This window comes from Rhea pennata, chromosome 5 (genome assembly GCF_028389875.1).
Source record: "Rhea pennata isolate bPtePen1 chromosome 5, bPtePen1.pri, whole genome shotgun sequence".
NCBI classification, from domain to species: domain Eukaryota; kingdom Metazoa; phylum Chordata; class Aves; order Rheiformes; family Rheidae; genus Rhea; species Rhea pennata.
This window is the reverse complement of record NC_084667.1, coordinates 18,059,340-18,170,205: the sequence shown is the minus strand read 5'-3', so window position 1 is coordinate 18,170,205 and position 110,866 is coordinate 18,059,340. Positions and strand designations below refer to the sequence as shown.

General features: G+C 53.7%; 3 protein-coding genes across 6 annotated transcripts; 1 reads left to right on the top strand and 2 right to left on the bottom strand.

Annotated features, from left to right (window-relative positions):
- Positions 1 to 7,196: 7,196 nt before the first annotated feature.
- Positions 7,197 to 27,204, top strand: CHRM4 (cholinergic receptor muscarinic 4). Its single transcript, XM_062576364.1, has 3 exons — positions 7,197 to 7,215; positions 23,912 to 23,953; positions 25,727 to 27,204. Exon 3 carries the CDS (start codon positions 25,732 to 25,734, stop codon positions 27,202 to 27,204), a length of 1,473 nt encoding a protein of 490 aa, XP_062432348.1. The 5' UTR covers positions 7,197 to 7,215; positions 23,912 to 23,953; positions 25,727 to 25,731.
- A 2,765-nt stretch (positions 27,205 to 29,969) lies between these two features.
- MDK (midkine) lies at positions 29,970 to 37,518 on the bottom strand. 2 transcript variants are annotated; one of them, XM_062576365.1, is made up of 5 exons: positions 37,471 to 37,518; positions 31,941 to 32,027; positions 31,649 to 31,810; positions 31,357 to 31,518; positions 29,970 to 30,868 (listed from the first exon to the last, which is right to left on the bottom strand). In XM_062576365.1, exons 2-5 carry the CDS (start codon positions 32,023 to 32,025, stop codon positions 30,840 to 30,842), a joined length of 438 nt encoding a protein of 145 aa, XP_062432349.1. In that variant the 5' UTR covers positions 32,026 to 32,027; positions 37,471 to 37,518; the 3' UTR covers positions 29,970 to 30,839. The 2 variants fall into 2 exon arrangements, with proteins under 2 accessions (XP_062432349.1, XP_062432350.1); XM_062576366.1 differs by having other exon boundaries at positions 29,970 to 30,865.
- A 4,050-nt stretch (positions 37,519 to 41,568) lies between these two features.
- On the bottom strand, positions 41,569 to 94,247 carry DGKZ (diacylglycerol kinase zeta). 3 transcript variants are annotated; one of them, XM_062575895.1, is made up of 32 exons: positions 68,050 to 68,913; positions 67,205 to 67,313; positions 66,235 to 66,330; positions 65,308 to 65,385; positions 64,906 to 64,962; positions 62,528 to 62,596; positions 61,999 to 62,070; positions 61,558 to 61,674; positions 61,394 to 61,465; positions 60,934 to 61,029; positions 60,597 to 60,679; positions 59,978 to 60,038; positions 59,449 to 59,562; positions 58,886 to 59,026; positions 58,109 to 58,187; positions 57,754 to 57,809; positions 56,597 to 56,659; positions 56,270 to 56,343; positions 56,043 to 56,154; positions 55,531 to 55,730; positions 55,134 to 55,234; positions 54,920 to 54,999; positions 53,754 to 53,798; positions 53,401 to 53,470; positions 50,584 to 50,624; positions 49,571 to 49,761; positions 48,959 to 48,990; positions 48,295 to 48,338; positions 47,797 to 47,917; positions 47,304 to 47,340; positions 46,871 to 46,970; positions 41,569 to 44,083 (listed from the first exon to the last, which is right to left on the bottom strand). In XM_062575895.1, the coding sequence occupies exons 1-32, from the start codon at positions 68,868 to 68,870 to the stop codon at positions 43,967 to 43,969; spliced, it is 3,549 nt and encodes a 1,182-aa protein (XP_062431879.1). In that variant the 5' UTR covers positions 68,871 to 68,913; the 3' UTR covers positions 41,569 to 43,966. The 3 variants fall into 3 exon arrangements, with proteins under 3 accessions (XP_062431879.1, XP_062431881.1, XP_062431880.1); XM_062575897.1 differs by lacking the exons at positions 53,754 to 53,798; positions 68,050 to 68,913 and adding an exon at positions 94,069 to 94,247; XM_062575896.1 differs by lacking the exon at positions 53,754 to 53,798.
- Positions 94,248 to 110,866: the final 16,619 nt, after the last annotated feature.

Here is a 110,866-nt window from a genome sequence, read left to right as displayed (position 1 = left end):
TGTGAATATGTGGTAATCCTCAGGCATCCAACGGGGGTATTCAGGGACTTATGTGAATTGTATTAGTGGCCTGGGCTTAGGTGTTGGAAGGTGACTTTCCACATTAGTCCCACAGATTTTTTTTTGCACCCAGCTGGCTTCTTTGCTGGCAGCTTCAGCAGAGAGTCTGGGGATGGCATGGGCTGTAGAGGCCGAGCTCTCCTTTCCCTGCCATGCCCTTGCAAGGGCCCTTCAGGTCTGAGTGGGAGGCTGCTGGCGAGACCTGTGTGAACCTTCTCCACTGCTCCTGGGGCTGCACCTGCTGTGTGGCTAAACATAAGCCTCTGCTCCCTAAGGCTGTTGGTCTGGCATCTTTCACTGGTACCAAAAATGATGTTTTACAAATAATGAAAGAATCAGTCGTTACCCTGGGTCTGCAAGCAGCCCAGGAGGCTAGGAAACAGCTGAGCATTAAGTGATGTGCCTCACATAGCTTCAGCTTAGACGTATTTGTTCCTCTGTCCCTAATATAGACATATCATGAAGCTTGAGAAGATTTGGCTGTGGATAACTCCCAGGGGGCCTGGATGAGATAGCAAAGCAGGGCCATACACTTTCAGTCCTTTCCTCTTCAGAAAGCTGCAGCAGCTCTGTTCCTCCCGAATCCCTGGAAGGATCCAAGGTCGGAGTCCTTGGCTCCCCCTGCAGCATCGCTCCAGTAGGTTTGCTCCCTGCAGTGTGGCTTTGTTCAAGCATGTTACGGGATCCTGGCTTGTCCTGTGTCGATGAGTGACTCCTCTCCCTCAGAGCTGGCCATGGTATGCATCTGCTGCTGCCCAGGGTGAGTGGGAAGGCTGTTTCCCGTGGGGAAATTGCCTGGCGGGGAAGAGGAATATTTGCCCTCACATCTGTCTGCATCTCCCAGATTGAGAGAAGAGCCTTTGTACACTCGGAGGCTCCAAGGAAATGTGGTCTAGGGGCAATATTTATTTCAGGCTCTTTAAACTGTCCTGATTCCCTTTACACTTGTGTCATCCTGTGCCCTTTGGCAAACTACTAGGAGAGAGGCAGATGACCCCAAGGTGCTGTTTCCTCTCCTGCTCCCTGCAGGCTAGCCGGGATGACCACCAGCACCTCACACTGGCTGAGCCTAGACCCACGGCCCCTCCGTGGGCTGCTTCTCACCCATCAGTGCACCTGGGGGGAGAGCCATCCCGACAGTGGCATCGCCTTCTTGCCTCCAGCCCTGAGCCTGGGCAGGGAGACTGAGTTGCAGCCTTGGCGAGGGAGCCAGCTCCTGGATTTAACCAGCTGCCTCTCGCCAGGTAGAACAAGCTCACTGCTGGGGAGTGCAGGGCAGCGTGCCCAGGGCCTCGCGTTCCCCTGGGGCCGGCAGGAGCCGCGGCGCCACGCGCGGCCACAACAGGGTTTTGGGAACAGCTCTGTCCCCCGTCAGAGGATGCCTCGGCTAGAAGGGCTCCTGGCTTGTCTTTGGGGCTCCTCAGCGTGGCGACAGGACGGGAAAGGGGAGATGTGTCCTCCTCCACCTCTCCCACTGCGGCTCCTGCGAAGGGTCCCGGGCTCTGCTGCTGAGACCCAGGGTGCAGCCTGCACAGGGGCAAGTTGCCTGGCTCTTCCCTGCCGATCTGCAGCCACCTCTCGTGCTCGCGCAGCGTGTGCAGCTCTGCCGTGCACCGTCTCTTCTGCACAAGCATCCACGGCTCCCTTCTCTGCCCGCGCTCGTTCTCCGACATGTGCCGTGTCTGTGTGTGTCTCTCTTGCTGTCCCTTCTTTCCTCTCTGTTTCTCACATACGCACACGCACACTCTGGCAGCTATACGTTGTGTATCTCTGTGCAAGACTACCTAGCCCTGCTCTTTTTCCTACTTCCTTGCATTTTTTTTTGCCTTGTTATCTTGCATGCACGCACGCATACCCACACGGCTTTCTCCCTGTAGAGTTTTCCAGGTTGTCTCCTTTCCTGGCCTAGTAGCAGAGAGCTGCTGCTCCTGCTCCATATGTTGGCACTTCAATGCTCACACCATTGTTGGTGGAAACCACCCCACCTGAGGGTGACGCTCAGGAGGGCTGAGTCTTTGTCAGCAGAGCTGTATTTTTCCCCTCTCTGCCTCTCCCTTTCTGGGATTTTTCTGGGGGGGGGGGGAAGGGGGGCTGATAGACAGATTAGCATTTATCACCAAGCTGACTAACGGAGGGTTATTAAAAGTGATTTGCAATGTAAATACTTTTATTGTCAGCCACGTTTTCTTTAGATGAGAGTTGACTTTTATGAATATTTAAGATGTATGGATGGGTTCACCAGGTTGGTGGGAGTTTGTCTGTTCGTGGGGGAGGGCTGGCTATGTGTGATGTGCTCGAGAATCTAGATCTGCCTGAGGGCAAAGGGATCTCTTGCTTGAGGGAGGGAAGCAGAGCGTGAAAGGGTATATGTGAGACAGGAAGAAAATCTGGGTAAGACAGAGATGGACAGAAAGAAAGGAGAGCAGGAATCTGAGCATATGTATGAGGGCATCTTTGTACGAGAGGACAAGAAATGATGTCTGAGGGGGAGAAGGAAGCAGGAAAGCGTTGCATATGAGACCTTTGCTCTGCTTGTTCTTCCCTCCTCCCTCCTGTTGCAGTTCTCTCCCCACGTTTCCAGGGAGCCTTGTGCTCCCCATTCTCCCTGACTCCCTCCCACGCTTCCAGAGGCCCCCTCCAAGTGATGCTTTTTTGGCTTAAAGAAGCCAAATTTCTTCCTGAAATGCCGCAGCTTTGCCCAGACTGAGCAGGATGAGAGGACGAGATGGGCCAAGGAGTTTTCACTGTAGGAAAGAGGTGGGCTGCTTGGTGAGGAGTGAGAGCGTGCGGTGGGAATGCAAGGGCAGTGCGGGGAGGCAGTGCAAGGGCTGCTTTCCTCCCCAGCCTGGAGAGAGGGAGGTGATGCCGGGTTTATCCCAGGCAGTGCACAGCAGCAGAAGGGTGTATCTAAACAGTCACACACTAAATAGTCCGATAGTTTTCTTCAGCTGTTTTCACATGCTGAAGTGATGAGTGATAGCTGTTTCTTCATGTACAAAGCACACGTCATGAGCATGGGGCTACAGGATCAGAGCAAATCCCCTAGCAGCGTAAGACTGGCATTAATTTGTGTTCCAGGAGCTGGTACTAATTGCTGCTGAGGCTGATATACCTGCACATACCAGGGTCCCCCAACACCCACTTGATCCCACTCCCTGCTCTGCCTCTTCCAGCAGACAGAAGAGCAACACTGACTGAGAGTGTGAGGAAGGAGCTTCTGGTCTACAAAGGAGAGATGGCACACAAACACATTCCCTGCCTTGCCCAAGGACAAGTGCATTAGCCCTGCACTCTGGAAGGATGCCGTGAGTACCCTGGGAAAGACATGTGCAAATATAGTGGCCAGTCACTGGGATTTGTGCTGGGAGAATGGATGGATATTTGTGTGCCTGTACTGTGCAGATGGGCAGGCTAAATGACTCTTGAGGGCCTTTCCAGTTTTTCAAATAGACTTATCTCCTGAGTAGGAACCTATCTCCCAGATCAGTGACGTAACCAGTAGGCCATTCATCTTCTTCAAAAATGATTATGGATGGGAGCTGTACACCAAGAAAGGGCATCAGGGTGATCATTTGCCACTGATCCCCACAGCTCCCATTTTGGGGGCAGACAGGAGAGGTCTGGCTTTGCAGGTTTCCAGGTGCTTGCATTGTTTTGAGGTGGGGGAGATATCAGAGATGAAGGAGCCTGATAGAACCTTGACAATAGTTACATGAGATATGACCAGTTCTAGGCTCTTCCTAGATCCCTGCAAGACTAAGTGTCCTGACTGTCACATGTCCTTATACCTGGGGAGACCAAGAAAGCTCCTGCCTTTGCTTGGGCTGCTAACATGGAGGCGGGTTAGCTAACAGCCTATATCAGAGAGATGGCAACTAGAAGTCCCTCCTGCCTCAGTCTATGGAAAGAGTTATCCCACACCAAGGCATAACATATCCGGCCAGGGAAAATTTTGTTAAAATCTTTTTTTTTTTTTTTTTTTTTCCGGCCTGTTTATACATTGCTTAAGAAGGAAGGTAATGTCACTTTAAGCGAAAGCAAGAATTCAGTGAAAGTCGCTGGTGGTCCATGAGGAGGGAATGTGTGAAAGTTTCAAGGCAAGCAACTGCTATTTCTAATTAGAATATGTATGAGGAGTCTTAGCTTTCAGGAACTCTACTTCTTTTGACTGATGAGGATAAATAAAGCTAGGAAAAGTTGAAAAGTTCAGGATTTTACAAGTAATTCAGTTACTTGATCAGCTTTGGAAGAAGACTCCTTGCAGTTCATTGTAGTCATATCTAGCCATGGGGAGCTGTAGCTTCAAACAAGAGTCCAGTGCATTCAACTAGTCTTTGGAGCAGGTATTTCTTCAGTCTGCTGAGTTCATCCAGAGCATGACAAAGGTTTATTTACATTATTTTGGTGATGAAGAGAGAGGAAGAGAGTGTGATATTTATTTGAGGTCAGGGCTGTGGGGAGAGGGGAGAGTCTCCAGTTAGCTGACTGGAGGCTTTGGCAGATTTTGAACAGTGACAGTGAAAATGCTGTAAGCAGATGTTAAGCTGGTGAAAGTCAATGAAGCCTTGTCGTGGTCAGTGCAATTGTGTTGCTCTATGCCAGTCCACACAGGGAAAGTTTTATCTTCTCACTCCTCAAAGGATACAGGAAAGAAAATGAATGCCCGGTTGACTGAGCATCAGTAAATAAGTGTCAGGATCTGGCCAGAGGTGAGCAAATTAAAAATGGTGCATCTGCCCTGCTGCTGCGGCAGGAGCCTATAGGTGTTCAAAGGGAACAGCCTAACTGCATATGCAAGTGCCAATAGGCTTAACCTTCCCAGGTGCAGTGAAGCACTTGAAGCTGGAAATGTGTCATCAGTGAAAATTGTCTGAATTATCATACAATGTTCTCTCTGCTGAGATTCAGAAATGAGTTCTCATCTTCAGGGAGGAGATGCTAGATTGCAGGATCTAGGGGAAAGAGAGGTCAAGTCTGTGAGCTGGACACATTTGGTTAACAATTTTGCAGACATTTGACATCAGACACTGGCTTTTAGTTGAATGCCACCTCCCAGAGGAAGAGGTGTTAGAGAGGAGGGTGCAGAGATGAAGGAGTGGATGGTGGAAACATGTCTGAGGTTGCAATCACTCCAAGGAGGGAAAAAGGGGTAGGGTTATTTTTTGATGTGTATTTATATATGTATGTGTGAGAGCACAGCAGATGCAAAAAATGATACCCACATGTATCTATGAGACAGCACAAGCAAGAGGCAAAGGCTGGCTGAAAGAATTGGTCTGTGTATGAGCAGAGAGAGGGGCAGGGTGTAGAGGGAAGGGAAGACAGAAGATCGCTTTTTTGTGCCTAACAATTTATCACAGCTACAGTGAAAGGAGAAAGCAGAACCTATAGGGCAAACAGTCAAATGGTATGAAACTGCCTTTTGGTGTTCGCGGGGTGAAAAAAAAAAAGAAATAAAAAGCTATATGGAGTATTACTGACAACCCAGCGAAGAGTTCTTCTAATGGTTGAAGTGTGAAAAGGTATGTGTGAGGACTAGGTTTGGGGTTTTATTTTGGAGGTGAGGAGGAGCAGCAAGGACTCCTTTTGCCCAGGCGGTGTCGGAGGACTCCCACCACCTCTCCCAGCCCACGTAAAGGCCAGTGCCTCGCTCTGCTCTGTGCTGACGGGAGCAAGATTTGATGCTTCCGCCTGCAATGAAGCAGGGCTGAGGAAGTGTTTGGGGCTCACCCCAGCCTATCCTTGGGCAGCGTTAGTCGGTCCCAGGAGGAGAAGGTGCTCCCGGCCTGGCCGACCCGCCGTGCCCGGCTGCACCGTCTGGCCTGCCAGCAGCCTGGGATGGATCGAGCCAGGTCGGGGCCGAGGCCGGGTCAGATTGGGTCGAATCGGGTCGGATCTGGTCAGGGCAGGGCCAGGGCCGGGTGGGTCCGTGATCGGGTCGGGCCGGGGCCGGGGCCGGGTCGGGGCCAGGGTCAGGTCGGGTCGGATCTGGTTGGGGCAGGGCTGGGGCCGGGCAAGTCTGTGGTGGGGCCGGGGCCGGGGCCGGGGCCGGGGCCGGGGTCAGGTCGGGTCGGGTTGGGTCTGGTCGGGGCCGGGCCGGGCGGGTCCGTGGTCGGCTCAGGTCGGCTCGGACAGGGGCCGGGTCGGGGCCGGGGTCAGGTCGGGTCGGGTCGGGTCGGGGCTGGGGCCGGACGGGCGCCGCCGCTGTCCGCGGTGCTGCAAGAGCAGCGGGTCCCCGACGGCCTCCCCTTCCCCGGCGGCCTCTGCGCTCGTGCGGTCGGTATTTGGGGAGGAAAAGGGAAAGCTGGGGGGACACCTTCCGAGCCGGAGGGCAGGCAGGGGAGGAGCAGGGGCCCCTCGCTGTTGGAGCTGGCTGGCAGGGCTGGCAGCAGCCGCCGCCCGGAGTCCCGGCCAGCGCCCGGGGCCGCCCCGGGCCGGGGCAGCCGCGCCTCGACCCTTCCCGGGAACGGGCGGGGCGGGCTCGGGGGGCCGCGCTCCCCGCGGCGGGACGGGGCTGCGGCCGCCTCCCGGCGCCGTGCGCGGCCGCGGAGCCCCGGGACGGGAGGCGCCTCGGACTGCCCGGCCGCCGCCTCCCGCTGCCGCGGCCCCGTCGGGGGCCCTCGGAGCCGTCCGGCGCAGCCCCGCGCGGCGGGCCGGCCCCGGGCGTCGGCGGGGCTCCCCTGCGGGGGCGGCTCGGCCACCTCCCCCGCACAACATCTGGCCGGAGGGGGCAGGGTGGGGGGCACATCTGGCGGGGGGCAGCCGCCGGTCTGGGGGATGAGGGGGGGGCGGCAGCGGCACTGGGATTGGCCGCGGCTCCGTGACGTCCTTATCCCCCCACCCCCCGCCGCCCCCCGACCCGGGATGTCTTTGCGGCGGAGGGGGGGGGCGCGGCACATCTGGGGGCGGCACATCTGGGGGCGGGGGAGGGAGGAGGGCCCGGCAGAGCCGGCGGAGCCGTGTCCTCCCCCCGCCGCCGCCGCCGCCGCCCTCCCCCCGCCCCTCCCCGCCCCTCCGCCGCGCTCGGCGCCGCCGGGAGCCGGCCGGGGCCATGCGCGCCCGAGCCCCCGACGGCGCGGCGGCGTGCTCGGCGCTGCACCATGGCCGCTGAGAACCGCTCGGCGGCGGGCGGCGGCGCGCCCTGGGGGCTGCCCGGTGAGTCGCTGCTCGAGGGCCCGTGTGCATGGGGCGGGGGGGGGAGGGGGAGCAGGGCATTCCCGCGGGCCGCCCCCCCGGGAGTCGCTGGGGGCGGGGGGGGGGGGGGTGCACAGTACGCCTTGCCTTTGCATGGGGCTGTATGTGTGTGCGTCCCCCGGACGATGTTGCATCCTGGTCGTCCCTGGCAGGGTTGTAAGGGTGGTGGGGGTGTCTCTCTGTCAACTCTCCTGCACTCCAGAGTCACCGGGAGTGTCCAGCAGGTTGGGCTCACCGCTACCCTCCCAGCTCATTGCCCTGTGGTGGTGGGCAAGGCTGCAGCCCTGCCACAGCACTGGGACACAGCTCCCCTTCCCTGCTCCCATGCAGCCCGTCAGTGCTGCCCGGGATCCTTAGTCCAAGGCACCTCGGGTCCCTCTGATCACCTAGGAGTGGGCCCTGTTGCACTGGAAAAGGTGAGCCGGCTGGGGAATACAGGCAGCCTGCACCCAAGTGAGGCAGGCACCCTTCACAGTGAGGAACATCGGGTGAAGGCTGTTTGCTCCCTGAGTACCTCGCTCGGAAAAAGATTTGATTTCCAGGCAGGAAACTACATGCATTTTTCCTCAGCTTCCCTTTATTCTCCAACAGGAGCAACAGGGGTAAAGTCCCTTATCTTTTGGATACTTTGTCCCTACAGAGGACAAAAAGCCTTTGGTCCTTGCGGACATCTCCCAGGACTTTAAGACATGACAAGGCAGAAGCCAACTCACCTCTCTGCAGAGCTCTTTCCAGGTTGGGCATTGCAAGGGAGATATAGATTTTGTGCCTTTCACCCAGAGGCGTGCATCCCCCCTGCCCTCTATCCCTTGCTGGCACTGCTGCACCCTTCCCACTGGCGATGGCACAGCTGCCCAGTGCTCCCTATGGCCTGCTATGGGCAAGGATCAGCCCCACCCTTCCTTTTCCCAAAATAATGGCATTGGCTTCAAATCAGGGAACAGATCTTGTCTTTTCTTTTTCTTTCTTTTTTTTTTCTTTTTTTTTTTTAATTTGAAGCAATGTTGGGTTCTCTTGTTCTCTGCTTTAAATCTCTCTGACTGTGCCGTGGCCACATTTTCCAGCTGTTCTTTGCAAACACCAAGCCTACACAGTTAGTTTTGTGTCTGAGAAAAAAAAAATATCATTGCTTATGCCCTGCTGGCAGTTCACAAAGGTGGTGGCTCTTGTTAGACGTATAGTGGCTCCCTGGTTTGTCACAGGTGCATTGAGTGACCTCTTCAAGTGGCTCAGCTCTTCCTGTTTCCACTGGCAGAATGAGTGGGGGTACAGGGAGGGCTGATATCCAGCCAGTGGGGTGGCTTGTGGATGCTGGCACTATCTTTCAGCATATTCAGCTGCCAGGTTCCTAGAGCCCAGGCCTTCAGTGAAACATTACCAATGATGATGCTTATATTTCAGCCTGAGGCAACAAGATGCTTTTTAGCCATTGCTATTGCTGGGCATCACCTCCTGCTTTCTAGTGCATTGACCTCTGTGATCTGAGCACCTGCTGTTGTTTTGTGGCCTGGACTAGGCCCCCATATGTGTCCTAACAAAAAGCAGGGTGTCCAAATGGGTGTTTTCACCCGTAAAGACATCCTAAGAGATAGTGACACTTTTCACGTTCACCATTCAGCCAGAGCGGTGGCCAGAGGGCAGAGCCTTAGGTTTTCTCCTGCTGGTAGGAAAAGGGGCATGGAAGCAGGGATCTGTGAGAGGGTTATGGTGCTGTGCGTGGTGAACGCCTCCTCCAGCTCCTGTGGGAGCCAAGCCAGGGTGTCACTGCTCGGAGCCTGCACCCAGCAGAAAGTTAGCAGGTCTGCTAACAGAGTGGCAACGTAGGGCAAGGAGTGACCTGGTGAGCAGGCAGGGGAGGCTGAAGGGAGAAGTAGGAAGGTTACCAGCAGAAGTGGTTTGTTTATCCACATGAGGGGGCATTCCTGTCATCTCAGTTGGTTGGTCTGTTTTCTTTCACAGAAGAGAAATGAACTGAAATGATTAATTAATACTATGATCCAATTACTCGGAGTTTGCAAAAGGAGCATTATTTTTTTCTTTAAACTGTTCCCATGAGAATCCCGTTGATACTATTTTTTTTTGTCATCTCTTTTTTTTCTTTTTTTCTTCTTTCTTTTTTTTAAGAAAAATGGCAAACCTCTCCCCAGGGGAAGAAAAAAGCAAGGGTTGGTAAAAAATAGTGAGAACAAGAAGGACTGCTGATACACAGCAGTATCTGGCATGTCCTTGCTTTGGAGCGCTTCTTTCCCTGATGTGCTCATACCTGGTGAGCAACAGAGGTGAACAGGACTGGGCCAGCAAGTTGTTCTGCCCAGCAGAGTTGACAAGGCAGCTGCATATCTGAAAAAACAGTGGGGAGAGCAATAGCAAGAGGAGGAGAGGGAAATGGAGGCCACAACTGTGACAGGCTGCTGCTTTGTGCACAAATGCAGCTTGACTTTCCACATGCATATATAGGCTGCAAGAGTTTTGTGTGCACAAACCGATCTTTTAGGTGCTCTAAATCAGAGCTTTAATGGGCATCTTTTGGAGAAACAGGCTTTGTTCTTGAGAGAGTCCCTGTTTAGTTTGACTTGGTGATATGCCCTTTTCATTCTCCATTTCAACATCCATTCTGCTCTGGGTCTAAAATACATCTTTAAAGAACACATTTCAGGAAGTTGCAAGGGTGTGGGAACTGGGGCAGCAAAGAAGTGGAAGTCTGAATCAAGTCATTTCTACCTACTTCCTCTCCTTTTTTTTCCATCTTTCTCCCAGTATCTCCACCCACTTACTTCTCCTTAGCCTGCATTAGCATCAGAGCCAGCTGCAAGCATGGCTGCATCAGTCATCAAGGAGGTGCTCAGCACCTGGGCCATATGGAAGCCTCTTCAAACTTGCAGCTGGGGGTCATGCCAAAACCTTCTCTCTTCTGAGAGATTCAGACAAGCAGTTAGAAAACAGCTGCCAATTCTAGGAAGACTCACGTGCTCTTCTGCACAGCTCCCGGGGGCGATCTGTATAGTGTTAATGGGTAGCTATTTAAATAGTAGCCAAATGGGAAAGTATGCCAGACACTTGTGGCCCTTAGGAGAGCACTGCCCACAATGACATCCATGTAACCCTTTAGGCATGGAGAAGGCTCAGTGCATGCAGAGCCTGGTAGCAACACCGAGAGTTTTAGTGGCAGGCACACAACCAGCCTCCAGTTTCCCCCGGCAGACACACAGGTGTCCCCATACTATGTGTGTATTGCCATCCAGCTTGTCTTCCCTGCAGATGTACTTGTCCTTCTTTGAGCTTGACTTTGGGCCAGTATGACCTTATCTGACATGACTTCAGACCTTCAGTTCCCTGGAAACAGTGGGCAATGGCAAACTGCTTCCTGAGAAGACCCTCTTCTGGGAAAACTCCCTAGCCTGGACCTCCTCCCTTATCAGGCACCACTTGTCACGCTTTCTACCCCAGGACTGTTCCCATAGCCCTGCAGGAGATACCTTCATGCCTAAGGCAGCATGGCAGGACAGAGGAACTCGAATGAAGACCACATAATTTACATCAGGTAATACGTTATTTTGCCAAGAAAACAAACTTCACTGGCCTGTCAAAGTCTTCAAACACAGTGGCTGCAGACACAAAGCCTTATTACTCTGGCAATCCCCACACCATTTCTCGAGGTTTTGCACGCTGGAGCTGTGAGAGCAACGTTGGCCCTCCAGTCTCACCATGCCCCTGTCGCCGTCACACTGCTCCTCCTGAGCAGCATGAGCCTCAGCCCTGCTCAGTGACCAACGCAATTGCAGAGGTGCCACAGAGGGTCTTCGCCTTGCTTTCCTCTTTCCCTCCCTCAGCATTAGGAAGGCTGAGACATGACTTCAGCAGAGCAAGAGCAGCAACCCTGTTCATCATTTCTGCACTGTGGAGAGGGCTGGAGAGGGCCATGAGGAACACACTGGCTGTTTCCTTGTCTTCAAGAAGCTCACAGATGAGTTTAATTCATGTAGGAAGAGAGGGCGCTGGAAAGTTTGACCTTTATGGACAGACTCTACATAAACCACAGCAACTGCCTCTGAATGCCAAACTGAGCTGCTTGAGTGAAGTGGGCTCTGCTAGAGTTCTTGGTAACTATGGTGCAGTACTGTTGAAACCAAACATAATATATCCAGCCAGCGAAGCAGCCTTTGTATTACCATAACTGGTATTAAATTAAATGTAATTTACAGCACCTTGCAGCTTGCAAATTACATTGACAATGCCCATGTACCTTGCCAAAGCTATCACAGGAGGCAGCGGCGGATGGCACCAAAAGCTTTTGGCATCTGAAGACAAGTGTTTAGGTGTGCGAGTAAGCACAGAAATTACTGACATGCTCTGTGACTGGCAGGGTAAGAGTTAACTCTACCATCTACTTGTTTAAGGGTTAATGCTGTCATGGTTTGTGTCAGACAGTTCATCTTTAGGCAGTGTTAGATTGATTATTCTGTGGGAAACTCAAAGTTTTAGCTGCAATAGCAAGGTCTGAAAATACCATTTCGGAAACACAATGTCCTGGACTCTGTCGTGCTGTTCCGGGTCACAGAACAACTCCCACCACAGCTGCTCATGAGTGGAAAGCATTGCTTCAGTGACCCCTCACTTGGAAACCGTCCTAATGTTGATATCAGCTAGTTCCCTTAGAAAGGCAGCAAAATGATCTGACTGCTGCCTCGGAGGGACAGGCCTCCTTGTAGGGTCTTTGCATGATTGCGATTGAAAAGAACATGCTGTGCATCTTGCTTTCTCTAGTGGTTTGGGGATAGCTTGGATCCCTGCTCCACTGGCAGCTACACTATTATATACTCCCAAATAAAGCCAAAGAATATGTGCAGGAGCAGAGTGCAACGAAATCCTATTGGCATCAGCCTTTGTCTGATAAAAGATGGAGTTGCCTGGATTTGCGCCTGTCTTTCTGTAGTGCTTAGGAATAGTGTCTAGCACGGTTGTCTCTGATCCTAGACTGAGTATTTGTGGAGCTCATGTCACCAAGCCACTGCTCATAAGTGCTGTCTGACTCACAAAAACCCTCTGCTGCTGTGTGCAGCCCCAGGCAGGGAGATGGTTAAAGCCAACGCACAGCACAGCAAAACGCCTGCAGAGTTAGTGTAAGGGTCGTGAAAGGCTGGGGAACCACCATCCTCCAGCAAGAGAGCAGGGCTCTTCATACTGCTGGGCTGTATGAGCTGAAGTGCCGTGACCCACAGAGGTTTCCAGCCGCAGCACCTGGGCATGTGCCCTGCATTTGCCCCTGAAGGCTGTGGGTGGCCGCTGGACCAGGGGAGGCCATCGGCTGGTGGAGGCAGGGTGCCTCCAGCACAGCAGCACTTCTTTATCCAGCCAGGCGCTAGGGAGAGATGCAATACTGTCCTTGCACTCCTGCTTCTGCCGTCTCTGTGGTGCTTCCTTACTGCTGTACGCCAGCTGGTCAGGCTGCCAGGGAGGCCGTGGGATGGGAGCACCTTGCCTGGCACTGCCGTGTTGTGGTGTCCTCACTGGCCAGCCTGAGTGGCTGAGCCCTAGGCCTGCGCATACCGTGGCTGCAGCATGGCCCACCGAAGGAGCAGAGCCATGCCGAGCAGGAGCCTTGAGGAAGGCACCAGAGGTAGGTTTGCAAGTAGTATCTCCCAGTGATGTCTCTCCCTCTCAGAAGAGTTCCTTGGGGCTCTTCTACCAGGGAGCTCTGCAATCCCAGTCGGCAGCCAAAAAGCTATTCCCACTTCTTTTCTCTCCTTGTCTCTGCCTTCCCATTCCCAAGGGTTTTTTTTTAACCTGCTCTCCTCCTCTTGCGCCTTCACATTTCCCATGATCTCTGCCCATGCCCTGGTCTCTCCTGCCCATGCTCTTTTGCTCCTGTCCTGATGTTCTTCCTCTTCTTCACTGTTCTGAACATGCACTAGGGTGTTGGTTTCCCACCTCCGTCTCCAACTGCTGTCCTCTGCCCTCCCTTTCATCCCTATCCCACCCTGCACCGACTGTCACTGTCCAGTGCTCTTCACTGTTGCTTCTCTCTAGGCTGTCTGAACACCCCAGGCTTGTTCTTCCAGCCCTGTAGTGAGTGCCTGCACCAGCTGAACTTCTCCTCGCGTGCACGCCTCCTCCTGCTTCCATGCGCTCACTTCCACACGTGTCCTCCCACGACTCTGCCCTGGCCTAGAACTCTGCCCTCCCCTTCCGCACAGCTCTCTGCAGAGTCAACCTGGGAGGATCCCACACAGCCCTGTCCTCCATCTCCTTCAGCACAGAGAAAAGTCTCCTGCGAGCCCAGCACTGTTACTGCTTCTCTGCTGGGATCACGAATTGTCCTCAGAGTCTCCTGCAAGACTAACCTCAAGCTGTGTGTGGCAAAAAGAGAGTGCTCGGGCTTTTTGAGTTTTGAGACTCTTGCTCCTACCTTATTTGTTCTCTGTGGGTGATTCCCCATCCTGCCTTTGACTCTGGCCTGTTGCTCAAGCATCACTTTCACCCCCAAACTCTCTGGCAGGTTTTGTGGCCAAGATGGCTCTAATACTTTCAGTTCTTTTTTTCACAGCCACCCTGAAGATTCACCTCTCCTGTCTATTCCTAGGGCTAGAGCTCTCTTCTGATCCCCATCTGCTGCGATGTCCCTTCCCTCTTGCTTTCGTAAGCACAATTTTGTGCTGTCACATCCACATCCACGTCCACATCCACCTTTCAAGCCCCTCTCCCTCGCCTTTACTTTTTCTGGTCTTTGGCATTCTCCTCCATCAGCTCCCTTTTCTCTTGCCCATCACCTAGGTGGCTTATTTGCCATTTCAAAGCCCTGCAGAACTTCTCCTTGCTCCATGGGACAAGGTACTCTGGTCTCACTGGCCTGCTCTTTAAAACTTCAGCTGAGCACCTTGATGCTTTCCCCTCCACTGTCACTCAGCTATGTGATTAACCTCTTACCAAGAGAAGCACAGCCCCCTACTGCCCTACTAACAGCTCTCCTCTGCACAGGTGCCTGCGAAGGCCATGGTGAACACTGGGGCCCTGGTGCACGGAGCCCATCCCACTGTTTGCCCAGTGCCCCTGCAGGGACATCTGTAGGCACCCAGTGCTGCTGGATGGCTCTTTTCCCCTCTGTATAGAGGACCATGCCCCCCACCCCGCGTCCATGGGGGCTGCTACAGGGTGCTGTGGCCCAGCAGGGCCCAGTCCGTGCATCGCTCAGGGCCATCTCGGTTCCTGCGGAGGTGCTGGGGATGGCTCGCACCTTGGGTGGGCGGTGGGGGGCTGACACGGGCAGCCAGGCCTCTGTGGGGCGGCAGCTGGGTGGGGAGGGATGGCACTGCTTTCCTGCAGCTGGATCCCCCCAGGTCTGGCAGGGTGTGAGTGCACCCCCTTGCTGGACCCAGATGAGGGCTGTCTTTGCCTCCTGGGTAGGGGAGCAGCTCTTCCACCAGCCGCGCCTGCGGTCGAGGCTGTTCTCACAGTTCCCTGCCCTCCAGCACACTCTTTCCCCAGGTCTCCCCTCCAGCGCTCTCTCCTGCAGGCCTCTGATCCCAGACTCTAGCCTCTCCCTGGGGAGAACACAGCTAATCCAGGCAGCCACTTGTCGCTGTAATCCTCCGCCATCCGCCCGCCTTGCCCTCTCTGCAAGCCTCTCCCCACAGCAGGACCTGTGGCTGCAGCAGGGTTATTTCTGGTGCACTGCCTTGAAACAGCTGGATCCTATTAAAGCTTCATCCCAGGGATATAAAAGACCGTGAGCATCTCTCTGAGGCAGAGAGGATTAATGCAGTAGAGAGGAGAGGGGAAGCACCGCTCCTCCCGGGCACAGCTGAAAGCCCGGCCGCGCTCCTGCCGCTCGCCGCCTCCCGCCGCCGTCGGGCGGCCGAGGCACGGCGCGCGGGAGGGACGGGCCAGCGTGTCCCCCGTGGTCCCGCTGCGGCCCGGCGCTGCGCCGGGCAGGCGCCGGGGCCCGCTGGGGCCGGCGAGCTGGGCCGTTCGCAGTGACGTTACCCGCAGGAGCCGGGTCCGCTGCGGGAGCTGCTCGCGGGGCGCCGGTGCCCGGGAGCCGCAGGCTGGGCGCAGCAGGGTCAGGCTGAGCTCTGTTTTGCATGGTGTCTAACTGGCGCGCTTTCTGTTCGAGTTACATTTATGGATTGGCTATTAGGCCAAACAGATGGTTAATCAATCGTCGGAGAGGCCAATATGTGGGAAGGTTATTTGTATATGTGACTTTTAAACACTTAAAAACACTTTCTCACCAATTTGTTTCTTATAATGCCGCGAGCAGCGTGCGCGTTAGCCGCTTGTGACCGGGGTGTGATGCAGACCACGTCCGAGGCAGGGCAAGCCCGGGGGGTGGCAGGGGAGGGGAGCCCTGCTCAGGCACGGGGGCACAGCGGTGCCAGGGCACGTGGGGAGCGGCCTCTTGGAGGGTGAGCGTTTAGCTGGCTCCTGTGCTGGGCCAAGGCTTGAAAATGTGGGTGCTGATCAATCTGCTGGAATGAGCGCTACCTAAATGTGTGGAGCAAAATGTGTGGAGCATTTCGCATGGCTGAGCAGACGTCAGCTTGGATGGTGTCTCTTGGTTTTGTTTTGAAATACAGCGATAGGCACCCGGTTACAAACAGGAGCAAATACAGGCGAGCCTTCTGGCTTGCACTGTGCCAGTAGTCACATTAGGTGGCTGCAATGCTTATGGGCTGCAAATCCAGGATTTTTCAAATTGTGAAGCACAAATGTGCTGAGCACTAGGATGACTGAGTCTCCATTTCCCCTGCCCTCACCAGCTGCCTTCTGCTTGTCCTGTGGCTCCTGGAAAAACTCTCTGAGATGCCCTGCTTGTGGGAACAGAGTAATTTTCTTTTACCTCATCAGAACTGGTTGAATAATAGAGAAAGAAACAGGAATAAATTATTCAATAGAAACAAATAAAATGCCCAGATCCATCCCATACATTATTGGTGATGAGCTATTCTGCCGGCGAGATGGATCATATCTTGCTTAGAGCTAGATAAGGACTTCAAGGGATCATTGACCAGGTGCCAACGCCGCCTGCCAACTGGAGCTTGGAGGGTGCAGGGAGCCCTGGCATCTTAATGGAGCAAATACCGCTGGCTGTTCTCCTTTCTGTTTTCCTGTTTGTTTTATTGCCTTAATCGTTCTTGATGTAGAGGCCCAGGAGCAGCCTGCCCAGCCTGATATCAGCCAAGCAGAGGCCTCCCTGACAGTGCAAACCCGGGCTCATCTCCCTGCTAGGAATAGCCCCCCCCTTTATTCTCTCCATCCATCTATCATATTTCTAAGGTGCCTATTACTGGTATCTAGGAGCTATATTTTCACACTCTTTGAGGGGTGTGAATCTGTCAACCAGAACAATCACTCACTAAATGTAAACTGCTGCCATGACTCAGTAACTAATTAATGAGTATTAGGTAACGCAATTATCACCACAAACCATCACCCGTTGCGGAGTCTCACTCCTTCCCTTTGTGTCACACACACACACACACACACACACGCACATGCACGCGTACACAAATACAAGTAACCATTTAGCATGTTTCTATCTTTCCCTTCCTTTCCTCCCTCTCCCTTCTTCCCTGCCTCCTTCTCTTTTCTCGGAGTTCAGTTATCTCTGCGCTAAATGCTCAGACCTGCATTACATTAGCAATTTAACATGTCAGAACTAATCCCATTAGATTTTTACCCTCTTGGCGCTTTTAGGAAAGCCAAGATAAACAGGAGAAGGCTGGGATTGGGGCTGGGATGACTTATTGGGCTTTTTTGCAGCTTTAGCAGCTCTTTGCAATGAAAATGCCAGCCTTGATTTGGCCTGGGCCCACGCTAACCTCAACCTTCAACCCTCCCACCAAACTGGAGCCACGGTGCTTTGGGCTGCGCCTGCCTGTGAACACCAGCCCCTGCACCATGGCCAAAACCTGCTTCCCGCAGGCAATGAGCCTGCCGGAGCTCCCTGCTCCAGGGTGCCGGTCGGGTTGGGGTCCACCCAGCCGCGCTGCAAGGGGCTGAGTAAAAACCATGGTCCTCAGCGTGCCGCAGCTTGTGCCGTGGGATGCGCGTGTCGCCCCAGGGCTCCCCTGCCCCTGCAGCGGGGAGTGGGGGCAGCTTCCCTCCCTCGCAGGGAGCGACAGAGTTCCACCTCTGGAAGGGCGTTAGCACAAGTGACGTGCCTGGGCTTTACACGGGGACGTCAAACCAGAAGCTGTAGCTGCATCAGCCCCTTGGCTGCTGGGGTGGGAGCGCACTGGGCTCGGTGTCTTTCAGCTTTGCTGTTCCTCCAAAGGTCCTGATTTAATAAGCGCAGATCAAAAGCCCGTCTCCTCTGGGAGCAGCTTACACTTATATTCCTTCGCAAATGCAAAGGATTTATCTAATTCCTGTCCTTCTATGAATGTCTCCCTCTGACAGACATACTAGTGTTGAGCTTTGTTTCATGTGATGATACGTGATGTCCTTCATTCACGTTGGGTGCAAGCACAGTCCTGCTCATTTCCTGAGACCTCCTTACAAGTCATGCATGGATCAGATGTCAGTTTGCACCTTCAGCCTCTCCTTCACTCCCCCATGCCCTGCAAACTGCACGACTGTGTGTTTCAGGTCCTGAACTGGGGCTGGGACAGAGGCAGGGCCAAGAGCAGGGAGAGTGTGGCTATCCTTGCAGTGGAGGACAGGGCAGGGGAACATTGCGGTGCAGCAGGAAGGCTGCACGCGGTGCGAAGCAGAGTTAGGAGACACTGGGGCTGCAGGGGTAGACAGAAATGGCAGGAGGATCAGGAGCCTGTGAAAGAGCATCTTCTTGCAAAGGGTCTCAATTGCACCTCAAGCAAATGTGCTATTTGGCTGATGGAGGAGGGCTTCATAGACTCAGCAGGTTCTGGCCAGGAGGAACAGTCAGAGAGCCCGCTTTGAGCACCCATCCTCAGTGCAGGCTGTGGAGTTACCGCTTATCTCCACTGGGATCTATAGCTCTTGCCTGCAACTGCCTGTTCTCCAGAGAAGCATCTGATTGCAGCGTTAGGACAGCAATACTACAAAGCTGAAGTGCCTCTGGCAGCTTGTTCCAGAAATTAATGCCACAGCTCAAGGTGCCACCATTGTGTGTGAGTGTGTGTGTATGTGCGTGTAAATACCAGTATCTTTCTGCTGATGAGCTGGTCCTGTGGGAAACCATGCATGGCTGTATTCACATATACACCCGGTGGGGAAATCAGCCACTGCAAAAGAGATGGGGAAGGAAGCTGGTCTCCTACCGCACAGGAAGTGATGGGGTGGGGAGGATGGAGTGCAGCTTTCCAGACCCTCCATGTCTCATGTGTTGTGAGTGCTCAGCAGGTGCTTAGTTACTAATTGCACCAGATGGAGTGCCTGCTTCTATTTATTGCAAGCTTTTTGGGTACAGGATGATCATTAGCAATCCATGACAGGACTTTCTCCTTGTCTACCTGGCAGTGGGCTGCCAGGTACTTACTTTGCAGGAGGCTGAAAAGCCGTGAAGGCTTGTCAGGGTTGCCTACAAGGTATAGGTCAAAAGACTAACAGGGGCTTTCCCCCTTCCCCTCACATTTCACTTCATGATCGAGAAGGAGTGGGCTGGACTGACTTCTGTCTCCTGCTCTGTAGCAAACTTGTCTGTCTGACCCTTCCATGGTAGCAGCTGTGATCCCAGGCAGTGATGAGGACCCTGCTGTGCCACGTGCTGCCCAAAGAAGGTGGACCACACCTTATTTACTGCCTTTTCTTCTGGATTTTATTACCCATCTCCTCATCCATAATCCACAGGAGGGGTGTGGGAAGGGAAAGGCATTTCCCTGCCTTGAGAACACACTTGCTAATGGCTTGACTCTGTGGTGCTGGGGCCACAGAAACCCTTAGACCAAAAGATCTTATCAGTGAGGAGTCCAAGGCTCCTAATGGCTCAGAGGGAGAGCAGAAAAACAGCCATAAATCACTGCTAAAAGGCTTAGGGAGGGAGGAGGCCAGTGATTGAGTTTGCTGCAGCTTACTGGTGAAAGCGGGTCTGGGCGAGCACCTGCTGAGCATTGCAGACAAGGGACAGGGAGTGCGGGGAGTAAATCCAATTGATGTCCCAGGTTATGCTCTCTGTCAGGTGTCAGCCCTCGGAGCCCTTCTGAAATGTCATCTGGGCTTTGCCAAGGCTGCATCTCCTGCTTGACTGTGGCACTGATGTGGAGGGAGGGGGCAGAGGGAGATGGGTGCCAAGGAAGATGGAGACAGGGAGATGCAGCATGGAGGACCTGAGGTGGTGGGGGTGGGAAAGGGGAAATAAGTGCTCTGGAGGCACAGGAGGTGAGAGAGAAGCACATGGAGGACAAGGGAGAGGGATTTTGCATGGTGTAAAGGAAGAGGATGGTTTGAAAGCACCCTTCTCTGTCACATGTGGATGCCTGGCAGCTAGAGAGGTCCTTTGCTATCTGGGAGGCTTCACAGAAGCCTGGTGCAGTGATGTGCCTGGCATGAAAGAGCACGAATCTCACTGAGGTATCTGATGGCACCTCAGCTCTGCCATGTGCTCCCTCCACCCTTGCACACATCCTGCTGGGTGTAGGCAGAGCTGTCCGCCAGCCCCTGGAAACCCAGGGGCTGTGCCTGGCCCTGGCCCCTCCACGTGTCTTGAGTGCTACTAACCACCCCTATGCCTCCCTGAGCTTCAGGGCCACTTGTGATGGACAAAGTGGCCTTGGAGAGGCCAAGGCATCCCCTCACTCTGACAGCACACATCAAAGGTATCTGGCAGCTGAGCAAGAACCTCTCTGCTGGGTCAGTCCCATGGCAATCATCAGTAAAATTCTCCTTTGCTTCTCATAAAAATGCAGAGAGGGAGACAGGGAGCTGTTAAATCATGTGAAATGTAAAGTATGAAGATAGCTTTTCATACCAGCAAACTCCCCCATAGGCTCTGGGGCTGCCTGTCCTTGAGGAGGGAAGAGGGAAGGATAGCAAGAAAGCAAAAAAAAAAAAAAAAAAAAAAAAAAAAAAGAAGAAAAAAGCTGCAGGGGGTTGGAGTGTGTGCTGTTAAAGTGGAGTCCTATTGCCTCTAGGACAAAGCCAGGCAAATTTACCCAGAGAGGGCTGCAAAGCAGCCCAAACACCACACGCAGTGTCTGTCCCCAGTGCCACCCCTGCAGCCGTTCTGCTGCGGCTATACAGACACCACGTTGGCTTGATCGTGGAGACCCAGCAAACTCATGACACCTTTGGTCTGTTTCCAGCTCTAGATTGAGCTCTGGTCATGGATACAAAGCATCACTGCAGGACAGAGAAAGCAGAAGATGAGGGAAGAAAAGCTGCCTGATCGACTGGAGCAGGGCAGAAAATAGCCAAGGTGTCTGAGGTTACTTCAAGTGTTGTATGTGTCTTCCTGCTGACAGCGTCAGGCAGGGCTTCCCTCCACATCAGGCTGCTGGAGGCCTCCGTGTGCTGGGGCAGGTCGGGAGCAAGCCAGTAGCGCTCAGCCCTTCCTGGCCGTGCACCCTTACCCACCGCCGTTCTCCTGCCTACCCCCCAAAGGAGGACTTCGTTAGCTTGGCCCTTCAGTGAAGTCTCATCTTCAAGACACCAACTGAAGCCATTCGTTTTCAGGATCCAGTTTCCTCTTCTTCAGCACACAAGTTTTCAACTTGACCTGTGGGTGGCACCCAAAGACATTTCAACCGGGCTACATCAGTCTTTCTGCCTTAAAGTTTTGGTGACTTACAGGAAATTTTATGCAGTGAGATGAGCTGGACTTTTCTCACTTTGGGCAGCTAGGAGTACTAGCTTCTTTCAAGAGTCTGATTAGTAACTAAATGCACTTAGAATGGAATATAGTTGCCTAAATTAAAGTGGCAAAAAAAAAGAAAAAAAAAGAAAAAGAAAGAAATTTCATAAAGTGAAAAATGATTTTAGCAGCGAAAAAGAAATGACTTTGTTTCAAGTTCTTTATGAAAGAGTTGGGATGGAGGTTTGAGTGTTTTTTCGATGGTTTGATCACATTACAAGAATAACAGCTAAATCTTCCCATGTTACCAAAGCTAAGTATTTACAACTCACTTCATTTGTATTAAAACAGCACCCAGGCTGCCATGATTATATGTTTCTAAGCCATTTATATATTTACCACCTCTTATCGCTTCCTTGGCTAAGTGCCCAGAAGGTATAAAACCAAAAAAAAAAAAAAGCTTTCCCACTATCTCGATGTGGCTCTTTTTCACTTGGAGCGCCACACGCTGCACGAAGCAGGACACTGCCATGGATTCATCACTGGGCTTCCTAGCGGGGTTAATAACTGGTGCGTCTACTCTTTCCACCTAAGGGTGTTGCTTTCTTTTAAAAGCACTTTTCTCTTCATAAGCCATTTGTAACACTCTAAGAGGATAATAGTACAGAGGTATTTCTTTGTCCCTCACCCACTTGCTTTGCCCTGACGCATGCAAGAAAATCTCGGCGCCTATGGCAGCTGTAGCCTCTCTGTGGGGGTCTGTTCTGTACCTGTTCCCATGCACACAACAACAAACTACCTCAAAACCACCATGGTTTGTGCACAGTGATCACAAAAGCTTTGATATTGCCGCTGCCCTTTCACAGGATTTTGAATCTTCGTTCATGGCTAATGTAGAAACTGCCTTACTAGGTACATTGGCACCCCAGTTTTTATAAAATACTTTTAGCATCTCAGCAATCACACTTCCATTTCTTACTTCTGCATTTCTTTAAAAAGTGATGATATTAAAACCTTGGATGCTTGCTCATGACAAAAATCTTCTACTCTCACCACAAACCGAAGGCACAGGGCTTTTTTTTTTTTTTTTTTTTTTTTTTTTTTTTAAGACTTTAAAGTTGCAAAATGCTATCAAAGCTTGCCAAACTCTATTTCTGAAACTCGAGTGTTATACACATTTAGCAAAACCAACTTCGTGATGGCCAAGGCATTCAGAGCCAGCTTGGTTAGTTAAGCTACCTTCGAGAGGAGCGCTTTGCTGAGCACGCTCCCTGCCACGGCTGGTGGCTCTCGGCCGCCTGCCTGACGGGTTGGATCACGCTGGGCTGCCGTGGTCAATCGGTCCCACAGCCCTGCCGTGGCCACCTGATCCTGCCACCGACTCCAAGCAGTCCCGAGGAGTTTGATTTCTCAGCAGGTACTCAGCTATACGACAAAAATGATCACAAAAAATACTGTCCTTTTGTTAAAGATATGGAGGACAAAGAAAAAGAAAAACATTTGCCCTGGAAGTATTATGAAATATTAAGTAGGGCTTAATATGAAAATACATTCCTCATTTCTTTCCTTTTCTTCCAGCTGTGGCAAGTTTTCCTAAGGCCTCCTCCCTGTTTGCTCTGGCATCAGTGTAGTAACTGGCAGGACAGGGGTGGCAGAGGGAAAAGGATGTCCAGGGCACTGGGGAGAGCAGGGCAGCGGGGCTTCTGCCCCAGGCCGTGCTCAGGGTGGAGCTGCTGGGGGGCTGCCCCTCCTGGGGCAGTGGCGGGGGGATGCCCCCTGCCTCCAGGAGGCCACTGGTGAGGGAGAGGGAGGTTGGAAGGCTCCTCTGTCCAGCCCGCCCTCCCCAGCACCTTTGCTTCTCTTTTTCCCCTTCCAGGTATTTCCCCTTCATCTCAACATACCAATTGTTTTTTTTCTGTTTTTTTAAGGTCCATACTCCTCTTAACAAATTCCCTGGGGGTTAATCACAGGCATCTTGGTTTGGGTGAAGACAGTCCGCTATTTTTGCTGCTTTTTGTAAATAATCCTATGTAACAGGCTGACTTGGCTGCTTCTACCCAGGCGAATGAACGCCTCCCTCGCTGGCGTGGCTGCGGGCACGGTGTGACATGGGGACGCTGTCCCAGAGCTGCCTTCCCAGGCAGTGCCTGTTTCGGAGTCACTGCAGCCACACACACACCTTCACCCCAGGCTGCCTGATCTGCCTGCTGTCACGGCTAGTGGCCGCCGAGAGCCAGCAGCTGGCCACGCTCACAATCTCGCTGTAAAACCATGTGCTCTGGAGGGATAGGTGGTGAAAACATTTCAGGGTTTGGCTTGTGTCTGTTCTGAGACGATGGAGCAGGCACCGTCCATCTATTTGCTGGGAAGATGCGCTTTGGCTGAGTGGAAATCAGTGCTTTCCACTGATCCCAAATGGTATTTATTAAGGCTGGGGCGGTATCAGGCTTGTTTGGGTTTTCTGTATCTTTTTCCAAGTGGAGTCACCACTTTGTTAATGTGCCGGGTGCTGTATTTTATGCAAGTAATCAACCCCATTTTACTGTTTCAGGTAAGGCTCAGTTTCTTTTGAAATGAGGCAGAGGCAGGTTCACAGGCAGATGCTGGACACTTCTGCTCATACCAACTCACTGTGCAAGAGCAGGGCCTTCAACAGCTTGCGCCATACTGTGACAGCCCTTTGGTAATCTGGGAGAGCTTAATTTGGGAGAAAAATCCCTCTCTGACTAGCAGCACCCTGGCAAGAAAATAGGCCCACGAGGAGAGGCTTCACCCTGGGGCACCTCCTCAAATGGGAGCACATACCCAAACTGCTTCAAAACCAGCTGCAGCCTCTGTTGGAAAAGCAGGCCAAGGTGTCCAGGTTTGTACCTGGTAAGAGATTGCGAGGCTTGCATGAACACCTCAGGGCTGCGGTTGTGCCCTAACTTGCTCTTTTCTCTGTCCCAGGTCTCCTCCTCCAGAAGGAGCTGTTGGCCGCTGGAGACACAGGTGAGCTGTGTGGGCCCTGATTTGGGCTTTGCAGGATGCTCCTCCCAGGGACTGTCCTCCCTCTGCAGGCTAGGGGTGGTTCAGGGTGGCCTCCTCCCCAAGACTAGCCAAAGAGGGCAGCGGGACATGCCTGAGGCACACATATCCTGCTCTTGTCCTAGCAGCAAGGCACTGGCTCTGTGCCCAGAGGTCCTTGCTGCAACCACTGCTGCCTTGGCGAGGCTCCGTCGCCTGCTATGCTCAGCTCAGGCAGCCCCCTTCCTCCAGGCAGGCACTGCAGGATCCAAGTCTCTTTTTGTTGCCTCCCAACACCCTCCTGGGAGCTCAGGCATGCTGGGGCTGTGCTACGAATGCAGAGATGTTCCCTGGCTCCACAGAGGCAGGGCTGAGTGAGGCCCCTCTCCAGCCGTTAGGAGCGTGGATCCCCCCAAGATGCCTGCAGAGCCTGCTTTGGGGCACAGCCAAACTGAAGGCCTTTATGTTTTCTCCCCTCGGGTGGCTCTGGCAAAGCTGTGGATAGTGTCTCCCAGCCCTAAAGCAAGTGGCTTCCTAGTAGCTTTGGTCTTGCCACTGCCTGCTCACCACGGGGGCGGGCGGGCAGGCGGGCGGGGGGGGGGTATTCTGGCACCTACCAGCTCAGCCATGGCTTAGCATGGATGGGTTCACACAGACAGGAGGTGTGGGGACTTACCTGAGATCGCTCTGTGGCAGGGGTGTAAAGGAACCCAGCATTGAGAGGAAGGGAGGAGTTGGGAGGTAAATCAAGGGGCCATGGGTCACTCCTGGCAGTACATTTCAAGGGGCCAGATAAATAAACAGGGCTCGGCTAGTGCCTGGGAAGTGAATATGGGACACAGCTGGCATAGGGCAAGGCTGACCCTGTGAAAGCCCAGGGCAAAGGGCTGCTGCTCCACCCCTGAGTCCTCTCCCTGCAGCCCCGTGTGTCTCTTCCTTTGCTAAAGAAGGCCAGGGGATGCTCCCAAGGCTGTGCCAGTCTAGGGACACAAACTGTACCTTGAAATAGCTTCTGGAGAGAGGGCTGAAAAGGCAGACGGGAAACAATGCTGGGAGATTTTTGAGCATTAGCTAAAAACAACACTGGCCTGGGAAAATGAAGGAGTAGGAAGTGTTGCAAGCACTTGGGCTGAGCAGCCCTCCCAGATGACTTGGTTGGTGCCTGTTTCTTGTCCACAGGACTTTTTATCTTGGGGCTCTGCTCCCACCTGGGTCTCTGTCTCTGCAGCAGGAGCTAGGGGTCTCTCCCATGCTGGAGCTGGGAAGTTGATCTCTTGATAAGAGGCTGGAGGAGGGGCACACCAGTCAAAAGAGATTTTCCCCCTCACCTTTCCTGCAAAGTCTGGAGCAAGCGATTCACAGGGATGTGAGGTGTTGCATGGCTCAGCCTGCTGATAGGATGCACCACTTCCAGCTCATTAGTATCAGTGATCCTAGTAGAGAGCCAAAATATCCTTTTAGTTTATGCTCTCCTGACTTCCAACCTCACTGCTTCATTGTTTCAGGCTCCTCACATGCAGCTCTGGAAACACCTGGGCTTTCTGGGTAAAAAAGCATAACAGTACAGCAAGAGAAAGGTCGGGAAAGAGAGTGAGAGAAAATATGAGAAGGAAACAGTTGGATTTTATATAGTTAATGCTGGTACGTTAGCTAAACTAAGATTAATTAAAGAAGCTTATAGTTACGGTGCTGTGGTTGGATAGACATATGGGCCAGCAGATATGATATTCTTCCCTTTTGTTTCTTCTCCCTTTGCAGACCCCATGCGCAACCTCTCTGCTCAGCCCTGGCAGGTGAAGATGGCCAACATGACCTACGACAACTTCACTGCCAGCAACCACTCCGAGGTGACCATCCAGCCTCCCACCAACTACAAGACTGTAGAGCTGGTTTTCATTGTCACAGTCACTGGCTCACTAAGCCTTGTCACTGTGGTGGGGAACATCCTGGTGATGCTGTCCATCAAGGTGAACCGCCAACTCCAGACTGTCAACAACTACTTCCTCTTCAGCCTGGCCTGTGCAGACCTCATTATTGGGGTCTTCTCCATGAATCTCTACACTCTCTATATCATCAAAGGCTACTGGCCACTGGGTGCTGTGGTGTGTGACCTGTGGCTGGCCCTGGACTATGTGGTGAGCAACGCCTCTGTCATGAACTTACTCATCATCAGCTTTGACCGGTACTTCTGTGTCACCAAGCCGCTGACATACCCAGCCAGGAGGACCACCAAGATGGCAGGGTTAATGATTGCGGCCGCGTGGATACTGTCCTTTATTCTCTGGGCCCCTGCCATCTTGTTCTGGCAGTTCATTGTGGGCAAGAGGACAGTCGCTGAGGGGGAATGCTACATCCAGTTCCTTTCCAACCCTGCAGTGACTTTTGGCACAGCCATCGCTGCTTTCTATCTGCCTGTGGTCATCATGACAGTGCTGTACATCCACATTTCACTGGCCAGCAGGAGCAGAGTGAGGAGGCACAAGCCTGAAAGCAGGAAAGAGAGGAAAGGCAAGTCCATCACCTTCTTCAAAGGCCCCTTGATCAAACAGAACAACAACAATTCTCCAAAGAGGGCCGTGGAAGTGAAGGAGGAGGTGAGGAATGGGAAAGTGGATGACCAGACCTCAGCCCAGACAGAGGCTACTGGCCATCAGGAAGAGAAGGAGACCTCCAATGAGTCCAGCACAGTCAGCATGACCCAAACCACAAAAGACAAGCCAACAGCAGAAATCTTGCCAGTGGGGCAAGGGCAGAGTCCATCCCACCCCCGGGTGAACCCGTCTTCCAAATGGTCCAAGATTAAGATTGTCACCAAGCAAACTGGGACCGAATGTGTCACTGCCATTGAGATTGTCCCAGCTAAGGCTGGAGCCTCTGAACACAACTCGCTGGCCAACAGCCGCCCTGTCAATGTTGCCAGAAAGTTTGCCAGCATTGCCAGGAGCCAAGTACGGAAGAAGCGCCAGATGGCAGCCAGGGAGAAGAAAGTCACCCGGACCATATTTGCTATCCTGCTAGCTTTTATACTCACATGGACTCCGTACAATGTGATGGTCCTTATTAACACATTCTGTGAGACCTGTGTACCTGATACAGTGTGGTCTATCGGCTATTGGCTCTGCTATGTCAACAGCACCATCAACCCAGCCTGCTATGCGCTCTGCAATGCCACTTTCAAGAAAACCTTTAAGCACCTTCTCATGTGCCAGTACAGGAACATTGGCACAGCCAGATAAACTGGCACTCAGGGACCACTTTAGCAAAGTTATGGAAATACTTCTCTTTGCCTCCTTTGCTGAGGAGTCCTCTGCTCCCCACTTACAAAAGTGCAGACTGTGCAGTGAATGCAGATGATGCCCTTCACCCAACACTGACAAACATCCAAGGCACCTCTGAGCTGCAGCTCCTTCTAGTCACCCTTGGCCTGGGAACTCACTTGGGGAGCCAGAGGGAAAACCATAGGCAATAGGATGCAAGGATATGAGAGTACCAGGAATCTGCCTCAGTTCCCTGCTCTTGAGACATTGGCCAAATGGCATCAATGTTTGTCGCCTCTTCTCTACCTGGCTGACCTTTTCCAGGCTTCAAAGTTTGTCTGCCTGTGGAGGGCCTAATACTGGTGCTTTCAACAGGCTCTTAAGCCATCTGTTCCACAAGATGAAGAGACAGGGGCTAAACATTTGTCAGCTATTTTGGACCACTCTGGTATGGTTGTGCTCACTGAAAGCCGTTTTGGCCCATCCAGCCTCTCTGATGAGGCAGTCAAGATTGCGCCCTCCTGGATGTGGCAAGCTCCCTTCCCTTTTCCTTTAGAGATATGCTGATCTAGAGACCTGTGGGGAAACTTTTCCCTGGGCTTTGACTCCGCTATACCCCTAGCGCCCTTTCTGCCCTGAGCTGGCAGTTGGATATATGGACAAAATAAGCATCTCTCTTCTAGGTGAGGAGTGTAAAAAAGCCACTTCTTAGAACAAAAAGAAACTAAAACTGAGACGAAGAAAAACAAACAGTGATACCATGCAGGTTTTCTCTCCAAAGCCTCGAGGGAATGTGACCTCTGAGAACTAGGCAGTAATGATAAAAATAACTGTCCTTGGGAGGGGAAACAGGGAGCTGCTGTCCTGCTCAGAGGACAGGGCAGCAGGCAGAGGAGAGATGCAGAGGCAGAGGGAGGGGGTAGTGGCCCTGTAACATGGCAGAGATGCCCCATGTGTCATCTGGGCCACAAGCACGCCCTCCCTGCTGCCCATTGCAGACGTGGAAGGGGCGCTTCGCTCACCAGTTGCTGGGTACTGCCTGGATGATAGGTGGATCTTTGGGGGGGGTAGGGGAAGGCAGTTCCCCAAACCTCCTTTCCTGCCCCAAGTGCAGCAGGACACCCCCAAGGGTGTCCGAAGGAGCTGGCCACTGAGCTTTGTAAATGGATGTTACCCTCCTGTTAATGTTGTCACGGAGTCCTCAGCATGCGGGGTTCAGTGACGTCCAGCCCCGTCCCAGCATATTTATGTACACAGACCAAATCAAGTAACACTGTTGCTCAGCTTCTCCCAAAGTCTTTTTTTTTTTTTTTTTTTTTTTGCAAGTATTTTTTGGGCACAGCCAGGCACAGATGCAAAGGTGAGAGTCTACGTGGCCAGGGCCACATTGGGGTGTGTGGGCAATCTCTCCAGGTGCCCACATGGGCCTTATGCCGTGTCTGTACGTCCTTCCTGTCCCCACCCCATGGCGATGCTGTGCAAGTTAGAAAAAAAGGCTGCCCAGCCCGGGTGGGGACTCCCACTCACTGCCACTGCCTTGACAATAATTTATATAGCATTACCCCAAATGCCTGGCAGGTTTTTTTAATTATTACAACCACAGCAGAACCCCCTGAGACAAATAAAGACCTCGGACCAGAAACCAAAGGTCGTCGTGTGAGGAGTGACTGAGTTGTAACCCAGACCCTGCTCCCGGCTGTGCCGCAGCACCCCAGCGCTGCGGTGGCACTGGCCGCCCCGGTACCTGCAGTGTAGCGTGTGGGGCACGCTGCGGCCCCAGAGCTCGCCGGGTCGCACGCTGCCCGGCGGCAGCAAACGCTGCCCGTGCCCGTGCTGGCGGCTGTAACAGCCACTCTCGCTACCCGCCGGCTGGGGGGCAGGGGACCCCCCCACTGCGCTGGGGACGCCAGCCTGCCCGGGGGCTGTGCAAGAGCCCAGGTCCGGCGTCGTGGTGGGGACCATTGCAACTGCACGCCAGCCTGTGGTGTCCGCAGGCTCGTGCGGCCTGAGGCCTGCCCTGCTCACCGCACGTGTTGCAGCTGAGCAGCTCTGGGAAACGTCCTTCCTCGAAAGGGGGTGGCTGGGCGTGGGGGAGATGGGCCATGGGTGCTGTCCCACTGCAAGCTGGGCACCCTGCCCGCGGCCGCTGCACGTCCTGCAGCCGGCGAGCCCTGGCCAAGGGCAGCGGCTCCCCTGGGAATGGCCATGAGGTCCTTGCCAGGCTGCTGCTGGGGCGGGCTGGGGTGGGGGGGGAAGGAGAGCAGAGAAGCGTATGGTCCACTGCATCCCACCACACAGCGCTATCCCGGCGGCTCCTCGCTTTTCCCCGCTCCTGGTGAGCCTGGCAAAGCCTTGAAGGGTCACGGCTCCCAGTGCCATGCCCCTAGCCCCACGCCGGCCCCACTCCCCCTGCAGGGGTATGGGCACCATTGCCCCCAGCAGAGGAAGAGGAGGAAGAGGAGGCGGCAGCTTTCTGTGAATGCAGGACTGCTCCGCAGCCGGCTGAGGACTTTCAGCCTCGTTTCTCTTTCTCTTCCCATGCTGCTCCTCGGGAAAAACGCAAAGGGAAGGCCTGCCCCAAGCCAATGCAGTATTTTTCCTCAGGCGTGGGGCAAGGGCCCTGCCTGGCACCGCAGTGTCAGGGGTTTCCAGCACAGCAGTGCAATGTAAAGACTATAACTAACCCAACTGGGTTCCGATTTTTTTATAAAGACTTTTATTGGAAAAGAAAACAAACCCCATTTTCCAAAAATAGAGAGAGCTCCCACCCAGCACCAGTGTTAGAGCATCGAAGGCAGAGAGGCTACAGCCCTGGCACAGACACGTCCAGGCTAAAAGCGACAGAGAGGAGGGAGGGGGACACATGACCACTGGTCACCCATGAAGGTGGTTTTCTTCCCCTGGCAGCTGCAGGAAGCTCTTGCATCTGCTGCAGGGAAGAAGCCCCATCCTCATGTGAATGAGGCTTTGGGAAGCTGAGGGCAAAGGGGCAGCGGGATGCACCGAGCACCTCTAACCACAGGGAGAGTCTGCTTCAGGCCAAGCCAAGGAAATGGGGGGCTCAGGAGGTTCCTGTCTCCACTGTGCAGGCCTGCCAGTCAATACCCCGGTGGGAGATGATTGATTTTCTCTCCCTTGGCTCCCCCATCCCTCCCTCCCCAGGCAGGGTTACTCGAGCATTCAACACTCAGCCTTTCCCTCAAGCACCAGTATCAAGCAGAGGAGCCAGGAGCTCCCAGGCTTGCCAAAGGCAATTCAAGGGTGGCCAAGGGTGGAAAACTGCATATGGTCCTGTCCCAGCTCTCCACAAACATTCCAGCAAGCCTTGAAATAAACCCAGAGGAGAGGAGAGGGGGATGCACGGACAGTGCCAGCGGGGCAGCTGGAAGGGAGACAGCACCTTCTGCAGGAAGGACTTGGGTTTGCTCTCTACAAAACTGATGAACAGAACAAGGCATCTTGGTTAAAGAGGAGGTGGTGGAAGAGGAAGAAGAAGACTGGCGTTTGGCAAGACGCTGTGGAGCGGGGGGACCCGGCTGCAGCACGAGCGGCGTGCTTCCAACCATTCAGGCACCGTGTCGAGGAGGTGGAGGCGAGGATGTTGTCTTCCCACTCTAATCCTTCCCCTTGCCCTTCTTCGCTGCTTCCAGTAACGAAAGGAGACAAGAGTTAGTGCATCTGTTGGCAGCACCACCTGCTCCCCTATGCTCAGCCTTGGTAGAAACATGGTAGTCGGCATGGCACACTGGTAGGGAACCCACACAGGTGTCACCAGCACCCTGGGCCACCAGAGAGAGTGGGCAGGACCCACATGTTGACAGGTCATATCCTGGTAGCCTCTCCCCATCACACAAAGCCACATGGAAGAAGATGGGGAAATCCTCACTCAGCTGAAGCTTAAGGTGAGTTGGGGGTGACCAGGGCTTTTCCTAGAGACACCTGTGTCCCATTGAAGCCATAGTTGAGATTTCTGGGCCTGTTGCATGCACGGAGGGAAGAGCACTCTATGCAGCCCTCTGCAACGCCAGCAAAACCCAGCCCTGATGGGCTAACCTGCCCAAGGGGAGCCAATGCCCAGGGCCCTTGCTGGGACCCCTGGACCCTCTGGGGCCAGGAGCGGTGGAGACTGACCTTTGGACTTTGACTTGATCTTGGAAGAGCAGGGCTTGGTCACGTAGACAATCTCCTCACACTGGGCATTGTACAGGGCTTTCTTCAGGATGCCTGAGCGGGTTTTCACACCTGTCTGAACGCTACACCCACCCCAGCTCTCAAATTTGTACTTGCAGTCAGCTGGAAGAGAGGTTAGACATGTGAGACCCTAACAGGACCCAGACCGGACACCAGCCTCCCAGAGGCCGGAGGTCCAGCCACAGGCTGGCGGGGTCCCCGGCTAGTCCCACTGCAATGGGCATATACACACCTCCGAACTTCTTCTTCCAGTTGCAGGGAATCTTACACTTGAGTTTCTTAGTCTCATCTTTACAAGTGCCTTCACGGTAGCCCAGGCCACAGTCTTTGCTGTTGGGGATGCAGGGCCCCCAGCGCCAGTCCTCGCACTCGGAGCCATTCTTCTTCACCTTGTCTGCAAGGGAAGAGGGAGCTGGTGCTCACTGCCGGCCGGTGGAGCACATCTAGGGCCCTCTCCTGCCCCAGCAAGCTCACCGCCCCATGCCTGGTGCGTGTGTGTGTGGGGCGGGGAGGGTCCCACTTACCTTTCTTGGTTTTGCCAGCCTCAGCGGTTGCGGTCAGGAGGATCAATGCCAGGACGAGGAGGAGGAGGCCCTGGACTTGCATCATGCCTAGGGAGGAAGGGACACTGTGTGTGGGGGGGGCGGGGCTGAGGATGAGATCCCGGCACCGTGGTCCAACATCAACCTTCCTGAGAGCTCTGTGTGGCCAAAGTGCTCTTTGTCCAGTGATGGCAGCCCAGTGTGGAGGCCTCAGGAGGAAAGGCAGGGCAGCTCTGCCAAGCCTTGGAGGAGAATGTGCGGCTCCGAGGGGCCCCCGCCCCTCACAGGGCTGCCAGGGAACCCCACAGGGCTGCGTGCACCCAGCACCTGGGGAAAGCTCTTGTGTCCAAGTGAGAGGAGCGGGACGGAGACCCTGGCTCCAGCCCGGGACCCAGCTGGGCATGGGGCAGTGTCAGCCACCAGCACCCTCAGCGCATGGCCCGATGCTCCGATTCCTCCATGGGCCAATGCCCACTTGAGCTCATCATTCCTACTCCTCTGCAACAGGTTTGCTCATGTGAGCAAGACCCCCTGCAGCAGGGCTTGAGCCTGGGGACATGGGGTGGCTGGGGGACCATTGGCACCACAGCTTGCACGGCAATCCCCACAGCAGCTAGGAGGCCTGGGGAAGGCCAGTCAGCCCCATGGCTGGGCTGCTCCTGGCCAGCCAAGGAGACCTCATTTGCCTGCTAGCAGAGGAGAGACCCTGCTCCCCAATCCCAGTCCCCAGCCACCTTCCAGCCCTATGTTCCTCAGTGCCTCTTTTATCCAGCACCCAGCAGGGTGCCATGCCCATACCAAGGAGCCCTGAGGCCAGGGGACTGCAGCAGCCATGGTACCTTTCTTCTGCTCCAGAGAAATCCAGGATGGAAAGAAAAAAAACAGGAAAAACAAATGCATTACTATGAGGGGTATGAGAGCTAAACCAGCAGATTAAACGCAAAAAAATCCACATAGTGTGGGAGCTCAATGGGAGATTGAGAGGTAGAGCTGCGCCCACTGCTGGATCCACTGGCATCAGCACATCACCACGTGCACACAGGGTGTGTGTGTGTGTGCACATGTGTGCATGCATCCTGGAGTACACACACAGTGGGGGTGTTTGCATGCACGTGAATGCACCCAGGAGTGTGCATGTGTGCACATGCACACACACACACAGTGTATGTGTGCACGCACAGGGGACGAGGGTGCACACACATGCTGATGTGCGTGGGTGAAGAGAAAGGTGTCTCTGCGCTGCTGGGGGGGAGTGTGGGCCCTATGAGACCCGAGGGAGTGAAGGCCCACAGGGTCCCTGTCCACCCTGCCACAGTGGGCTTGGGCCAGGCAATGGCTCCCATCCCGCTCCTTCTAGCCTTAGGAGCAGCTCCCATACATGAAGTGAGAGACCAAACTCGGGCTCCAGATGAGAATGCAGCAGTGACAAGACTGTTCAGCCTCTCTATCCCAAGGGCAACTTGCATTAGAGACTTCTAACCTACCGGGGGCCTGGGCCACATCTGCATCCACTAAACTTCCACTGATCCCAAAGCAGCACTGTTCAGGACTGGCTCTGTGCGAGGCTCTGACTCCAGCCCAGGATTCCCCAGTCCAACCACCTCTATCATAAAGCTGAGCCTCGCAGAAATTTGCCTCTTTACTGGGCGCTTCGGAATCATCCAGCAGGTCATGATCTCCTCTGCAGGACCCTGCTGCCAGCACTGACACTCCGTAGCAGTATAAGAGCAGGCAGCACTGTAAGCTTGGGCCGTTGATTCTGCTAGGGGAGAGAAGTGTTGGCACAATGTTACCACCTAACTTTACAGGAGAGGGAAGAGGAAACTCACTCTGTGCTTTCCTCTTTTGGTTTTATCCTTGCAGGGACCTCAGGTAGAGACTGACAGGTGGCTCTCCCTCTTCTGCAAGACAACCTGTCCTGTAAATCCAACTCAGCTTTTCAGGGACCACGGGTCCTGGTCTTTCAGCAACTGCCCTTGGTCCTCCTGCTGAAATCACCCCTGGGAAGTGTTAACCTCAACCTCCCACCTCTGTTGGCCATGCTGAACCAGTACAGCCAGTGGCAATGCCAGCTTCCCTCAGCAGTAAGGCCTCTCTAGAGAAGGTACGACTCCTCTTTCAGTCATGGGATAGTCAGCTCGGCCACGGAGCCCCAGCTTGCTGCGGGGCTGGGAGAGCAATGCTCCAGGCACTGTGCTAGCCACTACTCCTCCCTCCGCTTTCGCAGCAGCTCCTGCTAGAGGTGAGGCTGGGAGGGTCAAGTCGAGCTGTCACAGAAATCACATCCTGAATGGTCTCGTTTCCGGAGGTGCCCAGGATGTGCCAGGTCTGGCATGCCAGCCAGGTGCTCAGAGGTGTGCCTGGTCCCAGCAGGAGCATGGATGCTCAGACGCAGTATCTCAAGTTTGGTAACCTCTTCCCCATACCCGCAAGGCCCTGTTATTTATGGTGACACTCATCAGCTGCTTGTGAGCAGGCAGCAAGCAACTACATCGCACCTGCCCCAGCCCCACTGTGAGCTTGGTTGGGACTGGGAATGGAGCGGTCAGGACACACCATGTGCCCCATGGGGAAGCCAGTGTGGGGAGGAAGAGCCTGGGGTCAGCGTTTGCTCCCTGCCCCCAAGCTCCCCTTGGCAGCGTGTCGGAGAGAGCAGCTCCCGGCATTTTTCAGGCTCCAGTGCACTCACCTTTCATGCGCCCGCTGCTGTGAAGCTGCTGGCTTCACTCTGAATTGAACTGTCACAGGGAATTACACAGCCCGCCTGGCTGAAGGCAAAGCCGAGGCGATGAGAGCTGCCTTCCCCCTCGCGCCCCTCAGCTGGGAGTGAGCCCATGGAGCACAGCACCAGCCAGAGCACAGCTCAGTCCTCTTCCCTCAGTCCTCTTCAAAGGGGACGAGAGCTGGCCAGGACAGCCCGATTACGGAGAGAGGTTGGGACTGAGCCGGCTCTATAACGGACACTCCTGCCCTGCTTTCTGCAGTATCTCCTGCTGCAAGGGGATGGGCAGCACCTCCAACACCCACACAGTTCACTGGGTCCCCCAGCTTTTAAGAGCTCCATAACCTTCTTCCATCCTTTGCCACGGAGCTTCTCCCTCTGCGTCTGCACCTGACTCCTACTCCAGCTCCCATTTCAGTTCGGTTTCAGCACCAACATGGGGCTTTGTCTGAGGTACTCCTGAGACTCTACCAAGCAGATGTATCCTCCAAGTGCCTAGGGAAGATAGGCCCTGGCCCTGAGAGCTGGCTGTACTCATCTCCCTCCACTTGCCTGTGAGCACCAACCCCCCAGCCCTGAGCACTGAGCATGGAGCTGCTGAAGCAGCTGAACCAGCAGCACGTGGTGCTGGAGCTGGAGCTCCCCACAGAGCAGTGGGTAACATGAAGCCTTGCTGACCTGTGAACAGGGACAGAGGGAACGGATGCTCCCAGGGAGAGCCCTGCTGGCACAGAGACCCATGGGTCGGCCCCTAAGATCTACCTGCACACCGTGTCCCCTGCTCCCATGCTCCATGTGAGGGCTGCAGGGACCGTCGGCTGCAGCTCATCCTCGAACATTCACAGGTGAGACAGAGCACAAGGGAGAAAAGTTTTTGAACTGGTTTTTCAAACAGTTTGAACCTGTCTCTGCTCCCTGGTCAAATAAGAGCTGTTCCAGGTCAGACTGCAAACGACTTCACTGCTGTTCCTGCAGCCAGCTCCTCCTGCATCCCTGCTGAGCCTGGCACTTGCTCACGCCCTGGCTCTTCTCATGTCCTGTCCTGGCCAGCTCTCACCTCACACCGGTTTGGTCTCTCCCTGGATGGGCTGCACATGGGGAGTGGTAGCCTGGAGCTACCCACACCTTGGCAGTCCCCATTTCCCCTTTCTCTCCCTTCTCCCCCCCTTATGTGCCACGAATTTGACTGAACTACGATCAGATCCCCAGAAAATCAGCAGGTGACACTGAAACAGGTCTCCAGTTACCAGCCAGGACTACAGGGGAGCCTGAACCCCTCTCTGGATGCCACTCAGGGCCAAGGTAGTGCTGTCCACAAGCGCTTCTCCTAGCATAGGCCATACTGTGCTCCCCAGATCCTGCACCCGCTGGCTCCTGCCCCTCGCTGCTGCCCCACTCCTTTGGGGCATGCTGCTGGGCTGTCAGCCCCCTCGCAGACCCTCTTGCAGCAGGGGGACCTCTCGGCTCGGCTCAAATTGCAGCCCGCTCCCGCGGAGGTGGAGGTGGGCGCAGGAATGTCTGCCCTTCCTCCGCAGCAGGCTGAGCTGCTCTGGCGGCCTCAGGGCAGGGAGCCCAGCACACAGGGAGCCCAGCACCCGGAGAGCCCAGCGCCTTCCCAGCAGGAATGTCCCTGCAATCAGGAGCTGGGGGATCGGGCGGGGGGGGGGTATGGAAAGAGGGAGCTTTTCCAAATGACCTAAGGCATTAGCAGGGCACCGCTGGAGGGGAGCAGGGCTCTGGGGGTTGTGAGCCTTTCCAACAGACTCCCTAACCTTCCCCTCAAGGCGACCAAAGAGTGCTACAGTGGGAAAGGGGTTGCTCTGCTTTCTGCTCCCCTCCCCTAGAAAGCTGCCAGCTGCCTAGGCATTAAGTGGGGTCGGGGGGGGGGGGCGGCGGGGGAGGGCAGGCAGTGCCCTTCCATACGTCTACCCTCTGCTCCTTCCCCAGGGCAGTTTGTGTCCCTCTTTGCTACGTTCCCAGCAACAGCCCCTTCCCCACATTGTCTCCCCATCATCAGAGTAGTTTCCCTGATCTTGCCCTTGGAGGAACTGGGTCCTGGCCAAGCTCCTGCTCTGGGGGAGCTCCAGATGCCCTGAAGGGTTTCTCCAGTGGTCCCAGGGTCTGGCTGGATCGAAGCTTGCTGGCAGCAGCTCCCACCACCCGAGAGGTCACCCCAATAGAGCCCAGACCTGTGCGGGGTCCCATACCTCACCCGCTGCCTGCTGCTTCTCCAGGAGCCCTGATTCCCTCCGAAACTCCCTCTTCCTGCGCCCCCATCCCCCCGGCACCTCCCCGACTCCCCGGCGGTGGCTGCCCCGGGACCACTGCCCCGGTTACCCAGCCAGGGGCACGGTGTGTGTCTGCCCCCTCGGGGGAGCCTCCTGCCCGGCCGGATTAGGGCCTCAGCGTGCCCCGGACACCCCCCTGCCCGGTGAGGGGACCCTCCCTCCCCGCTCAGGCCAGGCACAGCCCCTCGGAGCCGGGGGTGCTCGGCGCTGCTTGCCTTGGCGCCGCCAGCTCCCCCGGGCCCTCGGGTCCGGCCAGCCGCGGCGCGGGGCTGGGGGCGGCCGGGGGGGGGGGGTCTGTGGAGCCAGCAGGGCTTTGCCGTGGCCCCGAAGTGGTGAAGAGGGTGGGGGGGGGGGGGACGCCGGAGCCCTGCCGGAGGCGCCCATCCCCGTGGCGTCGGGCGGGAGGCGGCAGGACGCGGACGGTGCGCGGCGGCTGGCGGGGGACCGTGCCGGGGCTCCGGGCTGTGCCCAGCCGGCGCCCCCCGCGGGGAGCCCCACTCACCTGCGGCGGCGCGGCGGGGCGCGGCGGGGCGCGGCGGGGCGCGGTGGGGCGCGGTGGGGCGCGGGGCGCTGCCGCTTGCCTTTGTGTGGCGGCCGCGTGCGGAGCCACCTCGCAGCGCACAGCGGCCCCTGACGTCGGGCTCCGCTGGCAGCAAAAGGTGGTTTTAGCCCCAAACTTTCCCAAGCTCCTCCTCTGCCCCCCGGGAGCCCGGCCAGGCCCAAAGGCAGGGCCGGCCCCGGCGGGGGGCTCCGCCGGCCCCGCCGCCCCGAGGGTGCGGGCTGCACCCTCCCGCCCGGCGCCGCGGGAGGCGATCGGCGAGGAGGAGCCCGGGGAGGCTGCGCGGGGGGGGGGGGGGGGGGGGGGGGGGGCGCAGCTGGCTGCACCCGCGGGCGCTGCGATGGGGAAGCTGCAGGCTGGGGTGGGTTTTTGCTCCTCGTGTCTTTGCACCCTGGCACGGGGAGCTTTGGCCCCGAGGGGGAACGCCCAAGCACGGCATGTGCCCCCTTGCCCTGGCATGTGCATCTCCCCTTCCTCAGGGGCTCACCGGGCCCTGGCGCTGTGTTTCTCTGCAGCAGCATGTGTGTACGTGCAGCACCAGCAGAGCCATCAGGGCTCAGTGCACGCAATGGCTGAAGGGGGGGGGGGGGGGGAGGCTGAGCTAGTGCCGCTCAGCCCCAGACCACGCAGGAGCAATACCCATCCTGGGGCCCAGGACTCGGATTGCCGTTTGAAGATGACCTCTGGTGCACCTGAGGTAAGATGGAGCAAAGAGAACTGCCCTGTATCTCCATCAGCTCCATTTATGCCTTGTTCCCTGCTCCTGGTGACCTCCGGCATTGCTGGACTGATCTTTCCTGGTCTCTGCTCTTTTCGTCTTTTCCCACTCATTCTGCCTCCCACGGGGCAGAACATGCCCCTCAGGGAGGTACCTGAAGCAGCACATTATTTCTTATTGCATTTCACGCTGACTCAGGGCTCTCCCCAGTCCTGTTCCTCACAGCCTGCTTGTGACAGTCTGTGGCTCAGCTGCTGCTGCAGCCTTTCTCCTTGGGTGAAGCATCAATACATTATCAGATTGCTGGGTGGGGATGAAAGGACTTTGTAGATGTGACTGCTTCCCACGTCCACTACCGTATTTTCTCAGGAGGCAAGGGGATGCAGGGACCAAGCCAGCTCTTTTCTTGAGTTACCAGCCAAAAGGGCTAGTCTCATGCCAAAAGAGTGGGCTGTGCTGGGGAACCAAGCCATTTTTCCACCCCTTTCCCTAGAAGATTGCTGTTGAGAGAGCTGGGCAGCCACAAGCAGTTTTCTTCTTTCTTTTTCTTTCTTTCCTTCTTTCTCTCTCTCTCTCTGCTTTCTCTCTTTCTTTCTCTCTTTCTCTCTCTCTCTCTCTCCTCTCTCTCTCTTTCTTTCTTTCTTTTTTAATGAGCTGCTTCAGAATCAAGAATTGCTTTCCAAGAAATTCTCACTTTTAACTCACATGCTGCTGGCAGTTTCCTGAACATCTGTAGAGATTTAGATGATGGCTGGCAACCATCCGGAGGGTGTGATCTCCCTCCCTCTCTCCACACACACAGAGCAATGGGTGCTGCTTTGCGTGGGCTACCACCGGATGAGGAGCAGCAGCAGGGCAGACAGAAATAGACCTTTGAGCGCAGAGTGCAGAAACGGGTCCTGCCAGCTGGGTGCCTAGCAAAGTGAGTGGCACCCCTTGGTCCTCCATAACTGGGGACTTTAAAGCAAAGCTGGAGAAAGCTGCAGGAACAAACCACGTTCAGAAAGAGGAAGGGGAAGTGACTAGGTGTGTTGCTTTAGGCTAGGATTCAGTGGCATCAGTTTTGCAGTCCTGAGTCACGGAGCTGTAATGAGCAAACCAGGTCCTGCTAGAGCTGTGAAAGAGTTGGCTGTGGAGTGAGCATGGCTGGTTTTCTTCAGTCTTCACTGGGCAGGAGCCACTGAGACACTGTCGAAGTCCCCAGTACAGAGCAGTCCAAAGTACTGAGAAGCTCACCATCAAGTTTTGCTCTTCCCTTCATTTCTACCCTTTCTCTTTCCTTTCCTGTTGTCTCCTTGGGTTGGGGATCAGAAGCCACATGATGGCATCACGAAAGGTCACCACGTGCATCACTTTTCAGACATGGCTGTGCCAGACATGTCCTTTCTTCCCTTTCAGAGGGACGCAGAGCTTCTCCGGCTTACATAAGAAGCAGAACGCTATGATTGCAGAAAGAGGCCTCATACCAAGGGAAGGAGGGAAGAGAGAAAGAAAGCATGACAAACCGAGGTGCACTTCCCTGCAACTGTTTAGCTAGAGCATTTTACCTCTAAAGTGTCACAATTAAGTAATTCACGGCATGAAACTCCACATTTTACATCCTCACTAAAAGCCTGCTCCTTGGGGCACTATGGTACATTAGCGGCAGTGCAAGGGTACAGCTGTGCATGGCAGGAAGTTTTGCTCGTTCATACTTTGGCAGGAGGCGTGAGGGTCGCAAGCACAGCTAATAATTAACTTGGTCAACTGCTGGCACCCCAGGCCTGTTTAGCTAGGGTTGGTTTTGTATGGCATTCACGAGTGTGCATACATACCCACACATGTGCTGGCTGTGTGCACACTCCCAGCTACATGGGAGACCAAACAGACCTCCAGTGTTTGGCCTGATTTTCTGCATCCTGCTGGAGGGGGAAGAGATTGAGGAAGCTAAAGCCCTTTGTACAGAACTGCACAACTCTCTCCAGGGCAGGAAGCTGAAGGTAGACTGCCTATTTCCTAACACTCCTCATCAGAGCAATTGCATTTAAGAATTCTTTTCTCCCCCACCATAAATTTGACACCAGGGCAGCTGGAAAACTCTCATTGCCATGGTTACTGACAGTCCTTGCTGCAGAGGAACAGGCCAAGTGCCAATATGCTGAGTCTGGGCACTGAACTGGAATCAGCCTCTCCTTGCAATCACATGTACATCTGGTCCCTGGGCATTGACCCAGGAGCACTAGGACAATTTGGTGTGCATTACACCCATTACAGAATCCCACTGTTAGCTTTGGGCAGAAGTCAATGAAAGGGAGGCTTCTGGGGGTGGAAGGGACAACGTGTTGGGGGAAGGAGGCTGTCTCTCTACAACCAGAGAGGTGGAGGCAGTAGTGACAGGCAGGCTGTCAAGCTGCCCTCAGAAATCTGAGTTTACAGTATGAATCATAGACCGTGTCCATCTCCAACTCCCTACCACAGCACTGTGGGGGACAGCAGGCTCTATTACCTCTGTTTTTCAAAGGAAACTCTGAAAAAGAAACAGTATTGGCCATGGTCATCCTTACGAGTCAGTGACTGAGCTGAAAGCTCTTAATTCTCTTGCTCTTGCAATCATTTTGCAGTCTTCCTGTGAGAACTGGGAAGATACTTGACACTGCAGCCCTAGAGCTTAGCACTAGAAGCAGGAACAAACTGCTCCCTCCTAAAGATGAGAATGAATAGGGAAAGCCTTGGCTTCTGCTCTTGCTGGGAAAGCAAATTCATCCCCAGCAGAGGAACATGGCTGGGGACAGCTGCATTCACCACAAGAAAAGGGTTTTGTAGGAATGTGCACAAGCAGAAAAATTCTGAAATTTGGAGGTGGGATGCTGCTGTAGTAACCAATCAATAGTTGTGCAGCTGCAAAGGGCGAGTCAGGCCTGATTCTGGGACTGCTGTCTCCTGTCCCAGAAAAGAATGCAAGTAAGGCAAGAACAGCAAGCTGGCAGCTCATGACTCTCAGGCTCATCTGGATCACTTGGAAGGGTAGTGGATTTTCTCCCTGTTTCATGTTACCATAAATACTAATGTATGACACGGAGTGTCCCTGAAGGGGGAGAAGGTCTCACAAGAGAAAGGCCTTGCTTGCATGCAGCAATTGTGCTAGATGTCTGCTGTGCAGGGAAGTGGTCCAAAAATCTGATCCAGCAGGGAAATTCCCAGAGTACTTTGAGCCTGTGGTTAAGACGTGGGACAGAAGCTTTGGGGGAAAACCTTGTTCATACCAAAAAAGGTGTTTCATTTGTACAGTGTCCACCACATTCTAGCAGATGCGGAGGGAAGGAAGGAGGGAGGGAGACGGGAAGGAAAACATCCATCTTTTTATTTCAATGGCAAGAAACAACAACATCCAAACAGTCAAAGTTGAAAAGCAATGGGAACACAGGCTCATGCCAGGCCATCAGCCTGATAGAGCTGGCACCCTTACGGAGTTACAAAAATACAGTCCTACAACAGCATCTAGGAAACACAGAACCAGGTATTGCACAGAACCTCTGCCCTCCACGGGCAGAGCTACAAAACACCCCCTCCGCCTAAAAACAAGCCAGGCTTGGAATTGCACAGCAACTCAGCTCACACGTGCACAGAGGGGCCAGGCGGGGAGGGGGACAGTGTGTCTCTGAACTACCTGTACAAAAACTAAGGGAACATATAAAACTAGGGAGAAAGGCAGATGGTGGGGGGCAAGCTGGGGCTGTAAACTTTTCCAGCCCAGGTTGGGCGTCCTGGCTGGGGGGCAGCAGTTTGCACCTTTGAGAAGACAATTGTGCCTTGTTTTTCTGCTGCTAGTGAGCAGCACTGCTGGCTAATTCTGATGCTGCTGGAGTACTGCAGCTCTAAATGCACTGGGATACTAATGTTATTAATTGCTGATAGTACTACTGGATCCCTGACAGAAGCCTTTGCACTCTACTCTGCACTGCCCTGGCCCCAGGTACGCCTCTATTCTCTGCCACAACTCCCCTGGTCCTCTAGGATAACTCCCTGCCTCCCCGACCAAAAGCCGCAATGCTATCGTGGTTCTCAGTGGTATTGTGATACTTTTTTGGTATTGGCATTATGAAAGATTTGAAAGGTGTCACCTAACACTACACAGTAGCCACAGCTTGCTGTGAAGACTCACACCCTGGTTGAGCTCAGGATGATGGTGAGGTCCACACAGACCGCATGGGGCAGCAATAGTACCCTGCAAGCAGCAACCTAGACTGGTTCCACAACTGCCTCCCACCTGAACATGCCAAGCAGGTACACTACCTCCAGGGCTTCTTGCTCACTTCATGTGCTGGCACCTCTTGATCTCAGAGACTGTTGGTGCTTCAAAAGCTTGCTCCAGCTCTGCTGTACTACTGCAGCATACATTGTATCTACAGGGGAGATGGGCCATGGTGCCCTTGCGCCCTATGGCAGGTGGTACAAGAAATGCCATCCCACTGCACACATGAAAACTCTGGGATCCCTGATGTTTTCTTTCTAGGCAACCAAATCCTTCTTTCTGCTAAAACTGGAGAGGCATCCTGCCTAGGAAACCTGTGTCTGGGTGAGCTCCCACAGCTTTCCCAGCAAAGCCTTATATCCACTTTTGAGGGGGGTGGCAGAAGTCACGCTCAGAGGATGCAAGTTCACAGGTTGGGGAGGAGTGGGGGGAACCCCTGAGAGTAGCACTGACTCTGGTGCTGCCTCTAATGCTGCCATTAGGAGCTGAGTGTCACTCCTAATGTTGTGCTGGAGCTGAAGCAGAGAGGGCAGCTGTATCCAAGTCAGCTAAAAAGAACATTAGGGAAATATAAGAGCCTCTACACCACTGCCCCGGCCAAGCGTGGCTCTCCACCATGGCTACAGTACAGCACAGTCACAAAGAGAGGCCCAGCAGCCAGCCACGTGCACCAGCTGCCCCCACACAGCTCTCTGAAGGATGGAGAGTCTGGAGGGCTCCATCCAGACCATACCTATCCTATGCCAGATTGTGGACTGGCAAAGCACTGAAAACAAAGCAACCAGAAAGGCAGGGTCTGGAAGCAGAGCAGCCCCAGCACTCAGCCCCAGTTGCTCTGGGGAAAGGTTGGGTGCATGTCTCAAACATGTCATGGACTTTTCTCTCGCCACCAAAGGGCCCCAGCAGGGCAATAGGATAGACCCAGACCAACAGGAGGGAAGAGGAGCAAGAATCATGGTGCTTCCCTTTGGCCCACAGCACCCACGCAGGCCATCCTGCAGCCTGCCCAGCACAGTCTACACCTCCCATGGCTGTACTGGGAAGGACGGAAGGAACTGGATGTGAGCCTAGCAAAGTGTGCAATGGAGGGCAGACCACTGGCAGGGAGAGGGGGCTGAGCAACAATATCCCACAAGGATCACAGGCGATAGCGTATGGGGACACTGGTATCACTCCCATGTGCAAGGGAGAGAGAGGGCTTCATCCTTTGCCTGCTGCAACAGGCCCTGTGGGATGGAGCCCATCCATAGCAGGGAACGTGGTGGAGGAAGAACAAAGCAGGGACACATGAAGAACTGGGTTTCAAATCCCAAATACCCACTGTCCTAATAAATAGAGTCCCAGCCCTGCCTGAGGCAGAGCTCTGCTGTCCCCATCTCTTCTGGGACCAGGCGAAGATCTAGGGAGGGCTGGGCCAGACTCACAGCTCTGCCAGTTGCTGTCCTCTTCTTGTCTTGCCTGAGCTGGCTTGGGCTAAGGCACACTGAGCACTACACAGCTGTCTCCTGGTCCTCCCGCTGGATCATCTGGTAGTGCTGTCGGTTCTCGAGGTAGGCAGCCAAGTCGGGGTCGTTGGCCTTCTCAGCCCTGTGCTTGGGAGTGTCTCCCTGCACAGGGAAAGCAGGGTGTCAGAGCACTGAATGCTGCCTCGTGGACCACTCTTGGCACCAAAAGGCCCCCTTTCCCCCAATACTCCCTTCTAGAAGGTGGCTCCAGCAGAGGCCTGCAGTACCCAAAGCCAAGCTCTGAGGCAGGAGATGTGCCAGGAGGAGGCGGGCAGTAAAGAAAGCATGCTCCAAAGGAGCCTGGCTTTGCTAAGAGGCTGGAAACAGTCTGCGGAACCGTCTGCCATCCCAGGCCAAGACAGAGACCAGCCCTGGTCTTCTCCGGCCTGCCTGCCACACCGAAAGGAGACAAAGGTCCGTATCTGTGACCTGCTTCTTTTCTGGTGCTGCAGAGGCAGGCGGGAGAGGGTGAGGAATGAGGAGTATGTCTGGGGAATGCCCGGGAATACCAACCCCCCTTGCCTCTCGCAGCCTCCCTAGCGCTCCTGCTCCCAGAGGAGGATCACATTTCACCAGCTTATTGCAGCCATCTGGACTGTGTCCACTAATGAACTCCCGCACTCCATAAAAAGCAAATCTGTTAACAGCTCTCAGCTACGTCTCCTCTCCCCCTTCCCTCCCCCTGCTCCTCGTTCCTTCTCATTAAGTGCCCGGGCTCTGTGGTGCTGAACAAACCCTCTGCTGAGAAAGGCCAAGGAAACCTGGCACTCTGCCGCTGCCATTGAAAATCAGCCCCAGAAGGAAAGCGGGGCCTGCCCAGCTCATCCCGTGGTGCACAGCAGGGCAAGGTGGCTGCAGTGGGGAGCAAGGGCCTTCACGACAACCTACAGTTATATTTCCTCAGTGGTCAGACATACGGAGTCTCCACCATACGTGGATACAACTGTGGACAAAAGCCTGAGACCCCCCCCGCCCCAACACACACACACCACCACCACAAAGGCAGAGAGATGACAAACACATACACGGCTCCCCCGTGCAAGCAGGCGTGCCATGGGGACAGGGCTGGAACTTGGGGTATCCCTTCTCTCGCATGCTCACATACACAGGAACTGCTAGGGTCACCCCCCTTCTCACACTCAAGGACACATTTACGAAGAAACTTCCATACGCACTGTGGCCTGGCCACGCCACCGAATCCCTGTGGTGATCTCCCCTCACCCTCGCACACGCATGTAGCGGGGACAGAGACTATTCTGTGCTTCACTACCCCAGCTCTCCTCAGGGGCCTCCTCTCTGTATCCACTGAATCCAAGCACTCATTTAACAAAGGGGGGGGGGGAAAGACATGGAGTTGAGTTTCTTTTTCATCCACCTACAGAAGCCCTAATGTAACGTTGCCTGCCCAGATCCACAGCCTGAAACTAGAGCTCCTGGGGCCCCTCGGCCTGCCCAGGCTGATGCATGCTACCTGATAAGATCCAGCCTCCTCCAAAGCTGTGGGATACAGGACCAGACTGTTTCAAACCCGTTGCTCAGCTGTGCTACAGGTCTGACACAGAGTTCCTGCAGTGAGGTTTCTAACAAGGCTGTTTCTTGCCTGTGCAAGCAAGTTGTAACCTGGAGCCTACGCAAGGTCAGTGCAGCAGAGCAGACAGGTCCCCAGACAGCTACAAACCCAGACATGCATTTACACAGGCATGTGCAAGTCCCCTTCCTTGGGGGAGCCTGTCATTCCTGAACTAGGCTCCCTTTTGCACTGGCAAGTTTGGGGTTGTTCATCTGCTTCAGGCAGATGCTTAAGCAGAGATCTGTGCTCCTGCCACAAAGAGCCTCTGTTCTACGGGCAGAGGGGCTGTGCTTCCGGAGCTGCCCTCTCCTCCTGGCGCTTCCCAGTGTCCCTCTCATCCAGGCATTGCCTTCTCTTCCTACAGCTGCTGGCTGAGTCGCCAGCCAAGCCATTCCTGCTCTGGGTGCTGTGCAAGGCTCTAGCCTTGGCCAGGAACAAGGAGGACTGACTGGGAGCCAGAGATTGTCTGTACGACATCTCTCTGGCAGCTGGCAAAGGGACTGCTCATGGTCTGAATACCCAGAACTCTACCAGCTCCAGCAGGTTTGGATCCCCAGTTGGGCTCCTTCCTTGTATCCCAGACCCATAGACTGCACCTTCTTAGGTTGTCATTTTATCTCCTCCACTACAGCTCACCGCTAGGATCCTCTGCCAGAGACATGGCCACCTCCCCTTCACTCCGTGCTAGCCCTGGGAACCTTGTGTACCAAAATGTAGCTTCAGTCCCTTTCCTACAACTCCTCTGTGGGGGCTGGCACAAACCCACGACACCAAGACACATCTCAATTAATTCAGTATGTGACTGAAAGTGCTCCGGCTGCCTGCTAATACTCTCTGTAGGCCTAGTTCATCTGAAGAGTTCTCAGCCTTCCCATCCTAGCTCCACGCGGGGGAGAGTGGGGGGAGCCTCGCAGCTGGGAGAGAACTTGTCAGTGAGACTGTCCTTGCTCTGACCTCAGAGGGTGGAAAGGGGGGAGACAGGGATGAGACATTCCAGCCCCTTGCTGCTAATTTAATAAAACAACACACAGAGGAGAGCAAGGAGGAGAGGGATTTAACCCCTTATGCAACTTAGGAGTAGGCTAAGCAGGTAGGTCTCTGCTGGGTGAGCATTTATATTTCATGTCAACCTACCAGGAATCATAAATGGCTCCTCTTCTCCTGGGCCTGCACACCTTTTCCACACACAGGCCATAAGCTGGCAAAGACTAGAGCCAAAGACTCATTTTCTGCTCTTCTGATGACCCAGTAAGTGGTCTGCTCCCACCGATCCCTGTGGTCCCCATGGAAAGCCCCATTTCTAGCCCTCCTGCCTTCACCTGCAGGTCTGTCTTCATGAGTGAAGCCCCGGCCTCCACAATGTAGTGGCAGATAGTGCGCTGGCGTAAGGCTGCGGCCTGGTGCAAACTGGTTTCGCCACTGAGGAGAAGAAAGCAGAAGACATGAGATGCCTCCACCCCAAACATGCTGAGTGGGGACATGCACGCACAGAGACAGCAGCAAAGGACTGCTCTCAGCCTGCTGAAAGAGCTCACAGTGGGCTGCAACTTGTCTGGCAACATCTGCTCCCAGCCCAGACAGCCTTGGACTGAGAAGGGGATATGCTGCTCAAGGGTTATTCAGTCCAAGAATGGACAGGAAATCATAGCTGGTAATGAGAAGAAGGGCAACTGTGTAAAAGAAGGGCTGACAAGACTGGTAACTTCACAGATTGTCTGGTCAACAGGTAATACAAATCACTCAACAACTTACTTCTCTTCCTCTGTGGCATCCAGGATATCTGAAGGGGCTAGAGAGAGAAATACAATGCAGGCCAAGTGAGACCAGGCTTCAGGACACAGACAGCCCCACCTATTCCCCAGTAACACAAAGTATCTTTCTGTAGGAGCTGCTATTTCCATGCTGCCTGCAGAGGTCTTGTCTCCCAACCAAAGCATTCAGGTGAGCAATTGCATCTCTGACTCTCAATCGAGATCAGGGGAGAAGAATTGTTTGTGGACACCATTACAGAGAAATACCTAAATAAAAATTAAGCAGGCTGCATTTCAGTGATAGCTGCCACGAATTTCAATTCCAGCAGACAGATGCAATGGAAAGCCACCGCCACAGAAGCAGGATGCACCAAACCCAGAAGGAAAGGATTCTGCCCCCAAGAGCATCCCCTCTGAGCAGAGGGTCAGGCTTTGTTGCCAGCCTGTTCTGCCAAGGCGAGTACTTTGCTCACAGCAGAATGGTCCCAGTTTACCGTTCTCAATGATGTATTTGACAATATCCTTGCTCCCTGATTTGACAGCATGATGGAGGACGGTCTGTCCTGAGGAATCTCGCACCATCAAGTCTCTTCCAGCCCGGTGCAGCTCCTGGAACTACAAGATTGCCAGAGAGCTCCGGATAAGTTTCCTTTCTCAGATCACTTCTAACCACCCAGTTCCTGAACTTGCATCTTCAAGGTCCTCAGCAGGAGAGGAATTACGTCTAGCTCAGCCACATTATCGAGTCCCTTCCCTCCACATTCCCCTGGCAAGTAACGGGGCATCTTGCCAGGAGCCTGCTTGGTTTCCACCTACCACTCCCAGCTGGGGCGCTGCCTTAAAGAAAGGCCTCAACAGGAATGGTTTGAGGAAAACAGTGGAGTCCAGGTGGTAGGGCATGCCACAGGCCCAAGGGACACATCAGCCAGCCCTGGACCAGTGCCCAGAGCCAACTCTGGCTGCACATCACAGCACACGGTAGGAGCCCTTACCTGGCTGAAGTTGCCACTCTTGGCAGCTTCTATCAGAAGGTCATCTACAAAGAAGGGAGATGGGTCAGTGTCAGAAAAGCCAAGCTGTAGTGCTGTTTATCTAATTGGGGGCACTGAAGGACTCAAACCTCAGCGGAGGTTATAAGACAAGCTCCTCTATGTGCTGCCCCCATGGTCTCAGGACAAACAGTGGCCAGGCTGGTTTTACATGGGTGCTCCACCTTCAGCTATGCAAAGGACAAGCCATGGGATCTGTGGTGATCACCCAGACTGTGGGCACATATCCGAGGCCGCAGCTAGGCCTCAGCCCCTGGCGAAGCATGTCTGTGCGAGAGAAGGTGCTTCTACCCTAGGAAGGATGACTGGTGATGGAAGTGGAAAAGCAGGGAAAGCACTTTGATGGACTGGTCTGCAAATCACAGTCACATCTCTACTTGCCCACCTCCAGGATCACCCTGTCCTGGCCTCCAAGGGTCTGTACTCCCACCCAGTGCACCAACAGCAGGGCCTGGAAAACCACACTCCATTCCTGGCCACATCTCAGAGACAGGACAGGCAAAAAAAAAAAAAAAAATGGTGGGGATCCAAAATAATTTGACGTAAGAGGAGGCACAGCAGCTTGGGAGACCTGCCAGATGCCTGCAGTAAGGACAGAAGAACTCACCTTTATGCGGGAGGCAGAGCCCAGTGTCCACACTGGAAGGGAAGAAGAAAAGGCATAATTAACCCCGCCAGCACCTTGCCCAAAAGGTCACACAGTGAGCAGAGGAATGGCTCTGGAGAGGCCTACCTGTAGCCCTCTTCCAGCAGACTAAAAGAAAGGCAGATAAAGGACCTAGCTGCCCTTTGGCCATGCTATCTGCTTCTCTCCCCCCTGCCCCAATCTGGGTTCTTTCTCATCCTCACTTCCACTTCTACTTTGGTTCTGAGCTCCAGTGCTCACCCATACCCAAAGCTGCCATGATTTGGACCTACACAGACCCATGCCCTTTGCCCTATGGACCAAGCCCTGGAACTTGACCCCATGTCTGAGTCACCTGGTGATACTCCACTCTTTTCAGCAGAGCTGGCAGGGAGCAGAACAGAAAGGAAGGCATCTGATCCTGGTCTAACTCACCACTGGAATCTTGCTCGCTTCCTGGGAGCCTCTCTGTAACCTATCTTGGGAATTGTAGCTGTGAAGCCAACCCCAGCTCTCCCATTCCTGCTCTCCCCATCCCTTTTGAGGTCCAGCACTCCATTATCTCCCACTTCAGATCACAGCATGCAGTCTCACCTGGGGGCAGGAGAGGAGGGAGGAGGGGAGGAAGAGGAAGGGAATGCAAAATGATGCTCAGTGGGAGTGGAAGATGAGTCAACGACGTCAGGCATGGCAGGAGAGGTGCCCACAGTCTGGGTGATCACCAGCTCTGGGTCCAGCACAAAGAGCTCATCCTGAGAGATCTCCGTTACATAGTTGAGGTGCTCCTGGAAGACACAAGTCAGCTTCTTCAGAAGCTCCCATCCCCTGACATTCTGTGCCTTGTAGCCCACCCACTAAATCAGCAGAATGATGGTGGCTCAGAGAGTCATAGGCCCTGTGCCTGGGAAGCCTCCATCAACAGCACTAAGGCAGATGTGAAGCTGAGAGAAAGCAGCATGGTGTGGAGCCTTGTGGAACGAGAGGTGGAGAAAGGAAGGGAGCTGGATCCCACCTCATCCACTCCCAGGAAATTTGTGATCATCAGTGTCCATCCACCAACTTCCAAAGTCATGGTCAGGCATGCCTTTGCTATATCACTCTTCTCCAGTCTTCACTCCCAGACTGGCACAAATCCCACCCCTGTTTCTTATCAGGACTAATAAATTCATGCCATGGTCCAAAGCTCACCCTAACGATTCTTGGAAACTAATCATCACTTGGCCAGGTTGAAAGGAGACCACTTCTGGCCTTCTTGCCTCCTGCCCTGGGTAGGATTCTGCAGGCAGCTTCCAGCCCATAGCCCTGTGCTCCCACCCGCTCTCCCTCCTTTTCCAGAGGGGGCAGTGTGTGCTGGGGCAGGTCCTGGGCTAGGCAGCACCAGCTACCTCAGGGATTGCCCCATCTCCACAGCGCAGGGCTGCAGCAAGGCAATGTGGGTCCTCTTGCCCCAGCACCAAGGGGAGCACTTGGGAGGCAGGACAGTGTGGGGTGTGGGACCTATGCAACGCCATGGCTGAGCCAACGTATTAAGTCTGTCCTGTCAGGACATGCAGAAAAAGCTGGGAGGAGGGCAGGACATCACAGCTGGAGGATGAGGCCACACTCACCTGTGCACGGTCTATCCTATAAAAACGATCCGCCGTAGTTGCTGTAAGAGAGAGGGACAGTGATTTTTGCATAGGACGAGGAAGATGGCCATTTTCCACCACTTTCCACAGTGAGTGGTAGTGAGCTATTCAACCAATTCTTGTCCTGCATGAAGGGCACAGCAAAGCAAACAGCAACTTCCTGACCAGGAACAGTCCCCTGATGTCCATCAGGAGTCTGCCAGGACCCCGCTATTCTCTTCACCTGAGAGGTAGCCCCTGGTGCCTACAGACTGCCATACCCCTGTGCAACATGCCTTTGCTTCCCATCTTCTCTTCAGTGACCCCTGGCAACAGCCATAAGCTATGGGGAAGACTAGAACTAGCTTATGCCATGGCCTTTCTGGGGACTTTCAGGTGTTTTGGTGTTGCAGAGATAACACAACACTACACAGAACAGATCAAGCTCTGGGCTGGACACTGCTCATCTTAGAATTTGCTTAGACTGGGTGAGGAACTACTCTGATTCAACATGATGCATGTTACTGCAGTAACAGTGCACAGAGAAACAGGAGCACTAAATGAGGCTAGGAGAATGGGAGCTCAGCCTCTCCTGGCTCTGACTTTACTAAGTAACATCCCATAGACCACCAAAAGGCCACATCAGAGCTTATAGTTGCTAGTCACGACAGAACACACAATTTCCAGATGTAGATCCAAGTTCCTGTTTCCTAGGATGGCAGGAGAACTTCAAACTAGCCTCCAGCCTGTCGTTCACAGCCCTCTGTCCAGGTGCATCTCTCCACTCATCCCTCTTCCTAAGAGAAGAAATCCCCACAACAGTAGAGGAGCTCCCCCAACAGCAATGAAGCAAGTGGCTGTGCTGGAGCTAGACCCACACAGCTAATGCTCCCAGTGGAGCAGGGAGGGTCTGGGGAGTTACTGCCATTAGCCAGGGAGGGCAGGACAACTAAAGGCAGAGTGGCAAGATAAATAGGCCCCCTTGCATGGTGGCATTTCCCTTGTGATCCGGTGCTGCTGGTACCTACTTCAAGAAGGTTCTGGTGGGATCCTTGAGGGTCTGGGGAATTTCCTCCATGAACAGAATGAGGATGGCTGTGACACAAGCCAGAGCAGATTAGAGGAGCGAAAGAGCCCCATTTATCCTGTCCTGACTGGAGATTTACAGTCATGGATCTGCTGACGAAGGCCTGTAATTCAGTCACTTTAATGAGCCCACACTGTTTTGAATGAGGCTCTGGCTCCTTTCCTGACACATTTTCCTGAGCTCAGAACCTGCTGCTGGGAGACTGGTATGAGGAGGGAAAATAGTCCTGGTAGTGACACCTGGGAGCAGCAATTCCAGCAGCTCCGCATGCAGGGTTGAAGGCCCGAACCAGAAGCTGCACCTTTTCTGCCTGGCCCACGGCTTGCCATGCCTACTTTGTAGCCCATAGCTGTGTCTGGCTTCCCTACCACAGGGTACCAACACACATCTAGGACTTGGGGTCTCAGCGGAAATGCAGCATCTCTGTTGAGGAGAGGAGAAAGGGTAGTTTATGATCCCTGAATCACAAGCCTTGTGCCCCAAAAGGCCTTAAGCTGGACACCAGTGGCTGTCAGCTACAAAGATGGGCCTGCTCAGCACAGTGCCCCCTTCCTCCTCTCTCAGCTGCTCCTGCAGGTTTGGAGACTTGCTCCAGCACTGTTAAGAGGGCACAAAAACCTGCACTGACCTGGTCTGTGAGGGAATCCGAGGGAGCCACCCAGGTCAGTGGAAAAGAAAGACACCTAAAATAAGTCTTAGTAAGAGCAGCAGTGCAGCCTGGAAGCTTTGGAATCAAAGTAATGGCAATTTAGACAGAAAAAGGAGCAGGGGCTGAGAAATGGGACTGGAAGAAAGCCCAGTTTGTAAAAAAAGTCCCTGCTGCCCTGCTGCACATGTGGAGTATCCTGTAATCCCAGCTGACTGGGGCACAGCCTCAGCCCTACAGTCCTTGCCTGTGCACAGCTGATACCTGAATTAGCTGAACAAGAGACATTTCTGTAGTGTGTATCCAGACAGCACCTTCTGGTGGAGAAAGCTGCCATGCAATAGTCCTCTCCCACTCTAGATCCTCTCCCCTGGACCTCCTCTTGGCCCAGGCTAGGGCTGGCTCTTGCTTTTGGCTATCTCCTTGGCTCTCCATTAACCCTCCTGCACACAGGGGCTGGCTCCTACGTGCTGCTCTCCAAACATACAGAAGGTTAGCTCTGTTCTGCTATAAGCCAGGTTACTGGAGTTAGAAATCTCCTCCTGCAAATCAGGGAGATGAACTGTCATCAGCAGTTACTTCTCTTGTCTGGCTGAAGTGAAGTGAAGGCAAAGGGAGAGGCAAAAGATGTTTCCAGGAGGGGAGGAGAAGTGGAGAACCTGCTCCAGGCAGAGTCCAGCTGGGGACCTGTTCATCCCTATCACTGGAATCCATGCTGGAGGCTTTCGGTAAGCCTTGCTCCCAGCATACTGGAGCATGGGTGCCCCCTGCTTGTATGACACAGGAGAGCAACCAGAGCTCTCCAAAGAGCCCCAACACACTGCAAAACAGCAGCTGCATTCAGCTCTAGAGGCAGGTGAGCAGCAGATAACCCTCACCTGGCAGACTCCTTGCTCCACTCATGACCCTCAAGCAGAAGCACAGCTAGTGCCAGAGACAAAGAACTGCTGAGCCTGGCTGCAGAGATCCTAAACATCCCCAAGTTCCAAGGCTCGAACAGTTCTCCGTGGCTTTTCACTATGAGTCCATCTCCTTGCCCCCAAATTCACACACAATCAGCACTCCAGAGGGAAATGATACTCACAGTCCAGGAAGCACCATTTTGGGGACAGCTTTTGGGATGACAGAGTCTTTGGTTTGGCTCCATCCCCTTCCTGCACAGAAAGGATGATAAAGTCATGTCTCTTGGCTTTCCTGCCTCTCCCCAGGCTGTCCCTCCTGCTTTAGGAGGTCCCCACAGACACTGAGGGCTGCAAGTGCTTGGACAGAATGAGGAACTTTGAACACAGGCAAAACATACGGTGACAAGGAGTGCCATGGGACAGATCTGAGCTGATATACACCAACTCATTAGAGAGGTGCCACAAGATAAGCCCACAAGACCAGCATGGTGCACATGACAGATGGGTCTGGTGGAGGGAGAGAGGCCATACACACCTCAAAGAGCAGGCGCTGTAAAGCAAAGGGCTGTGGAGGGAAATCCTGCAGAAAGGCAAGGAAGGTGTACCATTACAATGTTTGTCTGGGTGGCCCTCTTCTCTCTTCAGCCCCGTAGGGATTTCCTCTGTCCCCTTACAGAAGATATGGCAGGCAGTTCCCTGACTATATATGCTGCCAGGCTGAGGTCCCAACCCTGCCCTGCTCTGGGGTGAGAGCACAGTGTTTGCTCAAGGAGACAGAAGTGAAATGCAATGCAAGACACACCAGCCTCAATGTGCAGCTTTAGAGGCATCTACCAGCCTGATGCTGTACAAAAAACAAACAAAAAAAACCCAAAACACTGTTCTCTGAGCCCAAGAGCCTCCTAGTCTCATGTCTGCCTAGGTCTCCACACCAGCACCCTGGGCACACAGGGGACAGAAGGCAGGAAAGCAGACTCAGTAGAGCGAGGAGCAGGTGCCAGTGAGCTGGCCTGGGCAAGCAACTCCGTAACTCAGCTCTGCAACACGCTGCATGCATGTTGAATGGAATTTTCTTGGCCTCCAGAGCCAGTCAGCTGTAGGCTGGGCAAGGTCCTTTAAATCTTCTGAGACAAGAACAGATTGTGCAGCAGGACACATTGTGGGCTCAGAAGGTACTGCTCACCAGGGGCTGGCATTACACAGCCTATGTCTGGGTCAAGGACTTGCACTACACTAGTACATTGGCAAGAGCACAAAAGTTCACACATGCAACTGAAGAGAATTGCGAGGGTTGGGGGGAACAACTCTTAACTGGGCATCCAGGAAAGGACAGAGCAGTACCAGGAAACACAAAGCCCACAGAGGGCTGAAGGATGCATGGTACAGCGAACAAACGGACAGAGGAAATGCCTCCCCAAACACGTGGGATGGGCCAGGCCCTTGCGGGATGGGTGCTGGCTCTTTCCACTGTACAGTAACTTTCCTGGGCCACGGGTACAGAGTGAGAACAATGCTGAGAAAGAAGCTGCCAGACAAAGGCCATCCAGCTTGGGAATCTGCCTCTAGGATGTGTTGAAGGCAAATGGTGAGCTGCTACCAGAAGCAGGAGTATGTTTGGGTGGTCATGGAGGCCTAGAAATCTCTTCCCTGAGCCTCTTCATCTTTAGCATTGTTGTGACCACTTCCCTCATGGCACCTCACCTCCTGCAGCCTCTCAATTTGGGTCCGGCACAACTCCAGGTCACTGTCTCCTGGAACCACAATGATCCCCAGTGGCACAGCTGTAGGACAGGGCACAAACAAGTTAGTGAGCAGCTTGTGCCTGAGCACCAACACCTCATATAGCCCAGCTGAGGGCACTGCTAGACTTGGTGATAGTGACTCCTACACCCTGGCTACTCAGCAGGTCACTCACAGGCTTCCTTGAGCTTTTCCTTATCGTAGTGCAGCACCTCATAGTCGTGCATGCTGATTCGGCTCACACGGATTCGCAACCGCTCAGGCACTGGCTGCTGGCTGCATATAGGGGGAAAGGAAAAAGGAAGGTATCAGAAAGTGACAGTCTACCTTCTCGCTGTCACACTCCTTCCTACAAAGGAGGGAGCAAGGCAAGAACATAGACTGGCAAGAGGAGGTGCCATCAACAGCTTCTCCAGCCTCAGAGTTTGGCCATGTTTCTGTGGCCTGATTCCTTCCTAGCCCCTCTATAGGGGGATTAAAATGCTTCTGGGAGAGATGGATCGGTTCTGCCCCTTCCCTCTCCATCCCTTCTGCTTTGGAAAGGAGGTGATGATTTGGTCTGAGGAACCTACTCATTGAGTAGAGGCATGGAGTTGCGCCGCTTGGTCTTCTGCACCATGTTGGCCTGGTTGCGCAGGGAAATGTGGATGCAGGAAGCTGCCAGCTTGCAGGGCTCCCCGTCTACCTGCATGGGGATGGCCTTGGATGTGGTGAGAACCACCTGCCGGCACTGGCACAGTCGCTCCCCATGGCCACCCACCTGCAAGGCAGCCTGTAAAAGGGACCAGAGTGAGAGAAGAGCACAGACTGAGAAGTGGATGGGGAGAACACCCAGTGTCAGTCAGATGTCACAAGTGAGCTGAGTCCTCAAAGTCTCAAGACTGCTCTCGGCAGGAAGAGATCCACAGAGATCCGTGTACAATAGCATCTTGTCTAAAATCTTAGAGAACAGATACTGTCAGATATGCTACTACCGTAACTCCTCAGTAGAGGAGTTGTGGACCAGGGGCATTGGCTGACTCCTGGGCAATGGAACAGTCATCCCCCTGGTTGCTAGCTACCACCACCAACAGTACCAACTCACCAGGGATGTCATGGTGAAGCCAATTACTTCGATGCAGCCATCATCATGGCGCTGTGGCTCGAAGTCGTGGTGCTCCCCAGGATTGCCCCAGGGCATGGTGCCTGCACAGTATCTGTGGAAGAACATGGGGTGACGCATAGACAGTCCCCGTCACCCAGACCTATGGGTATCTTGTAGATAGGGTGTGAGGAGCCTGGCAGAAGAGGGTGCATCCTGGGGCTACTCACCTGGGAATGTTGAGGAAGACTAGGCATTGGGGCTTCAGGTCCTGGATCTTGGAGGTCAGGTCTGTCCCATCACACTGAAGACAACACAGGGACATTCAGGTTGCTGTAGTGTGTGTGTGGGGGGGGCATGGCCCACCCTACCCACCTGGGAGGAAATGGCCTCCCCTTCTGCTCTTCAAGGTATCAGTCCTCCAACCCAACGGAAGCCAATGCCCCAAGTCATACTCTCTAACAGCCCTGAGATATTCAGCACGCTGAGAAGGACAACTCCTTCCCAGCTCCACAGTGCGCAACCCTCCCTGGCCCAGGGCACTGTTGCACACTTACAACCAACTTGACGTGCTTCGCTAAATCTTTGGAGCTCCCCGTGAGGAAGTCAGAGAAAGCCGTCTGCCAAAGAAAGAAACATAACTTGCAATCAGACATCCACCTAAACAGACAGGAAGACCACCATATTGACCTTCAGATCTCAAACGCCAAGAGGGGCAAGTCACCTCCCTGTCCACTGGCAAAAGCCATCTTCTCTCTCACGCCCAAAACCTGACCAACTCCCCTTGCCATTTTGCCTACCAGAATTCCTTGGAGCACCTCACAGCCCTAATAACACAGTCCAGTAATTCCTCACCAGCCCACTCCTGGCTTTAGGAAAGAGTTGGCAAGGTGGGCCTCCTCCAGTGAGAGACTGGAGTCACAAGAGAGAAGTTCAGTCTCAAGCTGTAAGGAAGTACAATAAAACAGAGCTGATGAGACTTCATTTAGAGATACCAGGAGAGACTGTATGGCCTATGTTGCACAGATTCTAGGGTCTGTCCCCTCTGAGTTTTACTGTACAGAGAGGAGGGGAGATAGAGAGGAGAGATGTGAACTGATGCAGAGTAGCACTTGTCCTTGAAGACAGCACAAATACTGGTCACTCAGCCACCTGGGTAGAAAGGTACACCAGGATGTGTGTGTCTGTGTGTGTGTGTGTATGGACACCATGACACAAAGCTCTGGAAGTGAAATGCAGGAGGGTGACATAATTAGCCAGGGAGCCGTAATTGGCCTGAGGTATAAAATAAAAGACCAAAGCAATCTGGGGGCTACGTATACAGAGACTTCCTGTTCCAGAGTAGAAGGGACAGTCTGCCTCCCCACAGATCCAGGGAGGTCCTGCCTGAGTGACCATCCATGAGCCCGAGAACAAGAACAATAGTGGAAGGAGATCAAGAGAGCAACTGTACTGCAGGTCAGAGAGCAAGCTGTACCACCAGCAGCATTCACAGCCAAAAAGGAGCTGCAACTGCCAGTGCTTTAGCCTTTCTACAGCACCTCACCAACTTCAGTGGGATAGTTCAGCCTGGGTGCATGTAAAAGCCCATCTAACTCAGGTGAGTGGCTTAAGGGTGTGGACAGGATGGAGCACAGTGGAGCCACGCTTGTGTGTTTAAGTTAAGGTTGTTATGAATGCATGCCCAGCTCCTCAGTATTCTCCAGATACTCACCCCAGCATAGAACATTTTATTCCGAAATCGGCTGTTGAATTTCTCTGGATTTGCCTCTAGAGAAAGAAGAAAAAAGTCCAGGTAATTTGCTTGCATGTTGAAATACTTCACTTTCCTGCTCTCCCTTGAAGTGAGTTCTCCAGCCAGAGTCAGCCAGGACATAGGCCACAACTCTATTTCCTTGAGGAAACCGTGTCTCCTCTCTAAATTCACTATTCTATTCACTCCTCATATTTCACCTCTGGTCATGTCCCTGGGCTAATCCTTCCTGTCTGCTTTCCAGTGGCTGAGGAGCATTTTACTGGCCCACCTCTGTAGCCATCAACACAGGCTCTGCCTTGGCCCTGCCACATACCTCGGGATTCGTGAAACTCCAGGGTCACCCGTGCGTCAAAGCCAAGGCTGAAGTAGTTATTAAAAACATCCAAGGGAAGCTGTAACGGAAAGGAGGGGTAAGACTGGGAACCTGGTGCTTGCAGGATGAAGTTGCCAACGTGCAGCCATGGCAAAGAACAGGTCACGTTATAGTAGAGCCAAGTACTGCACTTGTAAGGCTTAGAGAGTGAAGGCCTGCCTTCTTCCCAGGAAAGGCGGACTGAAATGACAGACCAGACCTTTGCTATCACTCTGAACTCAGTGGTTTTGTGGCAGCTGCGTAAGTCCCAGGGCAGGACATGAAGCATACAGGCCCTGGGATCACATAGGATATGGGAGTGCAGCATTCCACTCACCCCCTGCTTGGCAGAGGTACAGCAGATAATGCAGTGGAGGCACTGGACCTCTGGCCAGCCTGCCTAGGTGAAGAGCACTCTGCGGGGACACTCTCTGCTTCCTGAGATACTTTCAGCCACCCATATTTCTGCTAGAGAAACAGTTTTGGAAGGAACTGGACTTATAACTTCTGCAAGTTATCATTAAAAATCCCTTATGGACATTCAGTTCTGATCATTACATGCCTAATCCCATGATGGCAAAGCAGATAACAGCCATGAGGGGAGAAATGGAATCGGAGGAGGGAGACGGAAATGACAACCCACTGCTGTACCCTAAAGTGCTCGAGCTCCTTGAGCCTGTGAGATGCAGAATATAGATCCCCAGAGTAGGGAACAGACATGGACAAGAAGTGTCCTACCTTCTCTGTGGCCGCCTCATCCTTCTCCTCAGGGTTTGCCTCAAGGTTTGGTTCCACATGGAGGTTCCAGCGATCGAGCTGCACAATATTCCCATCTTCCACGTGTGACAGGATCTTGGACAGAGGCTCATCTGTGTAACCCTAGTGATAAACACAACTTGGTGAGTACCCATCTGCCTCCCACAGACATGCCCCAGAGATGGTGGACCTTAGGCACGTATCTCAGAACAAAGGATGAAGAAAAGATCAGTTCCACTGGAATTGGAATTTTCAATTTAAAAACAATATACTTTCCTTCCAAAAATCAGCCAAATAAAAATTAAGTTTGAAATAATGATTGCTTGTGTTAATGTTCTAATACCTGATACTATAATATAAATCAGAATCGTTCAAATCACAGAAGAACTGCAATATCCAAACAGCATTTATTTGTTGATCAATATTTAGGGAATGTCAAGACATCTAGTTGTTGCAAATCCCCATCTCTCTCTCAAACCAGAGCTGAAGCACCCAGCCCACCTCTGTCAGCACTGGGCTCCTCAATGGCAGCAGACGTTACTTACCCCACCCCAGTTCAGAGTCCTGGCCAAGTCATTCCCAGTCCCCAAAGGTAGGATGGCCACAGGAGGAGGTGGGTTGAGGCGCAGCTGGTCAAGAATGGAGAGTATCCAGCCCACCTACTCAAGTAAGAGAGTGCAAAGAAACAACTGGTTATTTCAGGGCCAGCAAGCAGGTGGAGAACAGCAAGCAGGTAGAACAATAGCTATGGCCTGAGGGGAAGAGACAGTGCTCCCCTTAGCCACTACAGAGGCTATTCACATCCACTGATGCTCTAAACAGGTGCTGGTGGAGGTACCAGTAACCTTAGTGGGGACAAAGCCCCCCAAAGAACTACAAATCCAGACATGCCATGCAACTAGCACATCCTGAAGCAGTGCATGGGAGCCATAGCTGTCTGGTAGTAAGAACTGTACCACAGATCCAGAACAGGCCAAAATGTGCATACTGTATCACAGTGAGGAGGGCTGCTACCAGCACCAAAAAGGCTTGGGGTAAAGGGTGCTGCAGCCTGGAAGGGTCTGGGAGACTCACCGTGCCGTCTCCCCCACATGCCAGGATCCGCAGGTTGTGGACCTTCCGGTACAGCTCCAGCCTGCAAGCAGGGAGACTGGGTCAGGAGGGGAGGGAACAAGCACTGAGGCTGCAGCCTGGAAAATGTGTTACTGAGTGGCTACAGGGTCCTCACAGGGCCCTCAGGAGGTGGCATTCACAAAGCCATGCTTGTCTATCTCTCCAGCAGCTCAGCAGTTCGCAGTCCTGGCCAGCCATACTGACTTTGGCTTCACTGACCCTTGTAGAGGGAGAACAGAGTGTTTACATTCCTTGTACACATGGGTAAACCAAAGCACAGCAAGCAGACAAGATTCACGTGCCATTAATTGAACATTATGAACCAGATTTGGGAATATCATCTTGCATCTTAGCTCTTGGCCATTAGCTTTAAGATTACACTGTCTCTCCTGTAGGAAACACTGAAAGGCCAGGACTGTCTGCAGGCTTTCCTAGAGAGGCCTCTCAAATCCTGAACTTGATTTGAGTGCTTCTTTGCACAAGGAAGCTATGAAGTATCTATTAGCTGCAGGAAAAGCTCTTGGGAAGAAACTCTGGAGCAGGGATGGGGGAGAATGGGGCTGTTGCCCTCGGTACTCACGCCTCTTTGGGTCCACCCTGGCTGAGGTCGAAAACTTGCCGTGGGTTGAGATACCACATGAAGGATTGGATGATCTTGGCTCCCTAGGGGGATAAGAAAGACTTCAGGGACCAATGAGATCCCCATGGAGAGAAGAAAGAAGGCATCTAGTTTCAGGGGGAGGCAGTGACAATGCTGTTCTGGGACCCTTGGGCAAAGCCTGGGCTAGGTGGGAAGTGCCAGATAGCAAACTGGTATTGCAGCTGAGACATTTCCTAAACTATGTTGAGTTCTCAGAGGATGAATGACAATGTGCCACAAAGCTGCCTTCTTGGTGAGATGTAGAACAAGAACGTACCTGATTACCACCGCTCTTGGGGTTCACAAACACCAGCAAGGGCTTCATGAGAGGAGCTGGCACAGGCTTGATGACAAAGGGTTTCCACCTCCCCTCCTGCCGGAGACACCACAGGTCCATCAACAAACCTGGGGAAATGCAAACTCACACGTCCAGGTGAGCCCTAATGTCACAAAGGCCAACAGTGGGAGGTGTCAAGGGAATGTTCCAGCCACCCTTTAAGTCTGAAATACTAGGACTTGCCCTGCCAGCAGGCAGAACTCACCTCCCAGCCTTTCTCACCTCTGTTGCCCCCACTGAGATCTTCAGGGGCTCCCAAGGCTCCTGCATACCACAACATCCTCCCTCCACCTCTTTAGCCCTACAGTTCAGTCCAGATCCTGCAAAGTGCCTTTGCCAATCCTGCTCTTTGCTGCCCAGCCCTTCCACCCTTCCAACACCTGGTCCCCTCATCTCTGACCTCAGCCCCCTTTTTGCTGGATTTCCGTTTGAACGATGCCCTCTTCTTCTTCTTACTAGACTTCAATGGATTCTAGAGAGAGAAGGAAAAAAAAATCCCCAAATTATGTCAGAAACTGCTGGGCAAGGAGTCATGAATAAACCATGAGAGCCATAGTGACTTACCTGGGGCCGTCGGACCCGCAGAATCCAGGTGGGAGGAACGACGACAGCCGCGTGAGCCCCTAGTGAGCAGGGCTCTTCGATGTGTTGCAGCATGAAACATGACACTTTGCTGTGATACTGAGGAGGGAGAATGGGAAGAGATAGAAAAAACTCAGCACTCTGCTGGAGATCACCACCTTTTCCTCCCCTGGGCTCCCCATGCCAGTGCAAGGACTGCTGCGGGAAATGATGCAGGAATTTTGTAATAAGAAGGCTTCCCCTGGGAGGCTTTGAGAAGAACATGTCTCATGGGAGCTCCTAGCTACTACAGCACAACCTCTCCCAGTAAAAGGAGCTTTAAGAGCAGGCTGCAGAGAACAAGCTTGGGGAGCTCCCGGCAGAAAGCAGAGGTCATAGATGCAGAATAGACTGGTTAAGATGTTAGATGGGGGGTTTGCTCACCGCTTGCTTGCACCAGGAACAGCTGATGGCTACAATCTCTTTACTGTGGAAGGCAAACTTCTGCTGGAAACCCTGTGGAGGGAAGGATAAAAGTCTTGGGGAAACTCCTTCAGAGCTTTCTATAATCTAACAGGACTTCTGCACTACCAAGAGAGACATTACTGAAGAGAACATGCCTGCAGTCAGTGCACTTTGAGTCCCTCTCAGACAGCCCCAATAACCACCAGAGCACTGTACTCTATAGGAGTGTCCTCACTGCCCAGGGAAAATATGTCAGAAAAGAAGTCCTCTCCAGGGTAGACTGGGCCCAGGGGAAGAACAACACTATGCAAGAATCCCAAACCCGCGGCACATATCTACTGTTTCACTCCCTGTCCCTATGCAGAACAGAGCACGAGTCTTGGTTTTGCTGCAGGCTCCTCCTGTCTGATGGCAATAGTGGGATCTTTCTCATTCCCAGCTCAGTTACCCTCCCTAATCTGACCTTAGCTTTCCTTCAGGCTGACACAGAAGCAAGACATCTTCTCACCTTGCCACACTGCCGGCATTTCCCTTCCTGCCGTCTCCGGTGCACCCAGTGATGCCGGACAACTATGGGCTAAAAGGAACAGAAAAGAAAAATTTGGTAAGTCCTTAATGTGAGGGAATGCAGGACAGCTATGAGGTATGGACACATCCTGCTCGTCTCCTCAGACCAAATCCTGACAGCCTGGGTGCCTGCCTCCATGGAGAGGAATAAGACTGTTCACAGGCTCCTCCTCCCCATCTGTGGGCATGGGATCAGCTCATACTGGGTATAGGCTGGTGGCTGACAGGGGTAACTGTGGAGGCTGAGTAATGTGACAGGGTGATCCCTGAGCACTGTAAAAGGTAAGAAAGCTTACACCGAAGAACTGCATCTCCTATACCGTCCTCTCTTCTTTCAGCCTTGGATCATGAATGGTGTGTGTATGGAGAGTAGGGGGTCAACAAAGATTACAGAGAGGACTGTGAGTTCACAGCCCAGTTGAGTAGGACCCAACATCCCTGCTTTTGGCAGCTTTTGGACTAATGACAACAGAGGCAGAAATGGACTGTCTCTCCTATCAAGCATGAACGAGATTTAGGTGAACTCCAAAGCTGTCTGTCCTAAGTGCAGCACATGGGAGAGGGAAAAGGGTCCTGCTGGATTTTGTGGACATTAATCCAGTCGCAGTAAAAGGGAGGCTATGCCCTGAGCTCAGCTCTATGTTCCACTAGGTACGTATAAGGGAATGGATTGAACTTGAAGGGGATCCCAAGCAGCACACACTCCAGAGGAGTCCCTTTCTTGAGTAGTGAGAGGGAGGAGCCTTTGGACGAACTGAGGAGAATTAGGAAGATAGCATGGGTAAGTAGGGTTTGTGAGTAAAAGGAGAAAAAACAGGGAAGAGGAAGGAGAGAAAGGGCTGAGGGACAGAGAACTGATAAGAGACTGGAGAGGATGAAAATGGACACAGAAGAGTGAGCCAAGCCCGAGAGGCATGACAGGAGTTATCAGGAGAGTTTAGAAAGTAATTGGAGGACAAGTAAGTGAGCTAGAGTAAGAGTGAAACTGGAAGGAAGGGTGCATGAGAGTACATGGCAGGAGAAGCAAAGAAAGAAAAAGCAGTTTTTAGTGACATCGAGACCCTCACCTTACCAGATGACACTGGCATTTCTGAGCAAGCAGCCCTGAATCTGAGTACTTTCTCCTATTGCGTCTTCTGTGCCAGCACAAACACAGTGTGGGTACAGCAGCTGTTGTTACCAGAGTGGCCCTTGACTGAGCCATCGATATCCACTCCAGAGCATTGCGTGGGCTGCTCTATCTTCACAGGGTGGAGAGTGAACGATGAAAGGTGCTTTCATCAGAGTAGCTCCACAGAAAGATCTCAGGCTACTGCTTATGCCCATTACATTAAAATGTGGGATAAAGGGGTCTCACAGCACCACTGTGGACATCTTCCATTGCTACAGAGACTACTGTCAGCTGGGAGACCACCTGTGGGGGTTCCTGGACTAGGTGTTAGGGAAGCATGGTCTGCTAGCTCTGCCCTACAGCCAGCTCCTGGTGGTGCTGTCGTGATGCCCTCCCCCAGCATGGCATACAGCAGCATGGAGAGCTCCTGCTCCCTAGGACAGGCATGGGTGCTCCTATGGGAAGGCAGTGCATGCTGCTAGATCAAAGCCCACATGGCAGATGGTAATTCCTCAAATCCTGGCTGTATTTCACATTACAGCAGCACCAGGAAGCCCTCCAGTGCAGGTAGCACAGAGGCAGGCTTCAGAGACAGTGAGGAGGGCACTGAAGAGGAAACGCCTTGATGTGCCATTGCGCACAAAAGCAGAGCAGGGATGGCCCTGGCATACACTGAGGACAGTCCTGGCTGGGCTGAGGGGGGCAGGAAGTGGTTAGGCTGGGAAGGATACAAACATTATACTCCAAGGATGAAGAGTTATAAGATCATCTAACTGCAACTTGGAGTACCTGTGGCACTGAGCACAAGGATGAGGAAAAGCACAAAGTAAGCCAGTACCACCCCCTTCCAAACTGTGGCACTCCTGGGGAACTGCTGTTTGCCACAGCATCCCTTATTTGCTTGGGTGAAAAACCTTCCCATGAAACACTGTTTGCAGGGTTCCCACATGCAGATACAGGAGTTTTTGAACATGCAAACTGGCAGATGATCTACCCTTTGCTGCCTATGATTTCTCCACTTATAACACTCAGTCTGTGCTGCTGCCTTGCAAAGAAACACTCCTTTTAAAGGCCACCTCTTTGGTGCCAGGTGGCAGCACAATACCTGCACTTTGATGGGAAACATACTGGCAACATCTGTGGCCTCCGTGACCAAACTGGGAAGGCAAGGGGGCAAACACAGGCAGAGTCCCAGGCACATCTCTCACCTCCCGTACATTCCGTGATCCTGACTCCCTGAAGGAAGGTTTGCAGCGGAAATTTATCTGTGGATTGAGCACATATGAGAGGAATCAGTGAAACCATCACCTCACGAAAACCTACAGGAGTTTATTTTGCTACAACTGGCCCAGAACCTCTGGAAGTATTCAGTGATTGTGAAACCCACCACATGCCTCTTTTAGGGAACAAAATGAGGTCTAAGGTCTTAATCATGTTGCTGGACACTCCTTTTCGAATCATCTCTCAAAAAAAAAACCCTCTTTTTGTACGGAAAACAGTCATACTCAATCTTCTTGGGATTCACTACAAGTCTCAAAACAAGGCCTGGCCAGGAAAAGGCTGTTATAGCTTTGCAAGACACAGAGAGGGTTTTAATAGTCTTTACTCACTTTCTCTAGCTGTTCTATGCAGGGTGTATGCACTACAATCTTGCAGGCTGCACACTTACGTCTGGAAAGTGGTTTTTGCTGGAGGATGAGAAAAGGAGAGGAAAAATATCCATGTGAATAGCAGTGTTCAGACAGGCAAGTTCATCTTCCCCTTACCCTTTCTGCACATTTTCAGGATGTAGAATAAGTCCTATAAAAAAGATAAATACAATCCAGACTTCCTGCAAGCAAAGGGACTAAGAATGTGCCTACAACAGATGATCTCCACTCTGCAGCAGAGCAGGAAGGTGCTTTCTGCTGCATAATCAGTCCTTGGCCTCTTCTGACACTGCCTGAGTGTACTATGGAAAGTAATGTGGGGGGCAGTTGTGGAGCGCTGGCCTACACCTTAGGCTCATGCTGCAAGCCCAGAGGGCAGACACAGGATGGCATCACTGTTTGGTGTCCAACACCTCAGGTAGGATCCAGCCTGCAAGTAGGGAGAGCTTTGCTCTCTGTTGCTGCTACATCCCCACAAAGTTTGTCCTGATGCAATCCTGCAGGTCAGGCAATGTCAGGGCTGGCTCTCCATTTTTCCCCTCCATTGAAAAGTTTTTCCAAAGAAGGTGGAATAAGATTCTCCCTCTGAGTGCATGGGATCCCAAAGCTTCTCCCAGAAATATTACCTGTGGCCTGCTAGCAACCTTCTGTTAGGTTTCTGTTACAAACTGAATGGCAGCACTGGCTCAAACCGGGGGTGCAGCCCTCTTCCACGCATTGGCAGAAAGAGCACACCGTTCCTCCCCCTCAGTAACTTCCCAAGCCCCCCACTGTGCTTCCCCCAGCACCAGGCAGTAGCAGAGCCTTCTGCAGTCTCTCCGCCTGGTGGCAGCACACTCCGCCTCCATGGATCTTGCCAGGGAACTCGGGTGACCCCAGGTGACTTACCAGCATCTTCGCCATACAGTTCTGGTCTCCAACATAGCAGAAATCCCCAGAGGCGTTGGTCTCAAACCAGATGTGCTCCCCATAGACTGCAGTCTCCTGAAAGGTACAAGCCAATGCTGTGTTTCTCTGAGTAATCACCTGATCTCCTAAAATGCCTTGTGCTAGGGACAAGATAAGTTGATATGGGGGATGGGGGAGCTAGATGTAGGCAGGGAGACAAGATGCACAGAACAACCAGGGCAAACACCTGGAGAGAGGAAACTTTACAAAGCTGCTGCTACAGCCCACCTTATTAGAAATTAGAGGACCCCAGAAAAACAACTTTCCTCTCTCTCAGATCCCAGGGAAAAACCTACAGCCTAGTTGCAAAGTGTCTCATATAAGCAGGCTGCTTATGTTGACCCTTAAGAGGAGGCACTGGGCAAATTCAGTGGTAGGGTTTCTCTGGAAACAGCCTCTGTTCTTTGACGTAAGGGTGCAGCTCAAAACCTGCTTGGCTTTGCCTTTGCAGAAGGAGGGTTGGAACAGAAGCTGGTACCCATACGACAAGAAGAGCTCTGTGCCCCACAGTTTCCACTTGCCAGAAGACCTCCACTGCCAGGAGCAGAAGAGCTAGAAGTTAAGCAGCTGTGCCATCCTCCCAGGCAACTGTCTGTGCCTGCACAGCCTCTTCTCACAGCATCAAGGGGTGCTGCCAGCAGCACAGATGCTGACACCAGCTGGTGGCAACAGTAGAGCCCACAAATGTATCAAAGCCAAAGTCATCTGTGAATCACACAATCACAGAACAGTTGAGGTTGGAAGGGACCTCTGGAGATCATCTAGTCCAACCCCCCTGCTCAAGCAGGGTCACCTAGAGCATGTAAGGGAAGGAAAGAGCATGAGGGAAGCCTCAGCCTGGGAAGAGCCCGCTGCTTCTTGGTTTGAAGCCCATCTCACATGACGCTCAGCAAAACACAACAGAACTTACGCTCCAGTCCACAGTGCTGCGTATCTGCCTTTCCGAATCGCTCCTCATGGCTAGTGCAGGATTTGGCGGGGCTACCATGTGCTGGAGGCTGGACTTGGCAATAGCTTTTCTGGAAGACACAGGAGGGCTGGCTATTAGATCAGGAGGGAAGAAACGTGTGCAATGCATAGCCTGTCTCTGGGATAGACAGTGATGCTGGAGAAGAAAACTATCTTCAGAACCAAGCAGCTGGAAATGCAGTGAATTCCTCAGGACCACTGCCTGGGGAACCACTCACCCCTCCTGCAAGTCAGCCCATGCGGGATGCAGAGGTGCTGGCCACATTGCTCACACCTCACAAAATGAGAATTTGACGTCTGGCAAAAGACAGGCTATATCTGCTGGGTCAAAGCCCTCAGGGATGATAGGCCCCTCGCACGATAGTCCAGGATACTCCACTCGCAGTCTCCACCAAACTGCGGAGCTGGGGCTGCCTGTGCAAGGGCAGCGCGGAGCCTCTGCCTCAGTGCAGCTCCCCATAGCTCCCACATACGAAGGCACCTCAGAGCGTGGGGCATTTCAGAGCCCAGCTTAACTGGCTGGAATGAAGCAGCTGCTAGTTTGGGACCAGGGAGCTGGTGAGCTTCCCTCAGGTATGTTAGGGTGGAGGAAAGGACCAACCAGTAGGTCTATTCAACTGGAAAAATTAGACAATACCCATCTCTAGCCCAGAAAGAGCCCTGGCACCTTTCTTCACGCCTGGGCTGGGAGAAGGCAGGGAAAACAGAGGCACTTTGTATGATCCCCACGTCCACCTCCCCTTTCTCAGGTACTGCCTTGCTAACGTCACACGCCGCCATACATACAGCAGCCTGGGGCTCCAGCTGTCGGGGGCGGCAGGGCAGGCGGACTCCAGTCCCAGGCACTCGGAGAGGGCAGCAGGAGGGTGCCTGGCTCTGGCTGTACCCATCCGCATCCTGGGGAGCAGCCACGCTCGGCCTGAGGAGAGCAGCGTCCCGGGCCCCAGAGCATCGCTCGACCGCCGGCGCTGGCTGAGGCGGCGGTAGCGCCCTTGCAGGCCGTAGGCAGCCCTGCCGTACACGAACTCGGCGGGCAGGAGATGGGAAGACCTGCGACGCAGGCAGCGGGGGCCCCTCAGCAGTGGCCTAGCGCGGAGGGGCCGCAGCACGGGCAGCATGGAGAGCCAGGTCTCCTCAGCCCGCCACCCGCGCCTGCCCCTCTCCGTCCCCCCAGCGGCCACGCTCTCCTCCCTGCCGCCGCTGTCCTCCAGTGACTCGGATCCGGAGCTGCCGGCACAGGGCACCCCTTTCCCTTCCTCTCTCATTTGGACAAGGCTGGCCAGGAGCATGGAAGGGCCCATCAAGTGGGTATCGATGGATCGCACCTGGCCCCCGCGCTTCTTCTGCACGGCGAAGCGGGGGCTGAGGCACGGCGGCGTGGTGCTGGAGCGGCGCCGGGAGCTGGGGCTGGCCTGCTGGGGCCGGCCCAGGCAGGAGAGGGCCGGCAGCGCGGTACTGGACCTGCCGCGGCGCTGGGCCAGCGAGGCGGAGGGCAGGCCCACTTGGGAGCGTCGCCTGGCTTTACCCGTGGGCACCGCCACCACGCTGGCACGCCGCGACCCCGAGAGCCCCTTCCTCTGGAAGTGCCTCTTAAAAAAGGTTTCCATAGCACCGAGGGTGGCACCTGAACAGTGGCTGTTAACACAGAAACCAGCAATTAAAGAGCCTCCTGGTGAGGCGGCAAAGATCAAGGCAGTGACCGGCCAGGGGATGGCCCAGAGCTCACAGGACACAGCAGAAGGGAGAGGGCAGGAGGAGGGTGAAACAGCAGGAAACCCACTTCAGTTGCCAGACCTATACGGTTGCTGCCGAGCTCTGCCTCTCCCTGCCGCAGCTCTCTCTACACAGGCAGAAAAGGAGGTTGGGGAGAAGCCTGAAGGCCTTCTCTGGTGCCTCAGTGGGTAGCAATGAGCAAACAGCTGGACACTGGGATGCCTCCACCTGGAATGAGCAGCAAGACTGGGACTGGCCTCTGCTGTACAACCACACCGCTCACTGCTTAACAGCACTGCAGGAGCAGCTGGGCCACCAGGCACCCTCTCCTCTTGAGTTCAGAGCCAAACAAAGCTCTCCTCGTCTTAAGGCAGTTTTGAGGTTTATTTCCACAGCTTAGTCAAGGGTGCTGTGACAGCAGGGCAGGTGTCACATGCTGGATTTAGTTCCATCTGGATCCCATGCTCACCAATTCGGGCTAAGCGTAGTCCTAACCCCTCTTTTGCACAGCACAGCTTCCATTCCCAATTTCTCAGAAATCAGGCCAGACCTCTTTAGCTTTTCAAGTTCCCAACACTGTAAGGTACGGAAAAAGCTCAGCATTCAAATGCAGCCTCCTGCACTAGGATGACAGCTGGTTCCTGCAAATACTTCTCTGCAGAGGGCTTTGAGTGGGAGAAAAAAAAAAAGAAACAGTGAATTTAGGGGGTTGGAGGATAATTGCTCAGCTTGGAGCAGCAGGGAGGAGACTCCGATTAAAAGGGACAAAGCTTTTCCTACAATCCCGTGTGCTGAGCTGGATGTAACAAAGGCACATGGCACTGGATGCCTTCAGTGAGGTCAGACAGGCTTCCCCTACAGGAGATGCTCACAAATACCTGCTGGACTACTCGGAGGTCTGCAGAGATAGAGCTCCCCTCTAGATCACCCTGCGAAGAATAGCCACTGCACTGCTTGAAAAGACCAGCCCTTGCTTACTACTCCCAGTTACTCTCATTTATCCTCTTATGCTGGCCCTCCTGGTTTTCCAGGGGTAACCACTCTGCCTAAGAACCAGCCCCACAGAACTGAATGCAATGAAAACTAAGCACTTTGTATTCACAAAAAGAAAAACAAGGCCAGTAGAAGTGCGGCATGTCGATGTGGTACAGAATGGCAGAGGGAGCTGGAGTGGAGGTGGGCTAGGAAAATCATCTTATCTGTCCTGCTCAGAAATTCCCTCTCCTGGTGGAAAGGGCTTTAACACAACCCTCAAGCTTTCCTTGCCCAGCTCTCAAAGCTTGACAGTTTGCCAGGGCATTGCAGCTGTCTGAGAAAAGCACTAGGCCACAGATGGAAACTGCTACAGCACTGGTTTAAGTGCTCTCAGCTTGGCATGCAAAGGTTTAAATGGAAGAGTTGGAATCTAATTCCAGTGCTCCTCTACTCTAGAGTAAATGCTTCTCTTCTGACCCTCCAGCCACCGCTTGTCTTCAACCTCTAAATAAAGAGGGTTTATCTGAGGACAACTCAAGAAACACTGACACTCACAGCTTGGTAGAAACAGATTTCTGGCTCTTTAAGTGCTACAGAGCCAGGGGGCTCCAGGCCACCACTGTCACTTGCAGGAACTTCTCCATGCTGTAAAAGGCTGTTCCTCTGAGTGTATCAGCATGTCAGTCACCACTGCACTAAGATCAGCTGCACTCATTTCTGTCTTCCTTTCTTCTCATACTTTCTCATGCACTCACTTGCTGGTAAGCAGTACTAGAAGACCTTTAGAACATCCTAGCCTAAACCTTGACTGCCTTGTGGGCCATGGGAACAAGCAGATTTGTTAGACAGACACTTCTCTTTTTGCTTGGTATATGCATTAAGAGAGCACATGGGTGCTATTTTCTTGACCTCAAACAGGGGATTTTGCTTAGTTTTTTGTACCACAAGCAACCTATCGGACTATACTTCTACTTCTTTTAGAGAAGACTACAAAGCCAAGTTTGCATTTTGGGGAGGACAAGACACGGTTCAGTCTCCTCCAGCTTGGTAGGCAAGGAAGCTACCTCTGTAGTTTCCAGAGTATCACTGCTATTCCCTGTGCTACTTCTGTATTCAGCAACACAGCCCAGGAGGGGAGAAAGCACAGCAACACTCTCTAGAGGTATCTGTAGCTCAGACAGCAGTACTGGAGGAGTTAAAGTCTTGTTGAAAGGAATGCAAAACCAGACTGCCATCTTCTCAGAGGAATTTCTCAAGTTCCACTACAGCAAATAATGCAGATACACTCAGTGCTAACTGATTGCTAGCACATTTAACCATCGTACTGCCTAGGCCTGTGCAGCTTCGCAGGCCGCATAAGTGTATTCTGCCAATCACTTTGCTTCCAGTCTGTCCTTGATTCTGCAATGTGCTTCTCTTGTCCCTCTCCCCATCGTTTGTGGAATAGCACAGTAAACCAGATTATCAACAACAGTCTTTAAAACTGTCTAAACAAATGAAATGGGTTAATAAACAACAAGAACACTGCCAGAGAGTGGCAAACTACAACAGACTTTTTGACCATGCTGAGTTGCTAGGGGAGATGTACTGCCAGCCTACATCCCGAATGAGTTGAATGGGTGCTCCCTTTGCCCCATATATTCCATCAAAATTCAGGCTGGTGTACTGCTGGCCAAGCTGCTGTTATGTGCAGGAAGATCTCTTAACACAGCTTCCTTCCTTTTTGCACCATGGTCTCGTGAGGAAATCTGCCTTGGGTTGACATTTATGTTTTGGTTTCTAGTTGATTAGAATTCTTTTTTATCTTCAGGACTGTCAGAAAGTGCCACACAGACTCTTGTTCCAGCCACCAGTGATGAAGGGTATTACCAGAAAATCATCTGACAGCCATAATGGTACCACACCACAGCTCAGATATGGGGAAATTCTTCACTATCCTCTCTGGCGTCTTATTTGCAACCTGAGCTGCCAAATTGTGGGTGTGGCGAGCTGCTGTTGGCAGAGCAGGGGGATGAGGGCAACAAGGCATGGACTGTCCAGGGTTGATGTACTCTGGTAGACCCATGAGCAGAGCAGCAGGGGAGCCATGCACTGCAGGAAGAGGAGACCTAAGACTTGAAAATCTTTGGCCTAACACTTGCACATTTCTGGGATCTGCAGGTTTCTCTTAAAAGATTATTTACAGCTGACAAGGTGGATCAGGAACAGTGCCTGTTACTGCTTTGCAGACTGCATGGATCAGTTAAGTTAGGTAAGCAGGCTGGAGGCGGTCTAGCATTTGTAGGGTGGGAGGGAAAGGAAATAATGCCACATGCACTAGCATATCAACTCTGCTTACAGGCAGCTTTACATTATCATTACAATCTGCTTCTGTGAATGAGGAAGGAGTCAGCAGCTCTGGTGTGCTCACAATCTGCAGTCGGAACTTTTGGGAGTTTTTTCTAACCTGACCTCTCAGTGCTCCTCAGCCTCAACCTCCTGCCTGTGCTTCAATTGCTGAAGCAGGAACACACCCCAGACCATGGAGAGGCAACACTGCTGCCTCTGAGAGCTGAGGAGGAGCTGCAGAAAGCTCCCTGGGCATTCAGAAAAGGCTGCAAGCTGTTACTCTCAGTGGAAGGATCTAAAAGCCCTGGGAAGTCAAGCAGGGATCTAAAAAGAAAACTTTGCATCTAATAACTTCAGTGGAAGCAGAGCTGGTAGATCAGCTGATAAGGGGACCCTGCTCTCTGGAGTACCACCAAAATATCCAGCACCTATGCCTTCCAAGGTGATGGTAGCTCCAAAACCAAAAAAGATGATTCTAAGGCCGAAACGCAAACTGTCCATCAGGCACAGACTTTGTCTATGCCAGGCAGAGCTTCTTTGTATTCAGCTCCTGTTATTCTGTCTGCTCCAATAGCCTCAAGCAAACCCCTGTGTACTGTACTGAACAAGCCCTCTGTGCCCTTCTTAGCTGTGTACACGGATGCTGTGCCACATGTCTGTTCAGCCCTATCCCTTCGTTATTATTTCTCAAACCCCCCCCCCCCCCCCCAAGAACTTGTCTCTTCCTGCCAGGATCCAGAAGCAAGAAGGATCCCAGGCTGTCTTTCCAGCCTCATCACATCCCCTATCCCATTCAGATACCACAAGCTGCTTTCAGCCATGGTTTCCATCATAAGCTTGCACTGCCTCATCCTCTCAGTGCTCTGTTACTCAAGTCTTCCCATGTATTCTGCTGTCCCTGTACCACCTCCACTGGGATCATGTCCCCGCTTTCCCTTCTGGCTCCCATGCATCAGCTACTAAACCCTCTTCTCCCTCAGGTTCCCCAGCCAGGCAGGCTCCCTAGCGAGTCCTCTCCAATATAGAGGGAAGAGCAACCCATATGGATTAGATTTTCCGAGGAAGATATCCCTTTCTCAGAAGCATCAACCACTAGCCCCTGTCACAGATGGGGAAGAGAGCCAATGGGTCAAGATATCCCTTGGGGCTTTGGTTACAATGAAATGAGCAATTATCAGCAAGTTCCTAAACCCTGTGCAGTTTATTTCTACGCAAAATGTACATCTAAGTTGTAATCCGTCCTACACCAGGCAACTAAAACAAAGCAAGAAGCTGTCTGAGTGGGCTACTTCATGAGAACAAGGGCAAAAAGGTCTGAGAATAACCTGTTACTGAGTACAGCTACTATTACCTTGGGGATCACCAGCTCTCATTTAACTGTGCAGAAATCTCTCCAGCCAGCACGGAAGCATACCCGCCTCTGAAGAAAGAGCAGAACAGCAGTAGCCTTCTCCTGTGCTTTTGGCACAGTGGTGGAAAGTCTGTGGGCTGCACAAGCTATCAACAGCTTTCACAGCAGGGACTGCAATGCTTACTTCATGTGCAGCAGCTCTCCTGTTTACTGTCAAGCCAGCCCTCCTCCATCCTCATTCATTCTCACAGCTGATGTGTGACCAATGCTGTACACTCAGTTGCCACTCACGAGACTGAGGCAGACACACTGAGCTAGCCCAGAAGTTCCTGGTGCCAGGGACACAGCATTTTCCAGTAATAGTAATGAAAAACAACTTCCCCTCACCTCTAGCATAGGGGCAGGAAGACTCAGTCCAAACCATGAGTCTTTCAAAGCAGGATGCAAAGCAGCTGTGTGGTGTGAGGGGGAGCAATAGGTTGTGCTTACCTTCTATTTTAAGCTTCATTCATTTGATGAACTGCAACAAGTGCCACCGCCTACATGGGCCACAGCACCTCGATCACTGGCTCCTGAGTCACAAGAGCACAGTATTCCCAGGGCAAAGTGTGGCTGAGGACATCCTCAGTTGCACCATCACTCTTATACCCTGGGGGAGGAGATTACTGCCAATATGTTAAGGTCGCCCCTCCAGGCAGCAGAACGCAGTCTCTGGTCCATGCAGGGTACTCAGAGGGAAATAGGTCTCTGTCCATCTTCAAGTGAGCCCTTCCATTGATACAGGGGACGTCAGGTCTCCCTGATAGCAAGACAACAAGGCAGGAGCTTAAACTGACTGGCTGGTCACCGTGTGTTCAGCTACAGAGGACGTCCCCCCAGCTCCAAGGTCTGTGCATGTGTGGGCCACAGTGCCTCTCTGCAGAGAGCTGCTTGGATACTCCTTTCAGAAATGCCTGAGGATCAACAGTGAAAGCAAGTCACTCTAGACAACTTCTACGGGCTTTGCTAACTTGATCAGAAATCTGTCAGCGCTACTGCGCACTTTGGTTCACCAGACTCAAGGATCACCTCCCTTCCTGCTCAGCACAAGTTACCACTCTGCAGCTGCTGGTCACCTGCTAAACACAGACCACCAGACACATGACACTCCGCTTGCTGTTAAAATAGAAGCGTAGGTAGCCCAAGGAGCACAGCTTGGGCCACTGTATGTCACCACGGACAGGCAGCAATGTCAGGTTGACCTCTCTTTATCTTCCTGTCGTTCTTCCTCTGCCTCATTATTTCTCTCAGTTCTCTCCCCTCCTCCATCCCCAGACCAACTCTCTCCCAGGCTTTCTTCCTTCCCTTCAGGTGCCTGTGTGTTCCTCCTGGCCTGCTCCATGCCAGAAGAAAGAAGCAGTGACACTGTAAAGCTCAGAGGTTTACCTGCTGCAGCAGTCATAGCACTTTGCAGCTAGGTCTGCACACACAGACCAGATGGAGGGCACCAGGATGCAGAGCTAACACAGAGCCTCCTAACCACCCCTGGTTACACCCCTGGAACACCCTGCCAAACAAGAACAAAACTCCCAGCCTCCGGCTCCCACATAGACAAGCTTCTGCTCCATGACTTCACCACAGAGCCAGCACAGGGACCTGATCCAAACACCCGCAAGGTCTGACAAATCCCAGACATCAAAGGGTAATGAGATCCCTGCACAAGATGGATAGAAGTAAAGCTCACCCACATGCTTTATTTCAGGGGACAGGAATCTCATAGCACACCCCAGACACCCTGGCAGACAGCAATGCAGTCAGTGAAATGGTACCAATTCAGCATCATTTCTGACTGCTGATGCCCAGGGCAGATTACTGCACAGTACACACCAAGAACAAGACAAGGCTTTGCAGAAGGCCACCACTAACTTGAGCACCACACCATTTATAGATTTTCTGAATATTTTCACTCTTCCAGGAGCTGGGAATGCCAAACAGCTGATCCTGCCACCAACAAACCCAGCAAGCAGATTAAAACAGGACCCTCATCATTTCCCTCTTGCCCTATCCAAGGGAAAAGGACATTTATCTGTCAACTCAGGTAGTTCCTGCCATGCTTAATCACATGTGATGTGCTTAAACACACATGCTTAAACACAAACCATATGTCACCAAAAGTCAGGAGGAGACAATTCACCACTGAAAAATCCCTTCTTACAATTTTCTCCTAAAGTAACTCATAAACACCCAAGCTCTAGCCACTTGCCATTCTGCACCATCTAGTTCTTCACTAATGTCTCGCTTTGACTTCATCACGCCATGTGAGCCCAATTCCTGCTGAAAGGCAAATGTCTCTGCATGCACGCATGTGTGTTGGGAGGAGGAGACAGGACTCCTATGAAGAGTCAAGAAAGCCCTGCAACCTGGAGGGAAAACAGATTTATTCCTGTGCTCCACTGTACCAGTGAGGTGGGGGAGAGGGAGGCTAGGCATGTGGTAGAGGGCTGTCGTCACCCTTCATTCACTCTGCACCAGCTTGTCCCCAGAAGACTAAAGGCACTAGCTGAAAGCACCTTCACTGACACATTTTAATTAAGAGCTGTTGAAAAATGTGTCTCTGGCCCTGTGGAGCTGGCAATTAACAGCACCAGCTAACACAACACTTCACTCCTCCTTTGCACCAAGCCTGGAGATGGACTAAGCAGATCCTCTCTAACCTCACGCATGCCAGAGATTCAACAGCCTCCCATCCACACTTAGCGAGCAGGGTCCCAACTTCGGGGAGTACTAGTAAACAGCTTCCCTCCTCCCTTCTACTCCAGGTCTTGCAGCCCATGTATCCACAACCTCACGCACCTCTCCACAGCCCCTGGCCACATCTTCATTGTTCAAATATAGGCTGCTCAAGAGACAGCCTGTCACAACACTGGAGCAGGGACAACACAGCTAAGTTTCCACGTCATGAGTCTCTTAAGCTAAATCCTAGAAAGAGGGAAAACAGCCAGTATTTACCTGCATATATGCAGAAAAAAAAATCCCGCAGCACTAGGATTTAACATCGCAAGAACCATCTCCACTCAACAGAGGAGATGCCCTCTAATTCTTTTTCTCTGGAAGTGCAAGGAGGGGCAAAGGCATTGCCTGTGAGCTAGTGGCTGCCTTGCAAGGGGTTTGTAGGCAAGCTAAAGAAGTTGAACTTCACTGCTTTGTAGATTTTTACGGAATGCTTCTCCAAAGGGCAAAGTGGAAGGAACTGCCCAAGCAATTTCTTCTCATAGCGACTGGACACAGTTCCTACAGCTTGACCATGCCTTGATCAAGATAACAGGGTCCTTTGCTCCACTCTCCTGCCTAGCCTTTCACAAGAAAATGTTTTCAAAGTTCAGCTTGTTGGGAAAAGCAGGAGCTGAGAGTAGAAGGGTCTATGTTCTTAGCATAATCCCATTATCTTTCTGCATGACAGCCACATCCTGCCTCTCTCCAAACTCGGCATGATGTTATGGTGTCCCCTCCCCTTCACTGCCTTCTCAGCACAAACTGGGCCACCCTTAGCTCCTCTGGTGTGACATGCAGAAAGGTGTTAGTTAACATGCTCTGTGGTTTCCTCGCTCTTCCCTTCCTAAATCCCAGCCTGCACCTGCCTAAGGCTCGTACTGCGAAGTGGTTTCCAGTGCTGTGTTTGGTAGTGCTCCTGCAGCACTGCTCCAAACCCTGCTGCCCTAGCACCCTCACCTCCCTTCACACACCCTGTTCAACATGCTGCTGGAGGCCAGGCCTCAGGCCTGCCTTCAGGCTTTTCTGTCAGATTGGCTCAGGCCCTCTATGTATGCTTCGTAAAGTCAAGAGTTTGCCAACCCTAAGTCTCAGAGTAATGTCCCCATTACAACAATGCAATTTCCATCCTAAAATCCATGGAAGACAGTGTTTTGTCTTAATTTAAACTGAAGCCGTCTCCTTGGAGGCTCCTCGGCTGGGTCTAGGCATTTATATCCCTTGACAACTTTCCACCATCATAACATTATGAAGTTTATTTGCCACTACACTAAATAATCTGCCTCTTGGTTATCAAGAAATTGGACAGCTCTGATTTAAACAATTCGTTGCTGCATTTGGCTGGTGTGCCAAGAGCCAAAAAGCAAGACTTGGCCAGTGAATTATCCAAGATGAAACGTTGAGGGTGAGCAAACAACATCAGCATGCACGGGCTGAGCAAAAATAGGGGATGAGGAACTAAACAGTCCATATATTGTTATTTTAAAATACGTCAGCATTGCCAGTGACTCAGGTTGGGAAGGATGTTAAAAGTTCCTTATCTCTGAAAGCTCCCTTGCAGCATTACATGCACAAAAGCAAAGCACTGGTGAGTTGGGCAGGCTGGTCCTGGCATTCTGGGAGCACAGGAAGGCCAAATGTATGGTTTATTTAGCAGATTCCCACCCTCCTCCCCAGGGCTGATCTCTTCCTTTGGTACATGCAGCTCTGAGCCTCACGTAGAAGGAGGGACCCAAGGGACATGCTATTTAAAGGGAGGCCAGTCCCACAGCCCAGCTGTTTGATCCAAACTCCTGGAGCATCCCTGGGGTTCTCTCCCTGCACTCAGGGAGCGAGGGGGGAAACTTCCTGGCACAGTGCCACCCTGGGCAGGGGAATGCAGCACCTCTCACAGCAGCAGTCCCAAGGAAGATGCAGTGAAACGGGTATAAAGAGAGCAGTACAGCTTTTCCCAGAAGGCTCTATTGCGACAGATGCAGAGCACAAACAGCCCCAGTGATTCCCAGGACTAGAAGTTTGCACAGACCTCCCAAAAGCATGTAGCAAAGCCAGCAGAGTCCCAGGCACTCAGCTACAGGCAGCTGATAAGAGACAGCGGCAGGACACAGGGAGCTGCAGGCCTCCTTCCAGCCCGCGACCGCGAACAGGAAGAGCCCATCCTACTGTTCCCAGCAGAGGCAGTGACCCACAGCCACCAGCGCACGCAGAGGTGCTGAGAGCCCAGAAATCTCTATCCTGCTTTTCCAGCTGCTCTGGGGCAAAGCTGCTGGGATCCGGGGAGCCCAGTGGCAGAGAGCCCGGCTCCCCAGGCTGCACAGTCCTCGTTACGCTGCAGATCTCACCCTGCTCTTTCCCCCGTCCCGTTCACACAGCACACAGGCTCGCAACATACAGCCAACGCTGTAATAACAAGCAGACTGTGCGGGTGGAAATCCACCTCTCACAAGGAAAACCCCTCCCCTACTTCCCGAAAGGAAGTAATAGCCATGTGCAGCAAAACACCACTGAGGCTGCATTTCCCGGAGTCCAGGACTCCTGGGCCCCTGTGTCAGCCCTGGGGAATGCTTGTAGCCCCACGCAATGGCTGCAACCCTCTCCAGCCGCCAGGAGCGAGCAGAACTCAGCAGGAGCAAGGCTGAGGGTTTCAGAGGCAGCTCTGGGGTCTGCTCCTCCCTGCCCTGTAACCGGCATGCTGGATCATGGTACTTGCTCCGACCATACCCGCAAGCTGAAGATTCGCTCTCCTGGCCCCTTCCCCTCCCCCACCCAGCATAAACCAAACCAGTGAAACATGAGGGACGAGGAGGAAGAGAAAGAAGAAAGGGAGAGCGAGGGGAAAGCCTCTGTGACCTGATCCGGACTGGAGGAGCTGAGGTCCCTGCAGGTGAAGAGCGAGTGGCGGTGGCCGCGCAGAAGTGGAGGGCTAGCCCTCTCCAACCAAGTCCTAGTTTGGAGAGCGAGAGCTCTGTTTATCCCTCCGCCTCCTTCTCATGCTGCAAACCGTGACAGTGCTCATTAAAATAACCAACTGCACTTCCTCTCTGAGCAGTCCCAGGGCAGGCTCTCCCCGAACGAGAGACACAGTGACGGAGAGAGGGAGCATAAAAAGAGACGTGGTCTCCCCCCAACGCACCCAGCCCCTTCGCGTGCCAGCCCACAGCCCCCAAGGCCGCCGGCATCGCCCAGCCTGAGCCCTGGGCCGGCCCGGGGGAACGCTGTGTAAGCCTGTGTGCACACATTTAACATGTGGCTCCCACCCCATTAGCTCCATTTCCTCACCCAGCACTACGGCCACTCTGACACCTTCCCTCGGGCCTCTCTGTGCAGCCTGCCCCCCGCAGCGCTTGCAGACAGCCTCAGCAAGCGCCCTCCTCCCCGGGAAGCCTCCCTCATTCCAAACCCACGCACTCTGCTCTCAAAGCAGCATCGATGCTCAAGCCCCAGCCATGCTGCACCAACCCTTCCACTGAATCAGACTTCCTCTGAGGGCACAGAGAGGCACGGTGCCTATGTCAGCAAAACTCTCTCCCAGAGAAAGGAGTTGCCGCAGAAACCCCTCTAAGGAGCTGCCTTGCCTCTGGGAAGTGAACTTGTTTTGACATTTGGGTTCATAGCCCTGTGCAGGGCAAGCCCTGATCACCCCCTGCACAGCAAGCCATGCCAGGCAGAGCTGGAGGGAGCTCCTCTTGGAAGCAGACACTCTCTGGCTACGCAGCAAGGTGCTGTATCCTCACACCTTTCACAGCCAATCCACTGTTGCAACTATGGGATGTAACAGTTTCCCTTGAAGCAGCAAAAAAGATCATAGGAGGAATCTACCACAGAGGTGATTTTCTCCTACCTCTCCGGAGCATCATTAAAAATAAAGGATTCGGCATGCCTGATCAGAGCTGAACCGACTGCCATGGAGACTGTATTTATACACAGAACAGGCCCAGCACAGGCAGCATCACCATTAACATCCTTTCTCATTTGACACATTGCTCCTGAAGTGCTAGGAAAGTATCCATGGTTCCTTGAATAGGGAGAGTAAGAGCAGAGCCAGCTGTGCAGAACCTGTCCTGAAGCAACACCCTCCTGCAAGGAGCCACCAAGACCAGTTTCTTGGTACCACTTGGCAGGTAGTGCACTTTGCCCAGAAGCGGAGCCTGTCTATTCACAGCATCCAGGAAGGCTGTGAGGACCCAGTACTAAGAGAAAATACCAGCTAGAGGCTCCTACAGCCACTGCTAATAGTAGCTATTCACACCCACCTGCACACACGTGCCCACACAATGGATATGCACGAACACAGAGTTTTGCTGTGTGCCTTCTTCCTCAGAAATTTCTTCTGGACTCATATACCCTCCCACTGACATCATTATCACATCTCTCTTGAAAGAGCAGTTCTGCTTCAGAAACAACTCAAAAGAAATTAGGCTCCAGAGCATCTGATCCAAGCAGGGTCCACTGACAGACTTAAGAAATGTATTTTATTTCCCTTCGGTGTTGCAAGCCTCTCACAAGATCCCATAGCCAAGCTGGGGTTTTCCCTGTCACACTTCACCACTCAAATTCAGGTTCCTCAGTCACCGTACAGACTTTGGTGGCCTTCCCTTGCTTTGAACACCTAAGAACTGGCAGATGTAACCAACCCTGCCGCCGCCGGTGCTCGGAGGTGAAATGCAATCCAGCTCCTTTTCTGAGCCACAAAAGCGAGGCCACGCGCTGCTTCGCTGACACTGCGCGGGTAAGCACAGCACGGGGCCTCTGCGGAGGGCAGGCGCGCTGAAGACCGGCTCTCTCCACAATGCCCATAAGGAATGACTCACTGGTTACTGTTATTTAAGAAATGAGCACTGGCAATTAGATCTGATAGAAGTGCACTCGGCTGCAGTGAGTCACCGCACGATTCCACAGCTGGGACCTCGTCCTTTCACACCCTATCTCCTCCCGACTGTTTGTTCCCTTTGCGCACATGTCACGGCTAAAATTAGACTGGGAGCTCTTTGTGTGTGTGTGCGTGCGTGCGTGCGTTTGGACCGTGCCCAGTGCTCTTTGGGGGCTGGAGAAAGAATACAGTAAAATGATAATAACAAAATGTCAGGGGAGATTGCTGCCAGAGCACCAAAATCAAACACGGCCAACTGCCTTCCCACTTCAGCACTGCTGATGGGTATCTTGAAAGCAGTTCACAGGAAACCATTAACCAGAGGGGAGCCAAGCCTGAAGGCTGAGCTACCGTTACACACTGCGATTTTTGTCACAGCAGAAGCAGTGAGTGGCCTTTGCAAAGCGTCAGGAGCCGTGGGTGTGAGAGAACGCGTTAGCAAATCCCTTTGCCACCAAAGCTGCTCCTTAACTCGTTGCCGTGGTTGTGTTCAGCCCTGTTCTCATACCACTGTCTGGGAAGGGGAGCTGGAGACGCCCCAGGGAAGGCAGCAGGAAACATTTGCTTGCTGAGGCCGCCTGTCAAATCCAGCAACTGCTGAAGGATGGAGCTCTATATCCCACTCCTTACATAAAGTATGCTTCATTTGTACTTCCCTCCCTAGCTCCAAACGGCATTTGTTCAGGGCTGCTGCACGAAGAGCCCAGGACTTACCCCCAAATTAACCACCCTGCTCCTTCCCCTGCCAGTTTGAGGCCCTACTTCCAGTCTGGAACACTTGCTTGGAGCTTTTCGAAGCTAGAGGCAGCAATTACCTTACTCTATCTGTTATTCCAAAGAAGCTGGAAGGGAAAGGGGTAGCTGTCTCTAGCAGCCGAGCGGGTCTCTGTGTCCTCACAGACCCGGGGCAGCTGTGGTGCAGGCCATGACCACAGGAAAAGGATGGCTGAGGAGCAGAAGCTCTAGAAGGGCTCCCCAGGAAGGTAGTCAAGTTCGCCACTGCTAAGATCCACTTACAGGGACTGGCAGAATATTTTCCTGATGTATTTATTGAACAGGAAATTAAAATCACACCTGATCACAGCTAACAAGAACATGGTAAGACATCTGTGCAGTTCTCTCTCTTGCCCAGTCAAATGCATTTCCTCCTGACAGCTACAGCTCCATGCCCATCCTGATCTCCCCATCTCTAGCAGCCTATGAACAGCAGAGACCTGCCTGCTGACACAGCTTTTGCTTCTCACCTGCATCATGTTCTGAATTCTGTCTTGGGCTGGCATGACCGGGGCCCACAAATGAAAACAGCCCGGAGGAATGTCCAGTGCAGATTCAAGCAGGTCTCCTGGAGGGCCCTGAAATCTCTTTTGCTCTAAGTCACAGGACCAGCAAGAGACCAATTCACTAGTTTTCCAAGTCCCTTCCACCAGAGGCAGTTTGAAAAGAAAGCACAAGAGCTCTCTCCTCAAGTCAGCCAGGCAAATCTTGCTGCTGCTGCTCCCCTCCCCCTTCCCCCCATGACTTACTAAGCCCTGATCCCACATGTGCATGCACATGAATGGGAGGCAAGGGAGACCTTCAGCTCCCTATGTCGCCATCACAAGTTTCAGTCTGATGTGTTCAAGCTGAAACCGCAGCTCTGAGCCGAGATGCTCCAGGTGACCGTTTTCCCCCACGCAGCCCTGAGTCAGGCTTTCCAAGCAAAGAGGCCCCCATTTCATTCAGGGAGACACATCTGAAACCACACAGCAAGCAGCAGTCGCTACAGGTGTTTGCAACAAAGCAGAAAGGCTGGAAACCAGGGGCACTGCTCAGCATCTCTGAGAAACCAGGTCCTGACTGATCTACCCCCCACACAAAGTCTGAGGCTGAGACAAGAAAGGCACCTCCTGTTGCTGCATCCCAAATCTTCATCATAACCCCATGACTAAGCAAAGCATGCTCTGGCTTACAAACTGAAAGACATTCGTTAGTTTAACGCTATTACTGATACCAAGTCTAACATTTGGTTTCACTTTTTCAACTTGTAGCAGTGAGTTTCCAAGTTTTTTTTCTGGTCCCTCACATTAAAATTAAAGTCATTCCTTTTAGCAATGTGAAATTCATCACTTCTCAAATTTGCTAAATGTCAACTCGTTCCTCTGTTATAAATGGAAGGGCAAGAGAAGTTGATTTTTCCTCCGCTTTTTGTTCTGTGTACCTTCAGCATATCTGCTCCCATGTGCTTCCTTTTCTTCTCTATTCTCTCCTCCTAATACTCCCTTGCCTGGAAATTTCTGCAGTCTCACTGATGGGTTCTTTTCTTGCACTGTTTTTTGGAGAGGAGATCCAGGTGAAAAGGCATTGCTAGCTCAGAGAGCAGAATACTCTCTCCCTTTTCTGATGTGGGCTAATACTTCAGTGCAGACTTGTAGCACAGCGCTGCTTAGCTCTGCTCACTCAGTTTCTTTATTCCTACCATGCTATAACATTGACTTTATTCAGTCAAAAAGGGAGGAAAATGGAGACTGTGCAATGGAAACTTCCTGCTGGCAGCTTTCACCCGGGAGCTGAAAGCTATTAGGTGCACAAACAGCCTCAGCTATGAAGACACAACTACTAGTTGCTTGAGCAATATACCCTTGCTGCTTTTCACCTAGTCTGCCATCTTTGTTTGCTTAATTCCAGTACCTCTAGGTGACATCGGATGCTCTGGAGATGAGCAGAGAGGGGGGAAGGCAATTCAGACTCCAGTCACAATAACTGCTTGGAGGCTGAGTGGATACTGCAGCACAACAGTGAGGGGGGTCAACAAGATACAAGACCCACTGCAGCAGCAAGCTGGCTAAGAGCTTTCTTTGGCTGGAGACTTGCCTCTGATCATGAGGGAACATGGACGGCAAGGGCTAATAAGGTAAGGCCAGCAAGCTCGCTCACCTCACTAATGATGATGCTGAACAAGCCCCACGTGGACAATTTTCAAAGCTCTCCCTTGCAGAAGGGAGGAAAGAAAAATGAGCAAAGGCCCAGTAGCAAGATAGACAGGGCCAGGGTCCCTGTAGGTGGAACATTCTACGACATCAAGCTGAACCAACCCCCAGGAAAAGGACTAGAACAGGGCTGAAAAGCTCTGCTCTCCCCAGCATCTCTTGAATGTGCTGTACACAAGTGTGATCATGCCCTCTGGTGTTCAACCCATAGCACTCTGGGGCTCTCAAACCCCAGCTGCCTCCAATTCGCAGAGAGCTACCCAAACATGCTGAGTCTTACCCATAACATCTCCACCCAGAAGATTCTCAAGCAGCACCAAGAAGAGTTCTTCTCCCTTTGCAGGATGAAGCCTTTTGTGCCTACAAAGTGGACAAGCTGAAGACTGCTGTGATCCGAAACACTGCTCATAGCAAGGAGCAGAAAACTCAGAAAGGCCTAGGACACTGTGCAGATCAGGTAATACCCAGAGAAGCCATTTGGTAGAAACCAGGAAACAACAGTCTTCAGAACAGGTCTTCTTGTTGTTTCTGCTCAACACTCACACAAATGCAGCCAAATCATCACCAGGCCACTGCGCTGTACCACAAAGATTCTGGTGTAGAGAGCCTGGGAACAAGATTGAGGACTTCCCCTATCTCCATCTCTCTTTGGGAATCACACACAGGCCTTCAGCACCACTGTTAGCCTAGGTATCACTTCCGACCCAGTAGCTACATCCCAGCAGTTGTGGCTACGTTCCAGGGCCTGCGTTTCTGCCACGTCCGGCAGGTCCAGCCCTCCTAAATTTCAGGATGCTTTGGCCATTCAGCTAAACTGCCCCTTCAGTTTTCTCATCTCAGGTCTTTACAGTGCTCAGCTAGGGCAGGATCTAGGTGTTACAGCCCTCACGACCACAACTGTTAGGAACTAGAAAAGGAAGGCCTGGACAGGTCTCTGTCCCAAACACCAGCAAAGCTGGGGCTGCCACATTAGCAGATGAAAGTCCAGCAGCAAGCTGCCCTCTAGAACAAGGTTAGTGACAGACGCAGCAGGCAGGCAGCCTGGCTTTTGGTGGCCTTGGTTAGTGCAGACACAAGAGGGTGACATGGGGTGAGACATAGGCGGGAGGGAGGAGAGCTCTTGAGCAGCAACAATACGGCAGCTGCTGGAACTGCACAGCCTGTGTAAGCCAACAAAAATACCACATACTTATACACCGCCGGACGGTGCTTTATCCTCCTGGATCCCCATCGGCTGGGCTGGCTGCCCTGGAGACAAGGGAAGACACCTTTGTGGGGCAGGTGGAGTCTAGGGACACAAAGAGAGTGGTCAGCGAACCCTTCCCACAAACAGATCTGGCCACCCGGCATACAACACCGTTCTCCCCCTCCATGGCTTTGTTGCTCTGAATCTGTCCCTCCACCCTGCATGTTCTCTTGGCATTCACAGACCCCCATGAGGGTCCTTGAAGCTACTGTGTCATCACCTCTGCTGTCACTGTGGAGACTGATGAAGGCAACATACCTGCAGAACACGGACCAGTATCTCTGGTGGTACAATAACCTAGTTGGAAAGGGAAGGTATTCTTTCCTGCTTCAGAGGCAGTCAGCAAGTGCCAAGCACCACATTCTGGCTTCTGAGCTGGGAGCAGTCACCTCATGCCTGATCCAGCTACCAGGGCCGAAACAGAGCAAGAACCACCCACTGCCCTTTGCCAAAGAATCTCAGTTTGCACCCAGAGCGTTAGACCCACGATGCCTCTCTAGCAGGTGACATCCACTTTATTCCTCACCTGACTGGCTTAAGAGTAAGTCAAACTTCTCCTCCTCAGGGGTCTCACTATCACCCAAAGCCCACTACTGAGGGCAGATGAAGCAAGACTGCATCTCTCCCATGCTCTCCCATCACTCAGGGCTGCCTAGGCACAGAGCACCAATAGCTATGAATCATGCCACGGGGTGGCAGCTCTGGGTGCCAGCAGAGGTGAGCCTGAGGGTGCCCAGGTCACGCACTTTGAGGGGCTGCAGGTGTGCATGACCCAGATACTTGCCAGCACAGCTCAGGGACTGGCACCAGGTTTGCAAGATGAAGGAGCAATGCTTCCCTCCCTTCCTCCTCTATTTCTGCCTGCTGTGCCAGCCTGGCTCCTGGCAGCCTTTGCTTTTCCTGCTGGGCCCAGGTATGGATTTGAATTTCAAATAAATTACAAAGGCACTCGACAAACCTTGCATGAAGGAGCACTGTTTGAACAGGGCAGGGCAGTCTACTGCTTCTGAAAACCCCAGCCCCTGCACTAGGCACTAAGCAAGGAAAGAAGGCAGAACATCTGCCCATGCAAAACGATGCTGGAAATGGCCCAGAGAGCCCCAAATCCCCCAGGTCAGGTGCTGGAGAGCAAAGCGAGTTCATCATCCAACAGAGACGGGGAGAGCTTTCTTCGCATCCCTGCAGCCCCCTCTGCAGCCTCGTCTGCTTCCCCCAACATTCAAATCACAATGAAATTTGAAAGCAGGTGATGCCATTGCTCAAAAGCCAAGACAACGGGATCTTTGTTGGCAGCCTTTGCTAAGACATGTCCTCCCCTCTGTCAGCTCCCTGCCCCTCCTCCTACTTTCTCAGGAGGCTGCAGAGCATGGTGAAGTGAGCACAAGAAACCACAGCAGAGGTGACTAGAGAAAGTTTCTGCCTGGTCTGACAGCCCCAATTTCAACCTACACAGCACACCCTCCACAGCCAAGTTTAAAACACAGCCACCCTGACAGCTTTAAGGGGTCAGAGCACTACACGTCTTAACCAGGACACACTTCTGGGTCGCCAGCCCCTCAGGCCTCCTTCAGGCCACTGCAATGGTCACTAAATGGATTTATCATTCCCCAAATGGAGCCCAGCCCTTCCGTCTCCTCCAAGGAGTAGTCCCTTGCCAACCATTACATGAGCTGCCACCCCTGGTCCGAGCTGTGCTGCCCAAGAGGGTGCTGCCAGTCGCACGCCCTGGGAGCCCCGATGAGACAGGTCTGCTTCCCTGCGCACAGGCAGGCACAGAGGGGCCCCCGCCAGCGGGGCCGCCTCTTAATCCTGCCATCTGCCAGCCTCTAATGGGTGTGAAATCCCTGCAGAAAACACCCCCCTCTGTATTTGAGAGGCAGCAGCTGCCGGGCGCCTGCTGTTGGACTGCCCCACACGATGTTCCCCTGCGTGGTGACCTCGGGTTTCTGCAGTAAGAGGCTTAGCACTGAATCCGAGCAGCTCGCGGGCCGGGCCAGGGGCGGCAAGGCAAGATGAGATACAGATAATCTGCTTGAAAGAGAACTTTCACACGGAGGGGTCAGCACGTGGCTGGACGCACCAGCCCCTGCTCCCTCTCCGCGAAGCCAGGGGTGGCTGCGGGCTGTGCTCGGGGGCCTGGCAGCTCACGTACAACGTCTGAACCACTTCAGATACCTCAAAGCTGTGATTCTTCATCCTTCCCACTCAGGGGTGCTCAGAAGAGCAAGAGGGATCCCCAGGAGCTTTGCCTTGGCCCGAGGAAGATGCACAACTTCAGGCCTCTCTTGTGGGGGCAGGAAAGGAAGCTCCCTCCTTTTGCCCAGTGCAGGAACCAGAGCAAGCTTGCAGCTCCAGACCTGCACCTGGGCTACCAACCAGCAAAAGACAAGCTGCTCCGGCACCCACGTTTCCTGTGGGAGCCAAGCTGTGCCAAAACGAGGGGAAATCCCTCCGCAACAAGCCTTTTTCTTAGCTTCTCCCACTTCCTGGGACAGAAAACCAGCTGGGTCACATGGCTTTCAGCAAAGCCACAGAGTATTTTAGAGTCCGAGCCTACTCCGCCTCACATAGAGGTGAGCTGTGACTGGCACGCGTGGGAAGAGAGATGGGGTGAACGCTGTTGTCAGGAGCTGGGGAAGGGGTGAGCCCTAAGCTCTGCATGCCCAGGTGGGATTTTTAGGCTTCCAAGGGGCTCTGATTAGGAGCCACCCCCATGAGACTCTGACTAGAGCCTGCCATGAGGCTGGGGAAGGCAGGCAACAGATTTCAGCCAAGGGGTAGGCCTACACTTGGCCAAAGCTTGTGTGCCCCCAGAGAACAGGCCTCCCCAAACCCATGCTGCCTATCACCATGTACCACCACACAGAGAAGAGGTGCTTGGGCAGTGTACACAGATCCCTGTCCCTGGGTCTCATTGGTCCCTGCCGCATGGGAAAGACTCCTCAGAGATGAGAGATGTTTAGCTCATCTCCCCAGTCTCTGAATCACTGGAATTGACTGAAAGCCATGAAATGGGCCAAGCTCAGGTAGTCTGTTCCTAGGCAAAGGAGAAATGACCAAAGGTAGAAACTGGAATTGCCAGCCTAACCTAGACAGCACAACCTGCACAGCAGGCAGGGCTTAGGCAGAGGACCAGTAACCTCTACTAGCTGGGACATGAGGGACAAGGAAGAGGTTCTTTAAATTAGCAGAACACACTGGCCCCAGTGTGATGAGGAAAGCTTTTTCCATCCCCCTGGGGACAGAGTTCACAGTTAACTGCGAAGTTACTACCTCCAAGCATTAAACCCTAAATTGTAGATGGTAAATACCGCATGCATCTGACATGGACCAGAGGACTCCATCTCCCTTATGCACCAGTAATGCTTGTGCAGCTTGCCAGGGCAGTGCCCTGGCTAAGTTTCACCATCTACTTATAGTCCTAACAGCAAGGAGAGAGAAAAGCCTTCCTTGTTCTGAATTCCTAGGAAGAAACTGCGGCTGCTGCTATGCCTGCAAGTTTCAACAGAAACTTGGAGAAAGGGATGGTACTTTTGTAATACTGAAGAACAGGGCCTGGGAAAGGTTCCCTGGACTCAGAATCACAAAGCGACATGCATGACACCACGATGAGAGAGAGAAATCCTACACTGCATCTCCAACTACTTGCCAGAGCTCAGGTCGCCTTCCACAACCTGCTGGGATGAGCATCTCTGCTCATCCCAGAGGGCTGGCCTTGCCCTATGAGCATCTGCTGCTCTTCATCTTCAACAAGATCCATGCAATCAAACCACTCCCAAATTCTCTCCCCTTGAATCGTTCGTTGCTCTGCCTCTTTGCTCTAAACGCCTTCTTCTTGCTAAAATCCACTGATACCAGTACCTCTGCCTACCCTTTCATTACCCTTCTCTCTTCCCAGTATCTTCTCCCCAGGAAGAAAGAGATCCATTGCCCTCCTTCCACCCCATCTCTCATCCCCTTGATGAGATTACGTGGTTTCCTGGAAGGGATACTGTAACTCCTAATCAGATTACAGATCTTGTCACCTTCTCCAGCTCTGGTGCATCGCACTATAGCAACCCCAGTTCTGATCTCTGTGGCCAAACCAGCTGGAGAGTGCCCTGGAGTCAGAGAGGGCAGAGAAAGGAGCAAGGTGGAAGGAAGAGAGCAAGTCAGAGAGGATCCTAGCCTCAGGTGAGCAGCACTGGCAGCCAGGCTCTCAGCCTACCATCACAAGTGCTCTGATCCTTCCCAGCATACGCCACCTACTCTGTCGCAACAGCCCCACAAGGGGTTGGCAGCCACTCCGGCCCAGCCTCGCTCTGCTGGGAGGCTATTTGCTGCCAGTGTGCGGCTCCTCACCTAGCCTTTTCTTCCAGGGAAAATCAAAACTCCCTGATCTACTCCGCAGGAGGTCAGGCCTGGAGCAGAGAGGACAGAGCAAACACAGCAGAGGGAACAGGCCTCCCCGGTACATCAGACCTACCCTGCAATCGAGCACAGGTATTGCTGCAGGCAGAGCTGGGCGCTCCTAGGGCTGTAACTAGCCCAGGTCCAATCTGGGGCCCAATTCCACTGGCCTGGCTCGGCACAGCTAAAGGAGCCCCGGGGCTGCCTGGCTGGGGTCCCCCTGCTTCCTCCCACTGCTGCTCACCTGTGAAATGAAAAGAGAATAGAGGCTGGAAGTTCTCAGAGCTAGAGGCTTCCCAATGAGATCAAAGTCTGCGTGTGTGGCAGAGCAGGTATCCTCCATTGCTCAAGAGCTCGCTGGCAGCAAGGTGCCTTGTGAAAATCCCGTCCTGAGGTAAGCTCTGCTCTGACCCCGTTAGCGTGCCAGATTTTAAACTTCAGGGTTCTCGTCACTGCCACAGCTGTCTGGTTTCCCCTCAGGGCACCTGGGATTTACCTCACAGCACAGCTCCTTCACCACACTTGTGCCAGGGAGAAGCAGCTCTACAGCCCAGCACCCTGGATTGGCAGCGCTCAGCCCTGGGCCAGCCCTGAGCCTTCAGCCTCGGCACACAGGCGAAGGGCCCACTAATTAAAGGAGACCCTTGTGGTACCGTCAGCACTGCAAGCATGGTGAAAGCGAGGGGCCAGCACACGCTGGGTGACAGTCACAGAGGCACTTCTCCCCCAGATTTCACATGAGCATGAGCATCAAGCAGAAAGACAGTGACAAGCAACATCCCAGAAAGGTGTAGGCGGGCGCTCAGCTCAGTTTCTAGAGTGCCGTTTACCCACACGCTGTGCCACCCACAGACCTTCCCCAGGGTAATGTATGCATCCGAAGCTTGCAGGCAAGTTACAGTGCCGAGCCTGGCAAAGAACTGCAGCTGAAAACTTGGTCTCATGCTCTCTGCAGGGTTACTGCCTCCAGGCTGTGCTGATCATCACTGCCCTCACTGCCTCTGCGGTCTGCGCTAGACCTGACCATCCTACGCACCTCCTCTAAAGAGGAACGTGTTAAAGGCCCTGAAGCCCAGAGGGAGAGACCCATTTCAGCAGTTTATTTCTACAGCGAGGGAGACAGTAGAAAAGGGATTTCATCCCCAACGCTTATATGGTACTCCCTTCCTAGGTTCTCTCTGGAAGGGGTAAATTCTGCTGTTCACTTACAGCATGAGAAGCAGGCCACCTAGGAAAGAAATTTAATCCTAACCACCTATTATCTGATCAGCTCCAATCTCTTTATCAGCCCAATTAAAAGAATTACCCATCTGTGGCCCGGATGCATGTATTGTGCACTTGTCTCTGTCAGTACTGGAGCCAATTACTCTACCCTCCTTTAAGGCAATTACAAGGCACAGAAATAAGTCTGCTTGCAAAATACAAGAGGCTAACTTGCTGCAGCTCTGACTTTCAGAGAGAACTTGGAGTCTCATTCCTCCTCTTTTGCTTACAGTCCCCTCAGGATTCTTCAGTAGCGCACCAGGTGCCAATCCTAAGGACAGATGGGCTCTCAGGGCACTATGAGGGCCAAAGAAGGCAAGAGGCATTCAGTATTGGTGTAGTCTCTCTCAGACACACCATTTCTTGGAGCTGTCACTCACCTGATTGCACTCATGAAGGCTGTGGCTGTGCCTTCTGTTGTTCATGCAAAAAGGCCTGAGCAACGTGAGGACCAGCAGCCTTGAAGGAATGCACACATAGATGCAAGCATTGCATGCCCACCTCAAGAGACCTCTCTCCTTGAAATCAGGACTATCTAGAGAGTCAGGAACATTGGTGCTTGAGGGCATGTTTTTTCAGATACAGCAAACTCCTGCTCATTGCCAAGTGCAAAGTTTCCTCTAGACTTCCTGGCCAAATACATTCTGGCTAAGCTCCAGAATCTAAGGGGGTACAAATTTCTCCACCAATCACAGTGTTTCAGGGATGGGGACTGACTGTACTTCTCTCCAAAACAAAGGATAAACACACACCTTACCCCGCAATTCCCTCCAATGAAGTGGAACTTCATGCTACCTTACACTCCAACGTTCAGGTGGGCAGAAATTCAACAGCACTCAGCAGCTTACAGCTAATTATTCTCCACAGTCTTCCAACTCTACCCACCCACAGGCACATGTAGGAGCTCCCTCTTTCTTCAAGGCTCATGGGAATTTCTTTTTACTACCCTACACCTTTTTATAGCTGAGTACTGTGTTTGTCATCCTGAGCCAAAGGGAACTGAGTCCTGACCACTGGAAGCAAAACAAGAAAATACAGGCACCAAACAGCTATATGGGGAATTCCAGCCACAGTGGACAGCCTGCTGGGTTGGGCTGGCATTTCCTGCTCTCCTCATCCCACTGCTTCTTCCACACTTTTCTGCACAGAAGTCCGTTCAGACATACTTTATGCATTCCCTTTCTGTGTTGGCTCTGATCTACTTTGCAGTAACGGCAGCCTACTTACTCAAGAACCCATGCCCCTCTGGGCACTGGATGAAGACACCATCCAGGACTGGGAAAAAGGCAGAGACTGCGAGACGCTTCATGCAGCTACTGCTGCCAAAACTGAAACCAGACAAGAAGAAAGCAGCTCTCATTCTCATTCTCACTTAGTCCTGTGATGGAGTGACCTTGGCAACTCTTCACTCCCAATTCCTGCTCATGAAGGGAAAGGGATGGGAAACAAGCACAGGAAACTTTGAACCAAGACTTCTGGGCTAAGCCATCCTGGGCTCTGTCAGCAAGAGCAAAGTCAGCAAGCACTGTGCCATGCTTCTGGCTCCCTAGCACAAGAAAGATGTTTGCAAACTGGAGAAAGTTCAGTGGAGAACCACCAAGATGGTTGTGGTCAGGAGCCCTAACATATGAGGAAAGGCTAGGAGAACTGGCCTTGTCCAGCCTAGAAAAGAGAAAGTTAAAGGGGGGATATAATTGTTATCTTCAGCTACATAGTGGGAGGGTGTAGAGAAGATTGAGTCAGACTCAGCTGAGAGGTGCACTGTGACAGGCTGACAGGCAAAGGGTACAGGTTGCAACATGGGAAACTCTAATTAGATATCAGGAATTTTTTTTTCACCAGGAGTTTAAGCATCAGAATAGGTGCCCATAGAGGCAGTGCAATCTCCACCCTGGTGATATTCAAAATTCAACCTGAGAAAAGTTGGTCCTGCTTTGGGAAGAGTGGGGGAGCAGGGGTCGGACTAGATAACCTACAAAGGTCCCTCTGGACCTGAGTTATTCCACATTTCTACCTGCCCTGGATGGCACATGCTTATGTGGGCTGAGAATCTCAGAAATATACAGGCGCAACAGCAAGGCTGGGGCAATGCTAAGGAGTGTGGCTAACTCTAGGGATGAAGCCACAGCACACAAGCTGAGGACACTCAGCTGCAGCAAGCAAGGCCAGTACCATGCACCAAAGGAATACCTAAGCTTCTTGGAAGCTGGGATCTCAGCAAGCAACCCAGGACTAGCAGAGCCATTTCCCAGGTGCTGCAGGCCTGGCTGATCTTGCCATAAAGGCAGGGTGTGTGGGGATGGAGACAAGCTCTGAGTATGTGGAAACAAATCCTCCAGACATGAGGCTCTGACTTCTGCAGAGAGGAGGCTAGAGTCATCAAGGGCAACGCTTCCCAACTTCCCATTACTCGTGTCAATAGTTCAAAAGGACAAAAACGCAAATTCATCCTCTTCCAACATCACGCTGTGCTCTGCATCCCCTGGCACGTTCGTCTCAGTTTGGCCAGTCGCCTGCGTTATAACCGCGGTCAGCAACCTTGCCGGGGCCGGGGCCGGTGCCTCAACCCGAGCTGAAGCCGTTCGCGGGAACCTCCCCGGGACGGCACAGCCTGTCCTCCAGGGAGGTCCCCGGCCCGGGGACGCGGCAGCCGAGAGCTGCCACCTGTCCCAGCGGCCCCTCTCCAGGACGCCCCGGCTCCCGGCGCTCAGCCCCGCGCCGGGCTTGCGAGGGCGCCCGGGAACCGGCCCCCCCGGCGCCGCTGCCCCGCGCTCCCGACCGCCGCTCTCCCAACCGCCGGGGCAGCGACGGGCCCGGCGAGGCGCGGGCGGCCCGCGGCTCCCCGTCCCACCTGCCGCGGCGGGGCCCCGGCCCCCCCGGCCCGGCCCGGCCCGGCCCGGCCCGGCCCTGCCGCGGCCGCCCGCGCCCCGCGCTCGGGGGCCGCTGCGCCGCTCACCTGCGCCCGAAGAGCTTGAGGCCGGTGAAGCGCTTGTTGCTGTGCCGGCGGCCCGGCGGCGGCGGCGCCCGCTCGGGCTCGGCGCCGCCCGACGCCCCGGAGGCGGCGGCGGCGGCGGAGGAGGAAGAGGAGGAGGAGGAGGAGGGCGAGCTGCCCCGCGGGGGCTCCGCCGCCTCCATGGCGGGCGCGGGGCTCGGCGCTGCCGCTACCGCCGGCTGCCCGCCGGCCCGCGCCGCGGCTCCATGCGAGAGCAGAGCGGAGGCAGGGCCGGGCGGGGGGAGGGAGGGAGGCGGCGTGGCCCGGCCGGGGCGCCCGCCCCGGCAGCCGGGCAGGAAGTGCCGCCGCGCACCGGCGGCCCCGAGCCCGCGCCGCCGCCGCCGCCGGGGCCGCGCCGCCAGCGCCACCTGCCGCCGCCCGGGCCGCGCCGCCCGCCCCGGCCCCGGCCCCGGCCCCGGCCCCGGCCCCGGCCCCGGCCCCGCGGCGCTTCCAGCGAGGCCACGCTGCGGCCCTGGCCCGGCCCCGCCGCCGCGGGCTGCAGCAGGGCTGGCAGGGCCGGCGGCTGGAGGCTGGAGGCCGGGGGCGCTGGGCGTCTCGGCCGAGGCGAGCGCCGGGGCCCGCCCGGGCTGGCGTGAGGGGAAGCGGGGAAGGAAAGGGCCGAGCTGGGCGTCACGCCGGCCCCCGTGTCCGAGCAAGGCCCCGTGCGGGCCCGGGCGCCTGGCGGAGCGGGGGCTCGTCCCGTCCCACCCCGCCTGCCTGCTCAGGAAGTCAAGCATCAGCCGTGCTCCTGCCCCCGCAGCAGGGAAAGAGCTCGAAAACAAAAGCAGAGCCTCCCTTGTCCTCCTATTGTTCGTCACACTTGCGTCGTCTCCGCTCCGGTCAGCCCCAGCGCGCTGCGGTGAGCAGCGTGGAGGCGCAGACCGCCCCCGGCGCCCCGCGCGCTGCTGCAGCGAGGGGCAGGAGGGTCCTCGCCACCCATGGGGTGCTCTAGGGGCTGGTTCGCTGGGGCTCCCCGGTCGGCGCCCCGGCTGCACGCCGATGCCGGAAAGCCCCAGGGAGCCGGCAGGGGCTCTCCAGATTTCCTCCGTCTTGCGCTTCCCGTCAGCGCCTCGTGCCTCTCTCGGCATGGGCTGACCCGAGCTCCGGTCCCTCCGGGGGCTCCCACTTTCTGCCAGCAAGGGAAACAGCCGCAGCGGCCCTGCAGCACGCGCGAGGACCACGGCGACGAAGGATGGGCCACGCGGCGAGGCCCTGCCGCGGCCTCCCCCGGCACCGCGGCTCTCCTTGCGTGACCTCGGCCAAGCGGCCGAGAAACGGGGCTCCAGCAGGCACCCTCCACAATCTTCATCCTTATAACAGCTCCAGTTTGGCCTCTAAGCCCCTCAGCCTGCCCCAAGCTGCCCCAGCCTACCCAGCCAGCGACCCCCAGACAGGACCTGATTCTCCACAGTTCTTAAATGCTCTCGCAACACAAACGAAGAATCCCTCCAGCCTGCTATTTTTCAGTTTCCTCCTGCTCCTCTCTCCCCTTCTCATGGTTTCTGGCTGTCGGTCTGTTCCCCCGACAGCCCCACAAGCGCACCTGCGTTTCACGCTGCCCTGGCATGAGCAGCCGTCGGGCAGTGGCGAAATGCTCGGAGGCACAGCTGCTGCCACGATGGAAACCGAGGCTCTCCGCTGGCGCGGGAGCTTTGGGTTTTACTCCTGCTCCTGTTCTCACCATGCTCCACACCATGCTTCTCCTCCTGGTTTTCTAACCTCCTCGCAGGGAGGAAACCCTCCATGATCCCCTGTGACAGGAGGGATGGGCAGCCCTTTTTTGCATGGAAAATGAGTTTGCTATGGCAGTTGCTTTCCTCCCTCTCCCCGAAAGGCGCAAAGCCGTGCTGAAGGCTGCGGTTGAAAATGTTGCAAGGGGCAGACTTCCCGCTGCGAGTCCAGCAGGCTCCGAGTCCGATATGCTCTGCATGTGTTAACCCATAACCTCTTTCTAGGCAGGACCAGTTTGCCAGCCTGAGGCACAAATCTTTCTCAGAACAGCCTGACGGGTGAGGAAGAGGGGGCGGTCCTTCAAACTATCCCCAGCTCTGTGAGAAACTGGACAGCCCCTGCAGTCTCCCGCTGTCGGTGTGCCCATGAAATCAGCATCAGGACACCCATGAAATCAGCATCAGGAGTGACCACATGGCCCTCTGACATCTCCACTTGGGTGGCTGTGCTGTGCAAGCCCAGCCCAGGCAGCAGGAGAAGAGGAGGGGACTGCAGGCGAGGAACAGGGAAAACACGGGATATCTTACAGAAACTTCTTCCCCACCCCCTGAAGCATGGACTGTCAGCACCAGCAGCAGAGCCACAACCCCCAAGAGCAAGAGGAAGGTAGCAGACCCCCAGCTCAGCAGGTACCTTGTTTCTACAGCCCCTGGAAGGCTCTGGGGAACGTCCCATGACCGTTGCCGCCACATCTGCCGCAGCACAAGCCGATGCTCCTCAGCCTGCCCAGGGTTCACTCTCCCTCTTCCTTCCCTGGCAGCTGGGTTCCGGAGTCATCCCAAGGGCAGGTCCTTGGCAGCGCTCCGCTAGCACCGGCTAATAGGGCCGGGAGCTTTGTTTGCACCCTCCACCTGGTTCCTCTTTCTGCACTTCCTGGAAGTGTGAGCGCGGCTGTCATTGCAGCCTGCCGCATAACCCTCTCACCCCGGCAGCCCACATCACAAACCTCTCTGCAAGGCCCCAGCGCCCAGGCACCTTTCCAGAGAAGCTTCTCTCCCAGCTGCGGCAGGCAGGAACAAGCCCTGGTGCACCAGGCTGTGAAATGAGGAACTGCACCTCCCCCAGGATGGCTCTTCAAAAACCCCGCCAGGCAGCCCCCTCCTCTGCAGCCCACCAGGCTTCAGTTGCAGTCAGCAGCAAGCAGCATGTGCTCTGGCGACCGATCGGCTCCCGGGCTCGAGAATGATCTCTCTCCCCGGCCTTGGGAAGCTGCCCAATAGTTTGCACTACTGCTGAAGGGGCTCAGCTGTGCAAAGCGGTGAAGCACCAGCGAGGCTATGCTCTTGCACCTCCCTGTACCATGCACACCCCTATCCCCCATGCACACACACTGCTCCTGCAGGCAGGCAGAGCCTGGAGGCGCTTAAAGGCACAGCTCACAGGAAGCACCCTGGCTGTGCGCGTCCCAGCTGTACAGTCGGTCTTCTAAAACAGTCTCCATCCTTGCTCAGAGAGCATCTGCTCACCTAAAGCCAGGCTCTGGCAATGGTTCAGAAGGCAGCTAGGTAAACCAAATATAGGCACTGCGGCAAGTCCAAGCATCTAGGAAATTATGGCTCAGCTTCCAAGGAGTGAAGAGATTACCTGAAATTCTTTATGCATCACCTGGTCTGCAGGGGAGAGTATGAGCCTGGGAGGCATAGCATATCCCAGGCCCTGCAAACTCAGCTCTTTATAACCAGGCTCTCTGCTCTCAGCAGCTCTGACTGTAGGAGAGCTTTAGATCAGTGATGGGGGTCTATGGACTGCCCCTGTGGGGTTCAAGAAGGGCAACCAAGCAAAGCCGATTCCTATATGCTGTACTGCAGTCCACATGGGTGATTTTCTAAAGAGGTACACATTCTTGCTTTAGAATCCCACCATTAAAGGAAAAATAACACAGAATCACAGAATGGGTAAGGTTGGAAGGGACCTCTGGAGATCATCTAGTCCAACCCCCCTGCTCAAGCAGGGTCACCTAGAGCATGTTAGACAGGGTTGCATCCAGGCGGGCCTTGAAGATCTCCAGAGAAGGAGACTCCACAACCTCTCTGGGCAACCTGTTCCAGTGCTCTGTCACTCTCACAGTAAAGAAATTCCTCCTCATATTCAGGCAGAACTTCCTGTGTTTCAGTTTATGCCGAAACCTCAATCTTGCTAGGCCAGCTCTGAAGCAGAACACAACCCACTTTACTAATTGACATGTACAGGGTGAAAGAGCCAGGTCCTGAATGCCTAGCTCCCGCTCAGGATTTGAACAGGAGAGGTATTGTTATTACTGAAAGGGTTTGTCATCTCTACTGCTTTGCAAATGATGATAGGTTGGTTGCTTTTGCATTCTGCTTCCAGATATTTCCCTTTCATGTTTCAAACTCTACCCTGTGGTGTTAACATCCTATCCTCTAACCAGAAGGACCAGTACTGCACTTGAAAAGCAGCTTATTAGTGGCTCTAGGACAGAAGTAATACGTTACACAATGCAAATGTGGCCCACAGGTCATGGCCATCAGTACCCACAGGGAGACACTTCAGCTTCACAGGAAAGAATCCCCTGCATCCACATGGATTCATTACACATATTAATAGGTTGACTCCACATCTCCTTGGGAAGGAGGTAACATCAGCCCCAGTTTGCAGATTTTTGAGGTGTAGGATGATCTAATCCCAGAGTGGCAAACTCAGAAATACAAGGCAGGAACTCTGCCTTCCAGGCCACTGCTGAGGACCCAGAGGCCATCCAGTTCACCCCTCACCATTCCCCTCTGCCTGCATGCCCAGTCATGGTGAGCACAAACCAGGCTTCCTGAGGAGTCTTGTGCCATTTTCCAGTCTGTGTGGATGCAGGTCTCTCAGTTCCTGGGGAGGCCCAGTGAATCTGCAACACAAATGCTGGGCAGCGAGGTCTCTGGACCTTCAAATATCCTGTCTGTTGTGTCAGCATGTACTTCCACAGTCCTGTCCCTTGGGCTTAGAACACTGGGGCATCCTGAAGAAAGTCTGATTCTGGTTGTTCCTGGTCAGAAAACCAGAAGACAGACCCTGCCAGCACAGACTTCCCTGCCCAGAGCCTCAGGCAACACCAGGGAGGGATGGAGGGATGTTCTGCAGGAGGGTTTTATATTCCCTGTGGCCCATCTCTCTTTGCTAGTGTGTGCAGTTCCCTAGTAAGGGAAAGGGTTAAGCTGCTAGCTTGGCCCAAACTTGAGAGAATACCCACCAGTTAACATCCCATTGTTAACTGGGATCAGATAAGGGAGAGGCCATGGAAATCTAAGTTCAGGGATCCCAACTCTCTTTACAGAGGACTTCTGAGCCTGAGGGTGCAGTTTTGTATTACCTTTAATCCAATCTGCCTGCTGGCTGTGGTCTTGGGAGGGAGTCAGCTGGGCACCCCTTTCCCCTAATGCCACTGCCAGGCTACTGGGTGTATGGGAAACCAAGGAAAACTAACCCAAAGCATCAGTCCTCTGCTGCATAAGTGATCTGACTTGGCCACCCTGGTGGATAAATCCTGTGCAAAGAAAGGAGTGGAAAAGTGCCAGCGGGAGAAAGGACAGGAGCATCCCTTCTGGTAGCAGCACTGTCTCTAATCGGCTTAAACCAGGGAGCATGTTGGGAGAAAGGGGCTCAGGGCTGTGTTACTCCGCTCTGCCGTGGCATGGCTGTGTGCCTGTCCCTGTATAGCCAGGCTGCACCCACAGTCTCCCAGTCTCTCCACAACTACCTCCCAGAGTATTTCCCATATCCCCTACATAAAGCCCCCCGAGCCCTTGGCCCATGCTGCGTGCTGGGATTGCTCTGTCCATGGGTGAGGATCCAAGCTAGGGCCAGACGGGCGAGTGTGGCACAAGGGAAGCGTGGGGACACACACGGGTCTCCCCCTGCCCCTGTTCACCAGGTCCTCCTGGCAGTGTGAGCGTCCTTCAGGCAGTGCCAGGGACGATGCCAGCCGCCTCCTTCCCCCCGGCTGCACGGAGGGATGCTGAGAGACGTCTCTGATAAAGCGACACAGGCTTGGCTTGATGGGGGTGAATGGGAATTTGATTATGCTGCTCTGCACAGCCTGATTAACGTGATTAGAAGGCTAGCAGGCAGGATTCAGAGGAAGGGCCGAGCCGGAGGGAGCTCTCAGTGCCTCTCTGCATAAGGCACCTTCTCTGCGCAGCCCTTCTCTCCGTGCAGCTGGAGGCTCTTGGTTCCTCGCAGCGCAGGCTTTCGCTCCAGCCCTGCATTGCCCGGCCGGGGTAGAGGGGGCGCCCACCCTCTGGGCCAAGGCCACACAGATATCTCCCTTTCCTGTGTCCCAGTGGAGGGGCTGTGTCTTACGGCGGAGCCCACCCTGTCCATATGTGAGACGGCAGGAGGAAAAGCAGTGCTGGAATAAACCCCTGCTTCAGTGCAAAGTCTCCGAGCCCCAAATCCTGTGCTGTTGCAGAGGCTTAGATTCAGCTCCGCATCCCCATAGGACAGGCTTGTGTCCTGGTGTCCTCTGGAAGGCCCTAGTAACAGAAGCAGCTCCTTTGATCTAAGTCACTGCAGAAGTACCAGGGGCAATGAATTGTTTGTCACCGGCCCTGCCTAGGGCCTGGCTACCTGCACTCTCAGAGTCCAGCAGGCGAGCGCAGGAAATGGTCTGTAGCTTCGGAGGAGAGTGGGTTCAGCCCCTGGCATCTGCTGCTGGGAGGCTTTTGAATTCCCCATGTGTTTGGGGTTGTCCTGGGGGTAGCAAAGCAGCTAATGGGGTGAGATGGAGCCAGTGAGCAGCGCTGAGAGGGAGAGACCCAGCCAGAGCCCAGCCAGATCTGAAGGCAGGAAGAAGAGAAGACAGTGGAGAGCTGCAAATGCAGTCAGCTCGCCTGGGTGGCACAGTTCCCACCTTCCTCTCCCCAGCAGGCCCTGCCAGCTCTTCCCGTCTACCCTGCATGCATCTGTGCTGAGGGGCCTGTGATCCAGCTCTGTCCTCCCTTGCTATTTACATTACAAAGCAGCCCCTCTTGCCCTAGCTCTCTGGGTTATATTTAGCTTCTTGGCACAGAACAGCTTGTGAGATGCATTAGCTGTGTCCTACCTGCCACCCTTGTGACTGTGTTGAGGAGCTGAGATGCCCCCGGTCTCGTTAGTCGGCCTGCAAGTTGCCAAGGCCCTGTTCTCTCCATGCCAGAAGCTGGAGTGGGCAAGGGGACGCGGTGCTTTGCTCTGCAGGGAGCTAAGCCCTGGCTGGGGGGCACAGAGGGATGCAGGAATCCCTCTTTCAACTGCCACAAGATACCTGTGACGAGCCCTGCTTTGCTTGTGCATGGGCAGTGCCAGGCCCTGGCACTCTAGAAGGCCTCAGGAGGTGGCTCTGAGAAGGCAGGAGCGATGACTGAGAGCAAAAGAGGAATGGCCTGACTTCCCAGCAAGTTCCTCACCTGTACACATAGCCTGCAGGGAGCCTGTGCGGTTTCTGTGTGCTTGCGGTTTCCCTCCTGGGTAAACATCCCTACGGGCTGGGTGGCTGGTGGTGGAAGAAGGCCGTTGCTGCAATGTCACTCTGAAAGCAACTGAGAAAATGCCAAAGACAACCCCAAACTGTTGAGCTCTACAAATAGCAAGCCCAGACAGAAGCTGCAGGCCGGTCAGAAGCTGCGAAGGCCGGTCAGAGATTTTTGCCATTGCTATGTGCCCCAGGATTCCCCAGCACCAGCTCCTGGTACTGCTATTTTTAGGGAATGTCCTAGAACAAAGCCTGTGAAGCCAGTAAAGCCAACAAATGACCCTCATTTCCCCTGATTGTGCTGCACCCTCTGGAAGCTAGAGATGCTGTTGTCCCACCACAAAACCATAATGAAGACACTGAAACATAGCAGCAAGTAGGCCTAACACCGGAGTCCTTGCACTTCTGCCTAGATGGTGTCTGTGGAGCACTGTGACTCTCCAGTAAGTGAGCATAAAGGCCTGGCGGTTGCTCAGCTTCTATTGCAGTGACAGAGAGCACAGGGTCCTTCTGGCACTGCAGAAGCACTTCCCTACTGGGAAAATTGTCCCCGAATCTGCAGATCTGGTGCACAAGCCAGCATCATTAACAAGCTTGGCACGAAACTGCTACTCAAAGCCCTAAATATAACCTGAGCGCTGAGCTCTGTTCCACCCGCCCAAGGCGCCTCCACACACCACAGCAGCTATTTATGGAAGGAATTTTATTTCCATAGGCTTAATATCATTTCTGTTCATTTCAAAACCTTTATATAGCAGCTAATGCTGCCTGCCCCTTGTGATGAGTAATGAGTCTCAGCAGGAACAGGCAGATTGGCAGTACAAGAACTGGGGCCTCCAACCTTCGTTCAACATTGAGGACACCTGTGATGGCCATAACCCATGGAAGAGGTCCTCCTGCTCCTTACAGGAGGTCAGGAAGTGCCTCCAGAGCTGGGTATCTGGCAGCGCCCACAGAAGATTTCTGCTGGGCCCCCTCAGGGCTTCTCCCACTACGGGACTAGCCACGCTGCTGAAGAGGCTGAGGGGAGGAGTGCCCAACACAAGGTTAGCCTGGCTCTGGGGGAGCGGCTCCCTCATCACCTGCCCTTTGCATGGGAACCCTTGCCTGTTCCATGCCATCCCCAGGGAGCAGCCAGACCTGACCGTGTGTAAGCATCACAGGATGGCATGAGCAGGTTTCCACCCTGAGACACTTCCTCTCCCGTGCTTCCCCTTCGCTTTGTTCAGCTGCCTGAAAAGGATGGCAGAGGAAGCAGCTCATCCTGAATACCACCTCTTCCTCTCACCACAGGGGCTGCAGGTAATTGTGGCAACTTCTTTAACCCTGACTGCCCACTGCAAAGGCAGTGTTGGACAGAGTGGCTCAGAGCAAAGCCTCTTGCAAAGAAACCTACTGCAAGGGGACAGAAGGACAGAACTGTTTCGTGAAAGGGCAGCACAAAGTGAAGCATATTAGCAGAGATGCATGTGTGGATGCTCCGGGGTAGGAATAGCAGGATGTAAACAATCCCCAGCAATATTAGAGAATTCTGGACCACATTCGGGCTGATCAAATTAGGTTGCAATCTTTCCTTCATCCCCAGGGAGTCCGGATAATTGCGGCTGGCTAATCTGTTCATGAGACCATGCACACCTGGAGGAAGACAGCTAAGTCCCCCTCAGCCCCCTCCACCTTGCACGATAATCCCTCATCCTTCCTGGCATCAGGACAGAAACCCTCGCAAGCCTGATTGGCATCTTAGAGACAGCCCCAGGAACCAAATTAGGGTCATGAGCTGAGTGTATCACCCCACCTCACAGCCTCAAGGACACAGGGCTGTGTGGTGAAGGGCTCTGCCACTCCTGGCTCCTGCTCGCCACCCACTGCAGGAGTAACAACCGCTTGAGATGAGTCAGCTCTGGGGCCCCTCTTGCTCTGCGGGCACTAATGCAGCTTCCCATTAGTTTCCATTACTGCAGCATTAGAGAGCAATTTGCTCACAGTTTGCATCGCAGCCCTTGCAAGGGAGGAGAAAGGCTGCTATACTCATGGGAGCAGAGCCAGTGGATGACCAAGTGTGTTTGGTAGCTCACAAGGGAAATCTGCTTCCTAGCAGAGCTCTGCGCACCTGAGTCCCAGAACCCCAAGCCAGCAACTGGAGTGTTGGTCCAGCCTCTGCGGCACATGCCTCCATGGCAGCAGGCACCATGCCGAGATCTTTGGTGCAGCTTTCCTGCCTGCTCATAAACTATCTGGCACTTCCCGAGCACTGAATGACCCACTGTCACACTGAGCCCGGGAGGATGGAAAGAAGTCCCTGAGCCAAGCCAGCTCAGAAGAAAGGTAAGGAGGCAGCTCTCGTCTTCTCCTCCAGACAGTCACCCAAGCAGTCACAAGCAGCCCAGGGGTGATATTGTACATGCTCATTTTTGCTCTGGGCAGATGCAGGATCAAAAGATCTCTCTCCACTTACACTAGGAAGACCTGAGAGCCATTCTGCAAAATCTAGTGCTTAAATAGTGTAAGAAAGGGGGAAATGAGACACAAGACCTTATTTCCTGCAGGAGAAAAAGTAGTGCTGCACTCCTGGAGGAGCTAACCCAAGCAGGATTTTGGGCAGGATGGCCGGAGTTGGGAATAAGAGGTCATCTGAGCCTAAACAGGCAAGGGCTCCCATAAGCTCCCTGGAAGCTATGAAAATCACTCTTCTCCTCCACTGATTTTGCTTGACTACTGCAAGGGTAGGTGAGTTGAAAGCAGAGCAATCGTGGCAGAAGAGTTACATCAAGAGTCAGGACAGATACTCCTCTTGCTGCAATGTGTCCCCAAAGGCTTTCCAGCCTGATCCCCAACCTCAGGCCCTTCATCTTTGCATCACTGCTCAGCCTCCCCAGATGGGATCAAGACTTCTGGACCTGGGAGTCAAGCAAGGCGCCTTGGGGTGGAGGAGAACTGACTTTATCGGAAGTTCCTTTTATCCAATGAACTAACCCACAATAAGACAGCACTGCAGAAAAAGAGGGAATTGTCCAGCCCAGAGAATCTTGCCAGAGATCATGGGAAGCTGTTGGGCACAGATTACAGGGAGAAGGACTTGGGAGAGACAACAGCCCTGGAATAGGAAAAGGGAGTTGGGTAGAAGGAAAAATAAGGGGCCTGTGAAGGTGGCAAGGAGGAAACTGCCACTGAGACAGGACTGTTTCATGGGTGGGGAAGGCAGGGACTAACCAGTTCCCTTGTCCCGGTGATCAGACGGCTGCGATGGGGAAAGGATGCTGGGGATAAGGAGCAAATTGGTTTTAGCACTAGATTTTAGAGGAAAAGGAACAAATCTCAGCATGTGCAGGGAACTCCCAGTCCTCACTGACCTCTGCCTGGCAGGTTGTCACCCTTATGGACCATGATAGGCACACAGTGATTTGCACCATACCACCAAAGGGGTTTTTTTTCCCCTCAGAAACGACCATGACACAGCAATGCAGAACGTTTCTTGTGGGAAAGACACCAGTGGCCACTGGGAAGAGCTTCCTCTGCTCCCTGGCCCTCTGGGAGGGAGAGTCCCAAGGCCAGGGCTGCACCAGTCCTCCACCCATCCCCAGGGCACTCAGGGACCAGGGGGCTCTTACCTGTAAGAGACCTGCTTTCTGATGGGCAAGTGCAAGAACTGCTCCTCCACCTCCGTCACAGCCTGGGCCCCTCTCATCTCCTCCCAGGCAGGGTCTGTGCTGCGGAGGCCTGAACACTGTGCTCGCCCTTCACTCTCTGCATCTGCTGTTCCCATGAGGCTTGCCGTGGCCCCCCTGGCCACCTCGCTTTCGCCCCTGGCTGGGGTGAAGTCTCTCCAGCTCCTGGGACCTTCAGCCATGCTCAGATGAGATGTGTCTCCAGGCAGAGAATCCTGCTCTGCTGCCACAAACTGTTCAGCAGCTCAATCCAGCCCAGCACGGTCGCACAACACTCCTTTGCTTTGCCTCCCCAGGGCCTCTGGATGATCCTGGTGAGGTTTAATTTCCTGAGGATGCAGAATCACAGAGAAAACCGGTGGAGCAACAGTCCAACTTTCGCAGTGATGTTTATTGGCCTCTTGATAGCAGTTTGCACAGCTCAGGCTCTGCAGCTCAGCCTCTGTCTGTCTCCTCTGCCCTGCCACAGCGAGACGGGAAGAACCTGGAGGGGAGGAATAACTCACAGAAACCTAGAAATGTCGGTGCTGCTCCTCAGAGGTGCCGTCACTGCAAGGGCAGGAGGGGCACGAGGAGGGAACACAAAACACAATCCTGATTGGAAAAGGGGTTTTAGGAAAGAGCGAGTCCAGAGAGGGCAATGCTCCCTGCAGGCAAAGAAGAGCCCAGGATGACTTCGGTGGGGGCCAAGGGCTGAGCCCCCCCACCCAGGGCCAGGCACGTTGCTCAGCGTCTCCTTTAGCAGCAGCTAAACTCAAGAGGCAGGGAGAGGAAGGCAGCGAGGAAGGTGCCTGTGCACTGATCCTGCAGCAGCCCTCAAAAGACAAAGCAGAATGAGAGCGTGAGTGTGTGCATGTGTGTGCGTGGAGAGGGGGGAGTGCTACACGGGAGCGTGTCACCTTAGAGACACTCGGAAACTGGCACTTAACCCTTTCGAGACCAGAGAGACGGAGGAGGTTGACAACATCAGCTGCCCCTCACTGCTTGCAGGTAGGCTGGCATGTGTTGGTCTCCGAGGGATGCTCTGCAAGGTGGGTCTCAGCCATTCATGTTAACCATAAACGCATGTTCAGGTAAAGTTAGAGCTCCTGAAAAGCTGCACAGCATCAGCCCAAGCAAAACAAACTACTTGCTGCTCTGACCTCCTGTCCGAAATGGATGAGAGCTGCCCAGGGCCAGTGTCCTCTGGCTGTGGGCAGTGGCACCTTGCCACTTAGGTAGACAAATTATCTCTGCTTTTTGTTAATTTAAGGCATTTCTTCTCTGATCCTTGTGTCCAGCTATAGAAAGGCCCTTTTGATCTCTGTCCACAGCCATCAGGAGAGCTGTACTGTCTGCCTGTCCTTTGCTGGGACTGGACTTTGTGACCCCAGGCCCACCTCTGGCCTGCCTTATCTTTGCCCATGTCAGTCTGCAGGATGCCAGCTGAGCTGAGGTATCCCTGCAAAACTCCCGTATGTTTATGACTTCTTATTTTGGATTTGCTCTGCCCCAGATTTATACACTGAGGCTTCATCTGCTGGGCACTGGGATATTTATGCCTCAAGCCTGTTACAGCCACCCCCTGCATCAGCTGCCCATGGCAAAGTCCTATAATCATGTATTACCGTGGGACTATATTACTGTCACGTCCAATGCCAGCAATGCTGCCTATCTTCCCATGGCAGAACAGGAGCTGGAGAGTGTCTTCAGCCTCCTCTTACTATTTACTCACCATAGGTGTCCTCACTAGCCCCTTTTCCCTCTCACCAAGCTCCCTGACCCATCCATGCTCTGGGCAGCTGTGGAAGGGAGATGCTCCCACCCAGCTCCTGGCCCAAATGCAGAAAAAAGCAGGAGCTGAGAAAGGGCTGTGCTTTTCCCCAGGAACCACGACGGGCACTTCCAGCTCAAGACACCAAAGCTTTGTCCTCTCCTAAGCGTCACGATGACATTACCCCTCTGTCCTGCCCCTCGCGGGTCCCTGCAGAGCTGGCACTGCAGGCCCCCGAGCCCCCCGGCTGCTCCCCCGCGCAGTCGTGACTTGCTGGGGAGCCACGCTCCCCTCCCACAGCGTGACTCAGCCCCGGCAGCCCCCACAGAGGTTTTGTTCCCCTTCCCCGGCTTGCCTCCCCCCGAGGAGCCCGCACCGGGCAGAGTTTGCTCGGGGGAAGTCGCTGCTCCCTTGCCGCCAGGCTCAGCGCCGTTGCTTGCTGGGGCCGCGCTCTGCCCGCGAGCTTGCCGGCGAGCCCCCTGCTCCTCCGGCGCTGTGGCTGTGCTTTGCTGCCTCGTGTTGCTCACAGGCAACTTGGAGATCAAGAGCAGGAGAAGACTGAGGGAAAAGAAAAACAGCAGGTACCTTGCTGGTGTTACGGGAGCCCGGGCAGAGCGGGGCAGAGGGGTGCCGGGAGAGCAAAGCCTCGGATCTGAGCCCTGCTCCCAGGAGGGCACTGGCCAGATCGCGGGGCCGGGGCAGTTAGGAGCCAGGAAAGGGAGCGAAAGGCCCCCAGCGTGCTGAGAGGCAGGTGTTTTTCCAGCCCTAAGCTCTTTTAAAGGCAGCAGTGAGGTGCCCAGGGAGGATGCATGGTGATGGGTGAGTTACAAATGAGCCTGGAGAGCGCCGCGAGGCAGGTTGCAGAGTCTCCAGGGGGACGGGGACAGAGGCCTGGGAATGCACAGGGACTTGCTCTGCCACTGGCTCCTCGGGGTGCCAGCGAGGCGGGCAGGAGCGGGCTGCTGCGCTCGGTGCTGGCTGGGGAGCAGGGCAGGAGCAGCTCGCGAGGGGCCCTGCTCCTCCAGCCTCTCCCAGGAGGGACTCCGCAAGCCCGGGTGCAAGCCCGCAGCCCTGGCCTCGTGCTGCCACAGCGCTGGGAAGAGGCTCTCTGAGTTTCACACCTGCAGCAAGTTTGTTAGTGCTCTGCCTGTGCTGTGACATTTCCACCGATGCCTGACTGTGATGCTGGGAGTGAATCGTACCCGTGACTGGTAGGTCCCTTTGGGTGCTGCTTGTGGGGGACAGATGAATTAGCACCAGCTACGGGAAGGAGAGAAAAGTGACCCAGGATGCTTTTCTCTTGATGATGGTTGCGCTGACACCAGGTTTATGGCTGCACTGAGGCCATAGGAAAGCAGCTTTGAGGAGGGAAGTGGAGGTCCATGTGGCAGGACACCTCCCGGGGGAGCAGGTGCAGCAATGCCCTGGTGTCTCAGCACTTCTTGTCAAGGAGGCGAGAGGAACAAGACACTAGGGATGTTCTGTGCTCCCGTAGGTGCTGTTCATGTGCTGGAGAAAACCTCTTCCAAGGGGAAGAGGTGAACAGAAGATTTTGCCTCTTCTAGTCATGTGCCAAACTCTGCAGCTGTCATACAGCCAACGTGTTCAGATTTCGCTTGCATGTGCCTGGCCTGTTACACATCAGAGAGAAAAGGAGCCATAATGGGATATAATAGCCTGTAAGAGGGGGCGGTAAAGGATTGCTCAGGCTTCTGCATCTCTTTCTGTCCTGCTGGCTCTGCAGGAGATTCCATGTTGCTTGTTACTCTTACCTCGGCCTTCAGTTAGAGGCTGTTATTAAAGCTCCCTGATTTCTTGCCTTCTAGAAGAGGTGGCAGATGTTAGCAGGGGACAGGATGTCCAAAGGTCTGTCCTGTCCTCCCGGTGGCCAGGATACCCTCTAGGTTACTCACTCACCTGGAGCCCAGGTGGGTAAGGGCTTTTCCAGCTCCCTGAGCACGGATTTCCTTCTGTTTGGACACGTGGGACTGCACAAGGACAGCTGAGGGTTGCAGTACAGACCCCTTTCTCCCTTCAGCTTTTCAGGTCACAGACAGGGCACTGGGTTTCTAGTAAGTGGTATTTCTCCGTGAGTAAAGCTCTGTGAGTGTGCAGTTCTCCTCCTCCAGGCATGGGAAGAAAGACCTCCACCTTGCTCACCTGTAAGGCCTGTATCAGCACCCAGGTTCGAAATCCAAACCAGACTGTAGACTTGGTTGGTGTCTGACCGGGAGTGCCGTCATCATTAACAAGCCCTCAAAAGCACAGGTGAGCCTGGGGGTTGTTAAGAGCTGTGATCACCGCCTGACTACATGCACTGTCATGACTGTTCACAGCTCTGCACTCTGGTCTCCCCAAAAGATGTCCAAAAGCACGGGCTCATTGCCAAGAAGCAGGGCCAAACTTTGCCTATCTGATGATGCGCTTGTGTGGATTTGTGCGTAGTACTATCAGGCACAACCCCAAATGGTAACACCTAGAGGGAACGTGCTGGACTTAGAGAGCAGAGATGCTCTGCAGAGAACTCTAATAACACGTGTCCTTTTATGAGGAATCGATGTACCAGTTACGCTGTTCCCACAGACCACCAGTGGCCTGTTCTGCAGCACTGAGCTGCAAAGTCAATTCTTTTTTTCGAGTTGGCCTGGTAACAGAGAACAGGTTGGAATAATTTGTCTCTGGAAAATGAAGACCGTGTTCTGTTAGTGTTCTTTGTTCCAGACTTGTACGTATTGACAGTGCACAGGCTTGTTAAGAAATATGACCCTAAATAGGGGGAAAAAAACCCAGCTTGGAGTGGCCAAGTTTATGTTTGTGGGCATTTGGAGCAGACCAAGTGTAACTGAGTGAGGCTGAAGGTGACTCACAAAGAAGGTGCCCTCTTGCTTTGCTGATTCTCTTGTTCTGCTCTAATTAGTTGCTGTAGCCAAATTGGTAGGTGTGATTGGCTGGCTGCATTTTTGGAGACATGGCAGGGATCAAAGATCCTAATGTGACTATTTTGAGCAGCTCAGAGAATTATCCAGTAGGCTGCAGAATGGAGAGGATTTGTCAAGATGAAAGGAAATTTTCTCCTGATGGGTGGGGGTTCTGGTTTCTAGAGCCGCATCAATGTTAAAGGGGCAGAAGCCTGAGAACATGTCCTTCTGAGAGCTCTCCCCTTGCACTGATTTCCCTTGATGTTTCAGAGTGCGTGCAAAGAAAAAAGGCCAGAATCTCCTGAAGGTAATGTCTGAAGAGTTCATTGACATTTCTTAAGGGGAATGAAGGCAGGGGCCCTTCCATCGGACAAAATCTGGCAAGTGCGGGGGGAAACTGTGGCACACAGTGAGCAAAGGTGGCTCAGCATTGCACTAACACAAGGCTGCTTTTGGACAAGGTGCCACAGGAAAAATGTCAGTACCTCTACTTAAAACTAGTTCAGTCCTGGAGAAAATGTGCCTCTCAAAAAGGATCCAAGTGGGAAATAGAGCTGCTGCAGTATGGTCGCTGAGCAAATTCCCTCCGTCAACTCTGTTCTCTCCTCCTGGCCTTGCCTGCCTTCTACGACACCAGCACCCATCCCCTGTGCAGCATCTGCCCTTAGGTGTCCCATGAAAGCAGCTCTGGCCCAGGACACAAACTGCAGGGAAAGACAGGCATTTCCTTGTGTCTACGGGTGTGAGTAGGGGAAGGGAGTTCTGCAGGAGCTCTGTAAAACCTGTGTCAGATTAACCAACCATGGACCCTGCATCAAACCCCAGCTTGGCAGTATGGACCCAGCTAAGAAGAGAGAGCTCCTCTCTCTCCCAAGCTCTGCTCTGCAGCCAGCCCTGTCATAAACAGGTGATGTCAGATTAGTGCTTCACTCATCCCTACGGAGAAATCATAATCCCCAGAAAAAGATCGTTGCAAGCACTGAACCTCATATCCCCCCTCCTGTGGCAACGAAACCCCTCTGCTGAGGTGGCATGAGCAGAGTTGTACCAGCTTAGGCAGAGGCAGGAGACGGAGCTCCTTTTAGCATCTCCAAGACCCCATTGCCTCTTGATTTGGCTCTCTTCCAGTTGTGGAGTTGCTGACTGTGAGAGGAGCTGCTTCAGTGCCCAAATCCTAACAAACCCACTTGAAAATGAAGATGCCATCTTCCTATTGCCTGTGTTTCACATGAAATCAGGA

Excerpts from the sequence above, each read along its gene's own strand:
- MDK (XM_062576365.1), bottom strand. The coding sequence starts at position 32,025 with ATGATGCAAGTCCAGGGCCTCCTCCTCCTCGTCCTGGCATTGATCCTC. Across the intron at positions 31,519-31,648 it reads CTGGAAGAAGAAGTTCGGAG|CTGACTGCAAGTACAAATTT; the intron begins GTGTGTATATGC and ends CCTCTCTTCCAG. Across the intron at positions 30,869-31,356 it reads GATCAAGTCAAAGTCCAAAG|CAGCGAAGAAGGGCAAGGGG; the intron begins GTCAGTCTCCAC and ends CGTTACTGGAAG.
- DGKZ (XM_062575895.1), bottom strand. The coding sequence starts at position 68,870 with ATGGAAACCTTTTTTAAGAGGCACTTCCAGAGGAAGGGGCTCTCGGGG. Across the intron at positions 61,675-61,998 it reads GTTCCTGGTGCAAGCAAGCG|TATCACAGCAAAGTGTCATG; the intron begins GTGAGCAAACCC and ends CTCCCTCCTCAG. Across the intron at positions 48,991-49,570 it reads CCCTCCTCTCCTGCCCCCAG|TGTGGACACTGGGCTCTGCC; the intron begins GTGAGACTGCAT and ends CTTCCCTTCCAG.
- CHRM4 (XM_062576364.1), top strand. The coding sequence starts at position 25,732 with ATGCGCAACCTCTCTGCTCAGCCCTGGCAGGTGAAGATGGCCAACATG.